Here is a 135,820-nt window from a genome sequence, read left to right on the forward strand (position 1 = left end):
ATAGGAAAATGTGGCAATTCTGTAGTGGAAAAAAACTGGTTATAAAATTGTTTACAGTATGATCCCAATTATATAAAAAGGTATATAATATACATATAGGCATACACGGGGGAAAGCTGTTAATGGTGGTTACTTCTGGGTTGTGATATTATCAGTAATTATTTTTTCTATTTTATACATTCTGCATTTTTCAAGTTTTCTACAATGACTATGTATTATTTCATAATACAGAAAAACACAGGCTATTTAAAAATTCCTCTGATGTACTAATAATTAGAATGTACTTGGGTATCATAAATATGTGGGAACAATATTACTAAGCTCCTTGTTCTATGACTTTTTTAGAGTACATATTATTTTGGTAATAAACTTAGATCCCATTTTTTGTTTTATATGTGTTACGACACTTTAAAAAGGTAATATTGTGATTAGAGCATTGTTTTGTTTCATAACCTAAACAAATACTGGCTTTAACATCCAGGTTCTCCTGTTTCCTAGAAGATTTAAAATCAATACCCTTTTATCTTTTTTAAGTAAAGCATACTGCATACATACATTACATGCATGCTTTCTAAAAAAATAACTCTAATTTACAGTTTTCCTATATAAGGGGGAAAAAATGAAGTTACGGTAGTTTAAAAACAGTCTATCGTCTTATCCATCACAAGCATACTGATAGGCATAAACATGTTTATTAAATGAAATGTATCCTTTAAAAATAAAAAAGGGAAGCCTGTATGTAAATGAAGTTGTGGATTCAATTAGTCAGTGTTTCTTCTGACTTGCACCAAACCACTCAAGATCTTTGGAAGTCTAGTTACTGTCTTCTATCTAAATGGACACTCCAGAGTCTATTTACGAATTCCATTCTAAGAGCTCCACTTGCTACTTCCAGAAGGAATGGGGATCCAGATGAGGGCTGTCACATAAGCTAATTTTCAACATATATCAAGTCTTGTTGGGTCTAGGAACAAATACTGCCATTGGTTAGTGTTTAAGTACATGAGTTCGCTTCCCCCCCTCTCTCGCCCCCACACCTTGCCCTGGCATTTGGGTGGGGGGAGGCTCTTCACCCCTCAACAGATGCTGGCTGGCCTCTCTCCGCTTCCTTTCTAAACCACGGAGTGGTCATTGCTGTGAACTCCGGCCAAGATGGTGTGGTTGAGGGAGGAGGCCGAGCGGTCCGAGCCTTCCGCCGGGCCGCCGGCGCTCTCGCCGCGCTGGCAGCACAGGATCTGCCTGAAGGTGGCGCTCATCTCCTTGTCGCGGTAGGAGTAGATGATGGGGTTCATGGCAGAGTTGAACTCGGCCAGCAGAAGGAAGAACTTCTCGTAGGCCAGGACGTCACACTGCGGGCAGCACACGTCCAGAAGCAGCAAGACCAGCCCAGGGGTCCAGCAGATGATAAAGGCACCTACAAGGCCGGGGCGAGGGGTCGGAAGGATGTAAAAGAGAGAACAAAAAGTATAATTATGAAGCAAACAACCATAAGGTGAAACTATTTCAGTTCCATATAAAATACTGAGATGCAAAGCCACCAGATCACCGTTTGAAAGAAAATGTTCATATTCTGAAGTAATCAGAAAAAGTTTTACTGACAATAAAATAATCAATGTAATAAAACCTCATTAATTCAGACTCTACTAACATTGAGTATTTATGAGACATAGATGAAGCATGAGACATGAAAAACTTCATTCAGGACATACACTTTGCTACTTATAGAGTTAGGGTTTTTAATAGCATGAGAGTGTTTTTAGGCAAAAAGATAAGTACTGTGACAAATGTCCTTTAATATTTAGTTAAGGCACAGTTTCTGGATTCAGGTTGACTGGGCTCAAATCCTTGCTTTATTGTTTAATGAAGTAGGTGAACTTAGGCAAATTACTTTTCCATACCTCAGTTTTCTCATCGAAAAAAAGGAATGATTATATTTACCTCATTAAGTTTGTTGTAAGGAGTAAATGAGTTCTAACAAAATAATCACTCGGTTTATTTTAGTAGTAACAATAACAACAATAATATTGTTAGTATCTGCTCAGTAGCCTGAGCCTATTTGAAAACAGCAATTTCTAACGATGTTTGTTTACTTTTATTTTTATTCAGCAATCACTTAAATGGTGCTTTTCCAAATGCTTTATAAATATTAACTCCTTTAATCTGCACAATAGCCATATGAGATAGAAAGTATTATCCCATCATGCAGATAAAGAAACTGAGACCCAGAAGTTAAATAACTTGCTCAAGGCCATGGTACTGGAAAATGGCAAACAGAAGACAGACCCCAGAGTTTCTGCTTTTAGAGGCTAGATCCAGAGTCCACACTCCAGAAAATACTGTTATACTCCCACTTCTTGAAGTTAATAAAATATTTTGAACCAAATTTTATGTTTTGGATGTTTTACAAATTTAGATCAACTTTGTTCTCTTTCTTCCCTAACTATTCCGAAACAGTAAGATTTTACTATAACTGTAAAAGGAATGAAAATATAGATTATATTCTTAATTCCAGCTTATTTAGTTCCTGAAATCACTCATTTAGCTCCCAAGGAAAATGAAGGTTGTGAAATAGCATTAAAATCTACCACTGTGTTACCCTACCTCAGCTAAGAGAACATGAGCCAATAGAACCGGTGGGCGCTGTCACGTCCCATTACATCGCACCCCGTATGTGTGATCAGGCTACACAATGAAGAGACAGCAAACGGAGATGATCCCAGAAGAGCTTTTGAATCTTTAGATTTAAATGGCACTGGCCTAGGTGAATGCAGACTTGGACTGGAGTGGTGGATTTGGACTAGCCTCAAGGAATGAGTTTCACAAAATGTAAACAAACAAGATTTAGCTTCCAAGCAACCCAGTTTTTTTTAATGTGAGCTTTCTTTTTTGAACCTTTTCAGCAGAGAAATGAAAATAAAGAAAAAAGTACCCCCATAAAGCTCTTTGTTCTAAAACACAAATGTGTATTGGTTTTAAACTGCCATTCACTTTGAAGACTGTCCAAGGTGCTTTATTTTCTAATAAATACAATGACCTTAGACTTTCCTTAGAGAGAAAAAAAATAATATTTCAAACATCAGGAGATAATAGCCAAGAAGCTATTGGAACTTCAAGTAAAAATGTTAATAAAGCATTTATTTTAAGTCCTTGAATTTTCTTGCTTGAAAATCACTCAGAAAGAGAACATAAAGGAAAATGAAAGGAATGCCTCTTGAGTTTCAGAAATAATGCATTATTCACTGAGAAGCCAGGAAGGGCATTATTCTCAGGGTGGAAAATGCCTGGATGGAAATGCATGGAGCCATTATTCCATTTACTTGGAAGCTGGAAACATGCAAGCTCTTCATGAATGGGACAGCATTCTTTCAAGTTTCCTTTCCCCTTTCTTTCATCAAAGCTCTGATTGAACTCAAATTCAGAGCTTGATTAGGTATCAGCAACATGTATCTCAACAGATTTATTTTAAATAAAATGATCTTTTGCTCCTTCCAGGCAGCAGAAGGGAAATCCTTATTCTCATGGATCTGCTCAAACTGTGTGACTTTGTTCAAAAGTGACAGAAGTCAAATACAGTCCTTTGCTGTTGATAATTTCTTCTACTTTTTTAATTCAAGAAGAGCAAAAATTTTTGAATAAAAGCCATGGTCTCATAAACTAGTCCGATGGGCCTAACTTTCAGACAAAAATTAAAAATAAAATAAAAATGCAAGGAGCCTTGCTAGACTGGAGGCAGGAAGTGGGAAACACCATGGCCTGAGACAGGGGCTAATCTACATGGACGCTTCATTGAGGCACTCAAAGTCCTCTTCTCTTCTTTTCACTGCAAAGAACTGTTTTTAGTACTATGATTAGGCCCAACCGCACAGTCCCAACACTACATTTGGATCTTCAAGACTTGATCAAGTAATTTAAGGGACTCACAGTACAGGCTTCAAAAATCAACATCTAAAACCAACCATACAGGTTTTCCCTTCTCTCTCTCAGAGGTGCCATGGACCAAACTGACCAAAAGATGATAGTGGGCTACATAAGTGGAAAATGGGGCCTGGAAAATTCCAAGGTGATTGGGCTTCTAAACAATAGTGAGTGAATATTATGAAATTAGGTTTACTCGAATTATAGATTTACCAACAAGCTTCTAGAAACAAAAACTACACCCAAGCCCCTTTAGTAATTAAGTAGCTAATTGTAATTGAAACAGGTCATAGTACATTGTGGACCCTTGTCAACATATAATCTGCAGAGACTTAAGTGTATATGTATTAAGTCAGGTTGATAAAAATAAAAAGAACCTCCATCTCTACATCTGTAAAGTGGAAAAGTAACAGGTCCCTGCTCTACTCCATAGGGTGTGGTGAGCATTAAATTGAGAAACAACATGTAAAAGCCCCCGACGCGCTGCATGTCTGTCTGACTGCATGAACTACATGGTGGATGGCATGATGTGGAAAGGCTGGTATTGCACAGGACCAGGGCACGGCTCCTCCAGGGCAGAGCGTGCAAGCATGTTCTGGACCACAGTGACCTGGCATTTCTAAAGCTCTGACCCAGCACCATCTTGATGGGGAGAGATTGCTAGCACTTGCAATTGGACGTTAAAAGGATAAAGAGAAGGAAAAGAGAGGAAATACAAAGAAGCACAGAAACCCCAAATCATTTCTGGAGGTTTTCACGAGCCAACTCAATATGTACCAAGATGGGGAATAAAATAAAATGGCACTCCACAGAAACAGTGCTTTAGTTCCAGAACATTTCTGATGGACGAATCCCCACAGACCAAGGCACAGAACCAAGGAATGGTATGCAACAGCACGAAAGTAAAAGGAAGCACAAGCCGTTCATGGTTACTTATTGTGAATTCAGATGCAGAAGTGGCAGCAGATAAGATGTCCAAGGTCGTGAAGACCTTGTATATGGCCTGGTTAAGACATTAGAAATTTCTCCAGTCCATCATTGATTCTAAACCCTAACCACACACTACAACAGCTTGCTGAGCTTCAAGAAGTAACGATCTTCATCTATCCATCCTCCTGTGAGATTTGAATTTCACCCACCTCATTGGTCAGAGTCTCATTTAATAGACAACACTGGGAGAACAAAATGATCTGCATGCAAATAAAGGCAAAAACATCAGATGTTTCCAAATTCCAGAGGAGAAACCATGAGAGCCTGAACTGGGGCAGTGACAATGAGGAAAGGGAAGTATTGAAGGATTAGAAAAGTAATTAGGAGATGGACTGCATGAAATGGGCAGGAAAGATACAAGAGTATGATGACTCCTAGATTATTCATTTGGGTAATGGAAGAATGGTGCTACCCTTCACTGAAGGAAGAAACAGGAGAAAGGGTAGATGTTTTCTGAGGTGAGGTGAGGAGAACAGAGATCATGATTTCAGTTTTATATATCTTGTACCTGCAAGACTTCAGATGGAGAAGCCTTAAAGGCATCGTGATGGGCTGATGGCAATTTGAATCCTGGGAAACTGTCTCTTAGTGTGCTAGACAAGAGTAGTTATATTTTGCATGATTTGCCAATATTACAAGTAACATGGAGAGACAGATATTTAAAAAATATCTGTGGGTTGGAATAAATAGCAGAAGTTACTCTCCTAGAGCAAGCTTCATTCCTTTCTTTCACATCTGTCAAACCAATCTGTGAGGGCCCCAATGCCCACAAAGATGGAAGGAGAGGCCTTGGAATGTAGACGCAAAAAGCAGGGAGGAAGGAGGTTGTTTGGGAACGACAGGTCAGAGCCAGATCATGCTACACCTTCCCTTGCATCTACACAACCCCATCAGCTAACTAATGCTGCCCGTCTGATCTCACAGTTGCAGTCTTTCTCTAGAGTGACTTTTTCCTAACTAGTTGCTCTTCATTCACCTAAGGAACATAAGAACCAAAGTTAAAGAGAAAAAGTGTCTTTGACAGAGAAGACTTCTAAGGAGAGAGCCCAAGATTTTTGATGAAAAAAACAGAAAGCATTTCCAGTCTGGCTGGCAAATTGTGTTTTTACAAAAAAAAGCAGGCATCCCAGACATCTAAAACAAGGTAAATCAATTCTACACTGGTGCCTTGTCTAAGTCCATCCCTCCTTGTCCTCAAACTTCAAATGGGATCTCAGAAACAGGCATCTGGATCTCAGAGTCTTGGGGTAGAGATCAACGAAGGGAAATAAGTGTTTAAATACACAAACAACTTTTTATTTTGTCCCTAAATTGTGTATTTCTTCAGGGCAGCACCTTGGTATCCCAGAATCCAATCAATTTTAGTTCATTTCTCTAGTTATATTGTGATTTCTGCTATTAAGTTACACATATAAAACTAGGCTAGCTAGGATATCCTTCTACATTATATATCTTAAAAGAGGTTATGTTAGATAATAGACCAGTTAAAAAGCTTATTCCTAGTAAAACTGTGATTGTAATGAAAATTTATGTGAATGATTTTTTGAGATAAAAGGTTTTTTTTTCCTAAAAGAGTAACCTAGATTGATTATAAAATCTATCTGTCTTCTAGAACATGGAGAATATAAAATTAATGCAGCTTAGATAGCTCCACCATAACCCATTTCTCTCTTAATACCAATTTTACTTCATTTAGTTTAGTGCCCAACACTTCCACCTTTTCAGGGTCATGGTAAATGTTTCATACCTTTAAAGTTTCATGATTTTATTCATTGTGTGATGTGTTCTAGTGTTTCTATCACTCACTCCTGATAGCAACATTTATCTTTTAGAGAAGAGCATTAACAATACACAGCTCTCCAAAGCAGAGTAGAACACTCAGTATGTTCTCTTTTAAATATTCCTGGGTGCATGTTTCAGCCCCATGACACTGTCTTGATCACAATGCTGGCCTTCCTATACACAGGAGGCTGCCTCCTGGCATTTTATCCTCTCCTTCACAGGAAGCTGTGAGCATCATACACATGCCTTCTCCATGTCCTATTACAGACTCTAAATCGCATCCTGTAACTGCACATTGGAAAGCACACGCTGAAGTGGCTTGCATGCTAGTGCTGCCTCTTCCAGAAGAATATCTGTGCTTGAAAATAGCCCGTAGAAACCACTTCTCCATGGCTACAAGTCAAGTGAGCAATACCTTTTATCTGCCTATTGCAACAGGCTCCTAACCAATTCCTCTTCCTCCATGCTTCTCCCTTAATGCCCAGCTTGCACAGAGCAGCCAGAATGATCTTTCAAAGGTGTAAGTCAGTTCACATGACACCACTTTCCTGCTTAAAACCTACAAAGGCTTCCTACTTGAAATCCTTACGTGGTCCATCATGCCCTACATGACTGGCCCCTGCCAGACTCTTCAATCTTGTCTCTTCCCACTTGCCCCTCACTCACTAGGTTCTGACCACACACACCAAATAAGTTCATGTCTGTCTCAGGACATTTGCACTTACGGTTCCATCACCTAGGAACACTCTTTCTGTAGATGTTCATATCTACTTTGCTTACTGCAAGACTTGCCCCTGACTATCCTAGTTAAAGCAGCCCCCCCTCTTCCATTACATTATCCCATTTTATCACCTTCATATCCCTTATCTATACCCCAAATTATCTTATTTATTGGTTTACATGTTTATGTTCTATCACCCTTCAATGAGAACACAAGCTTAGCAAAGGAAGGAAAGCTCTCTCTTTCATGTCTGTATCTTTAGCATCTAGAACAGTGATTTACCTTCTGCTGAATAAACTGGCCAGTCACAGCTAACTTCCTAATGGACATATCCAAAACAAGAAAAATTAATTAGTAGAAAAGTCATTAAATTCTGTTTAGAAAACAAACATTAACACCTACAGGGGGGGCAAGGCCTTTGAATGGATGCTACCAGGCATCCGAAGGGGCATGAGGTGGGCCCTCCGGGCAAAAGTCTCAATAAATATGCATTCGTTACTGTAGCACAAACTAGCCTATTGTTACTAATACTGATGGGTGTGAGATTATCTGAGGAATCTACTAAATTCTGGAGAAGCAGGTTGGGTCAGGAATGAAGGCAGCCATGGGATAAATCAAGTTGCTGCTACAGGAATGGTTCAGTAAGATAAGGCTACCCCATCAGACCCTGGATTCTGCAGTCTCTGCCTGGAAAAATCAATAACTGACCCAGCACGCCTTTGTGTTAATCCCTCAAGATTCTCAGCTCCATGCAGGGGCATCAGACTGACCGTGATGAAGTCTCATATCCATGCTCTTGTTACCAGAGAGCTGGGAGAAAGGATATATCCTGCCAGCCAGCATATAATGGTTGGCCACTTTTTAAAATATAAAGGACAGTTCCAATAATTTATCAGCAAAATCACTGTCCACCTATAATATTAAGTTTGAATATTCATAAGACTTTTCAAGTGTGATACCAGCATTTTTTTCAGAGACTCAAATTGGTGGGTTCTTTTTATGTATTGATGTTCTGATAATTTGTAATACTGTTTACTTAAAAGGAACATTTATAATTTATGAGCAGATGATAAGGATAATTCTCATTAATCCAGTGTTCTTCCCAGAATGGTCTTCAGCTGCTTTCCTTTCAGTGACTCATGTCTAAATGATGGTATAAAGCTAATTCCTTGAGTTGTTAGGCCTTTTTTTCCAATAGAAAGTTTGAGAACTACAGACAAATATAAATAGAAAATTTTAAAAGTCACATATTGTACTGCAGTCTAGAGATACTTTAGTATATGATCTTGCACTTTTAAAATGTTGCTGCTTTTATTTCTAAATGTGTGCCTTTTTTCCGACTACATATAAAATTAACATTGAAAGACTGTATATTAATGATAGGTAAGAGAGGATCAGGCAATCAAAGTTTTCATTTTCAGGAACACGTTTTTGTTCTGATTCACGGTGTTTTTCTATAGCAATATGTCCTAATTTGATCAATACACTATCCTTTTGAATCTGTGAGGATGTTAATTATAATTTATTTGAATCTGCTCTGTGTCCCCCATCTACCTGTTTCCATGTAACACGCTGTATTACATACCGATGCAGGCATGGGGCATCGTGTTTCAGGGGATGTCTGCCCGTTTTGCAGGAGACTTTCCTGAATAGGAGACTCCCTGAGAGGACAGGATAGTCAACTGCCACCAAAGTCAGCTTTTTCCTATACCCAAAACATCCATGGATGCCCACTAATGAGTAGGAAAAATGTTATATTAGACAATTACAGGGGGAAAGGTATGCCCTCTGAAAGTTCTTACCTATAATGAGAGAAAATGAAATTGTGATAAAGCTCAAATAATATATAAGTACCATGGCCACCTCATTAGCTCCAAATTCTAAGATCTCAAGAGGCAGCAAGCATACTGAAGATGCACTGAGTTATACGTCCTTACAAACACACGCCCACACACATACACACACTCACGCACTCCAATGGCAGCCAGTGTTCTTCTGTTGTAATATATGACCCCTAGGTCTCTGAGAGCAAAGAAAACAGGAAATGCTTGAACTTTACTTTCAACAAAACCAAAACATGTTAAATCATGTTCAGATGGGTCACTGTCTCTACCTTTCGTCCCTAAACATGTTTCCTGATTTTTACCCAGTTCTGTCTTAGGGTGAACTAAAAATCAGTGCTACTCCAAATGCCCATCAAAGCATTTTCTTATAGGTCCCTACCATTTTCAAAGGAGATACATTTTAAACTTATGAAAAAATATAATTTATGTCTATGCACATATATACACACAAACACTATATAAAGGTATAAATAACACATGTATTATTTGTATAAGCATATATATGCAAAGTGTCCCAAAAAACATATACACACTGAATAATTAATTCCAATGGGTTAAATTGTAAAAGAAAGAAACTTCAATGAGCTAACAGAAAAAAGTGTATACATTTTTTGGGATACCCTTTATATATATCCATACTCACACACATTCAGAATAGTCACTGCATTTAAATATCTCCAAAAACACGTGAGATTTCTTTTCTTTCACAAGCAGTAGACTATAAAACCCAACCAACAAGGATAGTGCCACTTACATAATCTTCACATAGAAAATAACACTCCATTCTCAGGATAGTTAAATCAGTTTAAAGCACTCCTAAACCTAGTGATAGACACAACGTTTTCTAAAAGCAAATTCTCCCCCTTATTTTAAAAATAACTCCTAAATCTCACAGAAAATCGATGTTGTCAACTTTACACCAACACCCATCTAACTCAGAAAATGATACTAAACTTATTGCATGACTGTGGTCCAGCTGTTTCCAAGGTGATTTGAATAATATTTATCCCTTTAAAAGGATAAATGAAATTCACCCCAGAATTTTTCCCTTGTGAAGGTTCAACATAAACAGGGAGTTTATAAGTGGTTTTGCAACATATTTAATTTTCAGCTGTGAATTTAGCCAGTCCCAAAATGATATAAATCTAAACAAATACTACAATCCAGCTGAAAATGCTCACAGAATATAGCTGATGACAGAATCCTGTGGATTGTATTCTGTGCAGTTCATGAACTACTGGCCTGGAGCAACAAGACATGTATTACTCAGGAGACAAACTTCAAGGACAAAGAAACGTAATGGAAACTTCATTTATAACTCATTTTCTTACTAACATAATGGAGAAAATTTTTTTAATTGAATCCAAAAGCTAACTCAGATAAATTTGTGAAATAGTCCTGCAACCCAAAAATGTTTATTTAAAAAATTATATGTGTGTGTGTGTACTTTTTAATAGCCAAAGACATAAAAGAAGAACAGCAGAAACTGTAAATATGATCACTCTTCTTGAGATCAGCTATGCCTCCAAATGTCCTGAATTGATATTCATGAAGCACAGATTCTTGGCAGAATAGGAGGGAGGTACAGTCTGTTCTGCTGTCATATGATAGCTGTGTGCCTAAGGTATCTCCCATTATCAAAAACTTTTATTAGAAAGCTTTTTTTTTTTATGTTACAAAAGCAATACTCAATTGGGAAGTGGGTATTTAGGCTAAAGAGTTCCAGATTCAAAATCACAGGCATGTTTTTCTACATGAATTTCAATTATTTTAACTACAAGTTTAGAGCAAAATATTGGTTACTCAAAACTAACAATAGTAAAACTAAACATCACAAAGCAAATTCTAACAATAGTCAATCAGTTCTAAGGCCACCAAAATTAACTGCAACGGTATCACTTCTGGGAATTTATCCTACAGCTGTATTCACACACAACACAATTACGTGTGTGCAAAGAGTTCCTTGTGGCATTTTTTATTTTTAAAAATTGAAAATAATCTAGGTAACCATTGGTAGAGAAGTAAAATAAACTGTTGCATTCATAAAGTGGAATCCTATTCAACTTTCTAAAGTTATTAAGATATTCTATCCTTACTGGTACCAAATGATCACCAAGATATACTGTGCCAAGTAAAACGAACAAGATATAGACAAATACATGCATGTATAACATGCTATCATTATGCCTTAAAAACAGCACCAATCAAAAAAGCATGTGTACTCACAATCACAGATGCCCTAGAATAAGCCCCAAATGAAGCTAATAATTTCTAAAATTTTAGAACATGAAATTATAAAAATGATACTTAAGTATTTTATTTGAACTTAAAATAGCAATTTGTATTCATTTGTCAATCTTTTAGTACAGAGCCAAGGCTTTAAAATTGAATATGGGTCTGCTAACTGGAGTTCTGCAAGATCTTCCAAGCAAAGCCACACCAATAAAGCATCACATACTACTTTCCAAATTGGCTCCTAAAAAGTGGAGTCAGAACTTAAGATTCTTGTAAGGCAATATGAGTACAAAAACAATGTAGACTTTTTATGGATTTCTCCAAATTTATAGTTGTTCTCATCAGAAAATCGAAAGCAATTTCTTTTTGCAACTTGCCTTCATTGGATTCACCTTAGTTTTGCCAGAAATATCTTCTTGTTGTACTCATTTTTACTAGATAATGTAATATTTAGCTAGTTACATCATTTTTATAATAACCTGGCATAAACAGCTTTTAGGAGGGAAAACAACTGATTCTTAGTAACTGCCAGGAGCTGAATTATTTGGCCTTGAGGCTACAGTCTACTAACCTTTCTTCTTTCCCTCCTTCCCCTTCCTTCATTCCTTCCTTCCCTTTCCTTCCTTCCTTTTTTTTTTATTCATCTAAATACATGAGTGTGTGCTATATGTCAGATACTATTTTCGGTACTGGAGACACCACAGTGAATCAAACAGAAAAAAATATCTCCCCTCATTGAGCTCAGGTTCTAGGAGGGATATGAGAGACAACAAACAGAATAAATAAATAAAATTATATTTTAGTGGGGGATAGTATTTGAAGATTATATGAGAGCAACTTACGTAAGAGAGAAGTTAGGGGCTCATACAGCAATCCAGACAACAGATAATAGTGGCTTTGAACATGAGAAGGTGGTTATAACAGAGATGATGGTGGTAAAGCTGATATAACTTGCTAATAGATTGGATGTTGGGGGAGAGAGAGCGGTCAAGGAAACCTGTAAGCAATTAAAATAAAGGACTTAGAAACAAGGAGGTCATTGACGACAATCCAGTGGAGAATGGAAGCCTGACTGGAGTAAATTCAAGAGCAAACAGAAGACAACTCAACACCAAAAACACAATCCAATTAAAAAATGGGCAAAGGACCTGAACAGACACTTCTCCAAAGAGGACATACAGATAGCTAACAGACATGAAAAGATGCTCAACATCACTAATCATCAGAGGGATGTAAATTAAAACCACAGTGAGCTATCACCTCACACCTGTCAGAATGGCTGCCATCAATAAATCCACAAACAAGTACTGGCAACAATGGCTCGGTCTTTTGGTCCCATAATGAAATGTCAGCAGCCCCTTCTGGCTTCAGTACTAAAGTTCATCAGTATTAAATACGGTATCTTTATCTTAAAAAGAATAGCTAGCAAATTGGGGAAGATTTAAAGTCTTCCTATTAATGATAGAATGAGTAATAAACCAATGCACACATCCATACGCTGTTGACAGAAGAGTCCTTTGACAATCTTTCTGGAGGTCTGTTTGGCAAAATCTAAATGTAAAAGGTCCCCCCTCTATCTAAATTCACTTTAATAATTAAGGAAATAGCTATATTCAGGGATTATTCCCATAGGCACTCAAGAGGCTAGTTGGTGGGGAGAAAGACAACTGAGGTTCTGTAGAGATCAAATTTCTTTTAACCCCCCAGGCTGTGTGATTTGGAGGGTTTTAAGAGTATGTATTCATATATTAGAGGAAGAAAGAGACAGGCCTGAGGTTACATACTGTTTCTTTCCCTCACTAGTTATCTGACATTGGAAAAGCTATTCAATCTCGCTGGGCCTCAATTTCCTGTCAAATGGGGATACACTCTACTTTCAGAACTACCGTGAGGACTGAATGAGACCCCACTGGTAGAATATAAAGCACCTAATATGCTCCCCTTCATTTTTTTCTTTTTCTTCCTTCTTCAGGGAAAACCCAAGGAATAAATCTACAAGAAACATGAATATTATTGGTTCTCCCAACTGAGAGATGGCACACTGGGGGGCTGCACTCCCTGTCATTTTCTCACCTTAACCACACAGTGACCATCAGGCCATCCTTCAATTTGAGAAACTTCTGAAGGTACCCACCAGCATTTCTTTATTTATTTTAAATACTTTTTCATTGTTTTTCAGAGAGAGAGGAAGAGGTGGGGAGAGACAAAAACATTGATGCATCAACATCGATCAGTTACCTCCTGCATACCCCACAACCCAGGATATGCCCTGCCTGGGAATCGAACCCACGACCTCTTGGTGGGTCAACACTGAAGACTGAGCCACACTGGCCAGGCCCAGCATTTTTTGATGAGCTCTCAAATTTCAGGGTCAGTCCCCTTTCTGCCTTAAGTTGAAAATAAAATGAGTATTTCCTTTTACTTTCCTACTTTAGACCCTACAGCATTTGAATAAGGACTTGACGTATGAGACAAATTGATCAAACGCTTACATGATCTTTGTACTAGGCTTCGGGCAGCGGGAAGCAGTTTCTACAGAGGAATGGGCCACCTCAGCCTGCCATATGCTACCCTAGCGTCTGGAAAAGAATGGAATCCTGCTGGCCTTGGAAAGCCTGGGGACTCTGGGGTGGTGGCACTCTCCTCTGAGCGTGCTCAGAGCGGTGGGCAGCTGCCCACAGTCCAGGCACAGCCAGCGGAGTTTCTGGGCAGCTTGTTTCATTCTCTGGCGCAGATGCTGGGGCCTGGCCACTTGGCAGTGTGGGTGCCACTACCAAGAAATGCAGGACTGAGCCCCATCCCCATGCCTCCAGCCACCGCCTGAGCTCTTCCTCCCTGGGAAACTGGATGAGACGGACCTGTTGTTAGAGGCAGGGCTGACCCAGCTGAGATGGTTGAGGGAGACAGATAAGGAGGGAGGGCAGTTCTTCAGGGAGTGGACACAGGCCTCACACTTGTTTTTCACAGGTCACAGCTCAGGAAGGGATGGTGGGGGCTCGTCAGGCGGCACAAGCACTGAGTGGGGTGCTCAGCGCTGGACGCATTCCAGCCCCCTCTGGAGGACTGGACCCCACCCTCCTGAAAGAGCTGGGCTGCCGGGAGAGGGCCATGCTGAGAGAATTCCACTGCAGCCTCGTTTTGGCTAAAGGGGAAAACACACACAGAGATAAAGCAAAAAATAATTTTCCTAAGACATGGAGCAGCAATAACACAGAACCAGATCCAGCCTAAAGGGGGTTCATGTTTGCTTCGTAAGGGATGGGAAGGGAACCTTTGGACCACTCCAGACATTTCTCTTGCTTTTCTCGCCACATTCACCCACCCATTTTGTATACATTTCTTAATCAAAGACTTTAATATAATCAAGTTTACGGAGAGAAAATTTTCGTTAGGGAAGATATAAGCTGTGTTGATTCACTTGCCTACCTTTAGCTCTAAGCTGTTAGTAGAACATCTGCTTCCAGTTTAGAGTGGAGAGAGAAATGGACTTTTTCGAGTTCATTCAAGGATGTGATATTAATAAAGAGTTTCAAGACTAATTTATACTTAAGTGCTGTTACCATTTAAGGTTTTAAACTCTGCTGATACTTTCTAGGGCTCTCCATTTTCAGAAATACTACAGATAGTTTCCCTTTAATAAACCTTTAATTTTTTAGGCAGCTGCTATTTTTTCCAGTCTTTCTAAAAATATTTTTTATGGATTTTTTATTTAATTTATGGGGGTGACATTGGTTAATAAAACCATACAGGTTTCAAGTGTACATCTCAATAACACATCATCTGCATATTGCATCATGGTCTCACCACCCAAAGCAAAAATCTCTTTCCACAGCCATTTATTTCCCCTTTGCCTTTTCCACCTCCCCCATCTCCCTTCCCTTTGGCAGTCACCATACTGTTCTTTGTGTCTATGTGTTATTAATTTTTTTTGCTCAATCCCTTCACCTTTTTCACCCAGCAGCCCAATTCCCCTCCCCTCTGACAGCTGTCAGTCTGTTCTCTGCATCTATGAGTCTGTTTCTATTTTGTTTGTTTGTTTATTTTGTTCATTAGATTCCACAAATAAGTGAAATCATATGGTATTTGTCTTTCTCTGACTGGCTTATTTCCCTTAGCATAATACTCTCCAGGTCCATCCATATTGTCGCAAAAGGTAAGATTTACTTCTTTTTTTATGGCTGCGTAGTATCCCATGGTGTAAATGTCCCACAGCTTTTTTATCTACTCATCTATTGATGGGCACTCAGGCTGTTTCCAGATCTTGGCTGTTGAAAATAACACTGCAATGAACATAGGGGTGCATAGATTCTTTCAAATTAGTGTTTTGGGTTTCTTCAGATATATCCCCAAAGGTGGAAATACTGGGTCAAAAGGCAGTTCCATTTTCAATTTTTTGAGGAAACTCCATACTGTTTTCTTATTTTTCCAGTCCTCTGTGGTCTTTTTATTTTAACTGGCTCCTTACTTCCTACATACTTTGAATATGTAAATCAACCTAGTTCAGAATTTCTTAACCTAGGCACTAAGACATTTTGGACTGGATGTTGCTTTCTTGTGGAGAGCCTGTTTTTTCCACTGTATATGTTTAACAGCATCCCTGGTTTCTACCCACTAGATGCCAGTAGTACACTCTAGTCATGAAAATAAAAAATGTCTCCAGACACTGGCAAATGTCCTCAGGTGGCTGGGGCTGGGGAAACCACTGGTCTAGATAAAGCTTTTACATATAGAAAAGTATATGACAGAAACAACAACGTCCTTAAAAATAACCTAGGTAATTTCATTTTCTCTTGCTGCCAAAACAAATTATCATAAATTATGTGGAATCTAATGAACAAAACAAGACAAATTTATTATAACTCTAGGGGTCAGGAGTCTGAGATGGGTTAAAAAATCAAAGAGTTGGCAGGGTTGATTTCTTTCTGGGCTCTCTAAGGAAGAACCTGTTTCCCTGGCTTTTCCAGCTTTCAGAGGCCACCTGGGTTCCTTGGCTCATGGACCCTTCCTCCCTCTCCAAAGCCAACAATCCAGCATAATCTCCACATCTCAAGGTCCTTAACCTAATGACATTGCAAAGTCCCTTCTGCCAGGTAAGGTGACATATTCACAGGTTCCAGGGAGAAGGATATGGATTTCCTTGGTGGGCCATTTTCTCACTGCTACAGTATTTAAAAAAAAATTAAAGCAGTAAATAATTTCATAGCTAAAATAATTTAAAATAAAGCTTTTCCCCTAAAGTCTTATAAAATTATGATTTTATTATATGCTTCAAGTACTTTCCTGAGAACATTTTGCAGCATTTCCATTTGCACATAAATTCGTCTAAGGAAGATTCAAGTTTTTCTGCTTTTAATGTTATAGAGCTCATGAATCACCCCATGCCTCCCCAACCCTGTGGAGATCACTAGTATAAAATCACATTTTTAATACCTAACAAATGAGAAAATTTATTCATGTCTTAACCTTTGGATTTTTCCTAGAATTTGAGAACTCCATTTATAAATGTTTACAGTTATTGTCTTAGTGCTTTTGGGTTGCTATAGCAAAATACCATGTACTGGGTGGCTTACAGATAAGAGAAATTTACGTCTCACGGTTCTAGAAGCTGGAAGTCCAAGATCAGGGTGCCAGCATGATAAGGTTTCGTGAGGGCCATCTTCTGGGGTGCAGATTGCCAACTTTTCTTTGTATCATCACGTGGTAAGAGGAGCTCAGTGGAATCATTTATAAGGGCACTAATTCCATTCATGAGGGCTTCACCCTCATGACCTAAGTACTTCCTAAAACCATCACCTTAGAGGTTAGGTTTCAACATAGAAATTTGAGGGGAACACATTCAGACTATAGTAGTTATATTTACCACTTCTTTAAACTTTCTTTAAATTTTTTGTTATTTCCCTTAAAAGTGAAAGGATCCAAAACCTTCTTCAGTAACTTCCCTGTATTTTTATTCTTATTTTTATTTTTTTATTATTATTATTTTTAAGATATATCTTTATTGATTTCAGAGAGAGGAAAGGAGAGGGAGAGAGAGAGATAGAAACATCAATGAAAGTCACTGATCGGCTGCCTCCTGCACGCCCCCAACTGGGGATCGAGCCCGCAACCCGGGCATGTGCCCTGACCAGGAATCGAACCCTGATCGCCTGGATCCTAGGGCGATGCTCAACCGCTGAGCCACGCCTAGCCGGGCTACTTTTATTTTTTTTAGATTGCCGTCCAGATGTGCCAAGGGCTGGGGCATCTTCAATTTCAGAACAATCAGTGACAAAGTTAATTAAGTTCAATTATTGTTAAAAATATTTTAAACGAATCCTTTCTTCAACCCGTTCCTATAAAATACTCTTTAGAGTAAAAGCCTGCATCTGCTCAGCTGGATCTGAAAGAGATAAGTGATTATGAGTAAATAAAGCCAGATGGCATTTACACTTAAGGTTTCTTTCCCTTTTTGAGTCTGCTGTACAAGATATGATTGTCTTTAAAAGTGCATTTCCGTCTCTTTGGAAGTTAAGCTTGGTGAGGCTGACAAGAGGCACGAGGAGGAAGGTAGAGGGAGAAGTAGTGGCCTCAGGACAGCCTATTTCCTGTCCCACCCTCCCACCACAAAGAGCGGCAAACCAAAACCGAGGCTTCAGTTTAACTCTCCTGCACCCTCAAAGACACAAGGACTCCCATTCAGACCCCTATGGTGGCATCATGACAGAGGTGCAGGAAGGGCGTCTGAAGAGAGGACGGTAGATTGCGCTCCGGTTTTGTTTATAGGGAACCATGAGAGGGAGAAATGCAGAGGAATGAAGTACTTTCTACTCACATGAAGTCACTGACCAAATTCATTTTTTTCTATTATGGGTAGTTGGAAGGGTTTTTTCATTCCCTCTCTAAAAATCCCTGAACAAGACTTCTGGTCCAGGCAAGAGAGCATAGACTTCTTTCCTCCTGCTGCTCCCAGATAATACAAACCGTGGAAGTGAAGACAGTGATATTTAAAAGTGGGGAAAGTAAAGGCACCTAAACAGAAGTAAAGCCTCCACACTTCATAGTGATAAAATGCTGATATCAACAGATGATAAGTCACATACATATATTATAATACCCAGAATAACCAGTAAGAAAACAATACAAAGAGATACACTCAAAAGCATTGTAAAAATCAAGATGCAATCCTCAAAGCCCCAAATATCTACTTGGGATTCTGCATATTAGAGAGCTAAATGCATATGAATGCATAAAGCCATTTAGGGAAAAGTCCTAGACTGGGAGCTACCCCACTCTGGAATGGATCTAGACTAGAGCAGGATCTGACTCTAACTGGGAGTATAATCACCACCTTACTGGGCCCCGGTTTTCACATCTTTAAAACAGAAGTGGCTATAAGACAGCCTGGGCCATTTCCAGTGCTAAACTTTGATTATTCTATGTTATGATAGCTCTTCATTCTTCTTATCTATTCTGTGCTATTCCCTATGATTTAAATGTCTCTGAAAGTGCTCAGAAAGGTATTCAAAAAATAGTTAAGATTTCTGATTTATATCCATTTAATTGTGCTAAAATTTTGATACCAAAAAAAGAAAGACTTAGCCTTAAAACAAACACATACACACCCCTTTTCTGACCTCAGGAAAAAGCGAAAATGGATTCATAAGAAAATTATACTATAGTAAATAAAGGCTAAGCTCTCCTCTGATCCAATTAATTCAGCCTCCCATCAATTGCTTCCTGTCTATTTGTTCTTTATTTGTGCTTTTCTTATTTTCTTTTTTCCCTCAAGCATATTTTAAGAATATTTTCCATTTAAGCTAGGAACTAAAGTACTACTAATTTTAAATATTTAAAAGCATTAAGTAAACTATTTTAAAATATTTTAAAATTTTTGAAAATGACTTTATAATTATTTATTAACACAATAAAATATTAATAAACAATTTTAGATAGGTATTTTTACTATTAAAATACCTAAATGATGATAATTCGGTCTTATTAAAGTTTTAAAATAGGAATCTCCTATGTAAATTAATGCTTTATCACTATATATCTTTGAAAGAAACCTAAATGGAAATATAAAGTAAAATAATAAACTAACAGGCTAACCACATTTTAGTAACTGCATTGAATAGAACATTCGAGTCTTTCAGAGAGAGATTCATTGGGTATTGGGGTTGACCAGACACTATGAAGAAATGCCTTCTCTTCTGTGGACCAGAAACTCCCTGACATGGGCACAACTTCCCAGAAAGCCTTGTAAATTCAGAGGCAGCTCCTCAGGGAGCTGGGAAACCACTGGTGTTGGGAAGAGCCTTGTTGAAGGAAACGGCAGGCGTGCCCAGTGTCCTTTCAGGAGAGTTGGTGTGCTCCACACACAGAAGTTCAATGGCACTTCCAATTTGCATTTCAGAAGGGACAAGAGAACTACAGACAGATTCCCAGAGTGGTCAAGATTTGTATGATCCTGCCCGGCCGGGCATGGCTCAGCAGTTAAGCATCAACCTAGGATAGGATCCAGGCGATCAGGGTTTGATTCCCGGTCAGGGCACATGCCCGGATTGTGGGCTGCAGCCGATCAATGACTCTCTCATCATTGAGGTTTCTAGCTCTCTCTCTCCCCCTCCTTTCCTCTCTCTGAAATCAATAAAGATATATTAAAAAAAAAAAAAAAGATTTGTATGATCCTGACCCCTTTTTCTACCTTCCCCATATTTCTATTACCTTCTGTTTCTCAGTTGATAATAAAATTAACACTGGATAATATACAAAAGGTCTGGGTCCTTGTATAAGGGACAGTGAGAAAGCAGGAAGGGTGGGAGACACGATCTCAGTCTAAAGAAAACCTCAGAGGCAGAAAACCCCAAGTGAGAGAGGAAGTGGACAGACAGGTGGAAAGCAATCTGGGTCACTGAGGACTGCAGAAGGGAGAGAGGAAAGCACAAAAGCAATGCTGGAACAAAACAGTTAAATCACAGACTTTAAATACTTAATAATAGAAAATGGAAAGAAAAACACGACTTCTTTCCACACACATCCTACTTTTGACCACCCATAAGGCTAGGCCTCCTCTGTGTGACCCCTCGCCCTCATGAAGGTGACTAGAACTTCAGGCCGCAGAACCTTGGAGCCTGGAAACACGGACACTGCCAAGAATCTCCCTCCCTCAAAGGTGATCCGGACTTCTTTATAGACACAAATGTCTGATCCCAGACACAGAGGTAGAATATAAAACTTTGAAAAAGAAAACCTCTTGTCTTTTAATGGCAGTTTGCCGAAATAAAAGAATTAAGAGAGGTCACAGACCTTTTTCTGACTGCAGAGTTCTTCCTTAACTGTTTTTACTTCTAAAAGCAAAGAAAGAAGAGGAAAGATTCGACGAGCTGCCTCTTTCACAGCAAAACCCGATCTCAGATATTCAACATTCAGAGAGAGCTGAAATTTTTTAATGGACCCAGTGTTTAAATATTCAGGCTTTTATCAACTACAGAAGCTGTCGGAGTCTAAATGTGAACCAAATTTAGATATATTAAAATAGTATATTAAAATATGGGCATATGTCTCTTGCTGAAGACAATTGTCTCAAAGTCAGTTTTTTCATTACTCAGAAACTGTGTCCAAAGGAAAGGGCTAGAGATGCTAATCCAGATGTCTTCAGGACACTCTGTCCTTCCTTCTCCACTCTCGAGGTGAGAAGGGCCTGCTAATCTTGCCTCTCTTGGGATTGCCCCTATTAGTAAAAGGCTGACCTCAACTAGAATGAGCAACTGGTCAAACCTGGGAGAGTCACAATGTTTACCTCAAGAAGGTCTGGCCCAGGAACAATGCAAGGAGGTCAATGGGCACTGAACAAGGACCCACAATGTATGAAGCAGGATCAGTTGTCCTACTTCCCAGATGAGGTAACTAAAGTTGAATTCAATGGGTTTGTCAAGCTACCATGCAATGTGAGGTCTATGTTCAAATCCAGATATTCCATTGTATTCCCAGACCTAGAAATTCATCTGGCATATAATAGGTGCTATCTCTCTCTATTTATCTGTCTTTATGGAAACAAAGTCTTAAACTATCTGATTCAAAGGCATGTTTCCACCAGACCACGTCCCACAGAAAATAGACTTTTAGAGCAGCCATTATTACATTAAGTACAGATTTACAAAGGTGGTATTTACACTATTACGAGTCTGTCCTAGAGCCAAATCCTCAGGTGAGAATTAACAACAACAGCAACAAAAGTGTGAGAGATTTCAGTTTTCCTTCTCAGGCAGTGAGGATCCATTTGGATTGTTAATTACAAAGATCAAAGCGACTATTTTGCAGAACACAGAAAAAGGGTGAGCTGCTGAAAGTAGAGAGAATGGCCAAGGAGTTCAATTAGGCACTTGCTATATTTCTCCATGGGAGGCCTGCTGTTATTAGTTTGTATTAAGGAAACATGTCCAAGCTTGACAAGCATCACTGCCCTTTATCTCTGGCAGGGATGCGGGGCAAAAAGGAGAAGTTCCCCACTGCCTTTTCCCCTCAGTTCCTGCCCACAAAGGATGCCATCACCTCAAAAGACACCTCTTCTCCAAGGAAAGCAAACTCCACACCCACGAACCCACAAACTCCCAGCCGATGCTCAATTCTAATCATACTACCCTTTGTCTTCTTATGCAACTTTCTCCCTAACTTTCAAACTGTTTTATCATGGAGTACGCACATGTTAGGAAATACAATCTGGAAGAAAAAAAAACCCTCGAAAGAAGCACTATAAAATGCATGGCAAACTGCATAATTCATTCTTCTAAACAGGCTGAAATAAAGATTCTTAAAGGCTATCGGGAGAAGATATAACAGACCTCCTAGCACTGTGTGTGCATTTTTACTGACTCCTTGATAGTTGAAAGATAAAACAAACTTCTTTTTCAAACATAATCCAAGGTATGAAAAATAAAAACTTTATAAATTTTTTAAACTTTTGGGGAGCAGGGCAATAAGTGTGAAAAAGACTAAGCAATACTCAGCCCATGTCTGTAAAACTACACTACAGTTCATTCTAGATGGAGGCGGTCAGTGTGTTAGAAAGTCAAGCCCCACAGAAATGCTTTCACGGGGCTGCTCTTGGCAGCAGGCCACCAGCCTGCACGGAGAATGTTATAGGAGCGACCTATGGGACACGGCGCTGCACGTGCTGAGCGCTGAGAGCTGTTCAGCACCTCACGCCACGGCCGACACGGCCACACAGACGGAGACACGCAGGAGAAAGGGCTCTGGGCTCGGCACTCACAGGAGCTATTTCTCCTGATCCTACCGTATGGCCACCAAATCACGCATCTCACTGTGTTTACGTTGCATTAACTGCTAGAAAGGATAGCATTCCTCGACTCCATGTCACTTTCTTCCATTTATCTTTCCCTTTCCCTCCTTTCTCTTGATTATTTTTAATTCAACTTTGTCCTCTGAACTGTATGCATCTTTTTAAGCTGCCTAAAATCCTCTTTTTTTGCACAAGGGTAAGTATAAATAAACACAGGCACGGACTCTGCACATGTCTGTAAAACTATTTAGGCGATACTGCTATTTGGACATAAAAACCACCCAAGAACCAGCATGTCTCTTACTGACCAAAAAAGAGAAAATAAATTTTCATTCCTATTTTAACAGTGAGATCCAAACAGTCTAAGGTCTGTCACCCATAGGCCATTCAGCAGACACTCAGATTACAACCCGGTCCCAACAGCGTTGCTGGCTATCTGCGGGGTCACAATTACATCACTATTATGTTTTCATGCCACTGTGCTCAGGAGCTAAGCCCGCGGGGCACAAGGCTTCTAGCTACCCCGACCAAAGGGACTGTCAGGTTAGAGATGTGAGATTTCGAAAACAAGCAGGGTGGATGGAGAAAGCGCAAGTGAAGAAGTAATGAAGGGGAAGGAGAATTGGGAAAGAGTAAGGTCTCAAAGCCAAAGGAAGACAAAACCTCAAGAAGGAAGTGTTACCTGGTTCATTCCTTAAGGAAAGACAAATATTTCTGGGGCAAATTCTTTAAAAGTAACAAATGTAGGTTTAAATGCATAAAACTCCATCCTTTAGTCTTCCATCTAATAACATTAATTTCTTTTAAAATGGTGCTTTTCAAAAGCGATCTTCTTTTCCAACCATACTCAGAACACATGGCACACTTGTGGAGGACATGCCCTAGGGTGACCCCCAGTGAATCACACTCTTATGTGTGGGAAGAACCTGTAATTTGCTTCTAGCAAATAGAATATGGCGATGGTTACAGGACCTCATTCCTTTGATTAGGTTCAGTTCAATGGCAAAGGTGAAGGAATCCTGCGGCCTGTAATTAAATTGACTTCAAATTGATCAAAAAGATTATCCTGCATCAGCTGGACCTAAACAAGGAACCTCAACAAGGAACCTCTTAAACAGATTCCAGAGGCCAGAGACTGGAAGGCACAGATACCATATTCATTCCCTCTTTCTGTCTCTCTCCCTTCCTCTTCATTGCAGACTTAGAAGCAGCAAGATGTGATGAGTCTGACCACATAAGGAAATAAATTCTGCCAACCACCTGAAAGCTCTTGGAAGCAGATTCTTCCCCAGTCTAGGCTTCAGATGAGAATGCAGCCCAGTCAACACAATGGTTGCAGCCAGGCAAGGCCCTGAACAGAGAACTAACTCTCTAAGGAGTGCCGGGAATTCTGAAACTGTGTGACAGTAAATGAACATTTGACCACTAAGTTTGTGGGAACCTGTTATGCAGCATAGAAAACTAATACTGTCAACTTGCCCGAGAGTTGTCTTATAATATTAACTAAACAGAAAAAAATGGAATGAAAATTTCAGACTCCTTTTTTTTTTTTTTTTTTTTTAAGAGTTTCTATCATTTACATTTTTTGGTACCCTTAATGTTTATTTTCGTACCACTTTATCGAGGTATGACTGACATCAGACATTTTTCTTAATAGCTTATGTCATACTTAGCCAAGCTCTCCCACATGAAATGTTTCAGATTCTTAAACTAAAGCCGCTGCCACCATATCCATGACTGGAGGACCACCATACAGTATCCTTGGGAGGATTCAGGGCTCGCTCACCCATTGAAATTTGCCTCCAGTAGGCCAGAAAATGTTTGGCCTGGCCAGCCTGTGACCTCCAGTTTTCTAGTCAGCCAACAGAGAAACAAACTACATCTTTAGGTTACAGTGACTCAGCACACTCAAGTCAGTGCCTTTAACCCCAAAGCTCCAAGACCATTGATTCTCCCCTCGCTTGCCATTTGGGCACGAAAACCACCAAACAAGCATGGGACAGCAAACTTCCTACGGATCTGCAAGAAGGAGCCAAGGTTTCCTTTCCATTCCAACACGGAGGTCAAAACATAATCTAAGGCCTGGCTACTCAGCTGAGACTTGGTTCCATAATAGCATGTGCTTTCTGCTGTGCTGAAAATTATGCCCTGATGATGTATTTCCATGCCACTGTGCCCAGATTGTGGTTAGGCAGTAAAGGCTCTAGCACGGTGAAAGGGTTAGGCACGTGAACATTTGGGAAAAAGAAGAGAGGGAAGAGAAAGTTTGCCGCTCTTTTTACTGAATTATCAAATTTTTCTGTCATTCGGAAATTGAACTTGGAAATTCTTGCATTATATTTTTGAGTGATGCATACAATGTTTCTGACATGCAGCTAAAAGGCCGCCAATCATATTCTCTCTGCAAATATTTCTAACAAAGCATTGGCAATTTTTTTCAAAGTGTTGCGATTCTTATAAACTAATTAAAACTATTCTAACGTTTAAGTGTGTTAGACGGCAGCCAAAACAGCCAACGTTCATTGCTTACAAAAATCAAAGAGAATAACAATCATCTGTCCTTCCTCCTGTCCTCTTTCATTTTGACTTTTGAGATATTAAAAGGTAGCAACATAGCAAGTATGGAGCACTGACACTGAAATCACCAATCCTGGAGTGGGGTATGGGCTCCGGCAAATTACCTTCAGCAATTTTTTTTTTTTTAATATATCTTTATTGATTTCAGAGAGAGGAAGGGAGAGGGAGAGAGAGATAGAAGCATCAATGATGAGAGAGTTATTGATCGGCTGCCTCCTGCACGCCCCAGACTGGGGATCAAGCCCGCAACCCGGGCATGTGCCCTGACCACGATCTCCTGGATCCTAGGTCAATGCTCAACTGCTGAGCCACGCCCAGTCGGGCTACCTTCAGCAATTTACATAATGTCTCGAGCCTCAGTTTTACCATCCCTAAAATGGGGGAAACATCTGCAGTGTCATATTTATACAACATATACTTGTCTACAAATCTTAAAAGATTACATGTCTATGAAGATACCTTAGTATATATAAAATGAATGTTATATGAATGTTAGGCTCCTTTTCATTTTAATATTGATACTTTCTTTTATAAACTGGCAAAGACAGATAGTAAATTCTAAAAATGAGTAGTTTGTTACTTTATTTCTAACAAAATTAAAATATTTGAAAGTAAATTTCATAGTTGCTTTCAGAATAAACAGAAAAAAATAGTATAAGTACTTTCGTAACATTAATGTCAGGCATTATGATAGGGGCCACCACATTTTATTTCATTTCGTTTTCTCATTTGATTCTCACACAAAGTAAGATCTATTATTATCTCCATTTTGCAGCTGAGGAATCTGAAGTTTCAGGAAATTAAGCAATAAGTGGTAAACCTAGGATAGAAAAGCAAGTAGTCGAGTCCAGAGCCCACAAATAGCCATTCGACTGCCTCAGATCGTTTTCTGGGTTGACGTGCCAAGAACGGCGGCAATGAGATGTGGCCTGGGCAGGTCTTTGTTGCTATAAGGCAAAGAATGAGTGCCCCTAGTGAGTGGGAGGTCTCATGTGGGGAGCATGCCCATCTACCCCGCAGGGAGACCTACAGATAAACCACATCACTGGCATACCATGTAGGCCGCCTACAGTGGAAAAGATGTTCCCTGGAGTCATGAACTGGAGAAGTCCTGTGAGACTGAGAGCACAGTGACTGACCTACAGCCAGCTACCAAAGCATCTCAGGGCCTCCAGGCTCCATCTAGGTCTGCAAGGGTCCAGGAGTAGAAACAGACACTGCCCTGCTTGATGGAGACAAGACAGAGAATGGCCCTGGCAAAGGGGAAGGAAACTAGATAGCTAGACCCAGGAGATAAATAAAAACAGGAACTAGGAAACGAGAGAGTCAACTAGCCAGAAGAAAACAAAACAAAACTGAAGTAAAGCCAGAAACCAGGAATAGAGTAGGGTCCTGGTCCCCAAACTGGGCCCTGAGGCACCTTCGGGTTCCACAGTGAATTTTAAAAGAACACTGTTGAATTTTACATTTGAGGAAACAGTGATATTCATCTATCAGATGCCACATGAACTACTAGCCTGAAGTAGTTCACAGTTGCAACATTAGATGGCATTATATCCCTGTCGATGACGTCATATCTTTGCAAAATGTCTTTAGTGATAAAAACCGAGTATTGCATAAAACTCACTGTGGAAAGATAGCAGAGTCTAATCTGAGTCTAAGTTTGAGAAGTTCTGCAGTGCCCTTAATAACTGCTGTTAAGAATTAGATAAAAACATTTCTTCCAATTTATGTGTTTTTGTTTTGTTTTATGAAATGGTTCCTAATTTATTAGGACCTATGTACTTATTACGTTGATTTAACCACTTAATAAATGAAACTGTTATGTATTTCTTTTGGCCTAAAGGCACTGTGAAAAAATGACTGAAATAATAAGGGCACTGAGCAATTATGGGAAGCTCTGCATTAGGGATTCAAGTCGTCTAGGGAAGACAGAAAAGTGGGGGATCTTGGAAGTGAGTTTTGTGCATCCGTTTTCAGAGTCTTTCAGGATCCTTTGACCTGGAAACACCATCCAGGCCAAGAAAAACCTGTCCTGCTGAGTTTGGGAAGCGAGATGGGTCCCGATCCCTCTGCCCTGCCCCTTCTTCTCACAATATAAGGAAAATCTAGCATGACGGTGAATCCAGGGACTTGAGTTCTCAACACAGCAGTGTGAGCAGCCAATGAAAATGCCAACTTATGTCTTTTGTAATAGTGTCTACCAAGTATTTACATGCCTGATGTCTTACATCTCACTTAATCTTTTGCGGTTTTATAGTTTCTGCCCTGCCTTTCATCCTGCAGAGCAGGAAACAGATGCTTGGAGCCACTGAATACACCGTCCGCAGTGACTGTGCAGGGGCAGGGCCAGGATTAGAACCCAGGCAGTCGGAACCTCCGGGGTAAAACACTGTGACCTCCCCGGCTAGCCTGTTCAGCCGCTAGGCCTTTAGGTTTCTAAAGAAACTAATATACATTAGACCTTTCCATGGAACAAAAAGTACTTCAAGTAGTACATGTCTTTAAATGGGACTAGACGCATTTCTACTTTTGTTTATTCTTAGACTCTAAATCCTGGAAAAGTTTCCACCTCTTTCCTAGGTTTGCCAATGTCTATCCTCATGGAGAAATATAATGTAAATGGTTACAACATGCACCATTAAGAGGAAAAAAGAAGCCATCCAACATTGATATGAATGTAACTGAATATTCTCATTCCCTTGTGGCAAGAGTATAAATTGGTACAAACTCTCTGGAGAACATTAAACAATATGTAATCAAGACTCATTAAGCCTCAGTGAGGAAAGTAAAGAATCCTATTAGATAATATTTATCGCAGTTTTATTGATAACAGCACAGAGAGAGAGACAGGCAGGCGGAGAACACGAGGCGCTCAGCGCCCGGTGATTACACCATGGCCCCCATTCGGACGTGCCGGCTGAGCTTCGCCCTCCCCGCCTGCTCTGCCTTCCTCCCCGCACCCTCGCCCCTGCAGAGCAGGGGCGCACACGCACGTGTCGAGGCGATCCCAGGTCCTCACCCGCTGTTTAAGTCCTATCAGTAATGTGTCCATTTTGAAAAAGGTGAAAAACAGACACTAGACATGAGCAAGGACAGGTTTAATGCCATGTCGTTCAAACCAAGGCCAGAGGCTCCCATCGCTGTCATTCTCAGGGTTTATGTGACTGAAGGGCGGACGCCTGGATGCCAGCACACAGGTTCCGCTTCAGCAGGTGGCAGCTGCGGCCCAGGAGTCAGCTTGTGTAACAGGCATCTCGGGTGATTCAGGCGTGGGGGCCGTGCACCACACTTGGAGGAGCACTGGAGTAGTGAAGCCCTTTATGGCACAGATGAGGGCATTGGTGTAAAGGTTGAGTACACTGCCCAAAGTCACTCCAACCAGTAAGTGGCAAATCGGGAATTAGAATATGCCCTGGCCGTGTGGCGCAGTGGTTAGAGCGTGGCCCTGCGCACCAAAGGGTTGAGGCTTCAATTCCCAGTCAAGGGCATGTGCCTGAGTTACAGGTTCACTCCTCGCCCCCGGTCAGGCAAGTGCAGGAGGCGGCAACCAATCGATGTGTCTCTCTCCCATCAATGTTCCTCTCTCTCTCTCTCTCTCTCTCTCTCTCTCTCTCAATCTCTTTCCCCTTCCCTTCCACTCTCTCTCTGAAAAGCAATGGGAAAAATTTCCTCAGGTGAGGACTGAAAAAAAAAAAAGGAATTAGAATATAGTTGATGCCTTTGCAACCGCACTATATCACATTTCTTGCTTAGCATTCCAAACTTTTTTTTATTACTTTATAAGCAGCTACAAAAACAGCGATAGCTTACATTTACATGACACTTCCTATAAAAAGAGCTTTCACAATCACTATCATTTATGATCTTCACACAAACTGTATTGTTGGTACTTGGCAGATGAAGCAACTGAGATTCAGAAGATTAAGATTCGTGCTTAAAATTTTCTATCAGATATATTTGGGGCAAAGCAGTAGGACTTGGTGAGTCTTGGTGACTAGTAAGCACTCAACTGTTAACATTATTACCCTTCTTATGTTTTTAGAAACTCTCTTAACCATAAATATTGAGCCAGGAAAAGTTAAAATTGGTAGATAAAATTAATGTAAAATAAAATTAATGCTCAAACTGTACACAGTAAAACTTACTACATATTAAAAAAACCCCAAAATTAAATATTTTGATAAAATTTAGCTATAAAATAAGGCCAAGGAAAGTAAATATGAGAGGAAAAACGAAAACTCCCAATGGTAAACACTTGGTTACAAATTGGTATGTTCAGGAAAAGACGAATGGATAAATTAAGTATTCATTTTATAATCTATACAAAAACATTTGAGCCTCATAAAATTTGAGTTAAATTAAATCTGAAAAAAATGTAGCAAACTAGTAATGTTTTCATTGTTATGTAGTAAATTGTTGAAAGGATTAAAGTAGATACCTTCTCAACAAAAACGGAATGTTACTCTGCTGACTTAAATATCTATATTCATAAAGATTATTACATAATGTCTTCAAAGTCTAAACTACACAATGGGCCAAAATATCCATAACCAAAATAAGCTACATAGTAATAAGGCCACATATAACATGCTGAGGGGCAACCGATTGAACATATATAAAGTAATGTAGGAGCAGTAAATCATTTATTATGTAATGTACTATAGACAGATCAATAAATATAAATGAATTTTCTGTTCCTGCTCCTAATATCTTTTAAATTTATGCACGCTTTAGTGGCAGATTTCTTGCCTTAGAAGTGGTAGAACCAATTCATATTGAACTAAAATATTAAGACATTTCATTATAAAATTATGTCAATTTTATCTTAGCAATAGCAATGTAATAATTTACACTACAGTTAAACTTGCTATTCAAATTTGGATTCTACAGCACTCTCTTCCATTCCAAATAAGTTGTTCCTATGTATTGGTACTTCGGAAATATGCTAGGGTATATGCCTGGTGCCTTAGAAATAGTATTTTTTAACAAAAACATCTTTCCTCCCCCCGCAAAAGACATTAGAATTTGCCAAATTAAATAGAGCTAGTGCTCTAATCTCTCCAACTGTTATTTATTTGATCAATATATAGGTACTTTGTAGGCTGTCCAAATACAACCTCTCCTGTTTTCCTTCAGAAACTCAATTCCAGCTCCTCGATTTACAGCTCAGCTTTTCCTTTCGGGCTGGAGCAATATACGAAGAAGCATTCCCAGGTACCACGTGCTCAGCAAGGTTAGGAAAGCAAATCCCTCCAGCATAACCCAGTGAATCACTTGCTGGCTGCAGCCAAAGCTTGTCAACTTTTCACTTCATCAGTCTCCTGTGCAGGTCCTGCAAGGCTGGGCTCCTCAGGGCTATCTTCTCTCTCCCCAAAGAAAGGAAAATAACTCGAGCCAATGAACTCATGCCTGCCACATGAAGGGAAGCTTTCTCAAGCGCAGAAATACCTGTTTAGAATGAACTCATGGAAAACCCTACTTAAAATGCAGCGTTCTTTGTGTCAACAAAAGTCAACCAGGGCAGGATAAATAGGTGAAGCCATGAATTTCCAGTCTCCCGATGCCAGATTAAATCCCACTTCTTCAAAAAGACCCTGTTACTGCTGTGTCACCCTGCTAGAATGTCATATTTGCTTTGGATCATTACAACAACCCCTCTATTGGTGGAGGAGACCTGCCAGGGTTTAAGTAAAGCCATGACCACACTCAGTCTAGACACTATCATCTTCACTAAAACACATGAATAGAAAGTAGCTTCTCAGAGGCACAGGCCCCAGTTTAGACCTCAAAAAAAAAAAAAATCACAGGCAGAAACACAAGAAAACAAGAAAAAATCCTTTGTTTATAATAATAAACAGATTTCATTAAAATGTTTTAAAAGTGCACAATAAAGAATATGTAAAAGGAGATCATTCAGTTTTGAACTGGAGGCATACATTACCTGTTCATAATCATACATAATTTCCGAGAAATAAATATAAGATTCTATAAACCAGATATGTCATTTTATTTCCAGGCAACTCAACATAAAAATTAGAAACATTAAGTAAGTGAAACTCCTTATGTACTTAAATTGATTTCCAGGATATTATGAAAACCTCTAAGAGAAAGAGGAAAATCTACATATAGGGAGTTGACTGTCATCTAAGATGCTATTAATCAACAATAGATGCCATGTGTATTGGGGTTGTCAGATAAAATACATGATGCCCAGTTAAATTTGATTTTCAGAAAAGACATGAATAGTTTTGTTAGTATACTTGGTCCCATGCAATTATTATTATTTCTTAAATTTGGCAATTTGCATGTGTGTGCGTGTGCTTATAGTGAATGTAGGCATCAATATTTCCTGGCAATGACATTTCAATGCTATACACTGTCTCTACAGAACCTTTCTTACTTTCCACAGGATGTGAATTTGCGCATGTAGAAATTCATCACTTTTATTGTAGGTTAGTAACTATTCAAATTCATTTATTTTATAACCAATTTGATTATGGGAATCTGCTAACTATGGTCAATTTAAAAAATGAATGTATTACACCAGTGTAAAATGCATGCAAAAATATCATAAAGACAATATTACCTTAAAATTATACAAGTCTCCTCTCCCACTCCCAGCAATCTACATGAGCTATGCACGCCTAACGGGAATTACTATCATATCTAAGTGACATATTAATTGCAATATAAGGAAGTAATTGAATATTGAACTCAATTCAGAGTGCGAAAGTATCTAATAGAAATAATTAATTTGCCTGTGTTTACATGGCAAACTCCTATACATCATCTAAAACAACATCATCATGAAGTCTTCCCTAACACTGCCCAAGCAGAAGACAGCACTCCCATAGCATCTTGCATATTTTATTTACCATATTATATTGTACTTACTTCTTTAAATTATCTATCATGATCTACTAAAATGAGAACTCCTTCAGAACAAGGTCCATGTTTTCACTGATCTGGGCATCCCTACTCCTTAACAGAGGGCCTAGTGGACATTCAATAGCTGTTTAGTGACGAAATAACTATTACTAACAAGTTCACATTGGAACTTGCATCTGAAAAAATGTCCTTGACAGGCAAGATGTGGAACTACCTTATAACAAATATTCCTTTGAATGAGACTCATTATTAAATCACACTGAATGTCAGGTTATACCGGTATATGTCTATTGTTACCAGGGAACCTGTAAAACTCCACCCAGAATAAAAGATTTATTTATTCAAAAAATATCTAGACTATGCTAAGTGCTGGGTGTTATTCTAAGTGCTGGGAAGTAAGATAAAGCCCAGAGATCATGCAATGTCCATAATGATGCTCCAAAGAGATTCATGAAGTAGCAGTGAGAGGTTAGGAGAGGAGTAAAATACCCTTTTCCTCCTATGTGAACAGTGATGGAGCCCAGAATAAAGGAGTCACACTGTAAAGTTGAGACCAGCTGGACAACAGCAATAAAGCCTCAGGACCCATCCATGTGCCATTTCCTCCATTTTTGCCAGAAATGGTCCTTCACTGAGAATCAAAAGGAAAGAGAATGATTCCCTTGATGATGACTGGGCTGCCAGCTGTGTCCTAAGCCTCGCTGGTCCGTCTGAAGGAGCGATGACCCTTTCTAATAGATACTGACAACACGGCCTGTTGCATTGTAATGGTCAACACCATTTAATCATCTCCAGGGAGTTACCAGGCCAAAAACGCCATTCCTTGTGGTGCTAATAGGAATTTTCATACGTAGGGCTGGGGCCCAACAAATAAGATGCTGGCAACTCTGCAGTACTGATGTATCTCTGGAAAAGCAAAAGTCACTCAATAAAATGTACATCCTGTTATTAGAGGCTAAAGATCCTAAAACACAATCGTACTTTTACACCATGACACAGAAATGAAGCACCATCTCAACCACCAAATTCACTGTTTATGTATGTTGTTATGTGGGGGGAGGGGGCATATCAGAAAGAGGAAGGAGGGAGGGAGGGAGGAAGGGAGGAGGGAGGGAGGGAGGGAGGGAGGGAGGAAATGTGGGTGTGTCAGAAAGAGAAAGAAAGAAGGAAGGAGGAGATGTAGAAGCAGTGGTAATACTTGCTACCGTTTAATAAGTGTTTTATATTAGCCAGGTCCCTCCCGTGTGGTTTACATGAATCAGCTCATCAGAGGCTCACAATCGCTTGATGAGAAAGGTCCTACTGTCCTTGTTTCATTAATACTGAAACTGAGACTCAGCAGAGAGATTAAGTCATTGCCTCATGGTTATGAAATTAGCAAGTGAGGGGTCAGAATTCAAATTCCAAGCTGTGGCCTATTTTATTCCAAATCTAAGCTCTCAAGCCCCATGCAACAGCGATTCCAGTGATCACAATTCATTCAAGGAATCTCTGCATCTCTCATGACCTTTAAAGGCAGGGAGAAGTGACCGCGACGCATGCTGAAACTGACAGGAGCCGCAGCGAGACAAGGCCCGAGTGGCTCTCGCCAGACCTGAAATACGAAAGGGCTCCGTGTGCTGGCAGCTCTGTCCACACCTCAAAGGGAACTCTGTTAGATTAATGTGGTATTTTTGTTGTTTGTTTCTGTTTTAAAGTTTCTTTTGAGTAAAAATATTTGACTGAAGTGGAGCAACAAAAGGGTACAAAGAGCTGGTATTTGAAACTTGTTTTCTCTCCTGACCGGCCCACGATCTGGGGTCTGGGCAGCACTACGGGGTTTCCGCGGGGTGTCTCTCCTGCCCACACCCTCGGTGCCAAGCCAGCGCCGGCCACACAATGAAAGCTCTCATGAATATTCTCTCAGGTTCTCCCTCAAAGAGGCCTTCAGTGAGAATCCTGGGGGACCTGAGGGGACTCGGGGTAGCTTTGGTTCCTCTTCAGATCAACAGGATGTGCAGCTGGTCACCTGTGGCCAGGGAATAAGAGAGTCTTATACCCTCTCCCTTCCCCTAGCAACAGGACCGGCTGGGCAACCTTCCCCTCCTGTCACACGGCTCTCTCCTAGAGTACAGCGAGAAATTCACTTCTGTGAGGCCACCCTCTATAAATGCACCACTCCCTGAAATAGGGGGATACATCTAATGCTAACTACAAAAGAAGTTGGTGTCGATAAAAATCATAGGCCCTTGTTTTATTCCAATTCCATTGATGATTTCCACTAGAAAATTCTATGTGGCTGATCCACAGTAGCTATGCCCTTATCATTTTATTTACAGAGCACTAAAGAGAGTTCTAAATAATCTTAAAAATCAAATTGGCCAACTTCCTCCTACAGATGATGGTATAGAGAATTTGATGCAAAGAGAAAGCAATTGTCCAGAGTCACCCAGTTAATGGCGGAGTCAGGAGCACACCCCAGAGGCATTCTGCCTCGATGACTCTAAACGAGAAAACACACGCACACACACGCACACTGGGTAAGCCGTAAACTTAATAAATAAACAAGATGAATAAAAAATAAATACAACAGCGTTATTAAGAGAGCTAGCAGGAAGCTAGCATGCTTAAAAACTACATAATGTACAAGGAATTCAGTTTCCACTGACTTCTGTCAAAGATTCATTACAGAGATTCCCAGTTGGTTATAACAAGGCCAAGTTCAAGGAGGCCGTCTCTGCGGGTGCTGGGCACCGCAACAGCCAGTGCTCACACCTAATCCTGGCTCGCTGCATCGATACACGGTTATGCTCACAAGGAAGAAAACGATGGAAAGTGTGGGTAGGACTAAACTAGGGGGATGCATGGGCCGTGAGGATAGCACCTCCTGGAAGGAAGCAAACCTGGATCTCAGTTTGGGCCACCAATGAACTCGGACTTAAATTTCTCAATTAACTTGGAAACGTCAGTGTCTTTATTTGTAAGATGAGTGAGTTAGATGGTGTGTTTTTTAAAGTATCCTTTCAGCTCTAAAATTCTAAGTCTAGACAGACCCTTGCTTTAAAAAAAAAAAAAAAGAAAGTTCTTAAATTTACCATCTTGACACAATGGAACAAGTCAGCAATGAGCTCTGCACTTAAAATGCCAAAAGAAAACGTAGAAAGAATATTAATAAACAACCAAGGAGAAAGCAGAGCCAACAAAGATGGTAACACACACTCTGGGTTGACCAGACCATTCTTGGTTTATGCCTGTTTCCCCAGTGTCCCAACCACTTAATACCTGTTTTCCCTAATAAAAGTGTATCAGTTTGGATGATAAATTATATGGTTAGCCCTATAAGGACTTGGAGTTAATTTTCTTGGGGAATCCTTTAGCATCTCCGATCACCTACAGGCAAAAGCCCCAAACTCTTTCGTGCGTTACGAAGATGCTGATCTCTTCGGTCAAAATGCCATCAGACATAACTGCTCTCTGCTAATCACAGCTGGCTACTCTCAGTTCCTCAGGGTGAGCACCCTTGCTCCTGCTGCTGCTCCCCACCCCACGGGATGGCAAGGTCTGCACATTCATCAAGACTAAGCCAGCTCGGCATTGCCCCCGTGGGAGGCCCTCCCTCCCCTGCACTCGGGATCACTCTGCCCCTACCGCTGCTAGCCCGTGGGCCCACCGCCCTGCAGCTCTTTCCCGGTCTCCTCTACTACACCACGAGCTCTGCAAAGGATGGCGTTTCTCCTACTCAACCTTTCCATCCCCTAGCACACAATTAGCACTCAGCAACACGTTTGATGAATTAAATAGAGAAGTCCATAACGGCTTGCTAGCACGATATTGGCCAAATTATCTTTCATCAGGGTGAACCAAAAAACAACGGACTTCGGCTCATCTGGCCCCACCGCTGTCATCACCACCAGTAACAGTCACTTGTATGGTATGCCCCTGGGATGGAAGGTCGTGATCTACTATAATCCTGCAGCTGAATTCCAGCTCTGCGGCTTACCAAAGTGATCCTGGGTGAGTTACATGCCCTATCTTAGCTCAGCTCCTCCAGAATGACATGGGAGAAAGACGGCTTTCCTTGGTGTAATGTTATAAACGGTGCATGGAGAGTAGTGCCAAGTACCAGCCCTGGCACAGGGAACGTAGGTAATAAGGGTGGTGATCATTTCCAGCCAGAACCCATCCAATACAAAGAGGGTGTCTCCTCCCTCTTCCACAGAATAAGCCCCACCTGGATGTATATTGCTTTATGCCCCTCACTGTGTCCCAGGGCTCCGGTGCAAAAACCTGCACAGTCACTACTATTTTCTCTTTCTAAATCCTGGGTTTCCTCTTTTCTAATGATCCCCAACAGACATGTCATCACAAGGAGTAGAGCAGGAAAGGCAAGGACTCGCAAGTCAAGGCAGACTGTGGTCAAATAAGGAAGAACCTGACTGCCACTCCGGTTCAACTGTGTAACGAACGCAAAAGGAATTCTTGGTAAAATGTCAAGTGGGGAGACTTCAAGCCTGGGGAAGGATTACATGACCTCATGCTGGGACAATAAACCCTCAACTTAACTCTACCTGTATCAAAACACTCACTCAATCATAAGCAGTCAGTTATGGTGCTGCAACTGCAAACAGTGGGAAAGGGCTGATAAAGTGCGAGTCCTGAGCGTAGTCATTGGAAACAAAAAGAGGGAAGGAATGCTCCCTTCAATCTCTCTCCTGCCCAGGAAACAAAGCACAGGCAGCTAGGCAGAATCAACAGAAACAAACGGGATCACAATGTCTCAACTTAATAGCAAGGCGCTGTTCAAACTTCATAACAGAACACAGCATGTGCTGACCATTGTTTTTATTACAGAGATACAGGATAGCATGGATCTGAAAAACACTTGGGCCCTGGAAGGGAGAGTGCCTGACCTGAACTCCAGCTCCTGTACTTACCTAGCTGTGTGACCTTGCACAAGTTACCTAACTTCTCTGTGCCTACATTTTCACCTAGGAAAGATGAGGATAACAAATAGATAATGGTACCTCTACTGGTATTTACCAATACTAATTTCTATGGTAGAACAGTACTGAGCAAATGACTAATGCTACGTAAGAGTCTGACAAATAAAAATATTAAGACCCAGTACTCACGCAAAAGCAGCTTATATACAACCCTGTACTTAAGAACTGATACTGGGATTGTGATCATAAATGTCTTTATTATATGCTGACTCCTGGGAATTCACCTTGTTGACCAACAAATCCTTTTCCTGATCATGAGGACTGAACAGCCCTGAAACTCAGAGGTCACTCTGACGTGGTAAAATCGAAACTGAAGGTTCCCTACACACAATTAATCAAACTACAAATCACACCCCCCCAAATAAATGAAAGTAAGATAAACATATTATTGATTGAACATCCATGTAGCTAGTCACTTTCCAACCTGTTGTATTTTGATTGAAAGGTAATGTGGAGAAAATGGACCACAAACCATTACAATCCCTGCCTATCATCACAAAGCTCACAATCTGGCAGGGAAGGTGGATATTCAAAATCAAACGTGAACCAAAAATCCCCCATTGTCAATAAACTGCTTTACAATAAGAAGAGCTCCTGGTGGTGGTTGCCAGAGGGACAGGGATGGCTGGGAGGGGGGCGAAGGGGGCTAATATATGGTGATGGAAGATGATCTGACTTTGGGTGGTGAGCACACAGTGCACTATACAGATTTTGTAACAGAAATCCACACCTGAAACCTAAATGATCCTATTAAGCAATGTGACCCCGGTAGATTTAATGAAGCCATTAAAAAGAAGAGAGAAGAGCTTCAAGTAGGCTAGAATTCTTGTTCCTACAAGACCAACCCATCTCTTGCATGCAATCATGACTACAAAGAATTCAAGCAGCGGAGTACATTGGAGTGCACTGTATGAAAGGTATTAGGCGTCACCTTGACAAGTATTGGCTTAGGATTGTGAATCCCCTATTCAAGCTTGTAAGTACCCACCCTCATGCATTCTCCCATCCTTGCTGCTTCTCTCAAAAAGGCTACAGTCCATTTATTTAAACTCTCCTTCCTATGTTATAGTCACATACACATCTTTTCTCACAAAATTTCTTTACCTATCACCCATGTTCTAAAATTTCTTCCATTACCTACTGATAGAAATAATGCTATTTTTTCCAGAGGTAATTAGTTATCTGTATTCAATCTTTGCAGAGTCTATATAAAGCTTAAACCTCAGAAGGCAACATTATTTCTGTTATTTTCAATTTTGGGGTTGGTGTGCTAGGGTGGAAGGGGCATTTAAGGCAGGCGTACACAGAAACTGTTGCCTCATAAACCCTCAAAATAATTCTCACATAACCTGCAAAGCAACCCAATGAGACATAAAATTAACTTACATGAGTCTTTAAGCATACCGCATGCCAGAATTTGTTAGATATTACACAAAGGTCAAAATTAAAACAAGAGCCTGGCAGGTTCATACTCTAAGTTCAGTGGGCCTTTTCTGCTAGTGGTTCTATGAACTGTAAGCAGCAACGCTTGAGGTATAATAGAAAAAATGCCCCCTTAAGATGAGTTTCATCCATATCATGAAAAATATGTCCTTGTGGCACAGGTATGCTCAAGAGTTTTGGTGACAACATACAGGGAAACCATTTTTCTACTTCTGCTAAGCCTTGTTGGATGAAATAAGATAACCTCATAGCTGAGGGGCTGGGTCCACGGTGGGAATATTATCTGAGTCCAGTTAGCTACAGAGAGAGCTTTAGTCGTGTCAGCAACTCCAAGGTCTTGTCCTTGGCCTTAAGGTCTACGTGAGGGTCTCAATCAGGACACCCGGATATGATCTTTGCCATGCAACTGCCCTAATCAAAAATAAATGGGACGAATGCCTCAACCAGGATGGTAGTTTATTTAGTGATGATTAGGGCGCTATCTCTTTCTAGTGACTAAATTAATGTAACTCCTGGAGTTTCAGAGGAGCCATGCAATCCCAGGTTACATTCATTCAGCAGGGCTTCACAAGTTGGAGCAAAGAGCACTAAGGAACTTTCCACTGAATTTCCATGGGGAAAACTGAAATGCTAAAAGATATTTTTAAAAACGTGATCAAACATTATTCTGAATATAGTCTGTGAAGAAAATGTAATGCAGTAGAGTAGTTATTTAAACAAATTCTCACTGGGTGAACTTTTAAACGAGGCACTCTGAGCTCCAAAAGAAATGTTCTGTGTGTGTCCTTGTGGGTAAATCCCCAGGGGTCAGAAGAGGACCTGGAACTTAGCTGTTCTTTAATTTTCTGAGTACTTAAGTGAAGAAATAAATACATTCCTCCTGATCATTACCATGAATTTCTCATCCAGAAAAAACAATAGTTATTTAAAGGCAAAAGTTATTGGAGTGTACATAAGAGAAGAAAAACTTGCTCCTGGCCTTAAAATATAAATTAACTCCTACTACCACAAATAGAAAATGAATGGGGAAAAAACATAAGTTTTCATAGAGATGAAGAATGCTATTAATTCAAATCCATTTTGTTTTTAGAAATAGACTCATAAGAGTAACTACATATGAAAGCATGTTCATATTATATAAAACACACTTTCTATCTGAAAATCTGTAATAGAGGCCACAAGACAAAAATTCCACAACTGGGCTGTAAGAAAACCTGTCAAAAGCTGGAATTTTCAATACTTGATAGCCAAACTCATAGATGACATCTTTCATGTCATCTTTTATACTAAACCACTGAGACATGTATTTCCCTAAAGCAAATTCTGTAATTGTAGAAACACTGGTGTGCTGACTGTGCCACAGAGATCTGATAAAAAGTACTTCATCCCCTTATAATTCCTGCACATATACTGATGAATATTCGTACCATTGTTTACCACTATCATAAACTACTGTAGTTTATCCTAAGACATCAAGAATCTGTAGAGTAAGTTATAGTCAAGACAAGACTTACCGAGCACAATGACCACAGTCTTCAGAAGACTCATCATAGTATCACGGTTCCGCCGGGGTCCAGAACTGTGCCGAGACATTCGCATAGTCCTCTGGCGAACATAGCCAAAAATATGAGCGTAGAGGACCACCATGACGACAAAGGTCACCAGGTTGAAAATGGCCCAGAAGACTAAGTAAGAGTCACTGTAGAGGGGCGCCATGTTGGAGCAATTTTCAATATCACAGATGCAATTCCAGCCCACGCTGGGTATGGCACCCATAACAATCGCCATGGTCCAGATGACCACAATCACCACCACCACCCTCCGGTTGCTCATCCGTGTGTGCAGCTGCATGCGAAAAACCGTGATGTGCCTCTCGATGGCAATAGCCAGCAAATTGGCCACCGACGCCGTCAGGCTGGTGTCAATGAGGCCCTGACGAAGGAGCCACGTGCTGACAGTCAGTCTCCGAGTATTGGGTCCCGTGTTGAACATCAGGTAGAAGTAGGCCAGGCCAGCAAAGAAGTCCGCAGCGGCCAGGTTAGCCATTAAGTAATAAATAGGGAAATGGAAGCGGCGGTTGACATAGATGGCCACCATGACTAGCAGGTTGGCCAACATGATGAAGATACAGACGGTGATTCCAAGTCCCATCACCAGCTTGCTGACTGTGTTCCATTCTGTGGCAAGATACTTTCCACTTCGGTTATAAAAGAAGGCGATGGACTCATTGTAGAAGCACTGTGGTTCATTCATGGCTGTGAACTAAGGGAGAGAGGAAGAAAAATGAGAACAAAAGAGAAAAGAAACCACAGGTCCAAATTTAAAGACTATATAGATCACACAAGACTTCTATGATAAATGTTGCCAAAAAAAAAAAAAAAAGCAAAGAATTTGAAAATCTGACCCTGCAAAATATTCTATGATTATGTTGAAACCTCAAGGTTTCTCGCTGTATTACTATCCTCAAGATTCTCAAGATTAAAGACAGTTGGAGTTAAATAAATGACAAGGTCTGTGCTTGGTGGTTGCATATCATTGAAGTCTACTAGAAAAGCCACAGGGCCAGAAACCTTGCTTAAAATACATGAGAAAGATGAGACTTCTGCAGAGCATTACAATTGGAATATTTACCATAGTGAAATCTACTTTGACCTGTTATTTAGGGAATCTGTAAACACAGTTGGTTTATAGATAGGGTGTTATTGCCCTATTATTCAGCATTTCTGTTCTCACATAGAATGTTCTGTCTGTGACAGACATTTTTAATGCAAGTCCCCACAAGGACCATCAGTGCCAACATTTCAAAGAGGTCACTATGGATCAAAGCTTCTTTGCCCAAAGCCAGCATGTGCTGTTCAGCATTCCTGTGGGCAGCACTGTCTACCCCCACAACTCCTTATCCCCAGAATAGCGTTTGTCAACCAATCCATGATGTTTGAGAACTTTTTTCTTCTTGGAGAACATAAGAAACATGTTACCTAATGTAACATCCAAAGAGCAGCTGACACTTGGACGCTGCTTTACAAAATGCGAAGTACACTTAGATTAGTTAAAGTGTATCTTGTCAAATGCAGAGTGATAATGTATTATGTGTTTTCTTATTTCTCAACATCATCAACTAGAACATATTTGCTTATTACTTGTACCTTACTTGAATCCAAAAAAGATTGAGGAAGTTTATAATAGATTAATATAGGTAGTCATCAAACTATTAAGGCAAAATTAGAAAATAAAAGTAACACAGAAATTAGAAAATTACACATTAAATAGAATAGATCACTTTTCCTGAAGTTTTAAGTTAGCTTGTGACTCCTAGAATTAGAAATTTTTTTAAAATATATTTTTATTGACTTGAGAGAGAGAGAAAGGAAGAGGGAAAGAGAGAGAAGCATCGATGTAAGAGAGAAACATCCATCAGTTGCCTCCTGCATGCACCCTAACTGGGGATCGGGCCTGCAACCTGGGTATGTGCCCAGAGCAGAGCTGAGGACTTTTTGGTGCATGGAGCCGACACTCAACCAACTGAGCACATCAGCGAGGGCAAAAATATTTCTTGAAGACAGTTCACATCCTACCTTTTCCTTTTTCTTTTGTATTGTATTTGATTAATTACTTAGCAAATGGACAGTTTTAACCACTATTTTTTTAATTATTTTTTTTTCTTTTCAATTACAGTTGATGTTCTAATATTATATTAGTTTTAGGTTTGCAGCATCGTTAACCACTGTTTCAGACCAAATATTCTACTGAATACCCACAGGCTGTGTGGTATAAATGTTTACCAAACCCTAAAAGTTCCAAAACAGTATAAATGCTTACTAAATGGTTAGTCTTTTGACTCATCCAGACAGCTAGAGTCTCTTTCCTCATTTAGGCTTCAATAGCTTTTAAATCATGCTTCTATCAGTATGCCATGTTGTATAATTATTTATAGCTTAACTTGTCTGTTTCTTAGAGATCATAGTCCAGGGCAGGAGTGAAGACCTTGTCCTACACATATTGGCATCTTATGTACTTTGAGATCTCATGCACTTGAAATCTGAGAATTTGGCTTGGAGTGTTTTATTCCACCCAAATCTTGCCATTACTCTGGGTAATTCATCTCATTTTCTTGCTTTTCAGTTTCTTGACCTCATCTCTGATGACCTTCTATTTCATTACAACATATCTGCCCACTCCCATGGTCACACCCTGGACTTTGTAACCACTCAGAACTGCCTTCCTTTGGAAATAATTAATTTATATATCAGATGTTTTGCACCAAAAACCCACAAAACATATGAGTCTAAGTAGTTGTTCTTCATGGATTATTAAACAAAGCAAGTAGCAAAAACAATTCTTGAAGATATAATTATAAAAATAATTTAATAATAATCTGGGATTAAAATCACTGTATCAATAAGAACTTGAAAATAAAAGAATGAGAAGTATGTAAATAACTTAATTTTCTTATTAGTCAGGTAAGAATCAAAACAAGCTATTCAAACTGTAACAATAATTTTCAAAAATAAGTTTAAATATGATGATTAAAAAACTACCAAATTAAGTAATTAATATACTAAAGTAGGATGACTACTTTTCATATTACTGGAAATAAAAAGAGTGAAAATAGGGGGAAAAGATAATGTATAGAATAACAATTTTGTAAAAATTTATATAGGTAAGACTATAAATGATTTTCTTTTCTTCTTCAGGAAAGCAACTAATATTTACTGCAAGAAATTTAGGGAAAAACAACTATATACTCAGGCAAAATGATAAATACTTTTTAAAGTTTATTATTCTAAAATCCAAATTACTATAATTAGAAATTTCTCTGTAATAAGTTACAGAAATATGCTCTGCCCAAGGAACAAAGATGTAAATAAAATAGGATTAACGCAAAATTAAAGTGTCTCCAAAGCTAAAAAGAGAACTCCACATTCATGCCCTTTTCACATCCACCAATTGCATCTCAGGATCATGGGTCATTGGCTGCTCTACAGAACAGATGTTCCAAATCTCAAAAATTTACCCCATTCTAGCACGTGATCTTAAAAGAAGTCATAACAAATCTGCGAAGCCCAAACTCAAAGAATCACATATGGTGTTCCTCTTCACTACGCACTTCATCTATTCATTCACAAACACTTATGCAATGCCAGGTATGGGGCATGCCATCGCACTACACCGTGCCCTCAAGGGGTGCCAAAATGACACACCTGAGTGCCTGCTGTGGAGCCACTCACAGTCCACCCAGTGTGTTTTTTAATCTCCTGAGAGACAATTGCATATTCATTAGCAGAGTGGAAAAGGGAACACTTGGCACAGGCTCACAGACTGGTAATTAAACCTATGCGACTTAGTAAGTACTTAGATAAGAATGTAAATATGTACTCTACTGTCATTCTGAAAGAGAGATTTTAATCTATGCTGGGGAAAGGACCAGTAAGAAGACATAAATCAAGCCTTCTCGGTTTCCCACTTCTGTTCAAGTACAACAATGGACAGGGTGAGGACTTTGTCGGGACTCTGCTGCTCACCAGCTAATTAGTCTGCAACTAGTCTCATGAGTGCTCTGAGTGTCAACTTTCTCATTTGTAAAGTAAGATCTGAATCACCTCTAAGGCTTCTTCAATTCTGGCCCTTAAATCTAAAGCAATCAGACCCGTCACACATTTCCTCCCCCAAAAAAAGATTAGAAAAGAGACAGCACAGAATTAAATGCTATTAAGTCTCAGTTAACAAGAAATACAATTCCCACACTTTTTATAGCCTCCCATTAGAAACAATTTTAAAAGTGGAATAATTTGCCACTACAACTAGAAAATAGGCAACTAAGAAATGCTGATTCAAACTACAAATGTTTTAAAGTTAAAATCCTTAGAATAGCTGAAGAATATGCAACTACTGGATTTTTAAGGTTTATCTGAAAAAATACAGAAAATGTTACTTCTTATAAAGTAACAATATATATAATATGAGGTACAGGGTGGGCAACACTAAGTTCACAGTTGTGAGTACAGGAAACACAGAGTTAATAAAGCTTTTGCAATAATCATAACCACATGTCTTTTTCCACACGAACAACTGTAAACCTACTTTTGCCCCACCCTGTACACTTATGTGAAAAGAAACTATGGAAAATAAATTCTAAATCAATGAAAACACTTTGTATTTTTTACAGCCCCTTGTAACAGGCTGAGATAAAGTGGGCAACATCGTACTTGTCAAATTTCCAAAGAGAGAGTCCTGAGTGGTTCCTAAGAGCGAATCTGCTCCATGGCCCTTTCTTAAACACCCTGTCTGAGCAGGTATCCGCCCCATCCCTTCTCTCCCAGCCTGAGCCTGCCGGGGATAACCATCTTTGAAATGGGACAAGTGTCACATAAGGGCAGTTCTTTACCTGATGCTAGGCAATTACCAAATGGCAGTATCATCACAGAGCAGATGAAGGTTGATTTTTTCAAAGGACAGTCTTATTACAGCAAGGTACAGTTTTCAAAAGACATAAATCCCCTGGGCCCTATTATTATGATCTCCTCAGCTGGTAAAAACAGCAGGGCGTTGTCCCAACTCAGTGTTTATTCATGGAAAAGCTGCAACAGAAGTTCAAAGAAAAATAGCTGGAGAAGTTAGGAGCGGGGAAAGGAAAGCAGGCCAACAGCACCATCATGGGCAGCAAGAGGGAGGGCCACGTCCCTCGGAAGGAGGAACAGGTAGCTCCACTAATCCTTACAGACCAAGCAGTTAGAAAGGATGGACTGAGAGAAACAGACGTGAAAGGTCTCACTTGTGGCTGCCCCTAGGTACCTGGTACAATTTTGTCCTATGAATAGGAAACTCGAAGTGTGCCCTCAGATTCTGAAATATGATATCCTCTCAAACTTTATCTGAGTTTATAAACACAAAAGAGGGCACAGATGAATTTAGATCGCAATATGAGAACAAATTTAACTTCTAATGGAAACATGGTTCGAGACGGAGTAAGTCAGAAATGTCAATGTTTATCTCCACATGCATTTATTCCTGGCAATACATTGGAGTTTTCTGTAGAGTGTTTATCTAACTTGGCTTTCCTTTGATGGGTCTTCTGGCCTAGTATAGAAACACAGCATACACACTGGCCACACGAAGAGGTAACTACATTCTCCCTGTAAAGAACTCCCAGAATCATTACGGGGAAAAGGGAACGAACTAACATATGTCAGGTATCTATTAAGGAGCTGATACTGTACAGAGCACCTGACATAGTTTGCCATTTAAACTTGTGAGCACACTGTGTATCATTTAAATTCTAGAGATTTTTTTAAAAATAAGGCTAAACAAGATACCTATATTGAAAGATCCCCTAGCTATGAGATTTGAACCCACACTTGAACCCAAACCCACTTGGACCTAAGCTCATGCGTTCTCTTTTTTCAATTTCATGTTGGGTGAGGCCAAATCATATTATGTCTTCATTGTGTGACAATGGGAACATGCTTCATACCACAATTAATTGTTCACACTTTAGTCTAAAAGAGAGCACTATCAATATATCCATGATCCCTTATTTTAGAGACTCCTAATTTAGCAATTGCAACCATTCCCTTACTTTGGAGCCTTCCATGCATGCCCTAATTTTTCATTCTTCAGTGGTAAACTATTCTGATTAATATTTCAATCTATTTCCAAACTTAGGGAATAAAGGGGAAAACATTATTTAAACCTTGACAAAAAGCATTGAGTTTTAAGCAGAAGAGCAAACTAATCCAATCAATGTTTTTTAAGGATAACCTAACATACCAACTACAAAATCACTTTTCAGAAAAACAATTGGGGAAATCTGAATATGTCTGAGTATAAAATTATATTAGAGAGTTTTTAAATTTTGTTAAGGATAATAATAGTGCTGTAATGTTATGTAAGTGAATGACCTTTTAGAGATTCACATTGATGTATAAAAGTTGAGATAAGATGACACAATCTCAAGGATTTGCTTTAAAATACTTCACCTCCGCCAAATAGGAGAAAACAAGTTAAATATGGCAAAATGTTTATGTGTTGAATCTAGGCAATGGCTATATTGGGAGTCATTATATTATTCTTTTTATCTTTGTGAACATTTGAAAACTGCCATAATACAAAGTTCTTTAAAAAAAAAAAAAAAGTCAATCGCAAAAAACAACCCATTTAATATGGAATTCAATTGCTTTATCCACAAATATCTACTCTCTAATATCAGAATTAAAACCTCTAAAACATAGATTTTGGAAATACGATGAATTTTGTTAGGCTAACCTATTGGTAATGATGTTGAAAAACACCTGTTTTCCAACAGACAATAAGTAGAGACCTACTTGTGTTTTATCAGAACACTGGGTAACAACTAGAAGAACAAATCTGTTGTTTTAAGACATTGAAAATCTACTCAAATTCATGTCTTTAATGAAAGCTACAGGAAATCGTGTAGGAACTTGGAGAAATCAAAATGTCTTTGTTTCCTTGGATTAAAACCAAGATAGCTACTTAACAAATGACAGACAGAATGAAATACCTTGTTAAAAAAAAAAAAATACTGATAGAAAACAATCCTCCTTTACTGGAATCATAGGTCTGACACCTGAATACCTTGAAGTCTTCAAACAACTATTCTGGTCTCTAATACCAGTCCTGGATTTGAGAGAGGCCAACCCACTCATTCATGTATTGAACTACTGACCCTTCCATTCAAAAGGAAAATGAAACTTTTAATCCATATCCTACCCACAGTAACTAGATGAACCACAATTAAAGTCTTCCTAAACAGGGTTCTAGAAAGAGAAAATAGTCATTAAGATGGCAAATTTTCGGTGTCCTATCCTGCCTCCATCCCCCACCACATCCACAGGGTAGGAGCACGTTCACTTAACCCAATGAGCATGGTCCTGTCTGCAAACAAGTCCCTGGAGCTTCCTCCGGGTAAGGAAGCTCTCTATCAGCGTCTGGACTAGCAGAACTATAAATCAGCTACAAACACACCCTTCCTGCTGCTGCTAGTCCAGTTTCGCCTCACAAGTCATCCTGCCTCCTAGGAACAAGGTGCTCTCTGAGCATGAGAAAACAAAAATCCATCTTACAGTCTAGGCAGGGGCAAAGCAGAGAATACAAACTTGTCCCCCACTTCAAAGCACAAGCCATATCTTTCACTAACTAAATAGCAATCCCAGCAGGGGTGACAATGAAAGCTTTCTTCCCTATTATTGTTTGAAACAACCACAGGCTATTTGTTCATATTAATTAGTTTATATCTAGTATTAGGCAGCCTTGATTAGAAAAATGCTCTTTGTTACCAAATGAATGGAGTAACAAACAAAACCAAAAGCTTTTTTTTTTTTAATTGTTGTTTTGCCTTAGCAAAGAATTTTTTGCCTTAGAAAAGAAATGTCAGGCCTTTCACACTTCAGCGTGAGCTTATCTTTACACAGGTCCCTGAATTCACCCTAAAAGAATGCAAGTTGATGTGCCAGACAATACCAGGCTAAGCTGACTGAGGAACTGCTTGTTATTCCTTGACTAAGGAGAAGCTGTATTTAAATTACCTTTACCTTCTCCGAACTTGGGGGAAACTTGATAATAAGAGAGATGACATCAATACAAGCTTGGGGGCAAGGACAAGTCAGCCTTGGACTAAAAGTGGACTGCACAAATTACACGTGAAGAGCTAACATATAATCAGGAGGCCCACCATCGACCAGAGGATCCTGGGAAACAAGTGACCCAGTGGTCTGCATCTCTCCAGAAGAGTAAGTTGCCTTTGCCTGGGACCTAATACCCCAGTTTACGGCTGACTCCTTCTAAGTGCACTTGGGTTCCCCCAACCATCAGAGGCTACTACTCCTCCCCACATATGGTAAGACTAATGGGGCTCACTGCCCTGGTTGACATTAATTAATGAACTTGTTCAACAACATTGTCAAAAGTCAGGGTTTGAACCCAGGTCTAAGGCTTAAAAGCTACACAGGCTTCTTCAAGATTAATGTTAAATTCCTTAATGTTAAATTCCTTTGCTTGCAAGGCCCTGCAAAATCGTCTCCAACCCTGTAACCTAACCCATCTGCCGCCTCTACAGCCAGAAGTATGCTGATAAATATATAACAATGGGCTCTTAGGACTGAGGGATTGTGTTTGCCAATTTCCATGATGTAAATACTCCACCCCGGCTGATTTCAAGCTACAAGCACGAAGTCAATGGGCTCACTCAATTCCTGAAAACTTAAGAACCAGGTCTTGTGAGCTAGCAGCGCTGGCTCTAGCATGTCACTTACAACCTCGCGCCCCTATACCCTGCAGTTATCCTGAACTAGCACGCAAATGCTGTGCTCTCTCTCATCTTGGGACACTTGACATTTACACATGCTATTTCCTCTACCATACCTCATTCATAAGCTCCCAGCCTCCTGGTCTTCCTTCAAGAAGTCTTCCCTGATCTTCCAAGTCCTTCCTGGGTGCTCTGCTTTACTCCTGGAGCACCCAGACTTCCTGTGGCATAGCATCTGTGACCCATCATTGCAACTTTTTGATTCCTTATCTATTTCCCGCTACATTTCTAAACTCTGGCGGGGCAAAAACACTGTTTATCTTACTTATTCTTGCACCCCCAGGCCTGCCACAGTGCTGGCTAAATGGTAATACTTAGATGCATTGAGCAATATGTAGCAGATACTGTTCTAAGTTTTACACATGTCTAACTTCATCTCTTAAACAGCCCTATGAAGTTGGCTTTATTATTATCATGCTCATTTTTCTGATGAGGAAATGCAGGCACGGAGAGGAAAGAACCCTTTCTCCCCCAACCCCCACTCCTTTGTGCTGTTAGTAAATGCTGGAGCTGGGATTCGAGCCCAGGCAGTATGATTGGAGAGCCTAATGCCTCCTTCCAAACCAGTATTTCTTGACTCCTCCCACCCCCATTGGTGACTCTCAAAGAGAATGTTTTCATTAAATTTAAATTCTCCCTAATGAGAGAAATGAAACACAAAAGAGTAAGATTTCTTCAGGTAGGATTAACCTCTGGAGGGATTTTCCATCAGCCAAGATCCAATTTTTGCCCTCGTGGGGGCAATATCATTCCCTTTGATAAAGTATGCTCTAGAGCTTTTGCTGTGCATTTACATAAATGTACCATATGTTTATCCCCAAAAACATATGGTCTTAGTTTACAGTTTTAATGATATCTTCCTGTAAGCATTATTCTACATCTTGCTTTCCTTTCCCTCCATTAGATATCTTGGAGAGATGTAGCTGTGTTGAGATATACAGGGGTGGAGCAAAAGTAGGTTTACAGTTGTTCGTATGGAAAATAATACAATAATTAACAAATAATAATATAAGAATAAATTCCGTGTTTCGTGTACTCACAACTGTCAACCTACTTTTCCCACCCTGTAGACTTGTCATTTTTTAACTGCTGCGTGGTACTTAAATCATATCAAATGCCTAAATTTATTAAGTCCTTCCACGATCATATATTCAGAAAGTTTTTCATTTCTTGGCCTTCAACTAAGGTTTCAGTGAATCTCTTCATGCACGTCTCCTTGGGCTCATGCATGAGTGTTTTTCTAATGTAGATACCAAGATGGGAATAGGGGATGTGCAAAGGTATATAATTTTAATAAGTACTGTCAAATTACCCCCAGAGTGACTTCACCAATTCATTTTCCCACAGAGAATTCACAAGAGTATGTTTCCCCAAGTGTTTACATCAAATATGACCTCTTTCTACCTTGGGTGGTGTTAAACATTTTAATTAAATGAGTCATTTAAAAGTATTTATATTACTCACCAGCTGATAGCAGCTTGTGTAAGAGGGAAGGTGTGTAGATAATATGATGTTGTTGGAAATGTTGACAAATGACAGAGCAAGGCTGGGACACTGAAACGCCTTGTCGGGAAAGCCTGTACTATAGCTGAACTTCACAAAAGGTGGAGCATATCATCACTGCAGGGGAGCAGCTGCAGTGGCTTTGAAAAGGTGACCTCAGGCAACAGGCGCTGAATCTTTTTACCCATTGACCAAGTCTCTCAGGCACCACAAACACTATCGAGGGGAATGGAAACCAAACACCCTAAGTAAATGAAGTGTTTCAAAGACAATGATCCATTTACCAGAAAGAGAAATACACATAATGGAGATAACACTATACATCCTGGGAAATAATAACGAAAGCTTTAAAATGGTAAAGAAAGGCAAGGACTTTATCCAAAAGACAAAATTCCAAGGTGTCTCAGAGGTTTAAAAAAAAGCAAAATAAATAAAAATGCCCCTTTCTCCCACTCCCTCTCCCTTCCCTCCCTTACACATACAAACGCCCCTCCTTGAAATACGTACAAAATGTAGCAGCTTGTAAAATAACACAGAGAAAAGAGTGTGGAATAACTTTCTGTATCATCAAGAGTAAAATTTCAACCAATATGCTTCTTTCTCAAAGGTATGTTTTTTCCTTTAAACTGGGCCTAAAAATGACTGTCATGAATGCGATGGGAGGTCACAGTTTAGAAGGAGGTGAAGGAAGAGCAAGTAGAAAACTACACTTGCTGAGCACCTACTCGTGCTTTTCATATATTCTGTCACTTAATCCCTATAACCATCCTGTGAAGTGTGATTACAGAAAAAGAAACTGAAGCTGAGCGAGGTTAGCAAGACTCCGGCGCCTTATCCAGCAATCGGTATGTGAACTCAGGTCTAATGACTCCAAAGTCCCTTCGCGAACGAGCCACTCGCCTGCTGAAACTGAAAGAGTCCAGTAAATACCCGAACAGATCAGATTGTAAAATACTCCAAACAAAGACAGTGTTCCTGCCGTATGACTGGACAGTTCCTCACTGGACAGAAAAAGTAACTCGTGTTGCCGTTGTTCAGAAGTTTCTAGAATTGCATTTTCTTTTCAAAGGTACTAAAACAGGTCAAGGCAAAATAATTGTAAAAATTATAGGAGGACAACAAGACAGCATTCAGAGAACTGGCTGTAAGATTATGTCTGTTCTGAGCTATTTCATTAAACCTTAAACAAGTCCAGAGAGGCAAAGAAGCAGGGTTCACTTCCGACTGTCCTGATGTGGAATTTGGCGCCTAGAGGAACAGCCCAACAGCCGAGGCACTGAAAACCCAGGCCCTGCAAACAGAGGCCATCCTGCTCAAAACACTCCCTCATTGTTCCAGCTGCTTCTTTTTTTAATCCTCAACTGAGGATAGTTTTTCCATTGCTTTTCAGAGTGTGGAAGGGGGAGAGAGAAAGAGAGAGAGGGAGAGAGAGAAACATCGATGTGAGAGAGACACATCGACTGGTTGCTTCCCACACACGCCCCGACCGAGGCTGGGAATGGAGCCCGAAACAGAGGTGCCTACCCTGGGCCGGAATCGAACCCAGGACCCTTTAGCCCGTGGCTGACACTCTAACCACTGGGCCAAAACGGCCAGGGTTCCAGCTGCTTCTTGAACTAAACAGCACCCGGCTCACAGAAGTACTATTATCTGAACAGCCGCCATATGATTTTTAGAAGGATACACACGATCCCCAGAGTCAAGCAGGCTTTCTGAAACTCGATTTAAATATTTGACAAAAACGATGATTAGCTCAAACCTGGGCTGGTTTGAATCGCTTACCTGGGGCTGTGCAATGACAGGGGTGGCAGTAGAGGCAGCGGCCATGGCGGTTCTGTAGTTGTGGGCAGTGACCAGGCCCCAGCCCTGCGGCGCCAGACGCAGGAGTCAGATTCTCGTGCTGATTAGATCGCAGTCATGCTAGGAGAGGCTGTGCACCTGGAAAAGAACAGGAAAGCCCACAGCTAGCCTGAGAGCATGGCCGCATGGGAGTGAAGTGCCATCTGCCAGAGGAAGCAAAAAGCCATCAAAATTTGGCACTTGATACCAAATGCCACCTACTAACCTAGCGGAAAGGGGAACCCAGGAGACAGCACCTAGCATCTCAATGCTGAGACTTCTGTACCATGTGTCCAAGTCCGATTAAGTTGATGGGTTTTCACAGGTTTGAATTCAATTCTGCGGGCTAGCTAGATGCTTTGGGAGAAAGGTTACGTGTCTGTTGGAGTGTCTACCTCTTTCATGGTGCTTCTCTCAGAAAATTATAGGACCCCACAGTGCGCTGTTTTGTACTGAACTTATTCCTGGCATCATTTTGTGCCCCTCCTACTTCTTTAATTTTTCCTTCTCATGTATTTATAATTCACGTTACCTTGCTCTATCGTAAGTAGGGCAAACAGAGGCATATATAAATAGCATGACAACCAAAAACCAAGACAAGCAGGCAAGTGAGACTCAATTCTTCAAGACACACTGCGCGCTCAGATCCGATATCATTCTGCCAAGCTAAGTCCTTAAGCAATATAACCTTAATGTATTTTCAATGCAGTGTGGGGCAAAAGTAGGTTTACAGTTGTTCGTAGGGAAAATAATACAATAATTAATAAATGATAATACAAGAATAAACTCTGTGTTTTGCATACTCACAACTGTAAGCCTATTTATGTTCCACCCTGTATTCCGAGTACATAGAGTTGCCCAAAAGGTGAATCCTGGGCACCTATCCTACAGAAAGGATATAAAAATTGATGTGAGAGATATATTACATGGCATCACCGCTGATAACAAAAGGGGAGAGGTGGAGACTGGGGCTTAATGAAACCCTACTAGAGTCTGAGCACTGGAGCAGTCATTTCATAGACAGTGTGAGTCAGACAGCGCTAACTCACTTCATAAATGGGGAACCTGAGGCTTTGAAAGGTTGTGCAACATACCCAAAGTCACAATAGCCAGGAAATGAGGGCGCTGAGACCTGAACCAGGACCCACTCCAGGGCCCATGTGTTTTTTATAGACTAACCCTTCACGGGAACAAAAATGAAGAGAAAGTGCTTGGAGTCTTTTAAGCACAAGTTTCAGGTAGTCGTGACGGAAGCAGGATGTAAATCAGATGTCCTGCAGACAAAGTGTTTTCCCCAAACCCTGACACAGAGACAGTCGAACTGCTCTCATCTAGACAGACCTTCCATGACGTGTCCCTGGTTCTGACTTACATTACATGTCCTTGAGATACACCCTAGATAACAGATTATTAGTTTCATATCTTCAAAAAGAAAATAAGGAAGATTAACTGCCTCCCCCTAAAGCACTTAAGATATATCTAATTTTGAGCCCCTTTTAAAATGACGTATTGTTTTCAACTCTGAAAATACAAGGGCTAAGCAATTCTACCTCAAAGGGTATAAATCAGCTCTCTCCTGGAATTAGTCTTAAAATTACGTTTATGAAACCTATTTACTTCCCAACGTATTTACGAAACGGAACAAATCATGGGGGAGCTAGACCCAACAACAAAAAAGTCAATATCCTAAGTAATACTGCGCTTTGGTCTCTAGTTAAGTAAACTGGTTTGTTCTGACATACTAGTCCCCTGCTTTCCCAGGCCCCAGACTGTCAGCTACAGAGCTGCACAGAAGTTCTAACGAAATACACCCCTCTCGAACTCTTCCAAGTACCTGGGCGCTTGTCCTGCAGTTCTTTCATCTGCCATCATCCTAACTCCTCATTTCCTCTGCTTGAGCTCCAAGGCTGTGCTCCAGCTACAGGAAACCACAAAGCAGTGGGGGCTGGCCCCGCTCACCCCAGCTCCCCTTGGCTCATTCTGTTGCCTCCAGTTGCCTTCTTGTCTTCTTCTCCAGTTGCCTCCGTTTTCCATTCTAGGCATCCCTAATCTCTTCTAATCTACACCATTCTTTGCAAAACTATCCCTAATGCCCCACACTTGCAAAAGATGAGCTTTGCCACTTATGTATTTACTTGTCCATTCATTCATTCATTCCCCTATTGTCACTGGATATGAATTATCTCAATATCGCTCCCTACAATTCAAAAATGGATATATAAAACACAACTGACAAATGAGAAAGCTACATAGGCTCATTCCGCTGTGCCAGATTACTAGAGAAATAAGAGTAGGAAATATCCTGAGTCAAGCCCTAGAAGCCAAAGATGAATCCCAACTATTGCTGAAGCTTCCAGAAATACAGGGGTGGGCAAAAGTAGGTTTATAGTTGTTCATATGGAAAAATTAAATACTACAACAACTAATAAATAATAACAGAAGAATAAACTCTGTTTCATGTACTCACAACTGTAAACCTACTTTTGCCAATCCCCCGTATATGAAAAAATCAACATGGGAGGTTGATAGAAGAACGAAGGCACATCATTGCCTTCATGCGAAGCTGCAAGTGCATGGACAGATAATCAGTAAATGAGACCCCAGCAGATTCATACTGATATTCCTAGTACAGCGGGAGGAGGGCTGCAGGGAACAAAGCCAGGGAGAGGTGGCATACATTTAAAACACACTCACTCCTCAAAAGGGGTTCCTGGCTCCAACTGAGCAAGTCATCTCTGGTTGTATTTACTTCTAACTTACATGTGGCCATGATGATTGCACAAGAAAACACGTGGGGGTGGGGGGAACACTACCAACTGGTTTCTGACATGGGCAGCCATGCCAAGTGACGATAACCTGGCTAATTACTGAGTGCCACCCCAAATACCCAAAAGAAAATCCCTGGTTCTGAGGCAAACTTCATTTTGATCACTCCTGCAGCTGATGCTGGCTCCTTCCCTCCATCTCACAGGAAGATGAATTTCTAACTTGCAGATTAATCTCCTATAAATCTAACCTTTTCTCTTCATCTGGACTTGAGTCAAACAGTGACTCATTTCAGTCTCTTGAAAGAACACAGGGCAATACCCGACGCTGAATATGCATAGACTTTTCTCTCTAAGGATAAGCAACAGAGAAAAAATCCAAATCCACCAAAGGCCAATGAAAATTCCTACCGTTCAAGACAAGGGAAGACTCTAGGATCAGAGCAAATATTTACTTAAGAAATAGGTGTACCACATGAAAGGAAACTTTAAAAACATATGAGATCAGAAATGAGTCTGCATTAACCAAAAGGGAAAAAAATCTGAATCATGAACTTAAATGAAGGCAGTTGATGAAGCAGAAAACAGAATAAAAAAAATAAAGCAGAAAATGGTATTAGTGAAACAGAAGATAAACCAGAGCTTAGAGGAATAGGGGAGAGAGCCACGTAGATGAAGATTTTAAAGTTTCCATCCCAAAAACAGAACAGATGAACAAAAACCACTAAAGGAGAAAAAAAGAAACCATCAATGCTGAAACCTGAAAAGGAAAAATTTATCCTCAAAATTTTAGAAAAGTGTTGCACATATATAGAAACATTTATATCAAATATGAAAAAAAAAAAATCAGACTTGAAATTTGCCACAGAGAGCCCTACAGTCTGGCAGAAATGAAAAAACTCTGAACCCCAAACCTGGAAAAATAAAACAATGAGATGCAGGCGGGCCAATGCCATAGCTTAGCTTTCCCAGTATCCCTTCTCCCTGCGGGAGCCAAATAACGTCTGAAGCCAGCCCACTATCATCTGAGGCCTGAGAATGGAAGATTCTTCTCTCCCAGGATCCAAACAGACGAAAAGACTTAAAAATAGTAACATCAGGAAGAAGACATGGACGTGCTGAAACAAAAACAAAATGCTTGAAAACCGATCATTTGAAATTCAGGAGGATTGGCATGTGAGGTTCCAAATGTAAAAATCCAAAATGTAGAGCGAAAAGCAGTGAGAAAGCTAGAGGACTAGTCCAGGAGATCTAAGAGCCAAATAAAAGCGATTCTAGAATAAAAAAATAAAAAGGAAAAACAAAAAAAAACCCATGAGGGCAAATCAAATAACTACCTCAAAGCCTTTTCTGAAGAGGGAAAGCCCCGTTTGTGGAAATGCAGAGGCCCAGCAGGTGCCTACCTGCCCGCCTCAGTGATTTTAATACAGCCACGTGAAGCACACGGCGTGAGGTTTAGTTTTCTTTTGCGTTTTGTTTCTTCTCACCCTAAATTTTTTTTAATCAGCTAAACTATCAGAAAGTGAGAGTGAGGGGGAGCTCATAAACAAAGGATTAGGATGCGGTCTTGGGACTTCTCCCCTGCAGCCTGGAAGCTGGAAGAGATGGGGCAATGGGGAAGGTGACTTACTGCCTGGAACTCCATCGGAGGGTGGGCCTCAGCAAAACAGAGATAAACTAAGGAAAAGGCAGGCATGTGATGCAGGAACAGGGGGAAGTCAACGCAGAGGAACACAAAGGAATTCCTGGCCCAGCTGTGAAAGGAGACCCGCCGAGGACAGGTAGGAAGACACAAGGCAGCCTTGACAGCATAACTGTGCCTCTGGATGCACAGGGTGGGTAAAAGGACGTTTACAGTTGGGAGTACATCAAACAGAGTTTATTCTTGTATTATTATTATTGATCGAGCATTGTATTGTTTTCCATAGGAACAACTGTAAACCTACTTTTGCCCACCTGTGTGTGTGTGTGCTCGCATGCATGTGCGTGTGTGTAATAAACTGCAGGAAATGGTAAGAGAAAGGGAAAAATTCTTCACCGTTTGAAAAAGGAGCCAATCAATACTGTTTTATTTCTAAAGCCGATAAAAAGAGAATTTCAGGCTTTAAAGATCTAGACAGGAAGGGAAAGGGGGGAAAGGGTGACAAAGGAACGGCCAGGCTACCTTTTTTATCTGAGCTTCCTGTCCACACCACTGCGGCCTGTGACCAGCGAGGCAAAGGGTCGGGCTGGGCTGCAGCAAGCTGTGCTCACTTTCCGAGGCCATCTGCTTCCCATGCAGTCAGAACAAAGAAATTAGAGAAGCCCTTGGGAAACCAAATAATTTCCTCATGTTTTGTTGTTAAGTACCATCTCTACCTGTGGCGGCCAAGATCTTGCTGCAGTTACTCACAGAAGACAATGTATTTCATGTTCTTAAATCTTTCCTATTCCACACACAGAATCAGTTTTTCCATTTGCTTCTCCAGCTTTTCTCTTTTTTTCTTTTTTTTATTTACTTACTGGTTGATGAAAGATGTTTCATTTTTGTTTTGTTTTTTGAAGATTTCTTTAATTGAATTAGAGAGAGGAAGGGAGAGGGAGAGAGAAACATCAATGTGAGAGGAACACTGATGGGCTGACTCCAGCACATGCCCCACCAGGGATTGATCCCACAGCCTGGGTATGTGCCCTGATCAGGCATCAAACTGGCAACCTTTCAGTGCCCGGGACAGCACCCAACCAGCTGAGCCACAGCAACCAAGGCTTTCCAATCAGACCTTTTATTCTACATTTGGCCTAAAAAGCCTATCATTCTTTCTACATGGCATTCAGCTGATCCATTCAAAGGAAGGAATGCAGCTAGCCCATCCTGCTCATGCTGCCTGCAGAAAGAGAAACTCAAGTGCCACAATCTCACTATTTTACATGTATTTTATCAGTTCAGAGTCCAGTATCCTACAGAATGAAGAAACTGGCCAAAATTATTGAAATAAGCTCATTGTCCTGATTTCAAAGGCTGTGTTGACAGGCATGCAGTCTTCACTTTTGAACAGTGTTCCTGATGGGGAGAGAAGCTATCCTGCCTGAAGCTTGTCAAAATAACTAGGAATTGTAAAACACGTCACTACTAGGGCAAAGAATAATATTGGCAATACTCTTAACAGTCTCAATCTTAAGATACTTTATGTTATATTGCTTAGGAAATGGGGGAAATCTGTAGTTTAGAAATAGTGGATGAGGAATAAGTTGGAATTACAGATTTTTGAGTTAAAGAAAAATGAACTAAGTGAATGTGCTCAATCACGAAGGGAGATAACAAGAAAAGATGGGAATTAAGGAACAGAGTTAAATTAAAGGATGGAGAAAATCCTCTTAAAGGTAGGACAATTAGAAGAATTGGATGAGAGACAGACTGACTACTGCCCTGTTTATTTCTGTTGGCTGGGGTCCACATGTCTAAACTCTTGATCAGCTTAGTATCTGCAGCCATGACCCTCACCCATTTGCATAGGGACCCAGAGCAGTGCAAAGACTAATGGAAATTAAGAGTTCCACCTAAGGCAGCATAGGGTGGATATATTTTTATTGAGGAATGCTTGAAGAAGAATCCTCTGAGCCAAGCTGAACATTTGCAGCCCATGGATTTCTGGGGGGAAAAGAAAATTACAGCCTCTATAACCACACAGACTCTTACAAACATAACCCATGGAGGAGTCTTAGAAGAGAGAGATATAGAGCCACGGTTTTCAATAGCTACAGAAATACAAATAGGTGTAAGAGTACATGTGTGCGTGTGTTCAGTGAGAGGCTAGGAGTAGTGACACCCCAATAACAACAAATATTTTAGCACTTCGATCTTGGTCTCTAACTACCATTCTCTATTACAAGGAACCAGGCTCTTTGGAGAAATATCTTTTTCCAGAGCTGGGAAGAGAGGGGTACATGATGACTCGGAACATCTTGTGCCAGAAAGAACAACAGCACCCAAAGAATTAAGGAGACACGTTAAAAGGACAAGGAAACTAGCTTGGAGGTGCCCCACCACCACCACCCCCCCTTGGCCTAAATGGAAATTTTTGAGCTTATAACTCTTTGAACAAATTTATAACCCTTTGAATAAAAGAGGAAGTCATGAATTCATTTTAATATAAATAAACTAATAAAAGTTTGACAAGAAATGGGATATTTCTTATGCATTACAAAGGGAAAATAGTAACTGCAGCGGTGAGGTCTGTAAGACACCACCGTAACCAAATGATCACAGTAAACATTGCTGGAAACTGGGACAAGTCAACCTTGTGCACCACCTCATGGGGTGCAATGAGAAGAATGCAGCATCACTTCTGCGATACTCCTGCCAAAGTTTCAAAATCTGAACTTAATTCAAAAGGAAGCATGGGTGAAACCCAAAATGAGAGACATTCTACAGGATAACTGTCCTCTAGTCTTCAAAACATCAGGTCATAAGAGAAAAAGAAAAGGGAGAAACTGTTTCCTATGAAAGGAGACTAAGAAGAGGCATGACAAATAAAACGCAAGGTCCTTTGCCAGAGTGTTGAGATGACTGGGAAAACCTGAATGGGATGTGAAAATCAGCTGAGAGTAAGGTAATGATGTTAACTTCCTAATTCTGACGGTGGTTTTGTGACTATGTGGAAGGACACCCTTGTTAGCAGGAAATACAGTATAAAGTATCTGAGGTTTGTGAGAGCAATGTCAGCAATTCAGTCTTCATTGTCTTGTGAGCTAAAAGGTTCTCGGGGCTTGTGCACTGCACTTGCAGCTTTTCTGTAAATTTCGGAGAAGGCTTGGGGGGGGGGGGGAGCCGGGGCAAGAGACGAAGCCCTGTCACCTAAAATAAATGGGTTTCATTAGAAGAGTGTGTTCATGTGTCACTACATGATATGCCCAAGAATAAATTTAATTTAAAAAATGTTTTAATCTAGTTAGAAGTTACTGTTACAAAATGCGCGCTGATCCCAGACACACATGTGCCTGATTCCGGAGAAGACAGGAAAAGCGTCTCGGACAAATCGCACAGTGTAACAGGCACGTTGCCAAGAGTCAGATAGGTCTTCTGAAAAAGGAGAAGTCTGGACCACAGTAAACAGTGCAGGCACCATCGCGCCACCAAGCTCTGCTCTATTTTCAAAAGCTAGAGAAATATGACAGTAATAGAGCGATACCCTGACATTGGATGAAACAAAGAAAGGGGCAGAAGCCCCAGCAATCTGTCTCCTCTGTTTGCAGGATACAGGGAACTGTGAAAAGGTACCGTGTTCTTTGAAGATGGTGGATTATGAAATTTCTTCTGCCTGCAGTGAGAATAATCTCTTCCAGATGTTGTTTGGCCCACAATGTGCTATTCAAAATATGAACGTTGTGTTTATTTTCAAAATTCAAGAGCCAAATAAGAAACCTAGTTTCCTTCACTAATCTCTAATAAAACTGGAGATAAGTTAGCTTTAAAAAAAAAAAAAAAAATCAGTGTACATCCCAAGTCTAGACGTGTACATCCTGCCCAGAGTTTTGAGGGGGAAACAATTATACCTGTTAAATACAATCCTAGTATCTGCTTTGCCATGGGAAAAATAATGAGGCACTTAATTTCATTTCCTTTCCTGCTCCCACTATGCAGCACTTTTCCCCTAAGCAGTCCCTCATGGCAATATCTCTTGAAAACAGTAAGTACAGAGGGAAATCTAAAGAAAACTAGTATTGTGCTAGAGGATGAATTAGTCCCAGCTGGGCTGTGGATATGTAAATACCATAGTTTCCTGACAATTCACATACATGCTTTTGCCAGCTTGAGAGGTCAGCAAGAAAAGGCTGGCCTCATTCATTAATACAACAGTTCTATAAGCAACATTTCAAACATTATCACCCCTGTTGAAGCAAAGGGATTTCAATGACTCCTCTCTGTGCACCATGAGTTAGTAACTATACGAAAACAAACAAAAAAAGGGCCCTTCCCGAACTTTCGTGAATGGTGTTCTAACTCCTATTTCCCTTTTATTCAAGGGTTTTAAATGCTACAGGAGATATCTTTTAAAAATGATTGTTGAAAGCTGTTTATCACAAAAGCAGCAACAAGAAACGGAAAGGAAAGAAGCCTTTTTATAAACTGAGACGACAGAGTAAAACCACAAAGTGGCCCCAAAGCTCCCATGCCTGAGACGCGACCCCAAAACCAATGGGAGACCTAAAAACAGCTGGGAGGCACCACTTTAAAGACTTCTAACCGTATAACTGCTAGCCTGAAAGATGCTGTCCTACATGTCCAGAAAATCCTGGTGTGGGGGAGGGGGACACCCAAACGTGTAGAGATTGGAGACTGCCATTCAGAAGACTTCTAAACAGTGTGAAAAGGGATTATATGGCCACCCCAAGGAGACAAGGCATTATAAGATTAGAAAGGCAATTCTGGTATAAAAGGAATCAGAAGGAGAGAAAAAGTTTTGCTAAACTGACATTACCCAAAAAATCTGGGAGAAGGGACAGCCAAACAGACGGTGGATGCAGTTTCTACCAAGAATTTCCTGAGGCCTGAAAAGGGAGGCGTGGGTTGTAGGGTGGGGCTTAATGTGATTGCTGTTTTAAGTCAAATAAGCAGGCAGCATATACATAATTCCTTCATATTCCAGGAATTCTCCATCACGCTACTGGAGTTCTGGGCTCCAAGAAACTGAATGTGGATCCACTGCAGACAAGTGGCTCCCACGGGAAAAGGGAGGAGGCCACGTCTCTGAAGAACCACCCCAGCTTCTTTGGGTGGTGGCTGTGTGGGTGACTGGGTGACAAGCAAGGACGCTTCTCCTGCTGGGGCCTGATGGTTTCGTTTTGGAGCCTGATCTCAGATCCATGTTACATGAACTCTTCTCAGTTGGAGTTCGTAGCACCACACTGATTTCTTTTGGCTCCAATCCCGCGCTGCAGCTGTTTGTACTTATTTGAGGTATGGTGTATTTTGAAACAAAACGAAGCAGATTTCCCCCACTGCCTATGTCAGTGCCTGGTAATGGGAAACATTAACTCTTTCACAGCCAGGGTACTGACGACTGTAATGGATTCATCATATGGAGGAAGATATAAGGAGACCCTGAGCCAGAGCTGGGAAAGGTTCTCCAAACAAAAAGCTCGTTTCATGGCAAAGGGCAGATATTTTATTATTTACTTAGTCTCTGGACCCCATCCATTTCCAAACAAGTTTCAACCAGGTTACAGAAAGTTGTAAAGGTACAAGAGTCATGACTATTAACAATTATATGCCAACAAACTGGATAACCCAGAAGAAATGGAAAAATTCCTAGAAACATACCAAGACTGGGTCGTCAGGAAGAAACAGAAAACTCGAACATAACAACTAAGTAGATGGAAATATTATATCCCAAGATATAAAAGACTAGGACCAGGTAGTTTCACTGGTGAATTCTACCAAACATTTAAAGAAGAATTAATGCCAATCCTTTCCAACTCTTCAAAAATACTGAAGAGGAGGGAACATTCCCAACCTCATAACAATACCAGCGCTACCCTGATACCAAAACCAGATAAGGACCTGATGAGAAAAGAAAACTACAGGCCAATACCCTTGATTAATACAAATGCAAAAGTTCTCAACAAAATCCTAGCAAACCAAATTCAACAGCATTAAAAGGCTCATACACCATGATCAAGTGGGATTTCTCTCTGGAGTGCAAGGAAGGTTCAACTTATGCAAATTAATAGGCATGATGCAGTACGTTAGTAAGGGGTAAAAATCATCTGACCCTCTCAATAGGTACAAAAAAAGCATTTGACAAAATTCAACATCCTTTCATGATAAAAACTATCAACAAATTAGGAATAGAAGAAATATAACCTCAGCATAATAAAGGCCATATGTGACAAACCCACCGGGAGCATCATATAGATAAGAGTAGGGCCACTGATCCCTGGGTCCTACTGAATCAGACTATTGAGGGCCTGTGTTACCATTTATAAACCTTGGGCATTAAAATAACACACTTAGCAAAGCTACTAGGAACATGTTATTTTTGAACAGGATTCCATCCCAGTGTGTGTCCACAAGAATCAGAGCTGCAAAATGTACCCATCACATCATTATATGAATTAACCCATGGAATGAAACTATTTCATGCTGCCCATCTGACTGGTGAAGGGTTTTGCCAAAAGCAGCAGCTTTAGTGTTGACAAAGTCAATAGCAAGGTCTCCTTTAAGAAAAGGAATGGCCAATAGGCCTGAGGCTTCTTAAATTCATTTCCTGCTCATGAGCATAAGATCATAGGATAGCTGTACTAGAAAGGCAATATCTCATTCACTCAAAGATTTTCTTGAATTATAAATTTAAATTATAAATTTAAAAGAAGGAGGAGAGATGTGGACACAGTTAGACTTTACATCATTTGAAAATAAAATTTGTTCTGTCAAAAGGTAAATCCTTTATGATTTACAATGATTCTCAGTATGGCTGTATCAATCCTCTCAAAAAGCATTAGTCTAAAGAAATATGAAAGTCTAAAATCAGTCAGTTCAACCCAGACATTTCATTAGAATCAAAGCTGTAATTAAATCAATAAATCTTGCAAATGGTCATAAGCTGACTTCTGAATAAAGATGACATCAGCCCTTGATATTTCCCCACCCAATTTCCCGTTAAAATACACATAAAGACAAACAAAAAGACTAAACTCAAAATGGCCCTGAAACCAAGAATAACAGCCAGCCATTCATAAGAACATGGGAATAATATCTATTTCATACAGTGAAGATGACGCTTAATTAAAAGCAGTGTCCAATGAATGCTTTGCTTGCTGAAAAGGAAAAGCTGGAAGTAAGAAAGTTCAGCCCTGCCCCCCACTGCCTCCTTTTCCAGAATAAAGGGCGGGGACCAATGAAAGCAGCAGGGAGCAGCCCGGCACTGTGCACCTCCGCCTCCTGAAGCAACCAGACAGGGACCCACTACTCTCCTTCTCCCAGCACTTGCAGAAGTGCCGGGCAAAGAAGTTTCTTCATAAATCAGTAAGCACCATCTATAATCCACTGGCTGGTTCATGGCCTCCTGAGTAAGGAAAAACAGAAGTCCGGTTTTAAAAGATCTGGGTACAGAGAGAATTCTAACAAGAAGAATTTCCTTGTCACCAGCCAAGTCTCTTAGGACTGATTTGCAGCTCAGGAAAGAATGGGCTCCACTTTGACTGGGGAGACTTCTTTGGGGGTGGGACCAGGGTTTTCTCCTGTTTCAGCAGCCAAGGTACTGAGCCTCAGGGGTCCTGGGGGTAGGGGGCGGGGGGCCGTCCTCGTGGATAGTGTCAGTGGCTCACTGCAGGAGAACACCTGGCTGGGTGGGGAGGCAGGGCTGGAATCTAGCAAACGCTGCACCACTGTTCCAGCTGCGTGCCTGAGTGGGGAGCTGGGCCCGCCCAAAAGAATAAGCCTTCTGAAATCAGTCCGGAGCTACACCATTGGAAAATGGGGGCTGATTTTAACTCCAAAATCCAGGCCTGCACTGTCCAATATGATCGTCACATGCCATATGTAGACAGTGCAAAAATAAAGCATTTCCATCGTTGCAAAACTTTCCATTGGACAATGCCGGCATGCTGCCACAAAAACTATGAAGTGGAAAAAGCTTTGTCACTTTTTAACTAAAATGGAAGTGATATTATTTTCTTCTGCAAAATGTAGTCTCCAGAGAGATCTAAAGTCTTTTTGGAGTCAGAATGCAATGTAACTAAATGCATCTAGAACAAGGTATGCGATAAGATGGTTATAATACACCAATAGTCCATCTTTTTGCTCATTGTGTGTTTCTAATTTTAATGTTAGAATCAAACACATGAAAATACTGGTCTGTCTTAAGTAATATGCCTTAAAAAGAAATAGGGTTCTAATGGCATATTCATCTATTATACTTTTCTAGTAAATTCCCTTGAGAAATCAATTTTCAAACTTACTTCTAAGCCACCCCAATCTGCACACTAAACAATGAGTCACCATAATATATACAAGGTGGGGCAGGTTTACAGTTATTCCTATGGAAAATAATGCAATAATTAATAAATAATAATACTATAATAAACTCTGTGTTTTGCATACTCACAACTATAAACTTAATTTCCCCACACGCTGTATATTTATTATAATTACCCTGAGGCAAAATAAATAAATTTAATTTTACCAGAAAATATTTACTGTGTGTCAAAGTTAGTCACACATTATATGACATTATATATGAATTATATGAAATTATATATATATAATTATATTATATATAATTATATGAAATTATGTGAGAACATATTTCAGAAAGAACTTATCTTTTATAACGGGGGACGGTATCATATAATATGAGCAATGGGGGAATAGTGAAGATGAATGTAAAGCAATATCCTTCACCTTTTGAGAGCTGGATAGGTGGACATTCTTACCCCTAATCAAAACAGGATAAACCAGAGGATCTAAAGCCATAAATACACATAGGATTTTTCCTGCCAAAGCTAACAGAGCAAAGCAATTAAAACAGTAAAAGAGAAATATAAGAGTCAGGCTCTAGAAAGATGTGTCCACCCCAAGTCTAAAGTACTAGGGGTGTGTGACTTCTCTTTAAAATATGGAAGTGTGGTTACAGGAAGCCTAATTTGCATATACAAGTCAGGCACTCTGGGAATCCAGGCCGGTCATCAGAAGCCCATTTAGAATGGGAATCCCTAAGTTCTGTGGAACCAATAAGAAAGTATTTAAACCACAAAGATTCATTCTCAAACAGAGAAAGAAAGACTCTGGCTGCTCCAGCCCTGGAGTTCAGTAGGCAGCCAGAACAGTCCAAGGCAGGAGAGAGTGAGTATGTGCACACACACCAGCATCTCACGTGCCTGTTCAGACAAAGGCTGGCACGAGAGAGACCAGCGGGGGGGCAGACAAATCATCCTCGAGTCTATCCTGTGGGGAAACCTAATGCAATCTGCTTAGCAGAAGGTACCACACATTGAAAGAGAAAGGCTATCTCTATAAACATGTAGTCATCTCTGAGGATTCCTTCAAGAGTCTTCCTACCTGAAAGGAAAACTTCCTTCTGTTTGGGGGTGGGGGAGTGAGAGAATGGCATCAGGTAAACTATTATTCGGGGTGCTGGGACAAAAAAGAGGTGGCAGCAATCACAGAATGAGCAGTCACCTAGATGCCAATGCAACATGGTAGAGGAGCCCTCTTCCTTCCCGAGAGCACCAGCCCACACAACTGGAAAATGGAAACTAAGCCAAGTACCTGTGGAAGTGAAGGCAAGATGCTGGGACCACCTACCCTAGTAACTGGCCCCCCAAACTTCTGATTGCACTTCAGGTCCTCGTGACTCACAGAAACAAGAATGTAATGGAAACCAGAATTACATTAAACAGCAACAATCCAAAAATACTGAATTTCTTTACATATTCTTTGACCACTGTTTCAAGCAACATGTAATAATCATATAGTGTTGATAATATCAAAGGCATATTCATTATTTCAATACAGTTTGTCCCAACAATTCAGACTTAGAGGGAAATACCCAAACAATTGTCCCATGAAGACATAATCAAGCCTCTGTCATACACCCGGTAGACAGAGGCCACAGTTCTTCATGCCATAAATAGTTGTGAATGCTTGCCTCGAAAAACTGTATCTTCCAATGACATTAGTCACCAGTTTGGGCCGACACTGCAGGACATTTCTCTCATCCTGGTCCTCAGCTGGCCTTATCTAGCTTTGAACTCAAGTCTGCTTCATTCAGTTATACTCTCTTCTGCGCCTTCAGCTTTGTTCTCACCTCGGTTCCCAGCCCTCAAAATAAAAGCATGCTATAAACCCTATTTTAAAAAGAAAACAGGAAAAAATACTCCCTTGACCCCAACTACTAATGCTTCCTCTTCCCCCTCTCCTTGCCCACCACCCACCCTCTCTCTCTCTCTTTTCAAGGCCAAGAATATTTAAGGAACAGCCTGTGCTCGTTTCTTCAGCATCCTTATATAATGCACATGGTTTCTGCCTCCCCGTTCAAAATTTTGAGAGAAGATCACTTTCCTCTAACTAAGGACATTTCTCGGTCCTTATCTTACTCGCCCCTTTAGCAGCATGTTACACTGTTAATCACTCTTTTTAAACTTGCCCTGCGTGACACTGTGCTCCCTTGATTCATAACCAACTCTGACCGCTCCTTCTCAGGCGTCTTTGCAAGACCCTCTTCCTCTGAGGATCTGGAAGTGCTGGGGCTCCCTGAGGGCTCAGCCCTTTTCTATTCCACAGCAGCTCACTCTCCCTAGGCCATCTTATCCATACCAATGGACCCCACAGACACCTGTAGGCTGATGATTCTTAAATATGCATCCCATTCCAGAACATTCTCTCACTCCTGCATTTCATTGAACAACTTCAAATTCAAAAATATGCCAAATACAACTTACTATTCTCCTGTACTGAGCATGTCACTAAATCCTGTTGACTACATACTTTCCAATAGATTTAAATCCATTCTCTCTCCTCCAGCCCCCACTGTCACTTACTTAGTTCGGGTCATCTCCCAGGGACAATTGCAAGGGTTTCTATTGCTAATCTTATTTCATTTCTCTCTCCCTCTCCAATTTAACCTCCCATAATGATCTGACAAAACTTAAGAAATCCTTTCAATTGTCAAGAATTGGGAGGGAGGAGGCAAACTTCAGATTTCTTTGCACACTCCGCAAGACCTCCTCCCATGATCTGGCTTCTGCCTCATGCATGAGCAAGTCCTCCATTGTTTACCAACCAAAAGACTTGGAGTTCCTAGAAAACACTGTGTTGTTTCACACTTTTTCATATTCTACTTTCACTGAATGAAATGCCCTCTTCCAGTGCTGATCCACAACTTAGTCTTTCATGATGAAGCCTCAGCAATCTCCTTCTTAGTCACCCATGCACACACTGCCATCAGCAGCAAGTTGGTTGTGCACCCGTATATGCCATCATCTCTGCACCTTGCATGTAAGAGATAATATTCATTACACTAAACTCTATTCTTTTATGAAGCAACTACTGGACTTTGAACTTCTTGAGGACAAAGTCAGCGCCGCAATTATTTTTTTATCTGAATGCTCAGTATGCCTGGCTTATAAACAATCCTCAATAAAGGCTTGCTGAATAACAAAGGGAGAAGTTAATGTAGGCATATGGCCACTAGAAATAAAAAATGAGTTAAAGAATTTGTTTACCCGCCCGGCGGGGCGTGGCTCAGCGGTTGAGCGTCGACCTAGGATCCAGGAGATTGGGGTTCGATTCCTGGTCGGGGCACATGCCCGGGTTGCTGGCTGCAGCCAATCAATGACTCTCTCATCATTGAGGTTTCTATCTCTCTCTCTCCCTCTCCTTTCCTCTCTCTGAAATCAATAAAGATATATATTTTTTTAAAAGTATAAAAAAAAAAATTCGTTTACCCAAGAGTGCAAAGTATTTAAACATAACTTAATTTATTTCCTAACCAGTGAATCTCCTTTATTCACACGTTCATGCAATAAATACTTATTGAGCACCCACTGCACACAAAATGCTGTACCACACAAGAAACAACATGCTGGTAACAAAAAGTGTTCCCAGCTTTCTCAACTCACTACAAACTCTGGCAATGCAAGAGCCTTCCTAGGAAATCCCATACAATCTATTCCCAAGGGCCATTAGGAAAACAAACATACACACAAGGTGGGAGGATGACCCTATGGTAAGCATAATAGCTAACCTTCTTTAACACACCCCTTAACTCACCCTGTCTTTCTTAACACACTCACCTGCTTCTTCTCCAGGTTCACCACTGCCTTAGTTTATTTCCTCACCAGTGAATCTGCTTTATCCACACATTCATACTATTAAAAAGTTATACCGTAGTCTTCCATTCTGGAAATACTGAGGACCAATTACCCTGAAAACCCTCCCAATACAAAAACATCTAAAACACATACACACACACACCTTTGTGTATGCTTAGTCAAGTTCACCAAAAAAAGTAACGAACCTCCTGAGAAGCCAAAATAGGTCAAGAAATCAATCAAGGTAAAAGAACACTAAACCTAGCAATTGGTTATATTCCAATCCCAGGTGGCTTCTACAGGCAGAAATCAAGTGGATTGTGAAAGGCAGATCGAAATCCTCTACAAAAACCTGGGACATCCACCCTCAATAGGTGGACCATGGGAAAAACTACGGACCCATGTCACACAGAGAGTGAGTAAGGAGACTCGACTATCTCTGACTTGGGTGTAGGGAGGAAAGAGTTTCTCCTGAGAACTTAGATCATGACACTTGCCCTTAACAGGTTTGGAGCCTGAATTCATACAATAGGTGTGGTCACCCCATAAATCTGAAGCTGAGTATTTAAACTGATGTAGACATGATCTGACAGTGCCCTTAAGGCATCCAGCAGAAGCAAATACAAGTTCTTCCTGAACTGATTCACCTTAAGTTCTCAAATAATCCCCAGAGAAAAAGCTTCTGGAAACGAGAGCTCACATAAAAAAAGAAAAATCACAAAACACATGAGGAAGCAAGCCAACACATACAAGCATCATCAAAAACAACAAATAGCAGATTGGGACAAAGTCTACGGATGATGGAATTATCAGATACAGATGATGAAATTAAAATGTTTAATATGTGTAGCAATAAAAGAGACTATATTAAAAGTATGATATATTAAAAATGACCATACAACTTTGAAAAAGAGCCAACCTGAGTTTCTAGGAAAGAAAAACATGGTATTTCAAACTATTAAAAACACGATGAGTGAGTTAAAACATTAAGTGCAACTGATGAGAAAATTAGTAAACAGGACCATGGCTACAAAGAAATCACACAGAATGGAGGACAGATGCACAGACGTAAGAATTTGGAAGTGACATTCATAGGCAGGAATGATAGTAAAAGTCTCAAAGGCATCTACATGGAGATTCAGAACCATAGAACCAACAAACAGGAGGGAAGTGTTATTCAAAGAAACAGTGGATGCAAAATGCCCCAGAATTGGTGGTAGACATCCTCAGACTCAGGAAACAGCAAAATCAATAAAAAGAAATCCACATGGATACAAATTTAGTAGTGCATATATTGACACAAAAATGTTTGACACATCCCTAAGGTAAAACACACACACGCGCACACACAAAGTAGTATATACTCATGTCATTTTTATTTTGTAAAAAGTGTGGATTTACAGAATGTGTACATACTTGGAAGAACTGGTTTAAATTATTAATTTTTTAAGCGGAAAGATTTCTGTCAATTTTTTATTTATGTTTTTTATCTTTTCCAGGGATTCTGAATTGTATACGTATCATTTTTATTAAAAAAGTTACTAGAAATTAAAAGAAAATAATACTAACCATATCTATGTATTTGAGTATATGAAGAGACATATACTAAAAATGTTAACAGCTACTATTTGTAGTTTGTAAGAATTTGGATAATTTTTGCCTATAGTATCTAATCAATGACCAAATAAATTATATGTATAAATACAAAGGAATAAAGAGTTCATATTTAAAAGCATTAATAGTATTTTTATTATAGATGCTAAGTTACTACATGATTTATAACTTTTGTATTTTTCAAATTTTCATTGCTTTATTGCTTACATTGTACACATTTCATTTGTTATTTCACAATTAAGAAAATATTTTTAGCATATGCATGTGGATACATAGGTGGGTCAACTGCAGTTGATCTAGAATTCTGGTTTAAAGTTTGTGCAAGAAAACCCCATTTTAAAATAATCAAAACTGAAATCAAATGTGCGGCATATCCATATATTTATATATAATGTTTTCAGAGACTTATAACTTTATGGGAAAGTGTTGCCTTTACATGTTAAAACTTTAAAGCACAGAACAAAAATATGTGCAGATCTCATAAAGAACCTGCAGGGGAATATCGGGCAGAAATAATACAAGAATGTTAACAGTGGCTGTCCCCAGTGTTGCAGTTTCCTTCTTGCATTAAAATCTGGGGAAGGAGAGAACAAGGGGGCCAGTCAGGGTTTCTCAGTGTTGACACACATCTGGCCTCAATTTGGAGTCTTGGGACTCAGAGCGGTGGAAGCAAGAGAACATAAGACAGGGGCTAAAACCACCTATCTTAAAACACATTAAAATTTACAATTTTTGGCATTTGGAGGGGGAAAGTCAACATTCACTATGGCCTTTCAACATCAGAGAAAAAGACCAAGGCAACCAAGAGAAAGGGGGCAAAGCTAATAATGCTTGGCATCTGCACTTCTCTTTAATGACATCAAAATCCACATCAGATATACGATTTGTGTGTTTGTGTACAATATCCTTGAACTTGAAACCACAGATTTTAATCTCTAATTTATTCAGGAATAAAAAATCAGACCATAAGCAGCATACTTTCATGTGACTTTAAATATATATTAGTAGCTAATGATAGGAAAGCCATCCCAGCGACCCAGCTGCTCTTCTGTAACCAAGTTGAATCTCATCCTTCAAACACTTCAAGGTTTATCAGGCAGATGAAGATAAAGGTCAGGTCACCTGTTTCTTTCTTTCCTCTTTCTGATAAGTCCTATTTCACAGATCCTTTACCACTCCTTTCCACTCTCCATGAGAACACTGCAGTTCTTAAAGGGTGCACCTAAAACACAATACAGCAAGCTTGCTGGGTGGTTCTGACCAACCAGGATACAGTGAAACCAACACCTCACTTGCTCTCATTTTAACTGTTCAGAGAACTAACTATAATGAAATACAGTCTACAGTTTGATATAACAGCCATTTCAAAGGGGTCCAGTTCTATTACTATGAAACTAAGAATTACAAAAATTAGAGTCCCCAAACCTACTGTTTCGCAAAGAGAATGGTCCACCAGCAGAGTTTGTTAATAATGCAGAGTCCTGGATCCTTCCCAGATTGCCTAAATCAGAATCTCCGAGAGAGGGTCCAGGACTTTGTATTTTAAATATATTCTCTGGTGATTCTAATGCAAAGTAAAAAGTGAGAACCAATGCCTTACTCTATGATGCCAAACTGTTACTGCTTTACCGCACACAAACTCATTCATTCATTCTCTATCTCTATCTCTATCTCTATCTCTATCTCTATCTCCTGGCAGCTCACAAAGGCAGAAATGAAATGACTAATACAATCTGGGTTGGTTTCAATCGGTGGTTAAACTGGGATTAGAACCAGGGACTGGTAATCCCTTCTTTTAATTCCAATCCAAGCTTATCCCTCAAGAGAAGAACAGAACCGGGGCTGTAGTAAAATGAGGAGGGAGCAGACTATTCGAGAAGGTTGAATTAGGGAAAAGAAATCACCTAAGACAATTCTTCGCTCACACTTGATCCTTGCAGATAAGTGGTGAATAGCTGAGGAACTGTTCAGTTTGGAGGAACCTGCCAGAAAAGAGGAGAGGACTGGGAAGGCAAGGAATGAGAGGAGAGAAGGAAGGATGGAAAACCCCAAGCAGCAGAGCGGGGAATTCCTGTGACTGTACAGGACACACTAGTTGGATTCAGCCGAGGCTCCGTGAAAGTTCTGGAGTTTCACTCTTGCAATTTCAATTTTCACATTTTCTCGTATTAATACGAAGCTTTATGCAACTCAGGAAATGTTCTTCCCCAAAAAGGCAAACTCAACGTCGAAGTAGTTGACGTCTGCGTTTGCTGCGACAACAAAAGCTCAGAAGTCATTTGCATATTGTGGGTCACATTTATTTCCTCAGATATCAAGACAAAACCCTAGCACTGAACACAAAGTGCGCCCATAAATTCTTTCCGTTGTTTTGGGTCCCAGTTTTTTAAACAGCACTTCATTCTGTTTCCAAATACAGATACAAACTGCAGACAAAACATCCTACCACAAAACTAAATCCAAAAATGTCCCGGATCGACAAATCCACAATAAAGAGGCTAAACTCCAAACCCTAAATGGTAAATGTAATGACCATGACCTTTGGCATGTGGTAAAAGATGAATCCAATTAATGTTACCTTAAAAAGAACTTTGGTAACTCCTCTCCTTCCTGCCGTAATTGCCCATTACAGGCCTCAGAAGCCAGCTGTTTGGTGGAGACAGATCAGTGATACACAGAGAAGCATTTTCTGACCAATGTACGACTTCAGTCTGTGTAAACTCTGTGAAACATGCATTAATGGATTCCAAAGGCACTTAAAGAGGCCATAATCTGTTAAACATTTACAATTACAAGGGGATCAATAAAAATGGAATTGTTGAACGGTAACTTTCCAGATTCCAAAACAACAAAAAGTTAGCAGTGACTGAGAAAAACACTCTTGCTAAATCATGAGGCTGGAACGGACATTAAAGGCTATCTAGTAAATCCCCCTGACCCTCCATTCCCTCCTCCAAAACAACTCAGTCATCAAGCAAGTCATTAGTGAGGGCAATTTCAACATATCTGAAAGCCTGACCTCTCTGCTTACCCCCTCGTTAAGCAGATTTGGCCCGTGACACTTCAAAATCCCCTTTCTAACTGGAACTGTACATCCGTACAGATGTTCGCACTCACACTAGAGCTGCCCTTGGACGTGAAGTTACCCAGCTTCCTGCCCGCTCCATTTTCCCCGTTCATCAGCCCTGTCCAGCCTGGGTTCTCATGTCGCCCAGCGTAAATGCCATGGCCCATCACATGAGCTCCCCTCACAGCAGCCTGGTGCTTCCCACACTCCTTCCTGCCCTCTAACACCCAGTTCTGATTAAACTCCAAACTTCCTGTTCTGCTCCCATTCACAGCCTGTCCAGGCCCCATGGAGAACACGTAAGGAAGAGATGAAGATGTCACTGCTAATCAATACATTCTCGTCTCAGCAGAGCCCCCAGGAGGAGGCGTTTTAATGCTGTCATTTCTCTCTGCTCTGGTCCATTTCTCATGGGATCTCTTCTAGGCCTTTAGTCCTCTCAGATAAGCTCCATAACTTTCAGGGCCACCCTGGAGAAATCAAAACCTAAAATTCCTCTTCAAGTTCTGCCCTTCCCGTCCTTCTCTCCTTTACCGCCCATCACTTGATGATGTGGGCCATTTGTGGACATCTTCTCTGGCTCACCTGCTCAGGGGCTCATTAGAATCACCATGTGGCTGCCCTGGTGTCTCTCCCAAAGATTGGGTCAATTGGTTAGAAGAGGGGCCTCTGAATGTGGTTTATTTTTAAAGTTCCCCCAGGGGATTCTTAAGATAAACTAAGTTTGGGTACCACTGACCAAGACAACTTTATCCACTCCCAACTTTATCCAGCTCTTCTGAGCTGCATTCTCACATACCTAAATGCATTCTAGAACCACCACTGCCTCCTGTATATTCCCTGGCATCTCAAACTCAACAGACACCAACTACACTCCTCATCCTTCCTGTTATGGGCTGAACTGTGTCCCCCAAAGATTCATATGTTGAAGTCCTAACCCCCTAGTAACTCCAAATCTGACCTTTTTTGGACATAGGGTCATTAAAGAGGTAATTAAGTTAAAATGAAGTCATTAGGGTGGGCCCTAATTCAATATGATTAGTATCCTTGCAAGAAGAGGAAATCTGGACACTGACATGCACATACAGAGGGAAGACCGTGTAAAGACACAGGGAGATGACCATCTAACAAGCCAACAAGAGATGCCTCAGAAAAAACTAACCTTGCTGACACCTTGATCTTAGACATCTAACCTCCACAACTGTGAGATAAATTTCCATGTTTAAGCCACCTCCTCTGCGGCACTTTGTGATGGCAGACCTAGCAACTCATGCCCTTCCAATGCCCTGCTTACTCTCCTTTACTTTTCCATCTTAGCCAATGGAATCACCATCCATTCACCATTACCTCACCCCCTCCCACACTTACCATATCTGCTCATCTACTGCTGTGTCACTTCTTCCTCCTTAATATCTTTCTCATCTGCCTCCTTTCCTCCAAACCCGCTATCACTGCCTTGACTCAGGTCCTAATTATCTCTGTTAGGATATTCCAGTACCTTCCACCTACCACCATTCCACTCGGCTGTGTGAAGAATATCTTGCTGAAATAGAAGTCCTGCATGCCAATGCTCTGTTTTAAACCCTTCCACGGTTCACCGCTGCCTTAAGTCCAACCTCCTCGAGCACAGCGTAGAGTCCTCCAGCTACCTCCTACTTCAGCCGCAGCCTACCTCGCTCATGAAGCCCCAGTGCTTTGAATCTGTTCGGAACTCCCTCAACACATAACGCTGATCCATGCAATTGTCTTTGCACATGCACGTGGCTCCTCCTGGAACACCCTCCCTTGCACAAACTCTATGTCGGGTAAACACCTACTTCATCCTTTCAGTCCCAGCCTCAGAATCACCTCTCAATGAAACCTTTTAGGACCCTCCTCCCCATCTAGATTAATCACTACCTGTTCTATGTTGCCTCTGAAACCTATACATACTTCACATTATACTGTGACCACAGTGTGGCAGGTGCCACAAGCACAAATACCCATAGGGACCAACGAGGCATCCTAAATAAATAAAGTTACCCTAGTGAAAACCGATCTTAGATTTGCATGATACAGAAACTCTGCTTGCACTAGATCCAGTCATAGTGCCAACCTGGCTATGTCATCTTCTAAAACCTTGTATTGAGCAAATAAAAAGAGCATGAGGCCAAATTCATTTGGTGCACAGACTGCCAGTTTTGCAAATTCTAGCCAAAGATGTAAAATGCCAGAGCCTGCGCTTCTCTTCCTTCAGCTCCTTGAAATGAAAAGACTACAGAACATGCCTGTGGGTATTCCCACAGCCCAAATACCTGTGGCCACAGGCTGACCCTTGTTCATACTACTCCTTCACGTCAGTGGGGCTGACGTTTACACACAGATCCCCACTTCACTGACTGCAAGAAAAGGAGTCAGTGTTGAGCTGTATCCCTTGAACTCACTGCTACTCAGTACTTAGCAAAAATATTCTTTTGTGAGAAATAACCTTCACAGGCAATATCGTGAAAGGTATCGAGGCCATCATTACACAAGGTGTGTGGAATGTCTGTCCTTGGACAGAGCCACACCGGCCACGAGCTGCTTGTCTAAACTGTCTTGCTTGGGTTCCTATAGAATTGCTTTTCTGAGATAAGCTTTGGCATCAAGCCATTGGCCTATATTGAGCAACATTAATTTTTTTAAAACCTCAGTTATATTCATAGTAAAGGTTGTGTTTGGAGACATTGCTTATCCCATTAACATATCTAATGTGCAAAGAATGAAGATAAAATTCTCTCCTCCCAGCCCCAGGAAGTGTTGTGTCCCTGATTTATTCATTATCCTCAGAGGATCTCGGAGTCATACAGCTGACTGTGTCCCCTATTAATAAAAACAGTGGCCCGGCCAGGCGTGGCTCAGCGGTCGAGCGTCGACCTAGGGTCCAGGCAATCGGGGTTCGATTCCTGGTCAGGGCACATGCCCGGGTTGTGGGTTTGATCAATGACTCTCTCATCATTGATGTTTCTATCTCTCTCTCTCCCTCTCCATTCCTCTCTCTGAAATCAATAAAGATATATTTAAAAAAACAAACAAAAAAAACAAACAGTGAAGTATGTGGCCCTTTTCTAATACATGGGTAGGACCCTGAAGTGGACGCTCAGTGTTGGTCTCTGCTTAAACTCACACTCATCCCCCTGCATTTCCCCCTGTGCTTACTAAATGTCTTTCTCTTCAGTAGGGAAATATGCAGTAACTAACTTCCAGCATTGCCTTTATCACACCTCTACTATTTGTGAGTTTTTTGAGGATAGGGCCTCCACCTTACTCACCTTTTATCTCCAGTCTAACAAGTGATCACTAACTGAATGTCAAACTTAATTGCATCCCATGTGATTACTTCCAGTTATGGGTGAAATGGTCAATTACTTCTTTAGGAACCTAACTTTATTTCCCCAAAGGAGTAAAAGTGGTCCCTGACCTCAATATCAACGGCATCTGGAAGAAAACAAAGCTTATGGGAACCAATGTGAGGAATACAAATTAAACAAGTACAGGTATAAATAATATTTAGTTTCTAATTCTTTGCTATCCATTTTTATAGTATTTGTTCCATTTTCTAGTAGCTAACCAGTTCTTTTGCAGAAGTATATTATCCAGGGATACTCCACAATCAGTTCATACAGTGAATGCAGTTACAACCAAAATATTTGATGGCATATTAAAATCTGCACACACAAAGGATAGAGGAGGGCCAAGGGAAGCCTTGAGAAGATGTTCTCCCTCAGGGTATAATGCTATGGGAAGTGGAGGGTATCGCCACAGTGGGCAGAAGCATGTCCACTAGCGAGGTCGGGTCAGTTCCACTTGTATCATCCAGGTCCGGTTGGTAGTAAAGCTTCCTGTTGCTCCGATCATTTTCCAAGGTCTACAAATCCACATTTCATTCACACAAATCTGTGTCTTTAAACTGTTCTCAAATTCTGCTGGTAGGAGTATGAGCTGTTATCACTGTTTTGAAAATAGATGTAATCATTTCTCACCACTATTCATAAAAACCATCCCCAGCTTTCGAGGCATAAATTCTGTAACTGGGAATCTATCCTAAAGAAATCATCTGAAATGCAGAAAGAGCTTCACACACAAAGGTATTCACTGCGGGGAGGTAGAGCTACCGGATGGAATTAAGGTCACCTCTAATTATGATGTACTACGAAGACAAAGAACAGGATGCTCATTGGGCCCAGTAGGATTTCAGCCATATAAAATGTAATGGGAAAATATTAAAAGGAAATACCCCATAAAGTTGACAATGGCTCTCTCCAGGTAGGGATTATAGCTGGGGTTTTTTTCTTCTTCTTCTTTATATTTTTCTTTGTTTCCTACAATAAACACATATTACTTTTGCAATTTAAAAAAGTTTTCTTAATAATCTTTTTCAATCTACTTGAAAACCAACTGACAGTACTCTCAAAAATGTTGTTGGGTGCAGTGTTTTTAAAGTAGTAAATAAATGAGAAATAACACTAGATGTCCAAAACTAAGGCAATCTCTGAAGGAACAACGGTTTAACAACTTAACGGATTACTATTAAAAATATAACGCCCCAGGCTATGTTGCCATGTATAACAGTAGATAAAAAAAACGGTCAGTGGAACAAAACACATTTGTTGCCTCTACATAGAAGTAGACCATAAAAAAGCCATAAAGGAAATAGACCCAAAGCTACCATGTTTAAAAAATAAAAAGTTCTCTATTACATTAGGGAACTGCAAATGTGTTTGTTTATTTAAATATTACCCTAATGTGGTTTCAAAAATAATTTTTCAAACATTTTAAAGAATAGTCTAAGCAGTTTCTTACAGAGAAACAAATATTTTTAAACGAATTAAATCGTTTTAAATACTTTAAGATGTGTTTACTGAAAAACATGTTACCCTTTTGCCCGCTGAGTTATTCCACCATGAAAATGGGATGAAGGAAAAAGGGGGTAAGTGATTCTACGCATCCTGCCTGCATTAGAACAAACCCAGCACTGCGCTCGCCTCAGTCGCCACAGCTACCGGCCAGAGTTGGTACTTACCCCCCCAAATTAATGGAATGTTAAATAGGTTTTCCCATAAATCTCTTGCAGGAATAATAAATATATTTAGACATGAAACCTGGCCTAATTCTTGCTCCTAGAGAAAGCAGTCAAAGAGGTCCCTAATACCTGAATCGGTTAAGGATTTGTGATTCCTGGTCCCCCGCTTTGAGGTGGCCAAATGCTTGAAGAGTCGCTGGGACTGTGTTTCCAGGGTCATGGTGACAAAGGCCTGCTTGAGTGCTGAGGTTCCCTTGAACAAGCAGAGAAGTTCAACTGATGCTCCCAACTCTGAAAATAAAATTCCTCCAGGAAGCTTTAGCCTTTCAGCTACTCAGCTTCTGTCTTAGGGCGACCCAGAAGTGTCTCGGAACACCCTGTGCCACCTCCTGGCTTTGTCGGCCTTGAACCTGACCTAACCCCATGACTCCAACTCCTCCTGATCCAACCTATTTCGAGTCCTAGCCTTGAGCAACGCCTGTGCCTATGCCCTGGCCCTACGCCCAGCATGATCCCAAACACTGTGACCGGTACCTGCCTCGCCCAAGATCAGGAGCCTGTGGTCCTGGCCAGATTTCCATACAGTATCAGCTTAAAAAGAAGAAAATCAACAGAAAATAAAGGCACATAAGCTGATGAATCAGCACCAAAACACCATAAGTAAAATACCCACAGTCGCCCAGATCTCCTGAATAAATATCTAAAGTGAATGAGGAATTAGATAGAGCTCAATAAAAAAGCATTCATCTCATCTTTTTTCCTCAAATGTATTTTCCTCAAAAATAAGAACAAGTATAATAAAGTGCTCATATTATAATAAGTGAACTTGAGAGATTAAAAGTTTTGAAATTACAAAAAATAATGTATTTGAATCAACTGATTTAATACACTGGTTAAAAAAAAAAAAAGTCAAGTTGCCAAGAACCTTTCATTCCCTTTCACATAAAACCCGTTCCTTATCAGATATTCCTAAGAATAGTCATTGAAACTGAATGCGTCCTCCATGATTCCCTAGCTCTTTAAATCTCTGTGAAATAGCATCCCTTACTGTTTAATGGGTTTTCATAAAATGTGGATTACATATTAAAACTTAGAGCCTGCAGATTTCCCTAAAACCAAGCATCCAGCATATAAACCTATGATTTTATTCATCTTTACTGAATCTGAAAGGTTAAAAAAAATTGATTTCAACAAACTATGATGTCGAAGTCTTAAGTATTTGCCCAGCTAAGTCTCGGTCTTTGCCTGCTCTTCAAGGTTTCCAGGAGAAGCAGTAGCAGGTTGTAAAACATGAAGGTGTCTGTGCCATCTGAGTCTTTCTACAAGGCACACGAGGATGCAGACACCTGGAGTCCTCCCACGGTTAGTTTAAGCTTATTAGACTGAATTTGCTCAACGGCATGGGAACATCATTTCTTTGAAGATTAAACAGCCAGATCAAACTTGAAAATAATTAGCTTAGAGTCACTGAATAATACAATGGGGAAAATGATTTTTGCAAATTGATTCTAAGTCACCTATTTTAGGACAAAGACCTGAAGGCCTGGAAAGGTTGGGTACTGCCAGAGGCCTACGGGCAGCAGCAGGAAAACTGGCACAGGAATCACGGCCTCATTAGTCTCTAACTAATTGAATCATGGTCTCATTAGTCTCGAACACTAGTCTCATGTATCATTCAGTCTCAGACTTACTTTATGAATTTCCAATTTTAAATATTTTTTAAACTCTTCACTCAGCTTTAAAACAGTGGGGGAAAGGAATGAGCCCTTAAATCCTACCATGGCAAAATAAGTAAATAAAAAATAAAAAGCCTAGAGCAATCACTCCAAGCCATTTTTTTAAGTTAACAGGAAGCTATGAAATACCCAATCATCTGGTCTTCCGCTACCAAAACTTAACTTCTGCATTGTACTTTTTTACAAATTACACATAATTACTAAATTGGTAACTACACTAGATTAAGTATATATTTTTTATTTGATTATTATGCTTTATTGTTAAGAACAAGGAATATTTTTAATCTAACCAAAACTACTTCTACATATCCATGCAGAGCAAACCAGAGTTTGCTCTGGTTCCTAACACAGAGCAAACCTTCAATGAATGCTATTATTATTCAGCAGTAGGCAAAATTGCTTAATAAAAAACTGCTTCAACACATACCTAGACTCACCTCCCAAAAATATGCATTCTATTCTTATTTTACTATTGTCAAGTGAAAATTTTTAGAAAGCCACAAACAGGGAGGCCCATTAAATGTCACCCAAAAAATGCCAAATGGTCAAACAGGAAGGACAGCTTCCATCTGCCATTCACTTCCAGCGCTCTGTTTTGCTACCATTACTCAATTCTTCCACGACTCTACAATCCCACACACAACCCCACCACGTCCTTTCACAGAGGTAACCCCTTCTCATTCTGCAGACCTAATCAAAAGTCACTTCCCTCGAGAAATCCTGAATCACCCCAAAGTCAGATGAGGTTCCCCATTTAATCTCTTCTGAAACACCCTATTATTTTCCCTTGTAGCATTTATCACACTTTGTACATATGTGCTTGAGCGACCATCTGGTCAATATCTTCCTTCCCAGTAGACTCCACGCTTCATGCCCCAGTGGTAAGGATGCTTTACTCGCCACTCTACTCCCAGCTGCTAGCACAGGAACTGGTACTGCACATAAGGAAGACATGTTAAATAACAAGCGACCCTAATTCTACACAGAACAGCAACAGACTAGATCAGTGTTTTCCCAGCTTCAGTTCATGACCACATCAGTGTGTTCGAAACTTCTGAGTTGTGACCAGCACCTTTTTAAAAATGAAAATATGCAGAGTAGCATAGAAAAAATAAGGGGGGGATCAGAGTTTACTGTACTTAGTAAACAACATGAAACTCTAGTTTTATTCACGTGTGTATGACCATTTGTAACTATGGGTCACAGTGAAAAAAGTTTGGAAGCCAATGAACTAATGTCCCAATACAACTCTTCGAACTTCCCATCAAAATGCTCAAGAAGATACACAAAAAGGCAAAAAAAAAAAAAAGAAGAAAAAAAGGCAGCAGCACTAGAAAGACAGAAAGGAAAAGGCCACAACCAAGGCATTGTTTCCACTACCCTCTGCAAAGGATGGGTAAGAAACACATTCTTGGACCACATGAATCTGAAAGATGTACACTGTACCTTTTGAACTTCAACAAGACAGATGCTCAGATAAATGTATGAAAAATCCTGAGTCTAGTTCAGAAATGCAGAAGATGCAACTGATTAGATAAATACGAGGCCATCCTCCAACTACAAGGGAGGCACCTGTGAAGCCAGGCAAAGCAAGAGGCCTAAACGGATGCAAATGCTAGTGAAGGTCAAGACTAATTACAGACACATGAAATATTTGCTGCAGATTTTATTACAAGATCTAAACTATGCTTAAATTTTAGATTATGATTAAAAGTTATATACTGTGATCCTTTGACTTTGGGGACCAGAAAAACATAGGTTTATGAAAGTATTTGGAAACATAAAGGCCCTAGATTGAACACTAGACTTGGCCATTTCAAAATACTATGGATGTATGAAACAAACAATACACAGAAGAAAACAGGAAATAAAAAAAAGCCCAGGAAGACTATTAGATTGAACCATATGAAAATGCTATTTTTATAAGTCAAAAGTAGTCAAATACCAACAATTCTGTATCACTGAACTTATCGACAACAATAAAAATGGCAATTAACACATTCAGTGTGCCAGGCATTTTTAAAGCATTAATTAAAGATTTTTGTATGTGTGTTGTTTTTTACAAATAGAGAACTGTTGTCTTAGAGACATTATGTAATTTACTGAAGGCCATGTGACCAAATACTGGTGGAAAAAGTCAAGCCAGTGCTTTTATACACAAGGCTATAGTACCTTTCCTAACAAAGAGAAAACTTAAGGGTAAGAGCTAAGATCAAACATAATGATTATAACAATAAATGTAACAGTAATAAGTTTCCCTATAAGAAGTATGTTAAAACAAAATCGATTAAATGTTGCTTACAGGCAAAAATATATTAAATAAAATGACACCAAAAGTTTAAAATCGGAAGGATGAGTGAAGTCATTTCAAAGAAAAAAAAAAAAAGAGAGAGAGGATTGATAACACTAAGATCAGGAAAAAAGTAGAATGTAGTCTCCAAAGCATAGAGGGTTATTTTATATTAACGAACCCATAGTGAAGGCCTAACAGGAACCTTTATGTGTTTAATATTATGTTAACACATAAAAATTACTATAAAAAATTGACAAAAGGCCATTTATAGAGAGAGACTAAAGGGCCATTATCAGTCTATGACAGCTCAAGTACAGAATCGGGGCATAGAGGATGTGAATGATATTATTATAGTGGCTGAATTCATAAACATATCTGTACTTGTCACCTAGAGAAAATCATGCTATTTTTCAAGCATCAGGACACAGAAACCCTTAATCAACAAGAAATAGAAATTGTACAACCCTCACTCAGTTACCACGATAAATAAAACCAGTAATTTCTACAAAAGTTCACATGACTATAATAAGGCAATATTCAGCCAAGTCAGCTTGAACCAGCAGTATTCCCAATGAAGTCAGATATTAACAAGAATGTTTGCTTTCCCTGCACTGTTTTTTATTTTTAGTGATTTGTATTAGCACAAAATAGAATTCAAGCTAGTTCCACTTTTTAAAAATTGCTATTTTCAGATGAAAATTCCTCCTCCCTCAATAACAACTGATTCAAAAATTTAAAAAACACTGCTGATTATTTTAAAGTTATTGATAATGAAGTACCCTGCAACAAAAATGCCAACGAAGTTGATCAATTTCTACCCTTATGTAATGCCATCATTTAAAAAAAATGACCTAATTTCAACTCAAGAAGTGAGAATCATACTTTTGTTTATTTTGTTGATTTTGTTCAATCATATCTTCTTTTTCTATATCAATGTCTCCTTTGTCTTCCATCCTCACCTCTCAATTTCACTTAACTAATTCACTTCATCTTTCAAGCCTCAGTATAAACGCTACTTTCTCAGAGAAACTTCCCTCACCTCTCCCAGACAAAGTTCACCTCCCTGGTATACTCTTTCTTCCAGGACACCCTGCTTGTCTCCCCAGTTCCAATCACACTTGCAGTTACCAGTTCAGAGGCCATCTCCCTCACTAGATCGCAAATCTCATGCAGTCAAGACCACATCTTATTTACCATAATATGCTCAACAGATGGTAAATATATTAACTTTTATTCAAAAAATTTCAGTTCAAACAAAAATTTTGAGCTTTACTGTATGCAAGGTATTTGTATTAGCATTAGGAAAACAGCAGAGAATAAAACAGAAATTTTAAAAAATTAATGTCTTCCCTCATCTAAGAAGATATTTTAGACGGTACTCTATTTACAAAAAAAGAAGTTTGCTGTAAAACAGTATGCCGTGTTAGGCCAGCAAGCAGCCTCAAGTATCTCGTGTTTACTGTGTCTCTTGATTGCATCATTTTCTCTTGTACGTGATTTAATCTCATGTTGTTTTATGAATTTAGTGTAGCCTGCGTGTAGTGTGTTTATAAAGTCTACAGTGGCATACAGTAATGACCTAGGACTTCACATCCGCTCACCACTCATCATCCAGAGCAACTCCCAGTCCTGCGAGCTCCATTCATGCATGTTAAGTCCCTATACAGGAGTACCATTTTTAAATCTTTTGTACCGTAATCCTACTGTGCCTTTTCCAGGTTTAGATAAGTTTAAATGCACAAATGCTCACCATTGAGTTACAACTGACTACAGTACTCAGTACAGTGACATGCTACACAGGATTCTGTCCTAGGGGCAATAAGCTATTAGATACAGCCTAGGTGTGTGGTGGGCTATACCACCCAGGTGTGTGTAAGGACACCGTGATGTTTCTACAGTGATGAAATCGCCTAGCAAAGCATTTCTCAGGATGCATCCCCAGTGTTAAGTGGCACATGACTGCATTTATTTTGACATATAATAGTTAATCCTGAGTTCTTTCAAGCTCTGACTTCTCCGCTAAGCTTCCACGCTGAAAACCTCAGCCCGCATGCCTCACTGGAACCATCCCCTTACTCTCACGCCCCTCCTCTCTGTTAATGGCATCAACATGTCCTTTTTTTGGTCCCTAACAGCTTCCAGCACCCTTCTTGTGGTCCTTCAAGATTGATCCAAAGCATACCACCACTGTGCCACAAACTATAACCTGCCACTCACATGCAGCACTTGGCCTTCCTTAATTATTACTCTTCTGGTGGAATGAGCTTTTCACCCAGCGTGTCCACTGAGGACAGAATCCTGCTGTGAATCTTTACTCCAGCACAGAGTTACTCTCTCCATCCTCAGATACTCCAATGGCATTTTGTTTAAACCTTGGTCTGTGACATGCATCGTGTCTGCCTGATCTTGCGCATTTGCATCCATGGCTCTCCGTGTTTATGAGCTACTTGAGAGCAGGGACCAGCCTTTCTTGGCTGTTTCTCTTCTTCTTCTTTTTAGTGTCCTCAGGCAGGCACGGGGACTTAACCACAGGAGCACGCAACGATTTCAGCCACATCGAGCTGAACTGACAAAGTCTCATATAAAGTGGTGAGCTTGAAAAAGTCGGTCATCCTGCCCCAGACTTTGAACCTTCAGGTCTCTGTGTCTACTCAGAAGGTAAAGCAAGCTCTGGGTACAATAAATACTGGGTACAGAATGACTGCCTCATTCTCATCACATGGCAACAATCCCTCTCCCAACAAATCATAGTCCAACATGGCAAAGCAGCCCCTTACCAAAAGGCAATTCTGTTTCTCCCTAGGTAAGAACACTCTGTCCCGACCCTCTGCTGATTACCGACGTCTAAGGGGTCCCCCAATACTCCCACAATGAAACCTGCCTGTAATGAGTAACCCCACCTACCTGCCCCTGCAGAAGTGGTTGACAGGCCTCCCACCAATGCCCGTTTCCCACCTAACAAAAGATTCGCAGATGCCAAAATATGTGCTCCAAGTGCCCCTCCCCCCCCCCCCCCCCCCCCCCGCCTGAGATCCAGATGAAGCGGAGTCCTCGTGGAAATAACATTCTCTGCAGTGATATTTGTTGTCTTGGTGCTCACGCAGCTGGAAAGAGTTTCCTTGTTGCCTCTTCATAACAGCCAGGCATTCATCTCTCTGACGAGGGCTCCCAATTGAGTAACATCATGCCGCAGCAATTAAAGAGGAGCCACCAAGGCTCTTTGGACTGAAACTTCTGACCCATGGGGGCAGCCTCAACAGCAGCCTGTCTCAAACCAGAGAGAACGGGGCATGAGGAGTGGGGGTACCCACAGACACACACGCAGGCGGAGATCAACACACTTACGGGTACACACAAACAGACCCACACACATCCCGCACATATGTAAATATGTATAAACACAGACGTTGGTGTAGGTTTCCCAAGGCAGAAGGACAAGCATGGAAGGCTAAGTGACAACTCGATGGCAGAGGGTTACATCAGACGGACAAGGCTGAGGCGGCAGAGGGAGATTCTTACGTTTACTTTCGACACGTCTATATTTTTGAATCATTACAAAAACTACATATTTCATAAGTGAATGCAGCTCCCTTCTTCTGGTTGGAACACTCTCTACTGTGTTCATACCCCCGAGTGACTTAAACAAGGTAAGCGAAATGCATTAACAAAGCAAAGTGCCATGACAGTGTGACCTCAGGCTAGGCCTGGCTTCCCACGAACTCAAGAGTTGAGTGATCCCAGGAAGCACGTCATGCAGTGAATACAGAAGTTCGAACACAAGCTGGGCCAAAATTAAGAACATCCCAAATGAGATGAAAGCCGGCACCAGAGAAAACATTTCAGGTTTATAAAGAAGATGAGAATGCCAGGCTCTGTCTCCTCTTCCTCAAGAAGGAAAAGCTAACTGGCTTGAAAATACCGAGACTCGTTTGAACAAAACATTCCTGACATTGAAGAGCAGCTCCACAAACATGCTCCAGATCTGAGGGGATCTCAAAAGAACTTCTGTTATCAATGTAATGTGACAGAATGTGAGCTCCCTGAGAGAAGAGGCCCGAGGTGTCCTTTTTTCCACTGTTCCTCAGTAATGGGAGGTGTGCGACAGACGTCTATTGAATGTGGAAGAGATAAATGTACACATAAAAGATTCAACTAAGAAGCAATGAAATGCAAACTAGAATTAGCGAGCAGGTAATATTAGCTCTTATTCCTTCTTTACGGATGCAAAAAGAGAGGAACTTTGATTTACTCAGCGACAGCAAAATTGGAAGTAAAAAGCCTCTTGATTCCCTCTATTGTGACGCCTTTTGTCTCTTTTAGGTTTCTTGGTTTATCTCTTGTGGTCCTTCCAGATCCTAATTTTCCAGGAGCCTTTCCTGACCCACTCCCAACCCCACTCCTGCACCCACATCCACCCTAAGACCTTGAGGGTCAGGTACTCTATGCTTGGTGCTCCCATAATTTTCTCATTTATCATGCTTGTTACACTAATTAGCAATCATCTATTAATATGTCTGTGAGCTCCTCATGGAGGGTAGGAATCCTGCCTTATTCACTCCCACTCCTTGCTCCTAAAACCTAGTACAGTGCTTGGTATATAGCAGGCAGTCAACTAAGTGCTGCTAGGGTTGAAAAGAACCTGTTGCCTCTCCCCCTGAGTCATTTCTCCTTTCAAAGAGCGAGGGATATTTTTCTGTTGAGGAAAGAATTTCAGAACGGAGGCAATTAAGGGGTTGGTCAAGGACAAACACTTAAACACAGAGAAAGAAAACTAAGTATAGCAGACTTTAAAAGGAATGGTTCAGTCTGGTAGGCGTGGCTCAGTGGTTGAGCATGGACCTGTGAGCCAGGAGCTCTCGGTTCAATTCCTGGTTACAGGCTCGATCCCCAGTAAGGGGACATGCAGGAGGCAGCCGATCAATGACTATCTCTCATCACTGGTGTTTCTCTCTCTCTCCCTCTCCCTTCCTCTCTCTGAAATCAAATATAAAAAATTAAAAATTAAATTAAAGAAAATAAAAAGGAATGGTTCATAGTAGCAGTCTCTGTATAGTGAATCCTAAAGAGGCATAGGCACACAGGATGGCCATAATAAACAGAATTTCCTTTAACTAACAGCTCCACTTGGAAATCTCACCCCAAAGAAATCCATGATCAAGTGTTACTAAACTTTCTTTTTCTCTTTTAGAGAAAGAGGCTGATTTTGACATCATTTCCCCTTATCTCCATATTCAACACAATGAACACAGCCTGATCTACCTCATTCAGGCTTACACATGTTTGTGTTAGCACTGGACCAAGGTTAAGAGTCTGCCCTGCTATTATACCACTTTTTAAAAACAGTGCCACAAAAGTAAAATAAATTATAACCTAAATCCATGCATGCAGTAAAATAGTCCTCTTTCATTTCTGGAAAAAAAAAAAATCACTTTTACATGAACTTCAAGGTTAAAATTTCTATAGCACAGATGACAGTAGCTACCATTGAAGTATTAAAACAATTTTCTTTGCCCCATCCCTGTAAGTTATTAATAACAACGGCAACAATGCTACTTTGAAATAATACTAACCTGCTGGAAAAAATGCCAGGGAAAAAAATCCCTTCACACCCCTCTCCTTCCCTCCAAAAAAGTGTATCCTTCTAATAAATACAGTATACTAACCTTGGGCTCCTTCACTTAATTAAATGACCAAACAAGCCAAACCCAAGTTTCCTTGCAGAGATTAAGCAAAGTACTGGGAAGATCAGTCATTCAAATTGTATTCAGAAGATAGTAAAAAGCAGCTGACCTACTCTTCTTTCATTATCTGTCTCCTTGGTAACCCAGCATCTCCAGAATCAAGGGCAATAAAAACATTTATCCAAATCAACTCCACTTTGGACATGCCCCCTGACAAGCCATCCATTCCTACCCATGACAGACGTATTGGGGTGTGAGAGGAAACCTACAGAGCTGCTAAGCACCTCTCCCAAAAGGATCCCACAGACATTCTTCCTATATAAGAGATAATCAGCTAGACACCTGAGCGCTAGAGATTTGGGCGGGGGGACAGGGAGCAGATGACCAAAAAGAAGGTTGTTAAAAAGTATTAGTCTACAGTATTGAGCGGGCTACTTCTATTGGAGGTTAAACTTCATAGAGGATTTCCAGGGTTGGGTCAGCCCTCACCGTAGTACTCGGGGTGCTACTCACTCCCCACCTCCACCCCTCCATCATCACCCCTCGCTTTACAAGGGCATTAACCTCAATTCCAAACTAATAATAATTCTTTCTCTTCTGTGCTGCAAATAGTCAACCACTGTGGTTAAATACTATGTGTAACGCAAACAGGGTCAAGAATGCTGGTTGCCACTGGAGTCATGTTTAAATTAGCATTAACCAGCAGGCCCTTCCCTAAACAAAACAAAACAAAACAAAATGCCTCTTGGTCAGCTCTGTGCCTGGAGAGTGACTTTAACTCACATGCTCAAAAGGTCCAGACATAACACAATAGCATCATTAATTTTTACTAAATTAAATTTCTCAAAAGTAGGAAAAGCTCTATCAATTGGGGGCTAGAGGAAGAAACCACATATTCATTTATTCTGCAGTCTTTATATAAGCTGGATAAACTAGCAGCAGTGCCCTAGAACTCACTAGCCATGAGTTTCAATGGAATTTAATGGGATAAAAGCCCAATCACCTCTCAATCATGTCACCCCTCACTATGCCCCAATATGTGTCACTCAGTGTCTTGCTGCATGTTGGGGTTAAATAATACTTTCCCCTCCCCATCCCCACATAGCACAACTCCTTAAAATAACTTTCAAGTTCCCCCGTAATTTGCCACCTTATATCTTTCCAGCCCCCATTACCCCAAACTCCAACCACATCTTCACACACACACACCCCACCCCAACATTCATCTTTAAGAGATGATCTTTTTCATCTTTCAAGTCCTTTTCAGAAGTCTTCCCCAAAGTCAGAATTTAATTTTCCACTCCCTGGCATGCCAAGGTCGTTGGATTCTACAGCTGCTGCCCAGTTATGCAATCCAGCTGCTATACTGAAGTTAGCTGCATCTTTTCCCTCCCACTGCAGCTCCTTCTAGACTGATTCCTCCTTTTCATCAGACTCATATCTCCACTAGAGGAAGAATTCAGTAATGGCTCATTGAATTAAAATTTCCTCTTTTTTCTCACAACTTTATGATATCCATAATAGTTCTCCATGAAACAGTTAACTAATACTTTTTGGGTAACATAAGTAAAAATAAGAAATCAAATAGGAGCATGATTCCAAGTCAGCAAGGCCAGAGCAGACTTTCAGACTTTAAACCAAGAGCTTATGTTCAAGTTTTTACTACATCACACTTCACTTTTAAAATAAATCATGTTCCTCAAGTGAGTGTGTATACTGGTACCAGAAAAATTAAAGAAAAGAAAGACAGGCCACACATCAAGTACAGACATGAAAATCTTGACCTCAAACTAAATTTCAAAAGTCTTATGATTTCCTGAACACTAGGAGCTTCCCAATAAAAATGAGTGTATTTTGCCCAGATTGCAACTTTCCCTGCAATGCATTTGAAATAAGGTTTCTGGCCCTAACAGTCACTATCAGACTGAATGTCATTATGTATCAAAAAGACTCAGCAAGCAAGGATTTTACTTTCTGTGAATTTTCCAGTAGGTCTAACAGAACAGATTCCATCAAACCTTGAAAATACTATGGTATGATTTTTTTAATCAAATTACTCTTTGGAAAACATTAACTTGAAATGAAAAATGGAAGTTTCAAAATGCAAGTTGCTGGAAGGGCTGCCACTCACATCCCCACCTCTGTTATTTTTTTCCCCATCATTCACAGGGAAATTGAGATGCAGGCTGAGTATCCAAAGCTGGGGGCAGCAGCTGACCTGCTAAGAGGCAATAATGCAAACAGAAGGCACAGAGGTCAGCTGCAGGGATCACCTTGATTTTAAAGCTAAGCAGCTTCCCACATTTTAAATAATAAGGGTAATCAAAGATTGATGGGGGAGGGACTGTTATTGATGCCCTTGTGGAGGAAGAACGAAAAAAAGAGAAAAATGAACTCCCAGCACAAGGCTTTCCCTGCTCCAGGCAACTCCTACAGCTGCTTTTCCTTGCCTCCCTGGCCCTCCTGCCCTCTCACTCCCACTCCCCTCCAGGACTCACCCCTTCACACTTCCTCTTACCCTGTTCCCACTGTTCCAACGCGGATAAGCACCCACCAGTCTCTAGTTACTCGGGGAGCTGGAAGGAACTGCAAAGATCATCAAACCCCCTTCCATTTTCTAGGCGAGGACCCTGAGACACAGAGGAGCTGACCGGACCGGCGAAGGTTGTGCCACTAGGGGACGCGCGGTGCGCTTGCGGGCCTGGGGTGGGACACCGGGTCCCGCTGCCGCGCCCCCCACTCAGCCCGCGCCTTCCCGCCCTACGCCCGCTGCTTCTTTCTCTGGCTACTCGGCTTCTTTAAGGAAGAAAGTAGCAAGAAAGCAGCAGCCTTAACATACTTGTAATGCTGGCTGTTGGTAACAATCCTGTGCTGGGGGCAAATATGCTCACTCCTACCCGGATCTGGAGGATCGGGGGCTGACACGACGAGCCGGCGGAGAGGGAGGTTGTGAGTAATGGAATTTAGTTCTGTCCAAACGACAATAACTCCAGGATATACACCCTTTTTCACTGGGGCTCACTCTTCGGTTTGACAAGGGACCATCTCCTTCCGAGACGTTATCTGTGTTCCCCGCGCAGGGTCTCCTCCCTTTGGCCAGAATCGCTTTGCACCACTCACCTCGCGGTGACGCTTCTGCCTGGCGAGAGATGCTTAGTCACATGGGTGGAAAACACGGACTGTTAGAGCCTGAAGGAATAGAGGAGTTTGCTCGAATAACTGCAAGTTCATGCTTTCAATATTCACTTTTGCAAATGTGTGTCTATCTCAGTGGGAGTCAACGCATTCACGGGGAAAGTTTAACAAGCGAGCACTCGCTGGTAAACCCACATTTACGCAACCTCCGTGGCTTTCAACAAAAAGGAAAAGAGGGAAAGAGCAGACACAGCAGCAGGAGGCAGCAATCTCGGGCCCCAGCCTGCAGGCAGCACGTCCTGGATGCGTCCTTCTTACGCTTCAAAGGCCAAGGGGCAGCAAAGAAAGACGAGAAAAACTTTTAAATCCATTCCACACGAACTAGTCCTACACAAACCAAACGAGCCCGTTGATTTCAAAACCTCCGACTCAAAGCCAGGTCCCTCCCTCGCCTTACATTTTCCAGTTACTTGCTAAGCGTGTTGGCTAAGCGGCTGGACAGAAACTTAAGTTTCAAGTCCGCAGCCCAGGAGAGGCCGCGGTCCTGGTCGTCGGCGAGGAGCGAGTGGGGCGGGAGCTCCCAGCGGAGGGGCGCGAGGACCCCCGGCGGTGCACGGCCACCCGGGCGCGGCTCTGGGGGAATCTCCAGCGCCCCCGGCAAGCCTTCCCGAGCCCCCACCCTGCCCCAGGTAGCCCGAGGCCACCTACGTGTCACTTGGGCGGGCCCCGGGACGCACTGACCTGGCCGGGGGACAGGAGGGCCGGCGGCCCGGGCGGTTGCGGCAACTTCCCTCCCGGGACTCGGTCAACTGGTTGGTTAGGGAGGCCAAGCCAGCCTCGCCTCCTGCAGGCCGGCTCGCAGGCTCGCACACCCACCCACACCCGACACAGGCGAGCGCGCGCGCGCGCGCACACCCACACGCACACACCCACACTCACACTCACACACTCACGCGCAGCCACAAAGCCCGTCTGCCGCAGGACAGTGCGACCCCAACGCGCCTCTAGGTGGCTCAGCGGCCACTGGCTCCGAGCCCAGGGGGCGCCGTCCCAACCCCCGCCCCCCCGCCGGGCGCCCGCCCCGCGCCCGCCCCTTTACCTGCGCCCGCCGCTGCCGCTGTCTGGAGTCCGGTTCCCGCCACCCCCGGGCTGGCCTCGGGCTGCGCGGTCAATCCCCGGGGCCCCCGCCCCGCGGCCAGCCGAGCCCGGCCCTCCGCCCGCCCCTAGGTCGTCGCGGGCCACCCCCTGCGCCCACCCCGCCGGGGTCCCGCGGGAGGCCCGGGAGGGCTCGGAGGCGGCGGAACCCAGGCCGCCCGAGATCCAGGCAGCGCTCGGCGCCGGGACAGAGGAGTCGCAACCCCGGGAACGTCAACCGCAGATCCGTCCCAACTGCTCGGGTTTGGCGCGCGGGCCGGGGCCACCGGAGAGGGGGCGCCGAGGGAGGGCCGAACCAGCAGCGCAGACGCCGGCCCCCTTCCCCCGCCTTCTTTCTTTTCAGCTTGCTCCACGTAGCACGAGTCAGCAACGCCCGCACCCCAAACTCCATCCCCCTAGCTCAGTCCCCTACCTGGCGTGACACCCCCGGGCCCCTCCCTACGGCTACCCCCTTCCCGCGTTCATTCGCGCACTTCCCGCGCCGCTGCCCAGGCCTCCCATTCATTACCTTCCCAGTCCCCCCTCGCCGCCCCCGCCCTGATCAGACACCCGCGGCGGGGGACCCGCGGCCGCCAGCCCGGGATCCCCACCCCCAGGCCCCCCGGCGCTCACCTCGGCGCCCGGCAGCTGGCAGGTCTCGAGTGGGCTCCCCCACACGCTGCGTTTTCATTTCGTCGCTCTTCTCTTCCCACTCGAAGAGCTCTGGAAAACATCGCGGGGCTCGCAACACCCCTGCAGTACGGCCCCTCCTAACTCAGCGTCTAAAGTTTCCAGGAGACACAAAGTTTCTCCCAGCGCAGCCTCTAAGGCGAGGCTGCAAAGCGCGGAGAGGCGGCGCTGCTGCTAGAAAGGTGCCCACGCGCCTGTTGCTGAGTTTTCGATTGACCGGGTCTGCAGACCGAAGCCAGTGCGCCTGTGCTCCCTTAGCTGTCCCTGCCCGTGACTATAAACTGCTCTTCCGCCTTCCCGGTGACACGGTGCAAGGGCAAACGAGCAATTTCGGGAGAGTCCCGAAGGGCGGGGAATGCACACCTGGAGGCGTGGGCGGGAGCGCGCGGGGCGGCGGCCGGGGTCGCGCTCGGGACAGTGGCAGCCCCGCCACCAGGAGTTTCTCCCAGGCCCTAAGGCAGCCCCCAGTCCAGTCGGGGGCCTCGCCAGCTGCGCCACCCCCCACCTACCTTTCACTCTCGGTTTCCCAGGATTTCCGGGGTGTTGGCAAATTCTCTGCCTCTAGCTCCACGGCTAAAGCCTCCACGCGCCCAAAGTAACTGCTTCGGAATAAAAAGCTTCGTGAACTCTCGCCTTTAATGGCACAGAGAGGCCACGACAGCACAGTGGTGGGGACCCGGCAGGACTGAGGCAACCACATCTAAGAAAGAAATGCAGAGGGGCGAGGGAGGGCTGCGTTGGTGGCGGGCATTCGTAGCCTTGGGCCTCGCAGAAAGGAGAGGTGACCGTAAACCGCCTTCGGGGGAGGGGAAACCTTCTTGAAGGAGATGGAAAGTTTTAGGCTTCCCGGAGGTAGGTGAAGAGAACCCCACCACCTCCTGCCCCCGGGATTGCTGAAAACCTCGACTGAGGTCCCCTTGTGGTTTGCACAGTATGCTCAAGGCTAAGCCCTGGCTGGGGGTCAGTTACTATCTGAAGCTGTTTGCTTTTTAAAACAATTTATCAAACCCTTTTTTTTTTTTTAATCAACTTTAAACGACTCGGCTTTCTCTCATTCCCTACCGATTTATGATTTATTTTACCATACTCCAGTGAAAATATGCATGAAATTTGAATATATGCACAGTGCTAATACTCATGTATGACATGCAGAAAATGCATATGCTCTTACCTCACAAATGAGAGGAGTTGATCCTAAACTCTAAAAAAATATATCAGGACAAAGAGGAAAATGTCCACTCTAAAATCTAAGTATAATAAAACTATACATTGGTAAGAAAACAAGAATATACTGAAAACCGCTTTCATTTCAACTAGCTCTATCCAACTCAGAAAAACCACTTGGCGGATTTTCCTGTCTCCTCCTTACTACCCACTCTTTTTATTTGCTGTTCAGTTCCTCAAAACCAAAACTTCTACATCTTCTAGTGAAGAGAATACTTTAAATTTTTATTTTAAATAATCACATTATTGTTTTATTATGAATTATATCAACACACATAAAAATTTTTAATTAAGTTAATAATTAATCATTTCAATGTTTAGGCCTATCTCAAAAATCAAAGGTAATGTGAAAATAAGTTTCTTGCCTACTATTCAACCTGGATATTTTCCAATATATTGATTTTTGTCTCTGGCTGTCTGAAGGTATATGGCTGCTTCTGCTTTGACTTTATATTAACTGTGGTCCTTAATTACTCTATATGGTCCTTTCTAACATCAAATAAGGAATTCTGTCCACATAAGACGTGTATTAAAGAATCCTGAGTTATCTGCTGTAAAACACTTTATTTCCTCTCTATTTGGTCTACCATGTCCTAAAATGAAATGCAGAACAAAACAAGGTCAGCCTGGACAGACCTGTTTTTTTCATGAGTGTGGACTTGTCTAAAGGCATCTGCTCTGCAGCCAGCTTCAGGTAAATAACCTGAAAGTCAAATCCTGTTCAGCACAGAGATTTATCCATCAAAACTAGTATTTGTTCCAAATGAGCCAGTTTTGTCATCTGTGAAATGGAATAATAAGACTAGTACAGTATTTTATTGGGTTCCAAGTTGTCTTTATCAAAGTAAGATAATAGGGTGTCCCCCCCAAAAATGTATACACACTTTAACAGCTGATAACTCACTTAATTTTCACTCCTTTTCAGATTTAACTGCTTTGAAATAATGGGTGAAGCCAGGCTAAGCTTTGAACAAAGAAAATTTATCCTGAAGTGCCACTAGACTCTTTTTATGGGGGTACATAAAAGATAAAATGTACCGTACAAAACCGGCAACAGTAGACTAATTGAGGGCGCACAAATACCCAATGAACTGATTCTCTTTTTATCTTTTTTTCTTTATTGTTGAAAGTATTACAGATGTACCCCTTTCCCCCCCATTGAACCCCTCCACCAGGCATCCACCCGCCCCCTCCCAGGCCTTCTCCACACTATTGTCTGTGTCCATAGGTCATGTATATGCATCTAAGTTCTTTAATTAATCTCTCCCCCCACTCCCACCCCACCTTCCCTCTGAAATTCGTCCGACTGCTCCATGGTTCTGTATCTCTGTATCTCCCTGATTGATCAGTTTATTTTGTTCATTAGATTCCACATATGAGTGAGATCATGTGGTACTTGTCTTTCTCTAACTAATGAAATGATTCTTGATGTTTGCGAGTCCATTGCTTTGCATTATCAGCAGCGCCTGGAGCAGAACCGTCAATCGTTTGAAAATAGGCATTGACAAAATAGTTACCCATTTCTGTAGATTCTTTGACATTTTGAATGTGAACTGTATGTTAATAAACTCTGACTTTATAATCATTCAAAATGTGTATACATTTTTGGGGGACACCCTGTATAATTGAACAGGCTTCTGAAGTGGATGATGTTGTTTCAACAGAGGTGAAGGAGACCTTGGTACACTTTCTTTAATGTTTTCATCTGTCTGCGGCCCTCTTGCCATTCAGATCTTACTCCCTTTCTTGGGTAGTCATCCTCCCGCTCTCTGTCCCACCCTCCCTGTCTCATCCTCTGTCAAGCAATGTTTCTTCAAATGACTCCAGCAGAGCCAAATAGACAGCTGATGCGTCTACGTGAGAAAAAAATATTTTCAGCAAAATGGAGAGAATTTTAATGAGGGACATTTCCAGTAGAGTTTACATCAATATCTTAAAGGACTCTGTCAGATTGTTGATGTTATCTAGTGGTCCAAGGACTAATTTGGGAAGCATTTAGGATTGAAAAACTGGTTGTCACTGCTTTGGGCTCTGTCTGTTCAGAAGGGTTTGCTGGTCGTGCCAGTTCTCCCCTCCTCCCCATGTCCCCTTCCGTCTAGCAAAAGCCTTTGAAATTTTCTACTAGAGAGTAATCAAAACTATCAGCAAAAAGATCTGTTGGAAACGTTCCCTCCAGTCCATTTTGATGCAGAGACTGATTCAAAGACTATATTCTGGTGAAATGATACCCTAAGAGAATTCAGCCTGCTTGGAAAGGTTTTCGGATGCCCACCAGGATGGGTGTCTTCCTTTTTTAAATGGGGTATTTGTGCCTTTCCAGTGTTTTTCCCCTTGGCTAGAGAGAAAACATTCTCCTTAGGAAACCTTTCTATTTTAAAAGGCCAGTGGCAGAGGTGGGTGAGGCAGCCCAATTTAGTAAAAAAAAAATAACACACTTCAGGGTAGAAGTGGCATAGGGAGGCTCCAGGAATGGGGATTGTGTGTGTAGCAACCTTGTCTGAGGACTAGACAGCAGTGAAATGTAAACCCTAGAGAGACTGTGTGCTCACTTTTTTTCTTACCTCATATTTCTGCATGAATAATCTGGGTAATGACTGAAGTAGATGAAGACCAAGCATATCCTGCGGTGTCCCTCACCCAAATAAAAAGGCTTTGATCTAAAACAAAGGGAGGGTGAAGAACAAAAAATATATGTGCATTATGTGTATAATTTTAGAGCTAAAGTAGACATAGATACAAAAATAGACATAGATACAAAGAAAGGGTCACAAAACAAAAAGCTAGTTCTATAAAACCATAATAAAATAGATAAATTTCCAGTAAGACTGATAGTGGGGGGGGGGGGAAAGAGGAAGAGAGAAGAAAAGACACAAGACTATGAGTAAGATTTTTTTTTTTTTATGAGTAAGATTTTAATTATAGTTTCAGTAGGTTGGGGTTTTTTTTGTAATACTAAGAATTTATTGTGAACAATTACAACAGCTAAAATAGACACTTTTTAGTAAGATGTAAATTATAAAATTATTGATTCAAAACATTTAAAACATGTATATATTTCTAACCATTAAATAAATCAAACTTGTATTTCTAAACCTACCCACAGAAACGGTCAAAGGCCTGGTGGGAAAGACGTCAAATCTTCATAGACAGATAAACTTTATTCAGATAATTTCAAAGAATAGAAAAAAGAAGGAAGCACCCAAATTATTTTATGAGCTAATAAAATCTTGATACCAAATTCAGACAAAAACATGGAAAGGAAAATTATAGGCCAATCTCAAAAGGAGTAAACGTTTTATACATATAATATTATCATTAAACCAAGTTCAGTAATGTGTTTTTTAAAAATATGTCATAAGCACATTGGGTTAATACCATAATATAAGAATGGTTTGATATTAGGAAATATAAATGAATTTGCCACTCATTTATATTATTTTAATCTTAGCAAACTAGGAAAGGGAGGAATTTCCTGAACAATGTAACTCTAGAAGCATTATCCCTAGTGTTAATTCATTAAACATTTTCCTTTAAAACTTAGGAACAGATGATACAGTTGCCTACTAAGAAATCCAAGCAATAAAGAATGAGAGCAAATAAGAGAGTTTAGCAACATTATTGAATAAAAGATGAATATACAAAGAAGCCACAGCCATTAGAGATAATAAATTTTTAAAGGTCTCACTCATAATAGCAACAAATCTTTATTATAATTTGGATAAAAACTAATAGAAAGGTATAGTATCAGTATAAGGAAAGTTACAAAACTTTGCTGAAACACATAAAAAGGCCTAAGTAAATGAAGAGATACATCATGTTCACGGAGAAGGCGCCATAAACACAAAGCAATCTACTCCAAATTGTATGAGGGGTTTTCATACACCCTGACAAAGTGATTCTAAAATTCATACGGGAGTGGAGGAGGCCAAGGATATCCAAGACTATTCTATAGAAGCACAAGGAGGGAAATTCCCCTACAGATACCAAAATATCCTAACGCTTCAACAGATGAAATAATGTGGCATTGGTGCAGTGATTGCTAAATAATCTAACAAAAGAGAAAAGAGAGCTCAGAAACAGAACCACATGTAAATGACAGATGAGTCAAGGCCAATTAGTGCATCAGAGATGTTCTCTTTAGTAACAAATGCTGAAATAATTGGCTATACACACACACACACATATATATACACACACACATATATATACACACACATACACACTGTCTATTTAAAAAACCAACATGGGATCCCTTCCCCACACTGTCAACAAAAATCAGTTCTTATTTATGTAAAGACACAAATTTACAAGGTAAAACTTCCGGATTTTAGAATAACTTCATCATTTCAGGGTAGAGAAGAATTTCTTACACGAGGTAACAAAAGCACAAACCAGGAAAGAGTCTGTTCCTTTCTTTCAAATAAAATACGGCTGATTTTAATGTGCTGAGTTATTGTGAGTTCTAGTGGTAGATATGATGTCTGCCTCGTGACCTGCAATGAGTATTCCAAGGAATATAAACTCTATTGTGCCACTCTATTGGGGCAAAAAATAACTCCTGTGTATTTTATGTCCCTTCTGTTGTTTTGACTTGACAGCCTGTTACACCTTCTAGAGCAAGGTCCCTGAACTAGTGGTCCCTGAACAGAAGGCTCTGAAACATTTTTGACTGTAGACCCCTTTCAGAACCTAATTAAAGCTATGAAAGAGCTCCACTGATAAATGTGGAGTATATATACTGTATCAGAGGCCTCTAAGTCCAATATCCATTCTTGCCTTCTTGGGCACCAGCTAGACTAGATTTCCCAGCCTCTCTTGCAGCTAGTTGAGGCCACATAACGGAGTTCTCTCCAATTAAATGTGATCATAAATGACTTCTGCCGACTCTAGGACTCCCTATAACAACCTCTCACACGTGTCCCCTCATGCTCTTTGACCCTTCTGGTGACTGTGATGATAATGCATATAACGACCTTGGAGGCCATGATTAAAGATGTAAGGCCTGACACCTAAGCATCCATGTGAAGGAGAGCCTCTCTCCTGATGTCAACACCCACTCTGGACCATTATGTGAAAAAAATTTCTTGTTCCTTGAGCCACGAAATTGTGGGAATCTATCAGTTACCTTGACTTAAACCAATACATGTATTCACACACATGTTTACTGTAATCTCACCATGTACCCTAGTTGTGGATTGATATGAACAAAGGACAGATTCTGATGTCCTGCCCTCTGGAGGGGCACTCACCAAAAGTGAGCAAGTTAGAGATGTTACATCTTTGCACAAACTCTACCTGATTAAGCTCTGACTGATTACCTTGAACTGAATGACTCTGCCACCCCCCTTCCCTGCCCACTCCCATTTTTCTGCCAACATATACTCTGCCAAAGGCAGAGTAAATTCCAAAAGTTAAAAAAAAGTGGACATGAATGGAAGACTAGTCAGCAATATGAGGAACAAATTCCTGATAGACACAACATGGATGAATCATAAAAAGCATGCTGAACAAAACAAGACAGACACAGCACAGTGCATACCACACAATTTCATTTCTATGACATTCCAGAACAGGCAAAATTAATCTTTGATGTTAGGAGAAGACGAATGATTGCCGAGGGAGTGGGGCCTAACTAAAAAGGCACGTAAGAAAACTGCCTGGGGTGAGGGAAATGTCCTATATCTTGCTTTGTCTGGTGGTAGCATGGGTGTATATAATTGTTCAAGCTCATTGAAATGAACATTTAAGATGGGTATAATTTACTGTTTGTAAATTACAACTAAATAATGTATTTTTCAGTGCAAGTGAAATTACCTGGATCTATTCATACAATACTATTTCTAAAACAAACTATTATGGAATAATGTTCAGCTATCACATACATCCTTTGGGGGCTGCTGTTGTGGTTAAGCACATATAAACACTACACCACCTAAGAGCAGAAAATGACTGTACTCCAATATAAAACCAAGACACACTATAAACATGTCCTAAGAAAAATTAACTTTATAATAAACCAGTCAGTAATTTATTTCTATGTATAAAGCCTGTGATTTTCCATAGCTAGTAAGTATCCTAATTCTATATAACCATAAAATGTATTTCTATCATCAACAGTGTATAGTTACTTCTGCCCTTAGTGGGATATAACACTTCTTATATGATGGAACTATATTTCGAGATTTTTATTCCAAGTTTTCTTCTCCCTGTGCTTCACTTTCCTCTCTCTCTTTGTTGAATCGTCATATGTTCTGTGCTCATTGCTTAGGAACGTATGTGGCAAAACAGCAAATGGAAGAGCCAAAAATCTTTACAGAAAACCTAAACTCTTAGGAGAAGGGGATTGATAGACATAGAATGGTGTGTATACACCTGAAGGAAAAACAATACTCGTGGAGTGGGAGAGGGAAAGAGAGAGGCCTGTGTGCCCCAAGAACAGAGGGTCCCTCTGCCCTGCTTCCTGGCAATGCAGTTGGGGAGACAGCAAGACCCTTGAGAAGAAAAGACTGCAAGGAGTGTTTAGGTAGATGGAACCTAGATTAATTTAGTAAGATGCTCACGTCCCATGGGTGGCATAGCGGCAGTGAACTTGAACAAAGGAAATCTCAGGGGCAGCCTCCAAGGACCAGTCCTAGATGGCCCTCTCTGTCTCTCAGACATGATATAAAACTCTGGAATGGTGACTGATCTACATAGGAGAGTGTAATTAATTCCCTAAGAATAGAAAAGACCTTCAAAATACCTGAGTCATCCTTTCCCACCAACCCTGGGGAATGGGAGATTCAGATAAGAATTTAATCTGAAATCTAGAAAAAACTTCTTGAATATCTAAATTTATTGACTGACATTCAAACCCACTATATTAGTTTGCTAGGGCTGCTATAACAAAGTACTATAGACAGAGAGCCTAAACAACAGAACTTTATTGTCCCACTATTCTGGAGGCTAGAAGTCCAAGATCAAGGTGTTGGCAGGGTGGTTTTTTCTGAGGCCTCTGTCTGGCCTTGGCTTGCAGATGGTGGTTTTTGTCCATGTGTCTTCACTTGGTCTCCCCTCAGTCTGTGTGTCTGTCCTAATCTCCTCTTCTTATGAGGACACCAGTACTATTAGATTCGGACCTGTTCATATAAGCTCACTGTACCTCTTTAAAGGTCCTATCTCCAAATACAATCATATTCTGAGGTACTTCAACACACGAATTTTGGGGGGATGCAATTCAGCTCATAACACTCACAAAGTGTGAGGTTCTCACTCATGATTGCTAAGAACCCTTGGCCACCTCTTATCTACACCATGTAAATATTACAATCCTAGAACAGGAACCAAGTTCACACAAGATATGGCCACAACGTTGGCAGGATTACTATGCAGACAAGAGGTCACCTCACACAAGTCACTGCTAATTTGTAGAGTATAGATGGACTGTAAGAAGTTTGAACAGTAACACAGGACACTTTAAGAGTCCTGGGAAGATGCAGTATGATCAGAGGGATAAAGTGGCAGCAATTGAACCTTGATAGAATCTGCTGTTGAGATTAATTTATCTCTAATTTCCAAGAAAATCTCTGTAAAAATATCTGTGAAAAGTTATCTTCAAAACCCATTTCTGGGACTTTAAGTTTCTGAAAGATTAATAGCAATAACTGGAAACTTCTTCCCAGAGAGATCTGCACTGACTTGTAGAAATTTAGACTTAGAGAGCATGGATCTGGCCCATTAGGTATAGGTTTTGGCAAGTGTAAGTTACATTAAGTATCATAATCTATTCCAACAAGAACTTGAATGAACATGATCCTTCCCCTTCCATAATTCTTCCAACTGGGGAAGGAGTGGGAAGAGATAGAATTCCTGCTCATCACCACAAGCAGGAATACTGAGGAAGCCTTTGTGAGCAGCACAGCGGACACATGAATGAAGTGGCCGCCATGGCAGAGAGGAGGGCTATGCATGGCCCAATAGCATAGACTGCCACTTACCTCTAATGCTGCTTCTGAATGTCCAAACTGCCAGCAACAGAGACCAATTCAAAGCCAAAAGTATGGACATAAGCCTGCGCCAACTCCGAGTCCCTAGTATGAACTATTTCTTGAGGAGCCCAACTGGCAACTTGGTGGCAGGTTCACTCAGTTGGGAATCTTCCATTATAGAAGGGCCTGTGGTTCATGTCCACAAAAATAGACATCTATTCTGGATAAGGATGGCATTGCCTTTCTCAGATTTTCTTCAGGAAGAGAGGCCCACAAGATACCTGGGAGGTGCCGCCACCTCAACAAGTTTGGAGAAGTGGATCCACATGGAGCAAGGCATGGACTATGGCAGACGTGGAGATGTGCCATTCAGATCCATTTCAGAAAACAAGTCACTGACCAGCTGCAAGAAGTACGGTTACCTGTTGGTTTATGGCTTTTAGCACATTCAGGGTCCTATGTAGCTTCTGCGCTGAGACCACATTCTTCTTAGGAAATCCTTTCAGCCAATGAATGAGCAAAGTGACAGCCAAGATTATGCTCTTCTCATGGTAGACCATGGCCAATGGCTGGACAAGGGGGTGGTACAGGGACCTAGCCATTTCTATCCAGTGAGGAACTTCTCTAATGGACTATTTTTGGCCTCAAGATCCGTATTGGGCTTGCAAAGACTTTATTGGGCCTGTGTCATGGTCTGGTAGCTCCCCCTGCCCCATCCTGCTTCCCACCTTTTCCTGTCATAGATGTTACCCCTCAATAAACTCTTGGACTACTTTTACCTTTTTCAACAAGGCTTTATGGTTAGTATATATTATAGTCTTTGCATATCTTTGAGTGTTTCTGTCCTGATTCAGCCTCAGCATCTACTTCCCAGAGAACACGGTCTGTAATGTTTCTTCCACAGTAATTATCCTCTTTAACTTATCTTACTATTTTGTTGATATTTTCAAATGGTTTGAACTAAAAAAATAAATAAATTTTTAAAAATTTATTGAACTATAATTGTTACAGTATTTATGCCTTTGTTTTTCCTAGTACTATAGATTAGTTTTATTTTTTTAATAATTTGCTTTGCCAAAGGTCTTTTATTACTCTCTACAAAACAAAAAAACAAACAAAAACCTCCACAGATCTAGGGTGTATTTATCAATGCTCTTCATTTTCTGCTGTGTATCTTATTAATTGTCTTGTTTATAGGCAAATCTTTCCTACTGATTTCCTTGGGTTTATTCTATAATTCTCTTTAGTTTCTAGTGCTGAATGCTAAATTAACTTATTCTTTTTTTTTTTTTTTTTTAAGTCTTCACCTGAGGATATATTTATTGATTTTTAGAGGGAGAGAAAGAGAGAGAGAGAGTGAGTGAGAGAAACATCGATCGGTTGCCTCCCAAACAGGCCCTAACTGGTGATCAAACCCACAAATCAGGTATGTTCCCTGACCCCTGACCAGGAAAAGAACCCGAAACCTTTCCGTGTAAGGATGACGCTCCAACCAGCTGAGCCACCCGGCCAAGGTACACAACTCAGTTACTTGGGCTACTTTTACCTTTCTCAACAAGGCTTTATGGCTAGTATATATTATAGTCTTTGCATATCTTTGAATGTTTCTGTCCTTTTCAGAAAAAGAAAACTATATAGTCACTTAGAAATCCCTTCAAACCTACAAAAATAGGTCTTTGTATAATAGGTTTATAAACCTTTATAAAATAAGTTGAGAAAAGTTTTCTTATACTATGCAGTTAATTGTTGCCTGTGCTTCATTTGTTCTGTCCCCTTAAGGAACAGGCTTAGCCATATATTGGCTCTTTATTCTCTGTTCTCCACTCAGTTCCTCTCTTGTAATTTTATGTCTTTGCCTTTCCCCCTGCATCCTAGGAGACCTTATCAAGTCTGAAATCCACATTATGGATTCTCTTATCCATAGCATTTTTCTTTTTAATCACTCCAATGTATATTTTATTTACATTGGATTTAAAATTTTCTTACACATCTCCTTTTGTCTTCCGCGTTCTTTTTCATCTTACTCAATTATCTTTTTAAAATCTCTCATGCCATAAACATTTTAGATCAGTCTTCCCTTGTTATAACACACCTGGTCCTATTTCTCAAAAGTTTGGTTTTTTGCACTCTATTAAATAGGTATGCCTAAGCCAGTATCTAGCACTTAGTAGAGGTTTAGTAAATACTTGTTGGATTAATTAATTTTAAGTGAATGATGAACCTTCAACTGGAAGTCAAGTTCCATAGTAAAGGGAAAAGAAAATATGCTAACAAAATTATCAGTTTACTAAAAAAAATTAAAAATGAAATGTCATTCCTTTCTGTGCTCCAAGTTTTATTCAAAACCAGTTTTTAAAAGGTAGTAAAAAATTATCCAATATTTAATTTAAATCTGTTTAGAGAAGATAAATGATTATCATCAAGACTGTATCCAGCCAATGTAACAGGACACTACTTTTTTTAAAAGTGCCTCAAAGAAAAAATTTATTTCTGAGATGTTAAAATATGCCCACTCTCTTGCACTCTACAAATATACTTGAAGCTCCTTTTTGTGTTCTCTTGAAAAACACACACACACACACACACACACACACACACACACACACACACACGACTCTTCTGGTAATGTTACTAACCTCAACTGGCCAGGGTAAACTTCCTTCATGAAGCTTCTTGCCTAGAGGTGGGATTGGGTCATTATGTCTGTACAATAGCCGCCCCTGCAAACAACATATGAATGCCAGATGGTTGGAACTGTTCCATTAAGAAACTGATGTTTTCATTGTTTGGAATTTGATTTTGTAACTTTCTCCATATAGTGATTTGATTGCAGCATTTAGAAGCCTTAAGAGCTTTCCCATAAATTATCCCACCCCTTGAATGTGAAACTAGGGTAGGCTTGTTAGCCTGTTTTTCCATTAGTATGTCATTCCCACTTTCCTACTCAGATGTGATCATTTAGGCAGCATTCATAAAAAGAAAATGTGGGTTTTGTGCTCTGGTTGTTTCTTCAAGGAACTTGCTACTGAATAACACTTCCCTCACTTTGTTCCCTGAATTTATATATGAATATTCATGAAAAACTAAATAATTATCACTAACAAAGTTCTTGCTGTGTACTTATGTGGCTCTTACGTTATTTTCATAGTTCTTACACCATTTTAAACATTTCATACATATTAACTCATATAAGCATCACATCAACTCTGAGAGGTCAATACTATAATTATTTCCCCTTTATAGATAAAGAAACTAAGGAATAGTGAAATCACTTGACTTACCTAAGGTTAAGTAAGCAGTGAGTGGTAGGTGTAGTATTTCAACCCAGGAATAAAGGTTTCGGAGTCTTAACCACCTCGCTCCACAATATGTTAAGTCCCAACTAATACAGCTTGTTCTGAGAGAACCATGATAAACTAGATTGCCTGCTCTCTGTTCAGTCCTCATGAATGCGAACAGGGTCTTGCTATTATTGTGACAAATGTTTTATCTATTCCAAGCCTTAGAGAATACATCAGAGGTGCTGCTTCTAGGTGCTGAATCTATAACAATGAGCCAATAATCCCTTTAATGGACTGCCATGAGCACTAAATGAGGTAATTGATGCAAAATCGAAATGTCTGACACATAAAATACTTACGTGTTAGCTATTGTTATTAATACTGAGCAAAAAGCAAGGAAGTGGAATTTTTAACAGAAAAGATAAAGAACTTAGAGGAGAGATATGACAGTCAAATTCTACAGGTATCTATTAGTATGTTGAGTAAAACTTTTCCAGTTTTACATAAATGGGTAACTAAGGCCCACAGCTGAAAGTAAAGAGTTTCCAAGGGCACATATTCTAAAGAGAGGAACTAGCAAGTGGGGATGGGCTTACATGGTATAATAAGAGACTGCACAAGTCCCTAGCAATTAACAGCACCCTTTCCCCCACCCCCAGCTCTAACAGGAGAAAGTAGGAAGGTGAAGATTTTTCAGGGAGTTTACATAAATGACTATGTGATTCCCACCGATTATACATCTTGTCTAGTGAAACCACTACTAAGCTATGGACATGGCAGAAGCAACAGGGATGGATAACCTGTTGCACCCAACTCAGTCCAGCATATTGATGAGACCTGAGAAATGTAAAATAAGTAAGAGACTATCATGAAGAATATCACTCATTGTCACTCTCTTGACAACTCAACTTGGGACAGTTTTTGGTGAGGGATTTGACTATAGGATAGAGGAGTAAGGAGAAAAAACACAGAGGTGGAACTTTAGATTAAATGGAATTTAAGAGACATTGATCAATTGCAATGTATGGACATTAGTTGGATCCTGATTCAAACAAATAAATTATATTTGAAAAATGAGACAATTGGGTGGAGGTGGAAGAGGGCATGGAGCGGGTAAAGGGTGATAGAAAGAAGGAAAGAAAAGTAAGACAATTGGGAAATATAAATTGTCACTGGATACTTGATGATATTAAGGAACTATTATTAATTTTTAGATGTGATAATATTGTTACAGTTATTTTTAAAACAGCTCTTTTCTTTTTGAGATATGCATTGAAATATTGAAATATTGTCTGAGAATTGTTTCTAAATAACCAGAGAATACACATGGGTACAAGTATTGATGAAAAATATTTTTTAAAAACTTTTAAAGGTTGAGTGTTTAAATAAAATAGCAATTACCTGCTGTTTAAAAGAAGCAGACCTAAAACAAAAAATAGAAGTTTGGAAATAAGCAGAATGGGAAAATACTAGACAAAGGCTAGTTTAAAATTTCGTGGATGGCATTATTAAGGTCAGAATAAGTAACATTCAAGGGAAAATTTAAGTGAGATAAAGATGGATAATTCATATGAATAGATGGTATGATTTATCAAAAAGATGCAGTAATGAATCTTTGTATATCAAACAATATTGCATTAACTATTTAAAGCAAAAATTATTAGAAATGCAAGGAGATTTTAATACAGTAAAAAAGTACAGATCAATTGGGCTATAAATATAGATGAAAATATTCTAAAAGCAACATTATAGAACATGTGGAAATATTTTAAGATTTCAAAAATAAGTACATAGCCCTAGCTGGTTTGTCTTAGTGGTTATAGCATCAACCCACAGACTGAAAGGTTGGGGTTCAATTCCAGCCAAGGGCACATACCTCAGTTGCAGGTTTGATCCCAGGCCCTGGTCAGGGTCGGGGCCCATACGGGAGGCAGCCAATCATTGTGTTTCTCTCACATCAATGTTTCTCTCTCTCTCTCTCCCTTCCACTCTCTCTGAAAAGCGATGGAAAAAAATATATCCTTGGGTGAGGATTTAAAAAATAATAAATAATAACAAAAATAAGTACATAAAAATTACTTCTGTAAGTTTAAAAATGACTTGTGATTTCATTCATAAGTCATGCCAAAATGAGATTAAAAGAGAAAAAAAATTCATCTTAATAAATGCAGAAAAGTCCCCTTTTAGACCTTAGGGATACAACAGTTAACAAAATATAGTGTAGCTCTCCCTCAAGGCTGACATTCCATTGGGAGGAGACAAAAATCAACCAATAAGTAAATAATACATCAGGTAGCAATACGTGCTACAAAGATTAGGGGGCAAGGAATGCAGAGTTTTTAGGTGAGCACTTATTTTAGGCAGAATGGTCAGGAAAGACCTTTTGTAAAGATGGCCTTTGAACAGAGACCTGAGGAACGCAGATAAGGGAATGAGAAAGGGGTGGGGGTGAGCATTCCAGGTGGGAGGGAAGGTCAGTACAACAGCCCTGAGAAAGCCGTCTGCTCCCCTTATTTGATCAGTGAATTACACAGCTATTTAAAATGCCTAGAAATAAAAACAAGCAACTCTTTCAAAATGCTTATCTGGGGAAATATCTGTGTAACCCGAATAATGTTTTTTGAAATATTTTAATGTGGTTTTCCCTTTTTGAGCATCCATCTAACTTGACTGATGGTCAGGGGCAATTAAAACTGTTAACAGCAGGAATGCGAGAGAAAGCAAGCCGTCAGCGGTTAGCTTCTGGGTGTCAAATGGTTTTGCCCAGAGAGAAAAGGATTTTCCAAATTCTTTGTGCTCTCACTTTCATCATTGCTACCGATCATAGGGTCCCCTCCAAGTGTGAAGAAGCCAGTGCTCAGAAAGCAAAGGCCCTGCTATGCAGGAAGAAATGGAAGTTCATCCTTTCTTTTTCTACTGGATTTTGGAGAAAAAGAGTAGATCAGATGTATGTAGTCAGATCCCAGGGCTCTCACTTTCCTCCTCTTAGGGTACAGATCAATAAAAAACATCCAGGACAAGTGTCAGGGAAACTGAGGAGCCTGGAGCTAGTGACTGCTTCCCTGGGTCTAGGGCAGCCCTATCTATACTAGTTCAAGGCGACTGGTGTTCAACATTGTGTGAGAGCCCTGATGTACCATCAGCAGAAGGAGGCGGCTGGAGAGATGGCTTCCCATGCCCGTGTGTGCCATGCGGGGAAACCAGACACCCCATGTGCCTTCATAGGGATGACCCAAGGGCACTGAATGGACTGGCAGGCCAGTGAGTGTCTGCTGTTGAAACAAAGAGGCTGCAGTAGTGGGGACTTCCCGCCCTGCTTCGTTTCAGGCGGCAGGATGTGCAAAGGTTATTTCAAGGTCTTTGTAGTCAGCTGAGTCCCCTCCAGGATGCAGGCAATAGTTTGTCTGTCTCTTTAAAACTCATGTCTTCACTTTCTCTGTGGTTTAATAGATATTTTAGTGAGACCTTATGTGAGTCTGCTTCGGGGAGTAGTAGCCTCAGAGCTGACTCATCAAAAAAGGGTCTGGGATAGCTTTTGCCAGCCCCTCCCCTCCACCAATAATCTCCATCGCCCATTGTTGTTCCAGGTGAACAGCTGAGCTGCTCCAGCGTGCGTAAAGTGCTCATGCAAAGCCAGCCTCAGGCTTCCTTCCAGCCTACTGCTGCCTCCAAGTCCATACCTAGAAATTTCGTAACCGTCAGCGGCTACCCAGATACAATTTTGAACTCTCAACTCTTAAAATGTGCACTTGAACTTGGAAGTTTCCTTTTCTTTTTTCTTTTTTTAAATATATCTTTATTGATTTCAGAGAGAGGAAGGGAGAGGGAGAGAGAGACAGAAACATCAGTGATGAGAGAGTCGTCATTGATCGGCCGCCTCCTGCAGGCCCCCCAAGCCCCCCACTGGGGATGGAGCCCACAACCCGGGCATGTGCCCTGACCGGGAATCGAACCGTGATCTTCTACACCCTAGGCTGACGTTCATCTGCTGAGCCACACCCGGCCGGGTGGAAGTTCCCTTTCCTGAAGGAATAGCAGGCTTCCATCTTTTTATCGGTAATTTTAGATCCTATCTCTTCTGGGTCCCATTCCCTTTCGGCTGCTTTAAAATTGTGTCTTCCGCCCTAACGAACAGTAGGCGCCTCGTAAAACTTCCAGGAATAAGGACAGTGACCGGCTAGTCCCTTATTTCTGATGGTCCTTTCTTCCGAGCTCCCTCTTGCGCAGGAGGTGTGTGCGTGATCCGGGAACCCAACCGCCAGTCTGGGCCAGTAAACAGCAACTTGGTCACCTTCTGCCTCTCTTTTTCCTGTCTTCCATCTCATCTCTGCAGCAAGTCTGGATGTTATAAGCGCAAAAGAACCCCTGGAGCACCTCGATTTCTCTTTCCACCCTCTTTCTCCCACATCTCATCAGTCCCTTCTGCTTTGCTCACCACGCACGCCCCTGACCTGTTCCCCTCCTGCCCTGGGAAACGTTCACCCTTCTTTCTGCCCGTGTGACCTTGTGCGCGTTTAGCCCATCTTCAGGCAACGCTACAGGCCCCAATGCCTGGAAGGAGCTGCCCGTCAACATTATGATGACTATTAACATGTTTCTTGTTAAAAAAGCAGATTCCTAGGCCCCGGACAAATCAAAACCTGTCAGCACGTCTTGGGATTCTTCATTGTACACGCTTTCCAGATGGCGATGATGCACAACAAAACTTAGGCAGGCAAAGATGGAAAAGGCCTTCTGTTTCTCAATTCCTGATTCTTCGGTTCCTTCGTTCTCCCCCAACCCTTCCATTTTTCCTTCATATCCCCTCTGTCCCTCCTCTCCTACCGTGGCCTGCCACTTAAGTGCATCTCGGCAGCAAGCTGAGCATTGCAAGTATCTGATACGCTTTATAAAAAAAGAAAAGAAAACTAACTCGAGCAAGCTGCTGGACTGAAGTCTCCCCTGAGCTTTGGACACGTAGACTACAAACTCCAGAACAGTGAAGAGCCAGGAAACCCGAAAGTAAGCACAGCTGGGATCCATAAAGCCTCCCCCCTCTTTGATTCAGGGAGAGGCTTGAAAACAGCTGACCTGCTTGCTCCAGCATTTCTCTCCCATCATCTGGAATGTGTGATAAAGGGATATTTAAAAGCTGACACTGTCCTGCCTCATTTATTCTTCACCGCAATTTCACTAATTATTTTTCAAGAAAGCTCCCAGCCTATGGCCCTTGTGTAAAAAGGCGTAGTGCCTCCGTGTGGCTTTAGAGCTCTGTGGCCGTAGAAAATGAACTCTCTTCATAGCCTGTTGCCTGCAGAAGTGGGTGATGCAGACAAAGCCTGTGGTGGTGGTTTTATTAACAACAAAGAGCTAAAAGAAAACTGTCTAGAAATGTATTGTTTTTCATTGCCATTGATATTACTTAAAAGTTGCGTATCAATTAGAGAGTGCTTAATAAAGTTATCTCTAAATGATATTTCCAGAGTTTGTCATTTTAAAGAATTTTAGAGTAGTGGGTGTTTGTTTTTTTTGTCAAATAATGAATTCTTTTTGATGTGCAAATGGTCACCCTACTGCGTCTTATTTTGCAAATCTAGGTTGATCAAAAACTCATTTTCCTTAAAGCAGGGACATTTGTGTCTCACTGAGTGTTTTAGCTTTGGATGTTGAGAGAAACACAAATTCCATAACCACATTCTCTGGGCTTCAAAAGCAATGCTAATTATATGAAAGTTAACTGGCATTGCGTTCATATTTTAAAAATGTGGGAAAGGGACTGAAAAAAATGTTAGTTTGCCCTAAAATTGCCTCAGGTGACTAGGCTTTGTGCGTAGGAACTAGATAACTTCTTTCACTTGAAGAAAGATCTATTTTATCATCATTCATTGGTTTTGAAAGTAACAAATTCCATTTTATTTGCAGAAGTTCACGGAGACCTATTTGATTGCTGAATTTAAATAATTCGCAGACAGATAGCTTTCCTAGAGATAGGAAGGGGCGGGGAGGGGCCGCAGCGCCCACTGAGAATTATCTTCCAAATACCGCCTCTGAGTCTAGACTCGGCATCAAGATCTGGCAAAGGTCCTGAAATTGTCAGCTCTCCGAAACAACCGGGGCCCGCTGTCAGTCACAGGCCTTGCGATCGAATTCATGCACATTTCTCCCTTACACAGCAACCCCCGTTAATTCTTTTTCTTCTCACTTTTATAATAACCTGATTAATTGCCACCTATACCTCCTACAGCTGTACAAACTCACAACAGGAAATATAGTCAAGGGACAGAGGCTGGGGGGGTGGGGAGTGTGTATTAGAAAAAGGAGATAGGGGGGAAAAACGCCAACTCCTGAATAGCTTCAATATGCCCATCCCAAGCCTGATAAACATCTCTTTCATATTAAATATTGGCTGGAAGTACTTTTACATAAAGGAAAGAGAAGACCTCTTTATGGCTTTGAAAGGTGAGCACAAGATCAAAGCAGCCAGGATCGGAGTTCCTTGACTGGAATTCCAAAAACACAGATGGAAAAACCATTTAAAAAAAAAAAAAAAAAATCAAATCTATTCACAAATAAAAATAAGCCACTAGGTTTTAAGAGCTCTGGGCTGTGTTATATGGGACATCAGGAACCAATTAAATTGCTCTCCCCTTCTTGTTTATCCTAAATAATACGGTCTTTTCCCTCCTCTGATTATACCAGCTTTGTGCCCCTGTGGCAGGGGTCTGGTATTTCACTCCCTATTAAAGCTCTTTCTCCATAGCATATAAGAGTTGGTAAAAGACTGAACGCCTGCATTTTACCATGCGAAGGAAAAAGAGCTAAATATCCATCTTATATCACGTAGTATTTTCTTTTGCCCCCCAAAAGACAGTTAGTAGTTGGTTAATGGCTGGGTACGTTTGTATGTTGAACCACGATATCCAACCATTGACAATGATTCTGTTTTTCATTTGCTTAAACTTTTCACCTCCCTCCTAAGCTTATAATGGAACATATTCTTCATGTTCTGCTTTCAGTTTTCCTTTTCTAAACTTGTGCACATGGTTCAGTTCCGAGACGATAGAGAGCTAGGCTTAGCGCCTTATTGTGAAATATGGACCATAAAACGACATCAGTCTTTCCAGGGAACTGTCTGAGAGCACACCACTCAGCATGTCTATTTCCCATCTGCCCACCGGGGCCACAGCCCCAGGACAGGGTCCTGTGTCTCTGTCTGCGCATCAACAAATTTACGTATCTGCTCCTAGGGTGTATTCCTAGGAGCAGGGTGGATATTACACATTGAAAAGAGCTACCAGTTAAGTTCAGAAAACCACAAGTCACATGGCTCTAGACTTGTACAATACACAGACACAATCACCCTCGCACACTTTGCTATAAAAAACAAATGGGGAAAGAGAAGGAGCTTGGGCCTACGCCCTTTCAAATTTATCCGGAGTGACTAAGACAGCTTGGGAGCCTCAGAATGCTTAGGTAAGAACAGACACAGACCTCACAGATTTTTTGGAGCTTCTGCTTGCCGTGACTCCCAACCATTGAGTTCAAAGTTCAGTCATGTGTCTTGTTAATGTCCAGATAATTATGCCAGGAAATGACAGGGGAAATATTATCTCAAAGCTGAAACAACTTTCATCTTATATCTGTGAAAACCCAAAAGCTTAGCTTTATCATCCCAGTGGCTCATCAAGAAACACTTTTTCCTTAATAAATACTTTTACTGTTCCACTCAGATCTGCTGAGCGGCTGCCATTAACTACTGTGTAACATCTCACAATTCTTTTGTCCCTAACTCAACCACTGGATTGAATTATGTACCTTCTGGGACAGTTGATTGGCCATCTGCCTCACTATCTCCATGATAGTGCTAATTTTTGTGCTTTTTTAGGAAACAGAAAGGAGTCGTTGCCTTCCTACAAACTGCCTAATGACCTGGCATCACCCAATGTGTCCAGGCTGCCTGGTAGCCGTTCATTCAAACTTGAGTGGTAACAAACTATACTGGGGGTGGGGGATCAGACCAGAGAAAAAGAAACCTAAATTTGGCCAAATCTCTTTCTCAAAGATGGCACCTAATCTCTGAATCTCAGTGTTCTACGCTATTAAAGGGATAGCAGAAAATTAACATTCACACGGTAGCTAAAATTTCCATGCACTTCAGAGAACTATTTTATTTTTATTCACACAAACCCTTGCAAAGGAAGGCTTTCTCTCCCCATGTTATACAAAAGAAAACTAGCATTCAGAAAGGTTAATTAATTTGCTCAGGGTCACAGAGCAAAAAAAGTGGCAGAGCCAAGATTTGAATCTTTGGCCTCAGAACTCTTGCCTCCCCTGAAAGTACATGCATGAAAGCATTATGCTTGGCACACAGCTAGTGCCTGATAAATGTTCTTTTCCCTTCTAAATTCTCTTCTAGCTTTAAAATATAGATTCTATTATAAATTCCAAGGTTCAGACCTATTCATTTATGCAAATCACACAGCTCACTGCACACACATAGCCCAGCACTATGTGCTGAATGTCCCCCTTTTAATTCTCGCCAGGCAGCTCTCTCTTATAAAATCTTCATTTCTTTCTGGCTACGTTTCTTGCTACCCTTTTTATTCCAATGTCCCCACATTCCCATCTTTGACATCTACCAGATTATGCTCTACTTTCCAATACCATTTGCCAAATTCTGAGCCTTTTTTGTAAGCTAAGGGCTCTTGAAATTTCAGCCTTCGTTAGGGGTCTTTTGAGAAAAAGTTAAAATAAGCAAAGTAATTTCCTGACCCCTCACTGGCCTAGCGGACAACTGATTTTCATTAAACAAATTGTATTCATATACGAATATATATCATATATAACAGTATCTATAACATATGCTATATATAAAACAATATATATTATACCATGTACATATAGCCTGTACATAGCTGTGAAAACATACACACACACACACACACACACACACACACACTTCATAGGAATAACAACTAATTTTCAATAACAATGTAGACTAAATCATATTTAGAAAAGTAGTGTTTTCTTAAAGGAAAGGAAATCTGCAAAGATCCAACTCTGCCCGCAATGAAGTCAACCTTTTATTGGAATAGCAGAGGACTTGAGTTCCTGGAAACCACACGGTCCAAACAAGGTATTTGTGGTGGTCCTCCCATAACAAAGGAATGTCCCCCACACACAAAAACACACAAAGAACTGCTGAAAGCTCTGAACTGGCAACGTTTCCGTTAGGAACCAAGCTCCAAAACTGTGGGATCCCTTTCCCTCAGCAGCCTTTCAGCAAGAAATAAGTATAGCCAAGCACTTGGCCTGGCAAGGGGAGCCAGACCCTGAGATGAACACAGCAGATGATTTCCCTCTCCTTAGGTAGCAAATCCCAGAGGTTGTGACCTTCCCCTGTTAAATTTATTCTCATACCAAGACATCTACTTTTCCACAATGTTATATGCCTATTTCTTTCGAACTCCATGGAATATGTAAGAAAGGTAACTTTCTCAGATTTGACTGTAGCTATGCTGCTATGCTATTTTTTATTTGAACAATTTTACTTTGAAGTTTACCACTGATTAGAATGTGGGTTAAAGGAATTGGCAGGTGCGGGGCAAGGCAGTAAAAGAATACTTTAGGTCAGATGGAAAAGAGATCTTACAATTATCTCTGCTTCCCATGAACTGAAATTCCCAAAAGACATCTCCTTTAGGTAATTTTTACTTATTTTTAAAGCTTCCCTCTCTATTGCCCTTCAATAATAACAACACTTGTGGACTTCTTAATTATTATGATTACCTCCCTCCCACTCTGACCTAAAGAAAGGAAAGGAAAGACAAACAGAGGAAATTTGGAACATACCACTCTTTCTCTCCTCATCAGCTTTTTCTCTTACTCACTTCCTCTTCTTGCTCACCAGGGATCACAGTCCAAACCCTGCCCACAGGGACCTGTCACTGACTAAAAGAAACCACCTCAGCACTGTGCACACTCATGATCTCAACACTGGTGTCTCGTTAAATGTTTAGAGCTGGTTATATAAGCCAAACACTCTTCTTAGTATATGGCTTCCCATTTCCTAGAAAAAGAAGTTGCTAAATCACGCACGAGAATGAACCTAGTCCTAAATGTAGGCTCACCATGTTTCCACAAAGCTTCTCTGCTGCAGAGAAGAAGACCCCAGTGTTCTCATGCCCAACTCCAGTCTCTCAGCTGCAGACCATAGGAAAATATGAAAGACAGTTCTTTGCTCAAGTGGAAAATTAGGGCACATCAAAATCCCACTGGTAGGAGACTTTGGTGGGGCAACTGATTTCTCTGGAAGTTTTCCAGCTGCCGATGAGTTCGGTATGGGGGGGCGGGGAGTTACTGAAGAATGTGACCAGTAATATCCCACGAGAAGGGAACTGTAGAGCTGTTTCTACCCCACACTTCCCTTTGCACTAACACCCTGAGATATTGTGATAATTTATAACCTTGTCCAAGGAAGAATTAAGAAGTGAGAACTGCAGAGAATGCCCAGTGCTATGAATAACAGAAACACCCTATTTGGAGATGGCTGGCAGAAAGGGGTAACTGAGGAAAGTGTTGTCCTTCCTGAAATAAATGGTGTGACTGTGGAAACCATCTCAGAGGGAAATCTTTGAGGGCAGTTAAACCCATTGGTTTAAGCACTTACGGAGAGACATGAAAAAGCTAATGAAACATCTAATTCAGCTAGAGAATGGTTGGGGAAACTGATCCAGGAGAAAGGCAGATACTACAGAAATAGAAAATATGAACTTGGTTGTAGGGGCAGGGTAGTTTTCAAAAGAGAGCTGATGATAGTACATTGCCCATGGCTTCTAGGAAAGTCAAGAGGCCTCATCAATAAGAGGTTTTTGAGATCAAATTTTAAATGCCTACTTCAAGGGTCCCCAGAGATCCTCCAATGCATCTATGTGGCCTCTTTTCAGAAAGTGATGACTTCAGGGCTGAATCCTGTTCTTGGGAGGTATTCTGCTGGCTTCAGGACAATTCTGAGGTCACTTTGCCAGACTAGCAGTTATTTAGAGAAGGAGCCTGTTAAAAGTTTTAGGGGTAAGGGATTCCCCCCAACTTCCTAGAGCACATGGCAGCAGAGAATGCCTTGGCCAGGCCTCTCTCATTGGGCTGGATTTGTTGAGGCAGGAGTTGATTCCAAGGCAAGCCAAATATCTGGATGGATTTTAAAAGTTGGTGAATACCCATGGCCTGCTCTTGATTAAAATGGAGGGAAGAAATTGAGCTCATAGAGGCCACCATGTGTGATCAGCAGGAACTCCTTGGGAGTTTGATGGAAAATTCTGGGAAGTGCCTCTTGAACCATATGGTTTCCTTAAGAGTTCTAGGAAAAAGTCCGTAAGTCTAGATTCCTAAGACTCCAGATATAGTAGGGATTACTCTCATGTTGAGGGAAGGGGGAAAAGAGTAAACTTTGTATTAAAAACCATTTTCATGCATGTAGTCCTCATTCAAGCAATCAAATAATTTTAGATTATTTCCATGTTGGCATTTACAGTGCATATGATTCCTAGCTTATCCATAATTTCTCATTTCTCTTTGTCAGCTGCATTTACTCTCTTAGTGACCTGGTCATATTCAGTAATATGCATATATCTAATTTGTGATTATAAAAGTTTGTTGACATCTCCACTGAAATTATTCCACTGATTTCAGAAGGCAAGGTAACTATGTCAAACTGAATCATATAAGATGGCTAGTTCTAACTTTGACTAGCCATATGACCTTGGAAACATTACTGCACATCTATTCAAAATGGATTTGATAACAGTCCCTGCCCCACAGAGTTGCATGAGAATGAAGGGAAGTGACATATGCACGACACTAACTGGCCCATAAGAGCTGCTTAGCGATTGGAGGCTCCCCCCGAGATGTCTGGGCGGTGGGCCGGTTTGTGACTCTTCTGTTTCCCACTTGGCATCCCCATTGGGCTGCCGGTAGCTAAATGTATCATCTAAATGTATCATCTGACCTCCGCAAGTTCCTTTACCCATGTTGCCATTCTCGGGCCTAGAGATACGCTGTTATTTCTCCCCTGAAACCCATGGCAACCCTCAGCTCCTGCGAACCTCCGCTCCCCACCGCTGCCCTGAGCACACGGCCCCGGGTTCCTCTGGCCTGCGCCCCACGCCCCTCAGCCTCTGCCGGCAGCACTTTCTAGCTCGGTGGTTTCCTCATTCTCTTTCTGGGGTTCACAGCCTCTACCCAGAACCAGTCTGCCCTGCATAGCATTGACCTATTGCGTTTACCTACTACAACTTCAGAGGCCTTCTCTGCAGTCCAGAGAGAGCCAGTCCAGCTCGCGAGAGATACAAAAAATTAACAGAAAAGAAAAGATATTCTAGGCATTCGAGGGAAGCTGATGGGTAGCTAGCTCATTATGGCTGGGAACCCCCACATGTTAGGAGTTAAACACAGAGTTCGTGGAAAACCGAGAAGCTGTCTCCATTCTCCACCTCACACCAGGTTCTCCTTCAACTTAAGCAACACAAAACAGTACTTTTTGGAGTTCTCACCAGTTGTTAGTCACTGAGAATTTTACAAAAATTATCTTATTTTTTCATTTTTAACTAATTCTGTAAGCACATACATTTATTATCACCACCCTTATTTTATAAATGTTGAAATGGAAGCTTAGGACATCTTCTGCACACGAGGGCTCAAAGCTACTCTTGGTCTTCAGGCTAAGAGAGGGGCACCATCTCAGCCCAAGCAGCTTTTCTAGGGCTTTGGGCCTGATTCTCTTTCTGGTGAACTTTAATGAGCCTAGGAGAAACGATTTGACACAGAGGAAAATGTTAGGACATTGCTCTCAGAGCACCAGAATTCTCTGTAGTATTAAAGTAATACTAATAATAGTAATAATAATGATGGTTGCTATGAGCATCAACTACATGATGTTGCTACACTGGGAACCTTCCTTATTTCATTTAATTCTTAGAATTACCCTTTCATGTACTTATTAATATCCTTATTTTATAACTGTAAAAACTGAGGCTTAAAATAGTTAAGTGGCTAAGTAGCTGAGGTGGGATTTCATGCTGGTCTCCCAGACTCCAAAGCCTTGTTCTTTCCAAGATACTGTCTTTTCTTTTTCTTTTTACTTTTAGGAAAAACATCTAATGCAAGCTTCTCAAATATAGTCTCTGACCTGTGACCATCTTTAATTCTGCATGAAAGATTAAAATGATAAAGAGATTCAAACAATTCAAGTAATCAATTTCTGATTACCTCAAGTTGCCAAACAAAGCTAACTTTATCCCATAAGCCAAGATCTTTCACCAAGAAAAAGAGTAAAACAAACACATTATTTTATCTTTGTTATGTGGTTTGTGACTCCCAGTGAAAGGAACTCAGCTGTAAAATTAAGAAACAAAAACCAAATGGTTCACAATGAAGTCCTGACATCTATTCTCTTAAACAGGTAAGAGAAAGGGAAAAAACAAAAACTGGGCTAAATAACTAAAGGAATGCTGGAATGATTGTGTTCTATGGAAAGAACATGAGGGTTTGGGTTCTAGTTCCAGTTCTACTCAAGCCATGGATTCTTGAACCACTTTATTTCCTCATCTGTAAAATGGGGCCAATATCTGCTTTGTTTAACCCAATAAATTGTTAGAAAAACTAAAGTGAGAGAACATATATGAAAGTATTTTAGAATTTGTAAAGTCTATTTAAATATATTGGTCCATCACCATCATTGCCTTTGAAGTCATATGGGTCAGAGTTTAAGTCCTAACTCAGTCACTAATTATACCTGAGATGCTGTTCGGGTCATCTTACCTCTCTGTCCTTCCACTTCTTATTTATAAAATAAGTATAGTAAATATTTGTTAGTTATTTCAATCCCCAGAATTCAATCCCCCTTTCTGTCATCCAAATGTTATCCATCATTTTTATCCATAAATCCACCCGTCCCCCATAAAGTTCAAATACTTTAGGTCACCTGACTCCAGCTTTCAGTTCCAAGGTGAGTCTTGATTGGACTAAACAAACCAAGAACTACAACCCACCTAGCCATAGTGATTGATTTACAATTAGCATAATCTGATAACCAATCAGTTTAGATAATCTGATCCGCTGAGAAATAAGCAAACTTATTACCTGACTCTGACCAATGAAAGCCACTGTAGGTTTGCAGATGAACTGAAGCTTTGAGAAAGAAGCTTTCTAGCTCTTATGAGATAGTACCTAAAAACAATTTTTCTATTTCTAATCTGGCCATGATAGAATATCTGATCTCAGACTAGCCCTTTGACCATAAACAACTAGAAAACAGAACAAAATTTATAAAACAACTATTTCTAGACACCATACAATTGTCAGCACAGGATTATGATCCCTGAAAGAAGGGAAACAAATGAGTTGAGTCCAATGATTATGCAGCTTTCTCACATGGAGTTATTTCCCAGACATTGGCATAAGAAGGAGGAATGCAAGCAAAGCGCAGCAGTCTGAACAAGTTGAGGACACAGACAGTGGAGTTCAGCGAGGCCAAAGTAGCTAGAATTTGTATAGAGGAAGAGAAAGGAATAAGGTGCTTAGATAAATTGCTCTATAAATCTGCATAAGGATCACCTTTAATGTCTGAACAAATGATACACTGTGTATTTATAGGGTGAAAGTATTCAGGAGCAAACTGCTAGGGAAAGAAGACCTAAGTCAAGCTTAACTAAAGTGATGAAACCTCAGTGAACACTCAGGCCCTACATTAGAATCTGCAGAAGGCTACACCTTAGGAATAGGGCTTAGCCCCAGAGTCAAGTCTACCTTAAACATGCTCTCGCAGAGTTTTAAAACTTCCTTGAAAGAATTAAGGAGATCTAGAAGTAAATTAATTGCTTTCCAAAGTAAAATCCAACACTGATTAAAGGAAGCCAACAAAATCCAGACACTCAACACAGTAGGCATCACAGTGTCCAGCTCCAAAAAAATTTTTACACATGCTCAATGTCATTAGTCTTAGGTAAATGCAAACCAAAACTGCAATGAGGTACCACTTCATGCCCACTAAAATGGCCATAATAAAAAACATGAAAAATGACAGATATTGGCAAGGATATGGAGAAATTCATACACTGATAATGGGAATGTAAAATGGTGCAGACATTGTGAAAAACAGTTTGGTGGTTTTTTTCAATAAGTTAAACATAGAATTTACTATATGACTCAGTAACTCCATTCCTACATATATACACAAAAGAATTGAAAACAGGTGTTCAAACAAAAATGTGTTCATAAATGTTCTTAGCAACACAATTCATAATAGTCAAAAAGTGGAACCAACCCAAATGTCCATTAACTGAAAAATGGATAAACAAATGAAATGTGGTATGTCCATACAATAGAATATTATTTAGCCATAAAAAGCAATGAAGTACTGATACATGCTACAACTTGAAAACATTGTGCTACGTGCAAGAAGCCAGAAACCAAAGATCACATATTGTAGGATTCCACTTAATATGAAATATTCAGAATAGGCCAATCTGCAGAAACAGGAAACAAATTAGTGGTGGATGGGGGGGGGGGGGGGTATCAAGAATGACTATTTAGTGGATATAGGTTCCCTTTGGGGGTGAAAAATGTTCTGAAACTAGATAGAGGTTATGGTTGCACAACACTGAATATACTAATGTTACTAAATTGCACACTATAAAATGGTTAAAATGATAACTTTCATGTTATGTATATTTTATCACAATTTCTAAAAATTATTATTATATATGTCAAAGAGTAGGAAACTTGCGTTGCTTTATTCCCCTCTCCCCTTATTTGGAACTTTGGTTATAAAACAAGGAGAAAAATCAGACAATAGAAACAGACCCAGGGATGAAAGAAATGATGGGACAAGCAGAGGAGGACTTTAAAACAGAGATTATAACTATGTTAAAATATTTTATTAGTTATCTGCTGCTGTGTCACGAATTAACCCAAAATTTAGCAGTGTAAATAGCAAACATTTATTATCTCATATTTTCTAAGAAACAGAAATCCAGGAGTACATTAGCTAGTGGTTCTGGCTGAGAACCTCATGATTCCTTAAGCATTTATATGATAAAGTTGGCACTAAATATAAAAGACAACAGCCCAGCCAGGCATGGCTCAGCAGCTAAGCATGGACCTAGGATCCAGGAGATCGCGGTTCGATTCCCGGTCAGGGCACATGCCCGGGTTGGGGGCTCAATCCCCAGTCGGGGGCGTGCAGGAGGCAGCCGATCAATGACTCTCTCATCAGTGATGTCTCAACTGTCTCCCTTCCTCTCCCTTCCTCCCTCTGAAATCAATAAAGATATATTTAAAAAAAAAAAAAAAAAGACAACATAATAGAAAGGACAGGAAAAGTAAACATGGTAAGCACAGCGGTAAAATAGCAAATGTGGCAGGAAATATAAAAAGGCCTTTTCTGATTTTTAAATTTCTTTAAAAGATAATTTTATTTTAAAGATTCTTCTATTTGTGACAGCTAAGTCCCTATTGAATGATTCCTTCCCTCTGCAGAAAACAACCATAAGACTTAAATATAAATCTAGTGCTGAGACCCTTATTCCAAGACAGAACCCAGGGGACTCAGACAGGCAAAGAAGGTAGAAAGTTTGTGTGTCATCCTACAGGAGACACAAAAATCACTAGATCAGGTTTGCCTGATTATGTCAGATGCTGGAATAACCTCAGGAGAAAAGCAATAAGGTTCACAAAAATAACTTAGATGAGACCCATCTTATCTCACACTAAGAAAAAAAAAGTTTAAACCAAATAGCAAGGGTATGTGAATTTATTTTTAGGACTTCTTACTTGCAAATCAAAATTCTCAATCAGCTCACTGAAAAAAAAGCAAAATATCTGTCCCTATGGAGTTAAACACAGAGTGAAATTCTAAAATTCTCTATCTAAGACCTGGCCAGGTAGCTCAGTTGGTTAGAGTGTCATCCTCATATGCCAAGGTTGTGGGTTCAATCCCTGGTCAGGGCACATACAAGAAACAACCACTGAACCCATAAATAAGTGGAACAACAAATTGATATATCTCTCTTTCTCCCCCTTCCTCTCTCTATAAAAATCAATAAATAAAAATTTTAAAAATAAAAATTCTCCATCTAACAGCTCTTACATGTCATCAAACATGCATTTCTAGCCATTTAGGATGCTCCCAACAACTGATCTCCAAGAGCCATTTGAGAGCTTGGGAAGTCCTCCCGGACAGCTTTCTTAGACCATGTCTTTGAGTTTCTTGTTTCCATGAGAACTGAATTATTTGTTTTAAAAAGATTTCCTATGACCTCACATGTTTTTAAATTTTTGGATTGCATGTCTTAGTTAGAAAGTCAGCACAGCCCCTGCCTGAGAAAGGAACATGATTCTCCAGATTAACTGGGAGTGAAACTCACCCAGTCATGCTCAGGACTAGGAAATTACAGAAGCACAAGTGCTGACCATGAGGGTGTAACAAGGAGGGTGTGTGTGGTGGTGGCGGTGGTGATGGGGATCTAAAGGGAGGCTAATTTTCTCAACAACCAAGGGAAACAAACTAAGATTTAAAAATTCAGTGATGCTAAATTTTGACATCGTCAATTAAGGGGTCGATTTCTTCTCTTTGGAGTTTCCATGTGGTTAAAACCTCCTGTCTTCTTTGGGATTTAAATGAATTTACTACCCCTCTCCTGCACTGTACATTGTTTTAATGTTCCCAGTCCTTGCTGTTCATTGGAATTGCCTAGGAAGCTTTAAAAAACTACTCACGCTTGGGTCCCCTTCCCAGAAATTCTGATTTAATTGGTCTACAGAGCACCTTAGGCGTCAGCTTAGTTCCTCTGCTGATTCTAACAGCAGCAACATTTGAGAACAAGGTCTCTGCTGCTTTATTACTCAAAGTGTGATCTGAGGACCTGGGAGCTTGCTAGAAATGCAATCCTCAGGCAACATCCAGATCCACAAAATCATAATCTCCACTTTAATAAAATCCTCGGGTGATTCCGATGCATGTTCAGTTTGAGAATCATTATATCTCAGCTCAGTAAGGCTGGGGAAAACCACCACAGCAGGGGCAAAAGGCTTGCAGTTTAAAAGAATCTTTTGCATGCCCTATTTTCTTATGAAGGACTTACTTACGTTTAATATTGACAGTGCATAGGGTCATGATTAAATTAAATAAGAAAATGCATTTAAAACATTAGGACAGTCGCTAGCACATAGTGATATTAGAAACACGCTAGATAGTATTTTTACTATGATGATGGAATTTGTGTAACCTACACCTCAGAAAACCTACCTGTACCGTCCCACCTCAGGGGTCATAACCAGTTCTAGGAGCCTTAATGAGACATTAATGAGATTTATGTCTGTTGTAGAAGAGCTTGCAGCCCGGAGTGCAGCCAGGCAAAGCTGCTATCCGTCAATGACTGACCAGATGCTAACTCCCTGGAGAAGCTGGAGTGACTAGAACAGGGAAATGCAGACCCCAGTATCCAGCGCTGGTCAGCAGCAGGGATCCTTTTCCCCTAACAAATCCATTCATAAACCAATTGGTTTCATTCGATATGGGCTTGCTGTGTGAAGACACAGGTTTAAATCTCATTTAACCCCTAACTGTTGTTAGTCCTAGTTTACTGATGGGAAAAGGTCTGAAAGTGGCAGAACAACTACTAAGATCTGGGTCTAGCTCAGATTGTCACCACTCTATATGGTGCCCTTCCTCAGTAACCATTGTCCCAGCAAATGTTCACTTCACCACGCTATCAAAATAAGCACAGACAAATCATTTGTAAGGCGACGCTCAGCCACGCTAAAATGAGGCCTCAGCCACCTGAAACTGTCCCACATTACAGAATGCTAAGGTCTTTCTCTTAAAAGAAAGTTTCTGAACAAGAAGTTGGGAAGGTAACAGCTATTCATTCAGGAACTCAGGAGACCTCTCAATTCATGTGAGCCTGATTTAACCCTGTTTACAAAGCAGTATTCTCAGTGATGACTTGGGACACCAGGTAGAGCTAGAAGATAGTCACTTACCCACTGGAGGCCTCCATTAAGAGTCTGAGCCAGCCCTAGCCGGTTTGTCTCAGTGGTTAGAGCGTGGGCCCGAGGACTGAAGGGTCCTGGGTTCAATTCTGGCCAAGTCCACATACCTCGGTTGCAGGTTCAATCCCCAGCCCTGGTTGTGCGGGAGGCAACCAATCGATGTATCTCTTTCACATCAATGTTTCTCCCTCTCTCTTCCACTCTCTGAAAAGCAATGAAAAAAAAATATCCTCGGGTGAGGGTTAAAAAAAAGAGTCCAAGCCGGTCCTACCAGCTTGAACTCACACCTAAGCCCTGGTTCCTCCTGAGCCCTGGTTCCTCCATCCTCAGCACAGCATGACTGTTTGCAGAACCAAGTTCAAAGACTTTGTCCCAGTGATTCCCCTATGAAGGGCACAAACCACAATGTGATGATTTGATTTACGTATGCATTGTAAAGTGATCAGCACAATTAAGCTAATTAACACATTGTGGTAAGAGCACTTAAGATCTACTAAGATCTACTCTCTGAGCAAATTTCAGCGACACAACATGCTATACATTAGATCCCAGAACTTATTCAGAATTTATTCATCTTACAACTGGAAATTTGTATCCTTTGACCAACATTTCCTCATTTCCCCCACCTCCCTGCTCCTGGCAACTACCATTCTAGTCCCTACTTCTGTTGAGTTGACTTTAAAATTCCACATATAAGTGAGCACACAGGGTCCCCTCCTTCATTCTTGGTCCTGTCATTCTACCTATTGACCTGCAGTCTTGGGTTTCAGGTTAGAGGACCCCTACACTAGCTTTCCCCGCGAAGTGTTCTCAAATGCAGAGGTTGGTGTTTGGTGGGGATTTGCACCCAGCATTGGACCACAGACTACATCAGCAGAGCCACGTAAACCAGCCCACGATTGTCTAGAGCACTTAAGGAAATGAAACCCCAGCAGGATTCTGATTTTCCTCCTTAATTAACTTCCTCCATTCCCTTAGGCGTTTGTTCCCTTAGCAGGATCCTACCCCATAAACTTTCCTTTGTCCCAGCTCAAGGGTGTTAAGTAAATACCTGGGAGCAATTGCCTTAGCTTTAGAGGGCTTTCTGCAATCCCCAGCAGCCTCCCACCCCCATCCTGACAGCTTCTGCTAATGCTAATTGGATGCTTGTGTCACGCTTTCTTTCACCGGGAGAGAATTGCCAACAGCCCTGCTCTGCCTGCCCAGAGCTCCTGCCAAAGGTGTCCCGAGTTCCTGCTCAAAGAACTTCTATAAATGTGCATTTATTCCTAGCAAGTCTCCTGAGGGGTCAGCAGGTGTTTATTTTATTACACATCGAAGGGCTTGTTTTCCCATGATCTCTAGGTGTTCTGAGATGGAGGGGTCAATGGACAAACAGAATAAACCCATAACTATAATAACATTAATCCCAGCTTTGAAACTCAGATTAAAGCAACTCAAATTATTGATCAAATAGAGCAACTGTTAATTCTACAGATAAATGTTAATAAATCGTATCACCAGGTGAAAGTTAAGATCACACATACCAAGAAAATAACACTGAAATCTGGTGACCTGTAGGTCTCTCTGCTTCTATCTCAGTGCCCTCTCCCTCTCCTTAACCTTGATGGCTCCATTGGTCTGTGAGGCCTCATCACCCTTAACTTTTTAAAGAAGAAAATGGGGAAAGTTAAGAGAGAGAAGAGAACTGGAGAGAAAAGAGTAAGCCTTTTACTTCGATATTAGGAAAACATCTTTATTTCTACGGCTGAATTATGCTTCCAGGTAAAACACTGCTGGGTAATATGATGCAGACTGAATGCTCCAGTTGAAACGTTTATTTTTATTTCCTCTTGTCAGCTATTCAATATGTACTGGGCTTGGGATGGACATATAATGTATCATCCAAACAGGGATAGTTTAGAGAATGAAGGGGGTGTTTTATTAATTCCACCAAGACAAAAGGACAAGCCAGAACTCTTCTGAACGAGCTGGAAGGCATGGTCCCCTAGTTAACGAGCACTTTCTATACACTCTGTGTAAAAATGGAAAAGGTCCGTGGGGGCGGGTAGACGAGCTGTTCTTCATTCCTGGATCAAAAATCAGTGCTAACGCCCACCTTCTCTCAGAACACCAAAAGGTCTTGATAAAAACCTATGGGTTCTCTCAGGTAAAATAAAAACATGTGCTCAGGTCATTCAACCACTGATCTTTCTGGCTTGGAACAATTCTTCTACCCAAATAGGATCCAGGCTCTTCCTTGTGTTTTTTGAGAACAGGTTGAATTTTGATAGGCAATCTAAATTTAATTGCATTAATATACGATGAGCAGGTCCCCGAAACCTAATCTTACAAAAAAATACTGTTTTCTTTCAAAAACAAGGAAATCACCATCATCACTCAAGGAAACATTGCACAGATGGCAAAGATCTATTTTAAATAGTCAAGCAAGATAAAGTACAAAAAAATCATATGTATGTATATATATACATGTACAAATATGTGTGTATATATATATGTTCAGTTATAGAAAGACTTGAGTATAGTTGATGTTAACATATGACTTCACAGACAGTATTTATAGTTTAGAAATAAATTTTGCCCACACTATTTCAGTTCATTGTCACAACCGGCTTAGAATCATTAGCCCTATTTTACAGTCAAAGAAATTATCTACTTCAGATAGACACAGACTTGAAGCTTCTAACTCTGATTCCATTGCTCTTACAATAAAATGATAGATCATTATAGCTGTTTAAGGGGTAACGTTTGTAAAAATATTCCTTATACTTCCATCAAATTTAAAACTTTTTAAAGCACTTTCACATTTATTTGTTCAATATACTTAAAGGCACTACTCTGTGGCATGCATTAGCTAGATGCTGTAGGCACAACGGTGAATAAAACTGTCCCTGGGTTTAAGGAACCAGAAATCTAATGTGTAAGACAGACGAGAAAGCCAGTTCAGCTCAGTTGGTCAGTGAAATGAAGGAGACTCATAATGCACCACAAGCCACAGAAAAGAGCACCAGGTCCAGGCTGTGGGAAGCAAAGCAGGCATCCCAAGGGTATGATGCTTGCAAGAGAAATAGGAAGTTTGCCAGAAGGACAAACTGCAGATGAGCTCATGACCTTGAGTCGGCGAATGTCAGGCAACATGAAAGCAACATGAGTTGTTTGTAAGTATGTAGTAAAGGATGCTTTCAGGATAGGATGTTGAATAAGTGGCCAGTCCCAGAACGGGAGTCTGGACTGTTGGGCTAAGGAAGTTGAAATTTACATATAGATTTAGGGCATCAATGAAAAGAGAAGGAGGTGAGATGGAAAACAGTGAGACACCTGGGGAAGCAAATGCAATAGGCTTGGTGAAAAATGATTGGGATCTAAATTTAAGAGAATGAAGACAAAAGCATAGCCAGGAAATGTATTTAAGACAGCATTAATAGGATTTGGTGTCTAGAAGGGAGATAAAGGGAGAGAAGAAAGCAAGAGTAACTCTAAGATTCTTGTTTAAGGAACTGGGTGATGAAGTTTCATGAACCAAGACAGGGCATGGAGAAGATGAAGGATGAGCAGATTTCTGAGGGACATGAAGAAGTTCTGTTTTATATGCTGAGTATAAGAGTCCTATAGAGCAGTCAATTGGCAAGGTCTAGAGAGAACTGGCACTAAATTCCCACAGCTCAGGAGAAAATTCTAGGCAGTAGATACAGATTTGAGACACTATTGTGAGGCCATAGGTGAGCCAAAAAATGAAGACCACTCATTGAGGAGGGGAGCAGAAGAATACTTCCACTGGAGAGAGGGCGAAATCTTTTAAACAGTAGAAGGTTTTATAGTATTTTGTTTTATTAGAAATCTAATTAGTTGGAAATATGTGTTCTAATCAGACAAAATATAACAAATAATGTTTGCCCTTACTTTGTTTAATTAGGAATTATACATGTACCACAACAGTATTTTCCCCCTAATAAATAGATTTTTGAATCATATATAAGGAAAAACAAGATTGAAGGGAAATTTTCTCCTGTGATGGTCAAATTGATGAATGTGTGGTGACCTTTCATGGGCAGGTCTGCACTAGGGAAAAAGGGGCACAGTTCTAGGAGCCCCATAGGACTGACCTTCAGAGTTTCCTGCCAGTTTCAATACGCCCTCTGAGATCACACCATTTCATTCAGGCTCTCCATTTACTTGTATCTAAACAAATAGCTTCAACTTCCACCCACTCATGTTCTCCTCCCTTTCAAACATGAGATGTAGATGTCCCACCGCCAGCAATAAAGCCAAGAATGACTGAAATTTCCATGTAGCCTGGGGAAACAGGCCCGTAATAAGAAAGAGGGAGGTAACTTCCCTAAGTGTCCAGCAGTGAAGTCGCTGTTGGCACTGTTCTGAGTGTACAAATTGCTTAAGCAGTTGGCTCCCATCATCTCAAGAAGTGGCTTACCACAGTGTGAATATGGCTCTGACCTTTGTGACCTTGGGCCATGTTATGGTCTGAATTGCACCCCACTCCCAATTCATCTGTTGAAGTCCTAACCCCCAGTACCTCAGAATGTGGTCATATTTAGAGAGAAGGTCTTTAAAGGAGTAATTAAGTTAAATAGGTCTTGCCCAGCCGGGCGTGGCTCAGGGGTTGAGCGTCAATATAGGATTCAGGAGATCACAGTTAGATTCCTGGTCAGGGCACATGCCCAGGTTGGGGGCTCGATCCCTAGTTGGGGGCGTGCAGGAGGCAGCTGATCGATGATGACTCTCTCATTATTGACGTTTCTGTCTCTCTCTCTCCCGCTCCCTTCCTCTCTCTGAAATCAATAAAGATATATTAAATGAAAAAAAAAAAAAAGAGGTCTTTAGGGTGGGCTATATTCCAATATGATGGGCGTCCTTATAAGAAGAGGAGACTTGGACACAGAGGAAAGACCATGTAAAGACACAGCAGGAAAGTTATCATCTGTATGCTAAGGAGAGGGGCCTCAGGGGAAACCAAACCTGCTGGCACCTTGATCTTGGACTTCCAGCCTCCAGAAATGTGAGAAAATAAATTTCTGCTGCTCAAGTCACCTAGTCTATGGTACTTTATTATGCATACTTAGCAAACCAATACAGGCAAAATGTGAATTTAAATAGAAAAAAATAAGGCTTATTTTGCAATTAAGGGTATTGATGATGCACAACCGTATTGTGTAAAATGTGTTCATCTATCTGCAAGTGCTATAGAAGTTTAATCCTCCAAAGGGAAGCAAATGCGTGGTTACTTGAGTTTTATAAAATCTTTGCTACATAAATGACCTATGAACAGGGTTTTATGGAGTTACATCCATTCTGTGGCTCAGATGGGATTTGGCCCTCACCTCTTGTATCTCAATATATAAGTGAACTGCTTTAAGCAGGTTGTATTGACTTGATTATGTAAAACTCTTAATATTTGAAACACCAAATTCTAAATAACATTTCAAAAGTAGAAAGAAAAAAATTGTGGATAATGCCTTCACTTCTGCCCAAGTCACAGCTTCCCTCTTCTCTGCCCATACAGCTTCTCACTGTCTTTTGAAATGGTACTCACATCTGTCTCCCCACCCACGCTGACTGCCTCTGCCTTCATGCCAACCCTTACAGTTTCTGGGCCATTCTACTATCCACCTAACCGGACCTTTTGGAGGGAATGCAATACTGTGTAATGATTAAGGAGCACATTCATTTGAGTTAGAGTCTTAGCTCTGCCACTTACTAATTGTGTGACCTTACCCAAATCTGGGCCACAAATTTTCATGATTAAAATAAAAGTAATAACAGTACTTTCCCCATAGAACTGTTGGACAGTTAAGTGAAATAAGTAGAAGGCATTTGGCAAAGTACCTAGTGAAATACTCAGAAAGTATTAGGTGGACTACTATTAACCTTTTTTCATTCATCACCCTACAATATTTTGTCATGCTTCTTGCATAATTCCACCAACCAACATTTTCTCACACTTATATTTCTTGTAATTTATATTAGGAAAACAATAGATGGTTGAGTTTTCTGTTTCAAACACGACAGTCTCCTCAATGAAGGGGCCAATGCTCCCAGGTTGAAAATCCTGGACCTAACTGACATTTCTCAAGACCCCATTATAATCCATTTTCCCTACTACCCCAAGCTCCCCACTTCTTTTTCTAAAGCACAGAATTCATCTTTACAATATTTCAATGGCCTATTCTGGTTCCCTAGAGGAAGCCTGATGTTTTCACATGGCCCGCAGTGCCCTCGTCAAGCCTCCGCCTTCTGACCCCCAGCATGAAGGCCAGCACAGGGCCGAACGGTTAGCAGGCGCTCAGCAAATGTCTGTTTAACGAGCAGAGTACCTGGAAAACACACGCAGGCTCCTCCTCCATCAGCATCAGCACATTTTAGTTTCCTAGGGCTGCCGTAACAAATTACCATGAATTTTGAGACTTAAAACAACAGATCTCACAGATTTGAAGCCCAGAAGTCTCAGATCAAGGTGTTGGCAGACATGCTCCCTCTAAATGCTCTAGGGGAGAAGCCTTCCTGCCTCTTCCAGCCTCTGGTGGCTCCTGGTGTTCCTTGGCTTGTGGCCGCATGTAACTCCACTCTCTGCCTCCATCTCCATGTGGCCTTGTCCCCTGTGTCTCTTCTGTGTCTCTGTGTCTCAAATGCCCCTCTCTTTTCTCTGATAAAGACACCAGTCATTGAATTTAGGACCCACTCTAAATCCAAGATGACCTCATCTTGAGATTCTTAACTTTATAGTATCTGCAAAGTCCCTATTTCCGAATAAAGTCACATTCACAAGTAACTGGGGTTACGACTTGAACATGGTAAACACAATTCAGCCCACTGCAACTATGACGAGCACAGGAGGTCAGGGGTGAGAAGTGATTAGAAATCGAGAGCTCTGGCCATCCTCAGGAAGGAAATGGGATTTTCGTTGGCAGCTCAGAGATCAAAGTTATGTGGGAGCTGAGCATGCCATCTCACCAGAGGCACTGAGCCAGCCAGCCCAGGGCAGCAGGGGAACAATGTTTTCTACCCAGCTGTTTTGTTTCAGATCCACTTGTTAGTGGTTTTTGTTTTTGTCCTATGAAAGATGATTTATTAATAAGGCAAATTAGAGAAAAAATTTTTTAATTACATAAATCCCATCATCCTCACATTTTTTTTCTCATCTTTTAGTTTTTTTAATGGATAATTCAAAATTAAACCTGTACATAACTTAACCTTTATAAGGTCTGTTGGAAAAAGAAAAAGAAATCACACAAAAAGCAAAAATACAAAAGCATCTATCCTTTGCACCAGAGCTCCCTCCCATTTCCAGCTGCCCAAGGACAACCCCTTTCAAATCTTTCAGCTGCTTCTTTAAGTGTTTACTTCCACAAATCTCAGGCCCAGGCTTATAGTAATAGTTCTTGATTTCTCAGTTTGAGATGTTGTTTATTAGCTGGCTGGCACCCCTGCTTAGGCAGCTCTTCTCTCCCCGAGTCCCCTCCACCATTACCACCACCACCACCACTACTACACACACACAAGTACACACATACACAATCGCACACTTCCCACCCCTTATACTCTTGACATGTTTGTATACTCATTTTCATTAGCTCAACAGTCAGTGTCCACATTATCCACAGCTGGGCCAGAAAGTGTGCCATTTTTGCTTTGTTTTCTATATATTTGTCACTAATGCATTTTTAAATTCTTCTCCATTGTCTCAGTGTCCTTTCAGTATTCCATTTATTTCTTTTATTGGAGCCCTGTCTCCTGGAGCTAGCTGACCTGCTTGCACTGGTCTGCCTGCTACACAGCTGCCGTCCTGGGGTCCCCCTTGGCCCTCACCTTGAGGATTCCCTTCCACCTCTGTCTCCCATGGGATCTCCTGTTTCCCAGGTCCCATGTCCTCCTTTGTACCTGTTTACACTCTCACTGCGGCGCAGCATCCCCTCCAGTGCTTCCTGAGAAAGGCCACCTGGGTGGTAAACTCCTAGAGGCCGTGAAAGTCTGAAAATATCTCCAGTCTCTTTCATATTTAACTGATACTCTGACTGGGAATAGAATTCTAGTTTGAATATAATTTTCATTCAGAACTTGTATGAAATTATTCCACTGATTTCTCACTTCTGCTGTTGCTGTTGAAAAATCCAGTCATTCTCTGCCAACATTTTCCCCCAGCTGCCCACCTCTACCTCCAAGCTTCTAGGATTTTCTCTCTGTCGCCAGGGTTCCGTAATTTCACGACGATATGAGTGCCAGCCAGGGGCAGGAAACTGACCGTACTCCCAGGTAGAATTTTTAAAGACTTTTTAATACAAGAACTAGTTACATAAGCCATGATGAAAGGAACCCCGAGGTTTGGGGCACCTCAAGACTAGCAAGTGCAGAAGGCTAACAGCTCCCTTTGATGTAAGAGGCCGGACAGAGGAAAGAAATCTCTGTATCAGATCTGCTATCGTGCTGCAGCTCTGGAGGAAGGGTTGACCGACAGGAACTGTAGTAGCAGCAGAAGTAGTCTGCCAGGACTGTGCATGACCTTGTCACAGCCAGGGTCATCTGGTTGCAATGAGAGCAAAGCCACATTTGCTCTCGCTCTCATGGTCTCCCCAGTGGACGCTTGGTGCTTGCTGGCTGTGTTTTGGTGTCTGGCTTATCAGATACTCCTCCCTATATTCACACAAAACAAAGGCCTTCTTTTTGTTTTCTCATCAATTGCCTAATTCACCAAAGAGTTTTTAAATGATGATCATTTCAGGCAGGAAGTTTAATAGAGCTGGGAGGATGATTATGACAATGGCAGACCAATGAAGGAGATGATTTTTAAGGAGACACTTGAATGTTCCATCTCTGTAGGTAACTCCTATTTCTAATATGCAAACATTCCTTGAGGGACTAATATTCAGGATAAAAACAAAAATTATTTGTAAAGTTGGATTTTTAAAAATTGTGTTTAAAATTCTTCCTCTCATGATGTTTTTTCTTCCTTTCTTTGTCTTTCCTGATACAGAACTTGAAAATCAGTAATTCTTTTTCTGATGTACTTTTAGTTTTTATGTTTGATTTCAAAGCTTGAGTTCTGAAGTTTATATTATTAAAAGGTCTACCAATTGTGCAGGGAGAATTTTTTTTTAAACCTCACCCAAGGATATGTTTTACTGATTCTAGAGAGGGGAGAAGGGAGAAAGAGAGAGAGAAACATGGATGTATGAGAGAAACATCAATCGGCTGCCTCCCGCACACACCCCACTGGGGACCAAACCTGCAACCCAGGCATGTGACCTGAACGGGACTCGAAACCAGAACTTCCCATTGCATGGGATAATGGTCCAACCAACTGAGCCACACCTGCCAGGACATGGAGAATTTTTTAACTATTCTTTTTGTTATTTGGTGCCATTTTTTAAAATTAATCTCTTTAGAAACAATTCCTAAAATCTTATTTTATCAACAGCAATTTCAAACATATCTGCTGCACATATCCCAATTTAACTATTGATTAATTAAGAATTTAACCAGTGATTTGCTTTTCTTTTTGCCTAAGTATTCCAAAATGGTTCTAGGGTTGCTCTAAATTGTTTCAAACACAATGAGATATTTGAAAATCAGTGCAGGATGGCTTAAGTATAGAGAGTTATTTCTAGTACAAATTTTATGGATGTTTTTAATGGAAAATCAAAATACTATATTTACAGACCTGTAAATTTTAAGATCCCTTGTATCTTGTAATTGTAGTAATAGCTTCCACCTCATTTCAAAACAAAGTGAAGAGAAGACTGGAGCCCACCGTGGAGACACAGTGCAGGGGTTTGAGAAGCACTCGCTCAGCCTCAGAATACTACTAGCCCAGGGCTCCCTCATCCCCTGGGACATAACTCATCCGAGTTCCAGCCTTACATGTCCTGGCTCCCCGGGGCTATAACTCAGAGGCTGCATTCCACAAAAGAATCCTAAACCTAAGTGAAATAGCCCCAAAATTCCATGCACTTAGCATAGACGGGAGGCCAGAGTAAACATGTGGCCCAGGGAAACAAACAGGAATTGTAGGCAAGCTTCAACTTTGTCTCCCCTCACCTCGATTTTATTTTCCTATGTCTGTGACATAATTTTGGCAACAAATTAAAATTTGACAAAATGTTGAATAAGGGAAAATTTGAAATCTACCCGGGAGACTGGAGATATTTGTTTTTACGTGTATATACACTTGGGGAGTGGGGAGGGAGATGGAAGTTTCCCAGATGTTGTGGGCCAGGGGCAAACCTCAGTTGCTTTCAATTACTTGAGAAGCAGGAGAGTCTGTTTTGACAGAGCATCTCCATGTACAATTTAAATTCCATGACTCAGGAAGTTTAATTAGACAAAGGAGAAATGTCCTGTACTGATCTGTTCCATCAGCGATCTCTGCTATTACAGCCTTTCACTCATATGCCGGGAAATATAGTCCTCAGGATGCAAAGTGTAAAAAAGCCTCATTGGGTTTCCTCTTACTCCGTTTCCTTCTTTAGTATCAATTTTTCCATACTTGATTAGTTTTAACCAAAGTAAATATTTTAACATGTCTCCCTCCTGAAATATAAAGTAACACAAATGTTTTTTAAAGGTGACCACTTTTCCTGTGTTTTTTTTTTTCTTTCTGTGATTTAAAATTTTCTTTTATTTGAATCACTTCAGATACTAGAGCATCTGTTTTAAATATAATGCATTTGGTATATTTTCCTCCCACATTTTTGTTAAGTGATACATCGGCTTATTGGTTCATCCTGAATTGGTTCATCTTGAAATGATGTCTGATTCTTTTAAATATGAAACATGAGGAAATGGCTGTTATTCATATTTATAATACTATGTTTATGGATATACACATTTGTGATAAAAGATTTAAGACATGCATGAGACCTTCAAGATACTGGCTCGCCTAAGAGGGAAGGGAAAGAAGATGTGGCCTTCGACTGTATCAGTAATATTTTACTTCTTTAATAGAAAAAATATATCTGAGGCAATTAGGACACAATCCCCCTTGAAGATCGCCTTACCCACACTAGTTACAGACATCTGTCTTTCTTCTTCAGAATGCCCAGCAA

The 135,820-nt window shown here is 40.8% G+C and overlaps 1 protein-coding gene across 1 annotated transcript; it reads right to left on the reverse strand.

Moving 5' to 3' along the window:
- Positions 1–1,031: 1,031 nt before the first annotated feature.
- Positions 1,032–92,030, reverse strand: LPAR1 (lysophosphatidic acid receptor 1). The gene is made up of 4 exons (XM_016213701.2): positions 91,149–92,030; positions 52,265–52,420; positions 40,173–40,920; positions 1,032–1,414 (listed from the first exon to the last, which is right to left on the reverse strand). The coding sequence occupies exons 2-4, from the start codon at positions 52,307–52,309 to the stop codon at positions 1,113–1,115; spliced, it is 1,095 nt and encodes a 364-aa protein (XP_016069187.2). The 5' UTR covers positions 52,310–52,420; positions 91,149–92,030; the 3' UTR covers positions 1,032–1,112.
- Between the last annotated feature and the right edge of the window lie 43,790 nt (positions 92,031–135,820).

The sequence above is a fragment of the Miniopterus natalensis genome, chromosome 12, assembly GCF_054644295.1.
Source record: "Miniopterus natalensis isolate mMinNat1 chromosome 12, mMinNat1.hap1, whole genome shotgun sequence".
NCBI lineage: Eukaryota > Metazoa > Chordata > Mammalia > Chiroptera > Miniopteridae > Miniopterus > Miniopterus natalensis.

What these genes read in the sequence shown, in the direction of transcription:
- LPAR1 (XM_016213701.2), bottom strand. Translation starts at nt 52,309, where the DNA reads ATGGCCGCTGCCTCTACTGCCACCCCTGTCATTGCACAGCCCCAG. An exon ending in CTGTCATTGCACAGCCCCAG is followed by an intron (nt 40,921 to 52,264) that starts GTAAGCGATTCA and finishes TCTCTCCCTTAG; the next exon opens with TTCACAGCCATGAATGAACC. An exon ending in GACTGTGGTCATTGTGCTCG is followed by an intron (nt 1,415 to 40,172) that starts GTAAGTCTTGTC and finishes CCGGCCTTGTAG; the next exon opens with GTGCCTTTATCATCTGCTGG.